Consider the following 144,179-nt stretch of genomic DNA (forward strand, 5'->3'; position numbering starts at 1 on the left):
TACTGGAGTGGGTAGCCATTTCCTCCTCCAGAGTATCTTCCTGACCCAGGGACTGAACCCACGTCTCCTGGCTTTCCTGCATTGGCAGGTGGATTCTTTACCACTGAACCACCTGGGATATTGATCAAATCATGGGACAACTTGATATAAATAACTATGCTTTGCAATAAAGAGTAAAAGCAGACATAGGCTCTTTACCCCAAAGCTGGATTGTACTTCAAATAATCTTCATGTAATGTGATAAGAGTTTTTCAGACAAATATACCTCCAACAGCTTCAAAGTTGCATATATGTACACTTATTTTCTAGATTACATTTTTTAAAAATCAATATTCAGATTTAAGACATAGTACCTTTCATTACAGGAGAGGGTGATATTATTTTATTGAATATAAATAAGGTCATAATACCCCAACTAGCCAAGCAAATAAGTGTACATACCACAGAACAAGAGGATAGTGACATAATATTTATCTATCTGTAAAGATGCAAACATTTATGTAAGTGTATATGATGATACATTTCCATCTTCTATTTTAGAAGTTAAAAATAACAAAGTAATCTTTAGTCAGTTTGGAGGTCAAGAGAACAAAGCACATTCTTGTCAAACCCTGTGTTGAATGAGGTGTATTTCTAACCCTCTAGCCTTTGTAGTTTTAGCTCTAGCTAAAAGCATCTTCAAAGAATTACTAGATTACTTTTCAGCATGGCTCTGTCAAAACAATGATGAAATTCAATAATTTAGCTTTGCAAAATCTAGAAATGTAAATAAATGAGATGATTTAGGCAGTCTTGGGCATTGTGTTTTCATTACACTTTCAGTGTTTCCCTTAACTTGTGAAATATTTTGTCAGTTTGGAGGGAGGAAAAGAAAATCTAAAAATTTCATCATCTCTAAAGAACACAAATCCAACTCTAACCCCAAATATGTCATTTCATCTCTTCATGGGTTCTTATAGCAATATAAAACCAAATATATTAACCCATTAGTTTATTTTCTGCTAATCTATAGAATTGTGTTTTATATATCATGTAACAATCACAATGATGTGATTAGCCAGTGTCCTAACTTCACATCAGAATATCTGTATTTATGTGATAAAGCACTAGAGAAGAATCTAATTTAATTTTTGTATCTTGAGGGTAGAAGGAGAGAAGCTGAGTGACTTTCCTTTGGCTTTATTAATATAGAAGGCCATAACCTTAACTAACCTTTCAAATAAACCTCATGTTTCTTTGACACACCATGGACCTATGCCTTTTATGTAACTTTAAAATTCAGTTTTATACCTATTCTTTCCATATCAAGATGTATTATCTTTCCTAAATTTCTTCTCCACTATTAGCCAAGCAAACATTTTCCAAAACAAAATTGAAAAGCCTAAAAATCTCTGGGCTATTTGTCATAGAGGGACAGATAACTGGGGGGTCTGGAAGGAAAATACAGAACAGATTAATCATCCTCTATGCACAAGAGTAACAAATTTAATTTTACATTTTCTATAAAGCGTTATGCCAAGCAAGGGATCATGCAAAAATAATCAGATGGTGGCTTGATGTTCATTCAACTAGAGCTCCTAGCTGGGCCCTGGCCTTTTGGTACCAGTTAACTAACTGGATATTGGTAGAAATAAACCATAGCTAATCATGAAATCCTTGTGCCTTTACACAACCAATGGCTGTGAAATATGCACTAAATTAGGACAAAAGGATCAATATTAACTGAGAGGAGTCTGCGGTAATCTACTGAAAACATAGTACTAAGGAGGTAAGCAGGAGGCAAACTTAACAATGGAAGTAAAGAACTCTGACAAAGTTTAGAGCCAAAATTCATATTTGGAGCCCATTAAAAAATTCATGAATGCTTAGGTTCAATTTCAAAGTCCTCAAACAGCATAAAACAAAATAAATATGGCAGGAAAGCAACATGACTATAGCCTGTGTCTCATCCTCTCAGAGCCTACATCTTAAAACCCACTCAATTGAAAGGCAGCAATCTGAAGTGTCATACTCATCCTAAAGCATCAAAACTGTAGTATCACACCAACATCTGGCTAGATATAAAAATGTCAAAATTTAGTAGCTTTGCCAAAAATCATACTCAAAGGACAAAATAAACTGTAACATGTCAACAAAGAAAAACAAAAATAAAAACAGGACTAAGAGAATGCTGAAGAAGCTGAAGTTGAATGGTTCTATGAAAACCTACAAGACCTTCTAGAACTAACACCAAAAACAGATGTCCTTTTCATTATAGGGGACTGGAATGCAAAAGTAGGAAGTCAAGACATACCTGGAGTAATGGGCAAATTTGCCTAACTGGCAGGAAAAGCCTAACAGAGTTTGCCAAGAGTAAGCACTGGTCATAGCAAATACCCTCTTCCAGCAACACAAGAGAAGACTCTACACATGGACATCACCAGATGGTCACTACTGAAAACAGATTGGTTATATTCTTTGCAGCCAAAGATGGAGAAGCTCTATACAGTCAGCAAAAACAAGACTGGGAATTACATGAAATCCTCATTGCCAAATTCAGACTTAAATTGAAAAAAGCAGGTAAAATCACTAGACATTCAGGTATGATCTAAATCAAGTCCCTTACTACTATACAGTGGAAGTGCCAAACATATTCATGGGATTAGATCTGAAAGACAGAGTGCCTGAAAAACTATGGACCGAGGTTTGTGACACTGTACAGGAGGCAGGGATCAAGACCATCTCCAAGAAAAAGAAATGAAAAAAGGTAAAATGGTTTGTCTGAGGAGGCCTTACAAATAGCTGAGAAAGAGGAGAAGTAAAAGGCAAAGAAAAAATGGAAAGATATACCTATTTGAATGCAGAGTTCCAAAGAATAGCAAGGAGAGATAAGAAAGCCTTCCTCAGTGATCAATGCAAAGAAATAGAGGAAAACAATAGAATGGGAAAGTCTAGAGATCTCTACTAGAAAGTTAGAGACACCAAGGGAACATTTTATGCAAAGATGGGCACAATAAAGGACAGAAATCATATGCACATAACAGAGGCAGAAGATATTAAGAAGAGGTGGAAAGAATACACAGAAGAACTATACAAAAAAGATCTATACAAAAACTATACAAAAAAGAACTATACAAAAAAGATCTTCATGACCCAGATTACCACAATGGTGTGATCACTCACCTAGAGACAGACATCCTGGAATGTAAACCCAAGTGGGCCTTAGGAACAGTCACTAAGAACAAAGCTAGGGGAGGTGATGGAATTCCAGTTGAGCTATTTCAAATCCTAAAAGATGATGCTGTGAAAGGGCTGCACTCAATATGCTAGCAAATTTGGAAAACTCAGCAGTGGCCACAGGACTGGAAAAGGTCAGTTTTCATTCCATCACAAAGAAAGGCAATGCCAAAGAATGCTCAAACTATCGCACAATGGCACTCATCTCACACGCTAGCAAAGTAATGCTCAAAATCCTCCAAGCCAGGCTTCAACAGAATGTGAACTGTGAACTTCCAGATGTTCAAGCTGGATTTAGGAAAGGCAGAGGAACCAGAGATCAAATTGCCAATATCCGTTGGATCATTGAAAAAGAAAGAGTGTCCCAGAAAAGCATCTACTTCTGCTTTATTTGGCTAATGAGCCAAAACCTTTGACTGTGTGGTTCACAACAAACTGTGGAAAATTCTTCAAGAGATGGGATTACCATACCACCTGACCTGCTTCTTGAGAAATCAGTATGCAGGTCAAGAAGCAACAGTTAATACTGGACATGGAACAACAGACAGGTTCCAAATCAGGAAAGGAGTACATCAAGGCTGTATATTGTCACTCTGCTTATTTAACTTATATGCACAGTACACCATGAGAAATGCTGGACTGGATGAAGCACAAGCTGGAATCAAGATTGCTGGGAGAAATATCAATAACCTCAGATATGCAGATGACACCACCCTTATGGCAAAAAGCAGAGAAGAACTGAAGAGCCTCTTGATGAAAGTGAAAGTGGAGAGTGAAAAAGTTGGCTTAAAGCTCAACATTCAGAAAACAAAGATCACGGCATCTGGTCCCATCACTTCATGGCAAATAGATGGGGAAACAGTAACAGATTTTATTTTGGGGGACTCCAAAATCACTGCAGATGGTGACTGCAACTATGAAATTAAAAGATGCTTGCTCCTTGGAAGAAAAGTTATGACCAACTTAGACAGCATATTAAAAAGCAGAGACATTACTTTGCCAACAAAGGTTCATCTATTCAAAGATATGGTTTTCCAGTAGTCATGTATGGATGAGAGAGTTGGACTATAAAGAAAGCTGTGCACCAAAGAATTGACACTTTTGAACTGTGGTGTTGGAGAAGACTCTTGAGAGTTCCTTGGACAGCAAGGAGATCCAACCAGTCCATCCTAAAGGAAATCAGTCCTGAATATTCATTGGAAGGACTGATATTAAAGCTGAAACTCCAATATTTGGCCACCTGATGCAAAGAGCTGACTCATTTGAAATGACTGTGATGCTGGGAAAGATTGAAGGTGGGAGGAGAAGGGGACGACAGAGGATGAGATGGTTGGATGGTATACCGACTCAATGGACATGAGTTTGAGTAAACTCCGGGAGTTGGTGATGGACATGGAGGCCTGGCGTGCTGCAGTCCATGGAGTCTCAAAGAGTCCAACACAACTGAGTGACTGAACTGAACTGAACTGAAGAGAGTGTTAATATTTTTCACAATAAGCTACTTTTGAAAAGAAGAAATAATACGTTATGCACTGACCAGTTACTTCCACTTTGTAAAAACAAAAGGTCAAATTGTGTCTGCTCAAATATAGAAGAAGTGGAAAAATATTGGGATCTGGTATGTGGTTGAGGAGATCAAGAATTAAAAACAGCAATTTATATGAACATTCAAGATAAATAAGTACATAACTCTAAACTGCAAACACACTTTGCCTCTTTACCCTTGAAATGCACATTAAATAGCAAAGAAAATGTGTTTCTCCCTCATTCTGGCTGCTTTGTAAACATTAATTAATTAATCTCAATAATACCCTTGTGAGTGTGAATAGGTATTTTCTCTCTGGGTTGCACATATGACAAAACTATAATACTAATTGAGTACATTTATAGAACTCTTTTTCCCTTAGGGGTTCAGTGTACCTTATTATTTTGAAATGACTAAACAGTCGTTAATTATCACAATACCTTTGTAAAGTATGCAAAACTACAATTAAATGAGTATGATTGAAAGATTCAAAATATAGAAGGAATTTTATTCAGCATTTGTTTCTTATTAAAATCATCCTTATATAATAAGATGATTCAGGTTGGGTGACAATAACTATAGTAATAGTTAAATACTATTTTGGAAATATTAAAATGTTGTATATATTTTTTCTTTAACGATGCTAAAGAACTGACCTTAAATAAGTCTTAGAATTTTCCAGTCAAAAGGAAAGGAAACAGACTAGATACAATAGGAAGGCAGGAAGTTAAGGAGAATGATAAATGACAAGATACTTATTAATTAACAAATATCAACTCAGTTCTGATGATGGAGCTGCCATGATTCTAGGTCCATGGAATATAGAAATAAACCAAAGACTTTTCTCCTTGTGGAGCTTATATTCCAGAATGGGAGAATGGCATCAACAAAATGAACAAATAATTTCACTTCAAAAATAAATCTATGAAGCAAATATACCAGGGTAAAGAGATAGAGTGAGGGCTTAAGCACATGAAGAGTTGGAGAGGGATATGACAGAAATCAAGGTTAAGAAACTGAGAAATGAGAACAAAAAAGTGTTCCATAATGTGGAGACTGAATAGCATAACATACATGAGATGCTTTGCATACACTAATCATTCAGCACAGTTTTGTGGTTTTGTTTATTCATTTTGAGTTTATTTTTTCTTGAGAACTGGAACAAAAGTCTAAGCTTTGAGTTGGTGCATACTGTTTAGTTAATGGGAACTCAAGCACCCATTATTTCAGGGTGACAGATAATCCTCAAGTATCCAACCAGGGGAGCTTAAGAAACAAACATGAGAACTGTAGCACAAACTAAAGTATTACACTAAATATATGAAAACCCTGTGGAAGTGTAAAGAAAAAAAGATCTTAGGTTTAATTTGATCTAGAGATTGGCAGTCATCCAGGGCTAGAAAATGCACATTATCTGATTGTGACTAATACAAAGGACTCTATCTAATCCCACTGATGAAGTTCTACAAAGGGTCAGGATTGGCCAGGATTTAGTCATAATTCTTCACTGTGGAGTGCAATGGCCCTCAACTTTTGGACACCATCCATAGGCTGTTCATGCAAAAAATTAATCCTAATGGTCATCAGGAAAACATTCGAACCAGAAGTTCAGAGAAGCCTGAATGGGACAAATCAAGCAAGGAAACAAAGACTATAGTCATTCCATAAACTCTGTTAAGTAATTCCACCCAGTGGAGACAAATAGCTAGGAAAAGAAGAGAAGCAAAAGGCAAAGGAGAAAAGGAAAGATATACCCATTTGAATGCAGAGTTCCAAAGAATAGCAAGGAGAGCTAAGAAAGCCTTCCTCAGTTGTTAATGCAAAAAAATAGAGGAAAACAATAGAATGTGAAAGACTAGAGATCTCTTCAAGAAAATCAGAGATACCAACAGAACATTTCATGCAAAGATGAGCACAATAAAGGAGAGAAATGGTATGGACCTAACAGAGGCCGAAGATATTAAGAAGAGGTGGAAAGAATACACAGAAGAACTATACAAAAAAGATCTTCATACCCCAGATAATCACAATGGTGTGATCACTTACCTAGAGATTTACATCCTGGAATGCGAACCCAAGTGGGCCATAGGAAGCATCACTATGAAAAAAGGTGATGGAATTCCAGTTGAGCTATTTCAAATCCTAAAAGATGATGCTGTGAAAGTGCTGCACTCAATATGTCAGCAAATTTGGAAAACTCAGCCGTGGCCACAGGACTGGAAAAGGTCATTTTTCATTCCAATCCCAAAGAAAGGCAATGCCAAAAAATGCTCAAACAACTGCACAGTGGCACTCATCTCACACATTAGCAAAGTAATGCTCAAACTCCTCCAAACCAGGCTTTAACAGAATGTGAACTGTGAACTTCCAGATGTTCAAGCTGGATTTAGGAAAGGAAAAGGAACCACAGATCAAATTGCCAACATCTGCTGGATCATAGAAAAAGCAAGAGAGTTTCAGAAAAACATTTACTTTTGCTTTATTGACTACGCCAAAGTCTTTGTGTGGATCACAAAAAACTGCGGAAAATTCTTTAAGATGAGAATACCAGACACCTGACCTGCTTTCTGAGAAATCTGTATGCAGGTCAATAAGCAACAGTTAGTTCTGGACATGGAACAATAGACAGGTTCCAAATCAGGAAAGGAGTACATCAAGGCTGTATATTGTCACTCTGCTTATTTAACTTATATGCACAGTACACCATGAGAAATGCTGGACTGGATGAAGCACAAGCTGGAATCAAGATTGCCAGGTGAAATATCAATAACCTCAGATATACAGATGACACCACCCTTATGGCAGAAAGCAGAGAAGAACTAAAGAGCCTCTTGCTGAAAGTGAAAGAGGAGAATGAAAAAGTTGGCTTAAAACTCAACATCCAGAAAACTAAGATCACGGCATCGGGTCCCATCACTTCATGGCAAATAGATGGGGAAACAGTAACAGACTTTATTCTGGGGGGCTCCAGAATCACTGCAGATGGTGACTGCAGCCTTGAAATTAAAAGATGCTTACTCTTTGGAAGGAAAGTTATGACCAACTTAGACAGCATATTAAAAAGCAGAGACATTACTTTGCCAACAAAGGTCCATCTAGTCAAAGCTTTCGTTTTTCCAGTGATCATATACGGATGAGAGAGTTGGACTAGAAAGAAAGCTGTGCACCAAATAATTGATGCTTTTGAACTGTTGTGTTGGAGAAGACGCTTGAGAGTTCCTTGGATTGCAAGGAGATCCAACCAGTACATCCTAATGGAAATCGGTCCTGAATATTCATTGGAAGGACTGATGCTGAAGCTGAAACTCCAATATTTGGCTAACTGATGTGACAACAGAGGATGAGATGGTTGGATGGCATCACTGACTCAATGGACATGAGTTTGAGTAAACTCCTGGAGTTGGTGATGGACATGGAGGCCTGGCATGCTGCACTCCATGGGGTCACAAAGCTAGGACATGACTGAGAGACTGAACTGAACTGAGACTTTCAAGTGAGAAGTCATAAAAATTATATTTTCCATTCTATGCTTACACATGGCATTTTCCATAGGCATAAATGTTTAAAATAATGCAAATTATTCAAATATATGTATGGAAAACAATGTTGACTCCATTAGATGGCATTATAAAAGTTTTTAGCCAACTCTATGCTCTGGTCGTCTTTACATGAAAACACAATATGGATGCAATTAAGAAATACAGGAAAACCAGCCAAGAGATACCGAGCACCTTCATCTTAAATATTGTAAAATTCATTCATTTCATTGCCTAATTTACGTTCTTTTTTGCTCAACTGGGTGAGTAGTTCAAACAAATTACAACATATGTGTTTAACACATCTATAAATAGATGTAAACACAAAGATTTCTGTAAAATGTTTTATCTTGTGTCATTTGTGTCAGTGCAAATATTGGAATTATGTGTGCACATTAGACATGGTATAAAAGCCAATGTAATAGGAAAAGTACCACAGAAAATCAATAGAACTAATCTATTAAACCCATATACACCCCAATACATTACTACTTTTGCATTCATTCCCTATCTTCCAAGTATTTGAACTGTGTCTCATCAGAAGAAGATCCTTGACTAAAGTGTAATCTTGTTTTCAATGAGCAGTAATGTCATTCTCTGGATCATCTATTTGTTACTTAAGCTCTGTTTGTGTACTAGTACTTTAATATTATAGCTTGAATAGAGTGAAAGTTTATCTCAGTAGTGAACCCACCATAGCAGCTGAAAGTCAAAAAAAAAAAAGAATATCTATTCTCACAATTCCCTACAAGGAGAAAAGAGTCAAGTATATGTAAAGTCTTCATTTTTTTTTAATATTTTTTATTTTTTTAAATTTTTTATTTTATAAGTTAGAAAAAGGAAATACTGACCCTGACATGCTCCTGGGGCACAAAACTGTATTAAGGAACAAATGCACATGTGGGGTATTCTTTTGTCCTTCTGTCCATAAAGGAGACCAGAATCATTCCCTCTCCATCATGCAAAGATCCTGCCTATTTCTCTATTTAAGTCCCTGTTATTCCTCCACAAAAATTATGATTGTGACCAGAATATTTAGTACTATCTCTCCTAAGCACATCAGACACTTGTCTCTTCAACTCTTCACTCATTTTCTTCCCCCTTCCTATACCTTGTATTTATTTTTACACTAAGTCTTACCCACCCTTGAAGGTTTCCTTCAAATCCCCCATTTTATCATTATACAACTGTCTAATATTATTTTATATTAAATATTAGTTTTTCTCTCCTCTAAATCCTATAGAACTTATTTTTATACCTCACTTATGGTGCTTCGGAGAAGGCGATGGCACCCCACTCCAGTACTCTTGCCTGGAAAATCCCATGGACCGAGGAGCCTGGTGGGCTGCAGTCCATGGGGTCGTTAAGAGTCAGACACGACTGAGTAACTTCACTTTCACTTTTCACTTTCATGCATTGGAGAAGGAAATGGCAACTCACTCCAGTGTTCTTGCCTGGAGAATCCCAGGGACGGGGGAGCCTGGTGGGCTGCCGTCTATGGGGTCGCGCAGAGTCAGACATGACTGAAGCGACTTAGCAGTATGGTGCTTACATACACTGTTTTTCTTACTAGTACCTATATACTATGCAGTCACTGAAACTCAACTCTGAGAGAGACTACAGGAGACATCTGGTCCAATTGGCTAAGCAATACAGGAATATATTCTCCACACCACCAGCAAATGCATACATCGGTTTTCTCAACTCATCATCCTCCTTGTGCTGTCAAAAATGGGAAGGTTACATTTTCTTTATTAAATGCACACACACACACACACACACACACAGAACAGGACTTGAGATGGTCTCAGTCGTTCAGTCATGTCTGATTCTTTGCAACCATAGGACCAGAGGCCAACAGGCTCCTCTGTCCATGCAATTTCCCAGGCAGGAACAGCAGAGTGGGTTGCCATTTCCTACTCTAGGGGATCTTCCTGACCCAGGGATCAGGGATGCCTTCTGCATCTCCTGCATCTCCTGCACTGGCAGGCAAATTTTTTCCACTGAGCCACCTGGGAAGTCCAATATATACTATATATATATACACATTTTCTTTATTAAATATATATACACACACACAACAGGATGTAATGCACAGTAGCCATAGTAAGTTCATGTTGAATAAATAAAAATAGTTTATATTAAAGTTGACACACTATAACTTTGAATTAGTTCTTCCTCATGCTTAGCTCAAATGTGGCTCTTTGTTATTGTAACTCACAATACCTTCTCCATGGTTCTGTCTGATTCTATACAATAGAAGACATGCCTCAAGATAGATTATATGCAGAGGAGTTTTATCTTGACCACACTGAATATCCCCTTCAATCATTTATGATAATTTCTAGACCCTTTCTTAGGAAATGTAACACTTAGACTATGGCATTGAGAACAGGGTTCAAGATTCCTTTGAACAGAATGAGTACAGAATGTCTCTATATTTGGGAATCAGTATTAATGCCCAACACAGTACCAATAGGCAGATAGTAAATATTCACTCAACATAGGCTGAAATTTTGTGCAATTGACATAACCCTTGAATGCCAGTGATGGTGGTTTATTCACTAAGTTGTGTCCAACTCTTGAGATCCCATGGACCGTAGCCTGCCATGCTCCCTGGTCAACAGGATTTTCCAGGCAAGAATACTGGAGTGGGTTGCCACTTCCTTCTCCATGGAACGCTAGTACCATACCATTTCTAGAAGATACATATATTCATTCCTAATATTACTGTAGTTTATGTGCATTTCTTTGAGATCATTTTCTGGCTTTCAAAAGACAACTCTGATTTTCCTTGAAGTCCATCTGCCAGCTTTTCACAAGAGAGCTGAATACGAAAGCTGCTGAAGCATGTAGGGAAGACAGAATAGTATGCACATCCAGGCCCATGTGCAAGCGAGGTGGTCAAACTGCAGAAACAGTAAATGGACCAAGCTCCACATTCAATAGAACAGGTTGAGAGCAGAGACAGCCTTTGCTATATTTTTCATTCCTTTAACTTTCAGTCCTTCAGGAAATCAAACTTTTCATCAACACAGAAAGAATACCGCGCTGTAGCGGCTATGTGATTTCTTCCTGACAGCAGACACAGTGTTCTCAGGCTTACACTGGATAGTATTAAGTGCATTTGACTCTCATTATCTTCAGAAAACGTACTGTTTGTTTTCTGGGTCTAATAGTTAACAATCTTTTAAGTGTAAATATATTTTTTCAATATTTTCAACCTGTTTATTCAGTTGAGCAGCTGGAGTTTCAGTTTTATTTATTAATTTCCACCATGTCCTTTTGTTAGAACAAAAAAAAAGTACATTTTGGCAAAGGATAGTATCATAACTTTTTATATGTTACTAAAATAAACTATGAGGGACTTCCCTAGTAGTCCAGTGGCTAAAACTTCACGCTCCCAATGCAGGAGTCCTGGGTTTGATCCCTGGCCAAGGAACTAGATTCCACATGCTACAAGGAAGAGTTTATATGCTACAACTCATGATCTCACATGCTACAACAATGATCAAAGATTCCGTGAGTTGCACCTAAGACCCAGTGCAGCCAAATAAACAGATAATTTTTTAAAACTATGAAATACTCATATGTTTTAGTCAAAATATTCTGCTAATTTAATCTATATCTCATAGGGAGATAATCTTTACAAGGAGGTAGGACAGTAGTATCTAGACTGGTGTAGAAGTAATCAAGGAGAAGATTGCAGTATTCTGTCCCTTGGAAAAATTATAGTTGACAAATTTACAAAGTCACTTTACTTATTATTATTGTGATTGAAATTAAAGTGTATGAAGCAATAAACTTCAGTTAATTCCTGATGACATATGGCTCCCCACTATTTTCCAAAGTTCTTTCTATTGTTTTTGCCCCAAAGGAATTTAAGTGAAAAATTTTAAAAAGCTTTTCTCTATGATCACATAGTGTGCTGTGTACTCTGAAATGAATTATGTTCTTAAATATGTATAGTATGTGCAAATGATGCAGGTTTATCATCCATGGTAAGCAATGAAGTCCTTCACAACTGAATCAATGAAATGTCTTAATTTTATCATGCTGCCACCATGATTCATAAGAAGTATATAAAGATCCATCATTGAAATGAGAGAAATCTCTTCCATCTTCAATAAGTAAAACCAAAAGCAATATGTGCCTAGAGATTAGATCATCTGTCAGTTACAATGCATCATTGCAGATTCTCAAATTATGAATATGTAGCTTTTGGAGTGGCAAATTTCATGGCTGAGGGAGTACAGATTAGTTTGCCTGTTCACAACGAGGTATGTGGAATTGAGGAACATTTCTGGTGCCTGGGGACTGGATGGAGCATATGGTTCAATGTCATTCATAAGATTTCAATAAGTAGTTCTGGAACTATGGAGCTGCAGTGGTAATGAAGGTGTGAGTTTTTTAAAGCTTGTTACCTAACCATGGCATTCACTGCCGATGAGATCTGTCAGTGTGCTGGGAGCAGTAAACGTGGTATAGAATCATGGTTTCTATTTCTGGTATCATTAATCTAGTTGCACACCTTTTAGGAAGCCACTCAAGAGCCTCAGGCCAATTTTCACATGTACTTTGTAAACCTGTAGAATGCCTTGGTGCTGAGCTATGAGTATTATGGGGCTCTTTTATTCTGTGCCAAAAAGAAGATCTTAAGTCCAAGTAAGAAATATTTGTTTTGCTAGTCTAGTTCTGTCAATCAACAGCATTTATTGAGCTCCCATGGTGTGTAAAGATTCTTACTTGAAGAAAATTGACTCAAAAAGGAATAGGATGATGGAAGGGAAGGAGGAATAAATTAGGAGCTTGGAATTAACATATATTCACTACTATGTATAAAACAGGTAAACAACAAGGATCTAATTGTAGCACAGGAAACTATACTCAGTATCTTGTAATAACCTACAATGGGAAAGAATCTGAAAAAGAATATATATATATATATAATACACACACACACACACACACACACACACACACACACATACACACATTGAGTCAATTTACATTGACAATTTACTCAGTCAAGTACACTTGAAACTAACACAACACTGTAAATTATTCTTCAATTTTTTTTTTTTTACTTTACAATATTGTATTGGTTTTGCCATACATCAATATGAATCTGCCATGGTCATTTGATAAAAAAATGTAAGGTAATAGCCTCTGCTTTCTAACTGCTGAGGTAGAAAAGACAACACATGAATATGTAGGGGAGGCTTATTTTTCATCCAGCATTCTCAGAGAGCACTTTCAAATTACTGAGGCTCTTTTTTTAAATGGATGCATATTTTAGCCATGTTAGTTAGAAAGTTGTGATACCAGATTGCTCTTTAATAAAGGACTTGCTACCAATGGGCAAGGAGTGTGGTTGTCTCAGCTTCCAGTTTATTCTCAGGACAGCCCCTGGCCAATCACCAAGCAAAGCAGTGGTACCAGAGCCTAGCATTTCCTCCCAGTGAAAGACTCCATTGGGTGATATTTGCCCTGGGAGACCCTTGTGGGAGAAGCACAGTGTGGTCGGAAGGCTTCCCTATACAATCCTGCTTCTGCTCTTTTCCTTTCACAGATGTTACTCACCAATAAATCTTTTGCATGCCTAATTCCACCTCTAAACTTCTTTATGGGAAATCCAACTTGCAACAGAGTCTTTACAATGTATTTATAATTTTTTTCAGTAATAAAAAATGAATGAGTTATTGCTATGAGTTACAAGCTACAACATGCATGAACCTTGAAAATAATATGCTAAGTGAAACAAGCCCATCACAAAAGACTCTACATTGGATGATTCTATTTTTATGAAATGTCCAGAACAGGCAAATCTACAAAGGGAGAAAATAGATTAGTGGTTACCAGAGCCTGGGAAGATGAGGAAATAGAAAGTGATTGCTAGTGGGCATGGAATTATTTTGGAGAAAGGTGAGAAAAGTATTCTAAAATTGATTGTGGTAAAGGTCACACACTCTGAATATAATAAAAGCTGCTGAACTATACACTGTAAATCAGTAAATTGAAATACATGAATTATCTTAATAAAACCACTAAAAATTATCTTATAGACTTTCCTATTTTCTGAAACACACTATACTCATAACAGTGACACTAGGGGACTGTAGGAAAACATGTGCCAGTTCCTTCTGACAGCTGCCATTTCTCAATGTATGAGCATACAGCAGTCTAGCTCTTCCATTTAGGAAATCTGAAATGAAAAACAAAACAACCAAATTTTTAAAAATAATTAAACTAAATTTGTATATAATTCTAAGGTTTTAACCTTCCACTTCAGGCAAAATGAAAGCCATGGCTCTCTGAGAAAGTGATGTTTTAGTATTTAGAATCTTACTTTTCTATTACTTCTCTGATTGGGATAATTAAAGGTGTCCAGAGTTCATTTTGTGTGTAGGTATGTATATAAGGATATACCTGCAACAAGATGTTATGTGAGACTTTTCCTTCTGATGCAGAATTATCAAAGGTGATATGTATTTCACGTTTAAAACAGAATGATCTGTGAGCCACCTACAGCAGGGATGAGATGTGAGTTTACTAAAAGGAGGCAACCACTAGCCATCACTTCCTCTCCTCTGTAGAATCTGTAAAGGGAAAGGGTTGTTATTAAATACTCTCCCTTGTGAGGAATCAATGTTCATAATGGGAGGCTGTTATCTCTCCTTAAAGCCAAGAGCAGGATGTGAATACATCACTGAGAAATTATATAATGTGCCTTTAAGAATGGGATTCAAGCATTTCATTTCCTGGCTAGATGTCTGTTTTGGCAGCAGATCTGTCTCAGAGCCTAAGCAGCAGCAAAAGAGAATTGGAAACAGATAGTACAGTTAAGACAGGACATACCAGTGGGTCGGGCTATATTTCCACCATTTGGTATGGGCAAGAAGGTATGAGTTTCTGGTGGACCACATGGATGCCACAGAAGGTAGCTACAGCTCAGTTCAGTTCAGTTCAGTCGCTCAGTCGTGTCTGACTCTTTGCGACCCCATGCACGCCAGACCTCCCTATCCATCACCAACTCCTGGAGTCGACCCAAACCCATGTCCATTGAGTCAGTAATGCCATCCAACCATCTCATCCTCTGTCATCCCCTTCTCCTCCTGCCCTCAATCTTTCCCAGCAACAGGGTCTTTTCAAATGAGTCAGCTCTTCACATCAGGTGGCCAAAGTATTGGAGTTTCAGCTTCAACATCAGTCCTTCCAATGAACACCCAGGACCAATCTCCTTTAGGATGGACTGGTTGGATCTCCTTGCAGTCTAAGGGACTCTCAAGAGTCTTCTCCAACACCACAGGTCAAAAGCATCAATTCTTCGGTGCTCAGCTTTCTTTATAGTCCAACTCTCACACCATACATGACCACCAGAAAAACCATAGCCTTGACTAGATGGACCTTTGTTGATAAAGTGATGTCTCTGCCTTCTAATATGCTCTCTAGGTTGGTCATAACTTTCCTTCCAAGGAGTAAGTGCTTTTTAATTTCATGGCTGCAATCACCATCTGCAGTGATTTTGGAGCCCCCAAAAATAAAGTCAGCCACTGTTTCCACTGTTTTCCCATCTATTTGCCACGAAGTGATGGGACTGGATGCCATGATCTTAGTCTACAGTTGTACCTGTTTGTGGCATCCTATATACGAGAGCTGCTACTTGCAAGGCAGAGGGATTGTAATGGTAAGAAACTGTGGGTTAGATGAATTGTATTGAGAGCAGGGGAGGTAGGGTGATGAAAATGGAGGAGCAAAATTCGGGTCACATCATTTAATGAGTTATTCTTTATAAAAGTACACCCAGATTTAGGTCAGAGCTTTCATGTATTAAGTATTGTAATTATTACCACCATTTAATTCTGGTTTCCCAGAATGAAACCTGCAGTTAAACAATCAAAACTGCTTATTTTACTCAATCAATAGTTTATACTACTTGGATCAGTACAATTTAACAACACTACACTTTTCAAATCACATTTCCTTAAATTCATTCTTTAAGGAAAACACCAATTAGTTTCCTATTATAGACAATTAAAAAAATCTGCATGCTAATTAACATCCTCTCTACTCAATTCCAATCTACAAATATTCAAAAGCAACTGCAATAAAAATCTGGGGGGTAATACAATTCTATTTCTCTCTAATGCAATAATAATTTATTCTTGAAAAGTCCTGCACAGGTATTTTCATAGTCCAAGTCATTTAGGAAGAAAAATAGAGTAGTATACCAGCCCAGTAACATCAAAATATTGAAGATTAAAGATCTCAAGAGAGCAATCATATTTGACCAACTGATTAATTTCTACATTTTAGCAGAGTTTAGTCTTAGGTTATCTATCAATAACATTCATTAATTAACATTATGATCATCAGAACTAAAATCTCACTGGGAGAAACACCAGGTGATGAGCTTTACAAGGGCAAAAAAATGTGTCATCTGTCTCAGTGTCCCTTCACCTAAACTAACGTCTATCTATGTGGGTTTAATAAGAGTATAGATAAGTTATGTGCGTGCATGGGCTAAAACATCTTTTCCTATTTCTCCACCACTTTCTAAACCTAGTCAGTCATGTAGTGTTGTCAGTTTTTCTCTAGAAATGTCTCTGGAATTTTCTACTTCTCTTAAAACTTGCTCCAAAATTCTACTAGAGCTTTGACAACCTCTCCAGCAGTGCCTTCTCTTGTAACATCATCGCAGGTACCTTTCTAAATGTGTGGGTCAGAGATATTGCTCTCTTATTGGAAAATTTCTACTGGTTCTGGTTTGTGAGTAGGATACAATTTAACCATCTTAGGGGAAAAAATACAAAACTCTAATAATCAGGCTTCAAGATACTTTATGTTCATTACTGGCCATTCCCTCAACAGATCTCATGCACCTATGTATTAGCAACACCCAGTGGCTTGCTGCATCCTCAGCAAGCCATGTTCTCATAGGCTTTTGTATGTCAGCATATTACCCTCCCCATTCTTCCCTCATTTAGTAACTAACAACCATGTTCCTAGTACTACACTGGGTGCTGGATAGAACTTAACATTACACTCAATAAAATTTTTTATTTGATAATAGTACACATTGCCTCTGTCTTAAAGCCTTATCCAGTTTCCTCAGACAGATGTAGAGGTATTCTAATTATGATTTGGTTTTACTCTAATATTTGTGTCTTTCAATATTTTTATATGTTTATTTCTTTCCACCAGACATCAGGGACTCCGCCTCTCACTGACATCCCTGACACACAACAAAGTGCTGGGTTTCCAAAATAACTTTAATTTTAAAAGCATAATGAATGAATGAATGATCAAAGTGATAGAAATAGATACTCAAATATTTGAACAACAAAAGAAATTCAATAATTTAGACTAAGTTCTGAACTAATGATGGTTCAGAAAAGGCCCAGACAGAAATTTATGAAGCTTATCATCTTTTAATGAAAGAATTTGATTATAAAATGTACCCTAGGAAAAGGTGGAAAAAAAGAATATCAAAAGTACTTCAGTTAACAATTTTTAAGTATGTAAAAAAATTAAAATAAAAATATTTATTTTATTTATTTCCTAATATCATTTATGTGCTCCTTAATATAAATAACCTGTTAAATTATTAACTAGTATTTTGAATTGCTTTTTCACTGATACATGAGATCCACTAATCTGTAATAATTCTAATCCTACTACTTATAGATGAGAAGTAACAGAATCACCCAAGTTACCATAGAATTTGATTACAGGCCTCAGACCTCTAATGCATTGCTGTGCCACTCCTCCAATTTACCATCTTAATATTTGTTGATTCTGATCAAACAGTGATTATACATCACTCTTTCATCACATAGTAGATACTATTTAAAATTGGAAGGCACTGTGAATATTGATAAAGTCTAATATCACCTTTTATTTCCTTTGTTTGAACTCACAGTGATAGCATTCCTCAGAGGCAAACTTGTGCATTATTTGCACAGGTCACTTCATACACATACATGTATATGTATGTACGTGCTTTGAGCTTTGCTTAATGAATGTCCAGACAGATATGACAGAATAGATTATTTCCTGATCTAAATATGAGCTCATAAAAAACATTATCATTGACATACAGTTTATAAAAATGGAGATCTAATATCTTTTATTGTAACATTTATAGAAAAGTATAGATAATTTCTGTCCTATGGAAAAATGTGGAGGCCTCTCTATCTTTAATTTTGGTTACTGGAAAAGCAGATTTTTTATTTCAATAGTAAGAGACAATTGACAATAAGATTTAGATGTAGGATAAAGACTGTTAGCTGTTTTAAATAATTTTTAAAAGAGATAAATTAAAAAATATTAAAAAGCAAAGGAAATTTATACTTGTTTTCAAAAGGGTGAATAATAGTTCTCATAGCAGGAAGAAATATGTTGCTAGAGAAAACTGACAATATAGGAATGTCAAATTTCATTTTCTGTGCTTTAATTTTCATGACCTAGTATGAATCATATTGTAAAATGTAAAACAAAAGGTGTAACAACATGAAAAAACAATTTGGAATATTCTAATATGCCACCTTTGATCCCACCTTAAATATTTGGAATATGGAAGAAAATAGATTAATAGATACACCAGTAATATATCTAAGTACATAGTTTGTTAGTATGTGCATATATATATATATATACACATATAAATAAATATATATGTGATTGGACTTATGGTCTGTGATATTTAATTTTATGTGCCAACATACCTGGGATAAGGAATGCACAGATAGCTGAAAAACATTATTTCTGGGTGTGTCTATGAAACTGGTTCTAAAAGAGATTAACAATTTAATTGTAGACTGAGTAGAAGATTCTCCTCACCAAGGTGGTGAGCATCATCCAAATTGTTGAAAATCCAAATAAAACAAAAACATGGAGTAAAGATGAATTCACTTTCTGCTTAAGCTAAAACACTGAACTTCTGACCTTGCTCATCAATGTTCCTGGTTCACTGGTCCTTGGACTTGAACCAAGATTTAGACCATCGGCCCCATCATTTTAGGGCCCGCAGACTCAAACTAGGACTTACTTCGTTGGCTCTTAAGACATGAAGTTGGGACTGGAACTACATCACCCACTTCCCTGGGCCTCCAGCTCACAGATGTCAGATTGTGGGACTTTTCAGTCTTCATAATTGTGTGATCTAATTCCTCATAATAATATCTTTCTATATATCTTTCTATCAGTTCTATTTGTTCTGTTTCTCTGGAGAACCGTAATACATAACTTCATTTAAACAATGGATAGAGGAAATTCTCCCACCAATATGTTAAAACACTTCTAAGATTTAGCCTTTATCATACCAAGTATGAAAAAAATTCTGAACAATGTTATGGCTACATTTTCTGAAAGTGGTATAATTCAAGAACAATTTAACACTGCATTTAAATAACAAATATCAATGACAATAATAATAAATTCAAAAAAATTCAATAAGAAAACAGTATAAAATATTTAGAAAAAATGAATATTAAAACATTATTTTAAAATAACTTCTTTAAGGAGCCAAATAGTGGTTAGATTTTATCTTATGCATTTGGTTGCTTTTATCTAAAAATAAACATAAAAATAAACCCATTTTAATCATTTAACCCCAAATTTTTAAAAAATCCATGGGGAGAGATTAATACAATTAAAGGTACACTATATTAATTTATTGAAATATGGTAGCATTAAATTGTAAATATACAAGATTGTTGCAAAAACACATCAGCAAAATTAGAAATGAAGATGTAAAAACTAAAGAATTTTGTAAGTGTAATTATTATTTAAAAGTATAATAAGAAAGCTGAAAACTTCAATCTAATGAATGATTTTTGACATAGCCATAAATGTAATAACTGATGGAACTATTAAACAAATTTTTTCCACCAAAAAAAGAAAAAAAGACAAGACTTTACAGATCAAGAAATTTTTCAATCTTTTAACCACATTCTGTATCATGTTATAGACAAAAAAGTACTAATTTGTCTAATTGTTTCAATGAGAAAAATAGGATTTTTTATTTTGAAACCTACTAAATATATCCCCCCAAAATTAAAAAATGGTAATATCAACAATTGATTAAGTACTCCATTTTGAGTCAAGCAACAGAGAATGCACCATACATTATCTGACTTATTCTACCTAACAACATCTCTTCAGTTCAGTCACTCAGCCGTGTCTGACTCTCTGTGACCCCATGGATTGCAGCACACCAGGCCTCCCTGTCCATCACCAACTCCTGGAGTTTACCCAAACTCACAACATCTCTATGTTAGGTGAAATGATCTCTATGTTAGGTGAAATAATTATACATGAGTTAAATGTATGAGTCAAATGCTCAGAGTTAATATTACATGTCCAAGGTCATCAGCAGTAACTATCAGAGCTAAAACATAAACATAGGTCTATCTCACTCAAAAGTTTACTTTCTTAACCACTGTCATAGTATCTCCCAGCTAACATCATTAGTATATACCTATTATATTATCTAAGTATGCTTACTTACAGCGGAATTCATGATTTCCTCACTAAATGCACTGCCAGAAAAAACACTGCCTCTCCAAACCAATTTATCATCCTCTGACTCAAAGAAAGCAAAATGAAATTGCTAAAACCAAAGTAAAGAAATAGGAACTTGCCAGAAAAGTTTTCTGTGTTTTCTGGAACTTTTCTTCACTTATACCAACTTTGTTGAGGTCACTTGCTTCTCCCAAAATTGTTACATAATCTGTATTAAAATATCCTAGCCTGAAATTAAAATGATTGTTTCTAACTGCTCTCTTTACATCTCTACTCTTCTATTGGCACATACTTTATTTTCTGGCCCAGATGGCAACCACAAACTTTTCAGTTTGATCAGAGCCAAAACCTTTGCACTTCCCTGCCAGAGCATTCCTTGTTCATTCACTCAGGTCTATGTCAGGAACTTCATAGGAAAACAAAAATATAAAAGAAAATAAGGAATTATTCCAACTGAGCTTAACTATTACAAATAATCTATTTTTGGAGAATTGTGAAAATAGAAAAGGTGCAAAGAGAAAGTCAACCACTGGACAGTGATGTAACCATGTTGAAATGTCAGGAACTACACTTGGCAGGGTAATACCTGGCCAAGGCAGCCAGGCTCAGTCATTCTGGCATGTATGAGCAAGTGCATGGCCCCCACCAAGTGTTATAACAGCAGTGGAGAGTAACTGAGCAGGAGCCCACCATAAAACTTTGGGGCAAGGTAGTGTGATGGTGTTTGATGGGCAATGAGAAAGCCTACTCCAAATTTGAGTGTTAGATCTTGGTGAGGTGGCCTGCAATGGGCAGTATGTGTACTTTAAGGTAATTATGCTGAAATTTCAAGAGATATGTTTGGTGGACAAAGGAGATGATGATGGTAACTAAAAAGATCTTACACTAGACAGAAAAATTAGCCTGACAACAACTTGACCATGTATCTCACCAGGGAGAAAATCTGACATCATCTGATATCATTTGTTATTAAATCACTTCTTTCTGTTGAATTGCAGTGAATTCTAACTTCTGTAAGTTGTAACCACTGAGATGTTCATTGGTGTTTTTCACCAAGCTGCAAAACCCACCAAGCAGGAATTTTTTTTAAATTTTTAATATTTAAAAACTAATGGAAATTTAAAAATAAGAAACAAATTCATAGCTTTGCTTCTTGACATATAATGTGCACACCAGACATAGTCACACACCCTTCACCATTATTTCATTTCTAACTCTCATCTCAGAAGAGCCTAAGAGATAAACTGAAGAAAGCAATGGACCTTCAAGAATCTCAGTGAGAGATTATGTGAAAATCAACAATACCAGGGACTCTGAGTACACATTAAAATGATGGCTTCAAAATGGCCACCTCCAAATTCCCAGCCTCATTGGCCAAAATCCATACCTAAGGAATAACTAGAGACCAATTTCTGGAAAGCAAAATTGACCCAAGAAGGTAATATGACATCAAAAGTGAACATAAACTTTGCAATAACGACAGCCAACCAAGACAAGAAGGAAGGGGTGTAGAAAGAGGCATTCCCAAGGCAAAGCAGATGTCTCCTGCCTTTCAAGTTGCCTCTGAAATAACACTGATAGTATAATAATTTGTAGACAAAATGCCCAAACATTTAAACTGTGGAGGGGTATTTATCTCAAATGATACTGCAACAGACCCAAAGGGGAAGTGAGATTGCTTTCTCCAAGGGTCTCAGGTATGAGTATCATTCAAACTGGCAACTATAATTGACTCATGGAATTTGGTGCACAGTAGCACAGGGGGCTCTCTTTCTCCTCTGATTACTTCTTTCACTGACACGCTGCTAGGTGAGGTTATCATATTCATTTTGGCAGGCAGGTATAGTATGGTGTGAAAACACAAGTGATAGAAAATAACATGAGCAATTTCTCATGCTATCATTTGGTCCAACAAATGGCATTTTACTGAATTATACTAAAATCTATGTCATCTGCAAAGCTGCCCTAAATCCTGCATTCAGAAATAAATAAGAATTCACGCTTAAAAATCTTAACATCTTGTCAATTAAACCTAAAAAGGCACAAATATTCCTGGCATTCACTTCTATCTCCAACCCTCTCATCTCCTACAGTAAAAATGACAATTTTCTGAAAACTTCAAAGGTGCAGGCTGCCCATATTTTAATTTAAGGCCAAGTGCAGGGAAGTGAGAGCAGCTGGGGAGGAAGAGTGTAATAGGAAGAAAAATTCCCTGCCTTCCTCCCTCTCTCTCTTTCTCTTTATTTCCTCAAAAGATAAACCTCAACATTTTCTCTTCATGCTGGTAATGAAACTTGTTCTTTAGATGACAAGATAAATTCAAACATTTCACAGAAATTCCAACACTAATTTGTCCATAGCGAAGCTGTGAATGTGTGTCTTAGTGTGTGTGTGTGTGTGTGTGTGTGTGTGTATGTATTATTCAGTTCAAATTCAGTCACTTAGTTGGCTTTAATTTTTCCGGGCACTTAATGCATCTTTGTATTATTTTCATGCTGTCACAGAAACAGAAAAGAAATAAAGACAAGTAGGAAGCAATCTGTACATATATAATTTTCAAGTCTTCCATAACAAATTTTGGCCCTATTTGCTTCAGATCATCTTTCAAAGTCCAAATAAGACTCACACCACAAGAAGACTACCACTTCTACTTCTATCTGTTTAATCATTCGTCTTATTGCTCCCCTCCTCTCCACTCCCACTCCCACTCTTGCCAGGGTACATATCCTTATTCTCATCTAATCCCAAGTTACTGGTGACTATTTTTATTAATGATAAAAATTTCTACAAATTAATTCTTAAAGAACTGTCAACCTTGACATTCTAACAGCAGTGAGATATGTGTTTTGTTTGTTGTCAATTTCTAAGTCTCAGGAAAGGAAGTTGCATATATGGTACACAAAATTTGCCTAGATTAAAACTGGATTGAAACAAAAATCATGAACTATGGCATATATGACCACAAAAATCACCATTTGCAATTCTACTTAGGGTTCAGAAGGTGAGTGAATAATGATGTGTAACCTTAATTTAATGAAAACAGTAGATAGTGGAAAGAAGGTGGCCAGTGGACAGAACAGGTTCTGGTAGTAATTAAATCTTGGCACCCGGAAAATTTTTTAGCCTCTTTGAATCACAAAAAGCAGGTTGGATTAGATACTTCCATGGTCTCTTCTAACACTCTATTATTCTACTTTCTCTTTCTATGCTTCAGTTTCCTAACTTAAATCAGAGGGGGAAGTTGATCAGTTAATTTTATTTCCAACCTTCTCTAAAATGTTATGGATTTAAAATGGCTTTGGGTTTTAATTTTTGAGTTTCCAACCAGCAGGGGAAAAAAAACACAACAGATATACAGACCTTAAAAAATCCAATTTCAAATTATTTTCACCTTATAATTTTCAACAACTTGACCATTTTCATAGATATTCTTTATTTTCTACCCCATTAACAATAGATATATTGCAAACTCACTGAACTTTCTCTGCTACAGTCAAAGAATGAGTTTGTGATGAATGCTACTTCAATATCTTTCTCTTTTAATGATCTGCTTCAGTGCATAAAAACTAAGATTTATTTATATTAATTATTATATTCATATATCCCTCTGAATAGAATTATAAATTTAAATTCATAGAATGTTTTCAAGATACAGTCAAATCAATGTAGAATATAAAATATTTACATATATATTTATATATTATATTAATATATAATATAATAAAATGAGGTCATCCCAATGTTTTAATCCTTATGCACTGTTGACAGGAATGTAAATTGGTATAGTCATTATGGAAAACAGTATGGAAGTTCTTCAAAACATTAAAAATAGAACTAATGTTTGATCCAATAAAACCATTTCTGGGTATATATATGATGGAAATGAAAACAGGACATTGAAGAGTTATCTGCACTTCTATATTTATTGAAGCATTATTTACAATAGCCAAGATATGGACACAACCTGAGTGTCCTTGTATAAGTGAATGGATAAAGAATATGTGGTATATACACAATGGAATACTACTCTGCCACTGAAAAAAAAAAAAAAAAGAATCCTGCCATTTGTGACAACATGGATGGACTTTGAGGCTATTATGCTAAGTGAAAAACAGACAGAGAAAGATAAACACTTCATGGTATCACTTATCTGTGGAATCTAAAACAAAACAAAATAGTCATAGAAACGGAGTATAAAAATGGTTTCCACGAGCTGGGGAGTAGGAAAAACAGGGTGAGGTTGGTACCAAGGCACAAACTTTCACCTATAATGTAAAAAAGTTCTGAAAATCTAATGTAAAACATGGTGACTATAATTAATAACTCTGTATAACTGAAATTTGGTCACAGGGTAGAACTTAATTGTTGTCATACATACACACAAAGAATTTATCTAATGATAGATGTATTCATTAACTAAAGAAAGGGAGGGAGAATCCTTTCATGATATACATCAAATCATCTTAAAGTACAATTTAAATATATAACAGTTTTATAGGTAATTATACCTCAAGATACCTGAAAGAATAAACAAACATAAACAAAATAAAATGGGAAAAAATGAGTCAGCATAAAAATGACCCACATTTCCCCAAAGCATTAATAATTCCTTCTAAGATCTGAACTAGGAATGCCACCTGTGTGAAACCAGAAAAAGTTATCATATTTTAATATAGTACTCAAACACATTTGCCTGAGAACAAGGATTCTTTATCCTAAGTGAAACTAACCATTAAGCTAGATTTTAGGCTTTCCTCTGTTTGAACTGACAGATATTTTCTTTACCCCTAATTAGCTGTACATCCAGCTAATTGCATCAATAAGTGACTAATTGGTAGGTAGCTCTGTAAGTAATTACCTGATTTGCACATGAAAGTCATGTTTATTTCAAATGTACTTTTACTGCTAAGCTTTAGAAATTTGGCTCAAAAGTTCAGGATGATCTTCCCTGGTGGCTCAGTGGTAAAGAATCTGGCTACCAATGCAGGAGACACTGGTTTGATCCCTGATCCAGGAAGATTCCACATGCTGGGGAGCAACTAAGCTCCTGAGCCACAACTACTGAGCCCACACACAGTAGAGCCCATGCTCTGTTGCAAGATAAGCAACTGCAATGAGAAACCCATTTCCACAACTACAGAGTAGCCTCTACTCATCACAACTAGAAAAAAGTCAGTGAAGCAGTGTGGACCCAGCACAGTCAAAATAAATAAATAAATACAATTATTTTTTTTTTAAGTTCAGGAAGACAAACTGAATCAAAGCCATATCATGCCTTATAACCACAAATAATGGAGCATAAATAAATTATTGACTGTGATATGCTATCTGAAGTAATATAAAGATTTCAAAATATCTTCAGATTGTGCTTTCCAGGTATTTATAAAACACAGGAACAAGAGTCAAATATCTTATTTTTCTAAATACCAAAAGCTCAAGATGTACTTTGTCAGATCAGTGGCAATCATCTCTCCATGTAATTATAGAAACTTGAATAATCATTTCAAGATTTGAATGAAAGAAAAATAACCCTCTATCCTGGCAATATTACTACAATGACAAAACAGTCATCTCCCTCAGCATTTAAATACTGGGAAAATAATAAAAAATAAAAAGGGGGAAAATTGATTTAACTCCTAATCTTTTTTTAACAGGGCATTAAATTTCAAATGACTGCAATGGTGAATTTCAGAACTGTTTCAACTATGTAACACGTATCCTCTCTCTTCCTAATATACCAAAGTTTCTTACATTTATTATTTCTGACAAAATAAAAAAAAAGCATAAGGATGTGTTTTCAAATATATTGAATTAAAAACTATTTTCTTCCAAAAATATATCTCAGTAGTTTCTCTTTCTCAGTACCATTACCAAAGATTTATTTCCAAATTACTCCATGTTAAATGTCAGATTTTTTAATGAAAAATGCTTTTCATGTAATAAGTGACTTTGAAGTCATTTAAAAATTTTCAAAATTATATATAGGAGGAAATCTCAAATAAATTAGAAGATATGTATTTAAAAAGAGTATTTCCTATAGATGCATCATTTTCTTTCATGAAAAAGTTGGAAACATTCAATAGGGCTTAAAAATATATAATATTAATGATTACAGATTTGAAAGGGTTAGCATTGAACATACAGCCATAGAAATGTGAAAGTTTTAAAAATATGAAACATAATAGTTACCTGCAAAGAGAATCCAAATATAACAGCATCCTTTATATTCTGTTAGATAAATGATAACACATATGAGCATTTACACATAATCTGCTTGGCAATTCAGGAGATGCAAGAGACATGCTTTCAATTCCTGGGTTGAAAAGAACCCCTGGAATAGGAAATGGCAACCCATTCCAGTATTCTTGCCTGGAAAATTCCATGGCAGCAGAGCCTGGTGGGCTACAGCCCATGGGATCACAGAGTCAGACTCGACTGAGCAACTAAGCACAGCAGCAGCACACATGATTCAAAGCATTTGCTTATAAAATTTGCTTCTAAAATATTGTCAAAAATGCATTTTACATGTCATATAGTGAGTTTTGTAATTTTTCTACTATGAGATATTAAAAATATCTTTTATTCCATGTTTAGCGCTTTCTTAAAATAGGAACTTGGCAGCTTCTAGTTACTCTTACAATTTGCAGGCATCATAGTTTTTTCAACTCTTATCAATGTAAAAAATATCAATAGCTTTAATAAAATAATTAATAACAGGGGATCCATGAAAATTTTCAAATCAGAAAAATCAAATTCAATTATCATTATAAGGTAGATCCTGCTAACCACTTGTAAATGGATTCTGGTACAGCAGAATTCACTTGGAATAATTATTTTCTTTAGAAGCAGAAGAGATTTAAGACAACATGAAATATGAGACTAGGTGACAGCCTGCAGTGTGTACTGCTGTTGGAGGCTTTAGGATCAGAGATTAGAAAGGGAAAGTTATATTCAAAGGGCCAATGAAGAACACGTCGGTACTATATCAGCTCTATGGGGATCATTAGGAATTAAGAGATCACACACTGGTTTTGTCCAAAAAAGAAAGTATTCCTTTCTTTGTCCCTGTTTACTAGATTTGGACAATCACACAATGAGCAAAAATTGGAAATAAATTTAAAAAGAAAAACTAAGACAACAGAACCATAATTCAAAATGAGTATATATATATTTAGCTAGCAATGATAAGGAGAAATTTCTTCTCCAAGAGGGATGAATGCCTATGTTCATAATATTGTCAGCTCTAACTAAAAATCCATGACAAATGGCTGCATTTTAAACCTACACACCTAGAAAGCAGCAACAAGGATGGCAAGATCCTGACAGAGGCTGTCCAGTACATGTCCACATGCAGCTGCCTACCTGACAAAGCTCTGTGGCCTGCTCTTGGTGACATTATAAATAAATGAGTAATTAAATTCTCTCCCACATGGCATCTAGTCCCATCACTTCATGGCAAATACATGGGGAAAAATAATGGAAACAGTGACAGACTTTATTTTCTTGGGCTCCAAAATCACAGGAGATGGTAACTGCAGCCATGAAATTAAAAGACACTACCTGCTTGGAAGAAAAGCTATGACCAACCCAGACAACATATTAAAAAGAAGAGACATTACTTTGCCAACAAAGATCCATCTAATCAAAACTATGGTTTTTCCAGTAGTCATGTATGGATGTGAGAGTTGGACTATTTAAGAAAGCTGAGCGCTGAAGAATTGATGCTTTTGAATAGTGGTGTTGGAGAAGACTCCTGAGAGTCCCTTGGACTGCAAGGAGATCCAACCACTCCATACTAAAGGAAATCAGTCCTGAATATTCATTGGAAGGACTGATGCTGAAGCTGAAACTCCAACACTTTGGCCACCTGATGTGAAGAACTGACTCATTTGAAAAGACCCTGATGCTGGGAAAGATTGAAGGCGGGAGGAGAAGGGGATGACAGAGGATGAGATGGTTGGATGGCATCACCAACTTGATGGACATGAGTCTGAGTAAGCTTCGGGAGTTGGTGATGGACAGGGAAGCCTGACATGCTGCAGTCCATGGGGTTGCAAAGAGTCAGACATGACTGAGTGACTGAACTGAACTGAAAATGTGAAAATTTTGCCTGCCCTATCTACAGGGAATGGGAAGTTTAAATAAGATGCACTTGAAATGTTTTGAAAACCCAAAAGATTAGTGAAATAAAAGTTATGAAAGATGGTAACAATAACCCTGTGTACGAGACAGCAAAAGAGACACTGATATATAGAACAGTCTTATGGACTCTGTGGGAGAGGGAGAGGGTGGGAAGATTTGGGAGAATGGCATTGAAACATGTATGATATCATGTATGAAACGAGTTGCCAGTCCAGGTTCGATGCACGATACTGGATGCTTGGAGCTAGTGCACTGGGACGACCCAGAGGGATGGTATGGGGAGGGAGGAGGGAGGAGGGTTCAGGATGGGCAACACATGTATACCTGTGGCAGATTCATTTTGATATTTGGCAAAAATAATATAATTATGTAAAGTTTAAAAATAAAATAAAATTTAAAAAAAAGTTATGATCACTGTATTTCACAGCACAGGAGATCAGTACTAGATTTAGTCTGGCCCTAATTCTAAAATTCTACCAACAGATATACTTAGAGATAATTAGTTTTGAGCCATGAAAATGTGAAACACACACAATTCCTGCTCCTAACTTTTGTATATTCCTCTTTTTCAAGACCTAACAACAAAGTTTGAGAATACATGAGCATCTTTGTAACTGTATATTTACCAATTAATAAGGCAACACACCATGTTCATATCAACCTGGGTGGAAAATGAGAATTTCTTCTCTTAAAAGTTATGATAAACATTTGAATAGGCAAATAAATTTGCATCTGGATCTTTCATGTAAATTGTAAAATGGATACATGATCTATTTTTCCTCTCTAAAAACAAGTACATTTAAAACATCTGAATCATTTCAGATAAACTGACTGAATGCAAATTGACAACACAGCATTGAGTGTAGGCATTACAAAGCAATGCAAATAGTAGACTAATCTCAGTTGCCAAATACACAAATAATTTCAGTAGCAAAAATGCAAAACAGATTTTCTAGTTAATTCTAAATTTCTTGAGAAACAAATCTTATGTTTTCTACCACCAGAAGAAAAAAATATATGGATGAAAGTACTTCCATTATAACTAGATAGAATGTTTGCTGGCACCCTTATTTGCATACACATATTTTTCTAAAATCTGTTCTAAATTATAGACATAGGCATTTTTATAGATAAAGAACACTGTCTGGATAATGCCCAGTAGGGAATAGCAATTAATCTCATTGTAAAATGTTATTTGAGTTCCATTCTTAGTAAACTAATTGATGCAGCAGTATGAAAAAGTATGCCTTTTCATGATGCAAATGAAAATAAGTTGTTAAACCCATCCTAGACAAACCAAATATTCATTACAATACAAGACCATTAAGCCATCCAACAATAAGAAAGGGTCTCTGTCTTAGTCCAATCAGGCTGCTGTAACAAAATACTGCAGATGGGGGTGCTGATAAACTACAGGAATTTTTCACAGTTCTGGAGCTTAGGAATTCCAAGATCAAGGCATTAGCAGATTCAGTGCTTGGTAAGGAGCCAGCTTTCTGGTTCATATACTGCACTTTCTCTTTGTATCTTTACATGGTGGAAGGGATGAGCTAGGTCTCTGGCATCTCTTTTATAAGAGCATGAATCCCAATAATCAGGGCTCTACCTTCATGACCTAGTCATGAGGGTCCCACAAAGTTCCCACCTCCTAACACCATTAACTTGGGGGTTAGGATTTCAACATATAAATTTTAAAGGACACATATTCAGTCTATAGTAATCTCCATAGGTTAAGCAGCGACTGGATGAGCATGAAGCTGGTATTCCTGGACAGTTTCCCTTCGCTGCTAAGCAGCTGATGACAACATGGCAAAAGGCCACCCCAAAGGCAAGCATAAGGCAACACTGGGCAAGGGGCAATGTCTGTCTTCTGAGCCTGAGCCCCACCCACCTTCTTCAGTACTTGTTCTGTGTCCAGGATGCTCCCCTTAAGTGCTCCTGTGAATGTACTTTACCCACTCTCTCAACCTTGACCTTTGACGTATCTGATGACTTCTTATGCCAATGGCACAGCCAACAGATAAGGGAGGAAAGAGAAAGATCATTGAGCCTCTACTACACCCCTAGCTCTTTACTAGTTTTATATGTTATTATTCCATCAATGGCACCCCACTCCAGTACTCTTACCTGGAAAATCCCATAGACGGAGGAGCCTGGTAGGCTGCAGTCCATGGGGTCGCGAAGAGTCAGACGCGACTGAGCAATTTCACTTTCACTTTTCACTTTCATGCATTGGAGAAGGAAATGGTAACCCACTCCAGTGTTCTTGCCTGGAGAATCCCGGGGATGGTGGAGGCTGGTGGCCTGCCGTCTATGGGGTCTCACAGAGTCGGACACGACTGAAGCGACTTAGCAGCAGCAGCAGCATTCCATTAATAATTAATGAAGGTGAGAAGGTATTGGTACAAGGAACTAAACATATTTCCTCTGTTGTCTTTCGCTAAATCATGCTGCCTCCTTAAAAAACATAAACTATATTGTACCCTGGGGAGATATGCATTTCATCAAGAGGATGAGAAAAGATTCTAAAATGTCAAACTGGGTCACTGTGATTGTCTCCTTTTTGAGGACTGAAAGGAAACAGGACAAGGACCCTTGTTGGTCCCTACTGTGAGCTTCTGATGGTCCAGAGGCACGTGAGGGTGCCAACTTGTAGACCCAGCTTCCTATAGCTTCAAGGAACAATGGTAGTAACTTTTCAGGCTAGTATGTACTTTTTCCCTCCCTTGCTAATTTTAAAGAAATTATAATTTCTGAAAACAAAGGTAACATCAATTACTCTACTGGCTCCTCCTGCATTTTGCTAAGAATTCATCATCCATTCCTTTATTCATCTATTCCTTGAATATCAGCATGTCCCAGGTATTTCTGCCAATTCTGAGGTTTTCACTGTGAACTAGAGGTCTGGCTATCCCCAGACATGTAATCTCTGCTTACCCCCCAGGCCAACCTTGAAGAAAAATATAGCACCTCTTTTTGTTTCCAAAAAATATGAGGTAGCAGCAATAATCAATGGTAAACTATTTTGTAGAAAAGTCAGAGGAAAAGATAAGCATTTCACATGCCATAGGATCCCACTTCCAGCATGCTCTGAAGTTATGTCTAAATTCTCTCTGGCTAAGCATCTTAATCAGACTACTCTGCAATATTACCAGTCCTCATTGATGCCCCAGCCTTGCTAACTGGCTGCCTCAGCCATGAAATCCCTGTATTTGATCTCTGTGTTATCACCCACCCAAAATATTTAGCTATTCTTATGCAGAACAAAGGTGTTTCGCTTAACTTCTCTGGTTTTGAGTATTTCTATCCAAACACTTTTCAAGCAAAGTCATCTCCAAGTATTAGAACTTCCCCCACTTAACAAAGGCAGCTGATCAGAGAAGACAATAACACAGTTCTATTCTCTTAAAGAAGTTCTGAAGCGATGAAGGAAGACAGATATGTATACAGATAATTATTTTGTGAAAAATGCAAAAGCAGAAATAGATTGGAGATACTATGGGCACACAAAGAAGTGAGGTCTTTTTTTTTTTCTGCCAAAGGGTATTAGGAAATAGAAAAGAACTGTCAGGAATCTTGAAAAATGGGAGATAGGAGTTTTCCAAGTAAGCAAAGTTGAGAAAAGGGCTCTAAGAAGAAAGAACAACATGGACAAAGACAAGGAGAAACAAGAGGTCAGGGAATATCTGAGAACAAATAGCTCACTGAGGTTGTGAGATCAGGAATCTGAACAAATCCAACCCTGCAGGACCAACCGTATTTCAAAATTCACCTATTTTTCTGCTCTCATGCTTAAGTTTCTCCCTTGGTGCAAAGCGGTGCTCTACCTTTCTAAGACTAAAGAAAAAACTGCTTCATATATTTGAGCACAAAAGAATAGGATTAATTTAGTAGTTTCATCTTAATTCTGCTCTGAGTTTTTTCAATTTAACAATAATTTTAATGCTCTTTGGCACCAGATTTTTGACAAAGTTTCTTAAAAAGCCATTATAAAAATAGTGATTTTGCTAAAGAATGTATGTAGTAAAAACCATTATTCAGTAGATGGAGCAGAGGTGACATCAGAATAGCTGAACATTGCCTGGTGCAGAATTCATAGCAGAAGTCCAGACACTCCGCAGAGCCATGCAGTGGAAAAAGCACATTTGAGAGCAAAGACTGAATGTTACTGAATACTGCTTGGCTAATCATCTAATTTGGACTTAGAAAATCTCACATCCTATTCAAACTGAAGGGGAAAACAACCTTAGGCAAACACCAAAATGATTCTTTAAAGAAATATTTATATTTTAGAGCAAGAAAGCTGTAATTTTGATTTGTTTAAAAGTCTCTCTGTGGTGCTTCACAATGATTCTACATAACACAAACCAGGCTAAAATTCTTAGTATAGCCTCTGAACGCATGGCTACTTCAATCTCCTGATGATGGTAATGTGTGTGCTTCTTCCCTCCAAGTTTGTGAATCGTGTGATTGCCTGTATGGAATTATTAAGAAATAGGTCAATAAACACAGCAGGCTACAGCTTTAAAACCTCAGCCTACACAATGGACCTATGAACAAATTTACTGCTTAGAAAGTGCAACAGCAGAGTAGTGCATATGTAGAGTCATACTGGGGACCATATTAGCAAGGGAATTACAGACATTATAAGATAACTATGGAGAAGCAGATATTCTGATTAGAAATTCTAGCTATTAGGTATCAGGCAAATATCTTAATCTGATGAGGATTATTAAACCCAAGAGTGAACTATTCACTTTGCAGTTTTATAAAATAAGTATTATAAGAAAATAATTTCTAATAGTCATTAGAAATAGGAAATATATCTTACTTCTCTCAAGACCTACCAGATGCTTTGCTCTCTCTGTTAAATTATCTTCAAGTATGCAGAACTGGATTATTCAAAGGCAGACTGTTATGTGGTTAGGGCAAAAGCCAAAAAGAGGCAGCTCAAACATTTTTAGAGAACATATCTGGCCTTTCACACTAATGTAACAAAAATGTGTACCAAACTAAGAAAAGCAAAAGTTTGTTGAATCTTAATCTGATCAAATTTCTGAGAAAATGGAGAAGCTCATTACCACATACTCAAAAAGTCTCGATTCAATGGTTAAAGGTAATAATTAATTCAAGTGTTAGCTCTGCCATAGTGTAGTTACATAAATTTGGAAGAGGTACTTACCTTTTCTTAGTGTCAGTTTCCTTGTTGCAAAATATAAAGACAATAAAACCTCTCACAAAGAATGGTAGTGAGGGCTAAGTGATGTAAGTCATGAAAAACTGACAGAATTAAAAAATGCTATCATCTTCACATGTATATTCATAAAGATGCATATAGAATTGATCATAGTAATAACTGCTTTAGCCTGAGAGGACACTGGAAAGACTGGGGACCAGGTAGCAGGGAGACAAACTTTTCTCTGTACATCTTTTAATATTTATACTTTTTGGAGTTATAGGAAGGTATTCCATATTTATAAAATGAAATGAAAAATTAATTTAAAATATGTCTTAGGACTTAGTGAATTACTGAAAGGGGATTAAGCAATGTAATGTGATGATTACTATGCTCTGGGTTTGATCAATTTAGTGGAATACACCAAGAAAGAAAATATACCATAATCCTATCTATGGGAAAGTGAAAGTATCCAACTCTTTGTGACCCCATGGACTGTATAGTCCATGGAATTCTCCAGGCCAGAATATGGGAGTGGGTAGCCTTTCCCTTCTCCAGGGTATCTTCCCAACCCAGGGATTGAAGCCAGGTTTCCTGCATTGCAGGCAGATTCTTTGCCAGCTGAGCCACAAAGGAAGCCCAAGAATCCTGGAGTGGTAGCCAATCCTTCTACAGTGGATCTTCCAAACCCAGGAATTGAACTGGGATGTCCTGCATTGCAGGCGGATTCTTTACCAACTGAACTATGGCAAAGAAGGCTAATTTTCAGACATGTTGAATACTAATTATATCTAAAGCTATTCACTGGTCTTAGAGTGACCAATGATTCAGGTTTGTCTGACTTCATTTCTATGTTAATCACTTTGTTGTGTCAAACTCTTTGTAACCCCATGAACTATAGCCCACCGGGCTCTCTGTCTATGGAATTCTCCAGGCAAGAATACTGGAGTGGATTGCCATTCCCTTCTCCAGAGGATCTTCCTGATTAATAAAGCAGAAGCAGATGTTTTTCTGGAACTCTTGCTTTTTCAATGATCCAGCGGAGGTTGGCAATTTGATCTCTGATTCCTCTGTCTTTTCTAAATCCAGCTTGAACATCTGAAAGTTCACAGTTCACATACTGTTGAAGCCTGGCTTGAAGAATTCTGAACATTACTTTGCTAGCGTGTGAGATGAATGCAATTGTGTGGTAGTTTGAGCATTCTTTGGCATTGCCTTTCTTTGGGATTGGAATGAAAACTGACCTTTTCCAGTCATAATCCATATGGCACCCCTCAAAAATTGAGCCTTAAAGTAATCTCTTTTTAGCTTCAAATGGATATGGTATAGATGATTCACTTTCAGGAGTTACTGTCACTATTTTTCTTCCAACTACTGACGTTGCCAACTCTGATTTTAGTTCATAATAATGAAGTATCCATCGCTGTGAGGCTCTGGGTGATGTTACTTATGTTTGAAACCTAAGTGTATTGTAATTGTGAGCATTAACAGTTATCTTTCACTTTTGCCTGTGGATTGACTATGTACTTTGTTTGAAGGTAAGGGTAATTTAATTTTAGCATTGTGAATATTGTGTCCACAAAACTCTTGTGGCCAAAAGTTCAGATAATGAAATGTGTGGATTATAATAATGCCAATGTTGGGATAATCCAGACAACTGTATTATTTTAATAATAGCTAGAAAGACACACACAATTTGATTAGAAAGTAAAGTAACCAAGACAGAGCACTCTAGACCAAAGGCAGAAAGGATTTGGCATTGGACATGGTGGAAAAGGGGATATGAAAGCACATAGAGCCTAAATTTTGCAAATCCTAGGTTAAGCAAGCAAGTACTTCTAAAGCAATTTTTTTTAAATCTCCACCCAAAACCACCAGTGCTCAGTCAAAAATAGACACTGTAGTCTGTAAGCACACCACAAGAGTAAACACACCCACTGCCATCCAGCTGATTATTCTATCAAGATAAATAAAGATACATTTCCTGAATCACAAGTTGCAACCATGTAGGCAAACAGAAGGAGAAAATTTTGACAATAGATGTGCTGGCCTAGTGCAGCACAGACCTGATTGTCAGACCTCATTAACAACAATCATGCTTTTTACAGTATATCAAGTGATGAACTGAATCATATCAACAATGAAAAAAAAATTTCCTCTTGTTCTTAGATGCTTTGATTTGGAAAATGGAATTTAAAATCACCTTCTTGATTTTTATAAGGATACTGTAAAACCACAGAGAAGATAAAGAATGTTGTTATCTTGTCCAGATAAGACCTAGACTTTGCCCATTGTATTTTAGTTTTCTATTGCTGCCGTAACAAATTATCACAAACTTACTGACATAACACAAATTTATTTTCTTACCATTCTGGAGATCAGGATTCTGAAATGACCCTCACTGGATTAAAATAAAGGCATCAGGGCTAAAAATCAGGCTATTACTGTGGTTTACTTTACCTTTCTAAATGCTGTAGAGAAGAATCTGTTTTCTCCATTTTCAGGTTTCCAGAGGCCACCTTCATTTTTTTTCTTGGAGTCCCTCATATCTTCAAAGCAACCAAGGTCTGGTTTAATCTATATATCACATCACTCTGACACTAACTCTTCTACCTCCCTCTTTCACATTTAAAGGTCCTTTGATTATTACATTGGGTCCACTTGACCATTTAAGGATATTCTTCCTATCTTAAAGAGGGGTTAATTAACAACCTTAATTCTATCTTCTACTTTAATCTCATTTTGTCTTCTAACAAAATATTTACAAATTCCAGGCATTAGGAGGTGACCATCTTAGGAGGCTATTATTCTATTAAAAGCAAAGTATTCTTTGCTTTTAAAGGAAAGATAAAGAGTAAAAATCTCTTACTGTATCATGAGACAGAAAGAAACATGCCATTGTTATTTTGTGTTAAATGAGGTAATATGCGCTTACTTAATAGCTTTGCTTTTAAATTCTTCATTTATAAACTCAAATTTATTTATCTTAAAGATTAACAATAATAAAGCTTATAAAATTTAAAACAGTAAAAGTTCAAAAAAAAAACTGCTCTATCAGAGGTAAGAATGAAACATAAAAATATTGTTTTTATTATTATATTTTTATTAGTCCAGTTAATTACTGCTAATTGTCATTTTTTACTATTCTACTGAAATTTTGTTTACTAACAATTATGTAACAGAAAGGTAAATAATAAGTAATGCTATATAATTTCATAAATGCCTATTTTTCATATGCTAATGTTAAAGTACTAATAGACATGGATATAATTATGTTACAGTATATTATGGTATTTTATGTTGGGTTTTTTGGACTGGAATGGTATGACAAGATGGCTCTCTAAACAGTTAATCATTTTAATATTTGGATCTAAGCCAAAGAGATTGATCTGAGCTGGAAGTATTTGGGAGTTAAAAAATATCAATCCCACCTTTGTGTTGCTTTCTACATGCTCACACTACAATATCACATTACCTTGTAATTATTTGCACACCCATTAACAGTGAACATCGTGAGGGGAAGTAGGACAGCTTAATTAACTTTGTTCTTCTTGTACCCAATATAGTGTCTGGCATATAACAGATTCACATAAATACTTCTATGAAATTGTCTCTTTGAAAAGTTTTAAAGAGTATTTTTAAAAATACTAACATGTTATCTGTGGTGGAATATTTTATATAAGAAAGAGTAAAAGAAATAAGAGAATGAGTTTTGCAGCAGTATTAACTTTTTATTTAAAAGATGAACATTCAGCTTGAAAAAAAATCAATTTTAGAAACAGTTCTCTTGGAAACACAAATATAAAAAGATGTTTCAAGGACAAGAAAGGACTTCATACAAAGTATGAAATCCATACCATGTAAGTTAATAAGAGACCATATGTCAAATTTGCAAGGAAATGTTACAGATGCATTTCAGTTATATAACGAAATGAAGCCACTGCGTGTTAAGATAATTTTCAGTATCAAGTTTAAAGTTTCAGTATAAAGTTCAGTATCAAGTACTAAATGAATTGCTGCCAAACTGATTAATATGGTTTGGTTAAAAGTTGATATCTTTGAAATTTATATGAAAAAGTTTTTGTAAAAAAGCTTTACAAAAAACTTATGAAATCAGGCACAAGATAAATAAAAATTGATTTATCTGTATAAAGCTGAAGTTAATGAGTTAGGGAATCTTCCCCTTTAAAATATTACTTAGCTCTTAATGACTGACCTTTGATTCCCAATATGATTACTCTTCTTCTGTTTCATTAGAATAGAAAAGACATTATTTCAAAATTGTCTTCTGAGATAAACACAACACTCTTAAAGAAAATATTTTAAAAGTTAATGTAATTTTGATCTTCAAGGACAGTTCTAATAATATAAAAGTTACCATTTCTACCATAAATGGTACAATGAAATTTAAATATTTATTACAGTTAGATTATTTTGTGCATTTTACATATTTCAAAAGCATGGTATAGCTCAAAACAAAAGACTATTTCAATGATAGTATTAAAATGTAATTTAAAAGAAATAGACTATAAGTCTTCTCCTAACAAAGCTAATCTCATTCTGAGTAGATTAATTTAAAGAATCGAGATGAAATTACATTGCAGGTATGGGAGTACTTATCCACAGGCTATAAAAAGTTCCTCAAGACTTTTGCCATTACTGCTCTTCCCTATCTATCCCTTGCAATGGAACCTAGAATATCAGCAAGAGTCTATTTCAATCCATTGAGTTAGAAATTCACAGCCTCTGAGTGTTAGAAGATTATTTGTGATGCTATGTTTTATTTTTCCATTGAAATGCTACTGTTAGATCATTCAACTGCCCTATTTTACTTTATTTTTTATTAGTCTATACCCTAAGGAAAGGCTGCCTCTTAAGGAAAATAAAATAGAGAATCAATTCTGCAGCAAATCACATTCATTAACAGGTTAGTGAGAACCTCAAGAAAAATAAAAATTGTGATAATTGCGTCTGCTTCAGTTTAAAGAGACTCAGGAAGGGGTGGTAAACGTCAGGCAGCATAAAACGCCTTTAACAGACTCCAGAATCCAGCAAGTCACTAATACGTGATTTCTAATTACTTTGTAGTTTGTCACTGTTCAACCCAATCAAATCTAATTGACCAGAAAATTTTGGTTAAATTGTACTCAACTATGGTTAAATTTTTATTGTTATTATTCTGGTTTCCTTGTGAACATCTCAACTTTATTGCATCATTAAACCTTAAATTAGATTTTGATAAGAATATTTCATAAAATTTTTCAAACAACCACAATATTCACACAGCATTACAGTATTCTTAAATCCACTGTCATGTTTTTTAAAAAAACATTTAAATTGTACCCATTCTTTCTGGGTTATTAAAAACAATGGCACTTTGATCTTAATTAAACACTTCATTTGAAAGCCATGACTAACAAATGTCAAATGCTAAAGGTGAACCCATGTTAAATGCATGTCAGAGCATTTTTCATATCATGTAGGGAATTCAAGTCTGAAGGGTCTTAGTTTCAGAATCACTGATGAGGGATATATATATACAAGAAAGGTGGCAATTAACTACTTCAATTTAGAGGCTTGCATTACTTTATTTTCATGTTGGGAATCATAATCTAAGCAATAGTTTAGACATATCTGTTGTCAATTCTCTAAAATCTAGAAAAATAATATAGAAATGATTGTTTGTTGTCTAAATGTCTACTTTGTCCTTATACTCTGTGTGTTCAGTTCAGTTCAGTCGCTCAGTTGTGTCCGACTCTTTGAGACCCCATGAACCACAGCATGCCAGGCCTCCCTGTCCATCACCAACTCCCAGAGTTCACCCAAACCCATGTCCATCGAGTCAGTGATGCCATCCGACCATCTCATCCTCTGTCGTCCCCTTCTCCTCCTGCCCTCAATCTTTCCCAGCATCAGGGTCTTTTCAAATGAGTCAGCTCTTCGCATCAGTTGGCCAAAGTATTGGAGTTTCAGCTTCAACGTCAGTCCTTCCAATGAACACCCAGGACTGATCTCCTTTAGGATGGACTGGTTGGATCTCCTTGCAGTCCAAGGGACTCGCAAGAGTCTTCTGCAACACCACAGTTCAAAAGCATCAATTCTTCGGCACTCAGCTTTCTTTATAGTCCAACTCTCACATCCATACATGACCACTGGAAAAACCATAGCCTTGACTAGATGGACCTTTGTTGGCAAAATAATGTCTCTGCTTTTTAATATGCTGTCTAGGTTGGTCATAACTCTGTGTTACTAAAGCACTGAAAATAAACACACATGAATTTATTCCTGAAAGAATATGAAAAAAAAATGCTTGTTCACACTGGTAATTTTTTTTCTTTTTTTACAAAATGCCTCTATAAGACAAGACAATAAAATAACATTATTAGAAACCTCCATGTAGGTTGTTTTATATTTTATCTGCTGACATTTTCACTTGTTTATTTTATTTTCCATAATATGTGCAACCTTCAGAGGACATCAAGTATGTTTGAAAAAAAGAGCTAATGCTTTTTATTAATGTCAGATGTAATGGGCCAGTCAAGGAACAGATCTAACCAGTTCTGATCAGTCTGGGCACTAATATGCAAGTCTTTCAGTTATCAAAGAAATGGACAGAAAATACATTACATGACAAGATGGCTGGACTACAGCAACTAATATGAAAGTGGAACTGAGTAGGACTCTATGAGTTCTTCTAGCGATAGATCCCTCCCTGTGTTTCTGCTACAGTCTGTCTGAAGTACCCAGATAACAGCATCTTATACATATTTCCTAAATTTTTTCAGATAGCTAATGCCAAATGAAAGAAATTAACTACTTGATGTTCAAGAGTATGTAGAAAACGAGGTGCCAGTCCAGGTTCGATGCACGATACTGGATGCTTGGGGCTGGTGCACTGGGACGACCCAGAGGGATGGAATGGGGACGGAGGAGGGAGGAGGGTTCAGGATGGGGAACACATGTATACCTGTGGCGGATTCATTTTGATATTTGACAAAACTAATACAGTTATGTAAAGTTTAAAAATAAAATAAAATTAAAAAAAAAAAAAAAAAAGAGTATGTAGCCCACAGACATTTTGGCATCTAAGGACTGATCACCATCAACCAATTAGAGAACTGTGCAAGAACTGATTACATACTCTGTAACACGCTCCCCCTACCCTCCGCCATCCCGACTGGACTTTTAAAAATGTTTTGCTGAAACCCTTCTGGGAGTTCGGAGTTCTTTGAGCACAAGCCACCAGAGGTTTATTGTATGGCCCTGCAATAAACCTCTCTCTGCTCCAAACTCTGACGTTTCAACTTGTTTGGACTCACTGTGCATCAGGTACACAAACTAGTCAACCCTAAAGGAAATCAACCCTGCATATTCATCAGAAGGATTGATGCTAAAGCTGAAGCTCCAATGCTTTGGCCACCTGATGCAAAGAGCCAACTTATTAGAAAAGACCCTGATGCTGGGAAAGATTGAAGGCAGGAGGAGAAGGGGACACCAGAGGATGAAATGGTTGGATGGCATCACTGACTCAATGGACATGAGTTTGAGTACATTCCGGGAGATGGCGAAGGACACGAAAGCCTAGCACCCTGAAGTTCATGGGGTCACAGAGTCAGACACGACTTAACTGAAGAATAACAACAATCAAAGGGCATCAAAAGCCTTTTAAAATATTATTTCAAAATTACGTATCTTAACATAGGAACAATTTCTACTAACAAGTGAAAAAATTATCTCAAAGATCTCATGTCTCATGCAATATAGCCATTCTCAAAATGATCATACCTGAAGTAACTTGCATACTTCTACAAATGCACATGATTATTAAATTAAAAACTATGAAAATAACTAAGAAAGAAGAAGCTGTTGAGAGGGTCCAACTAAATGCATTAAAACCCCAGTTCTTTCTAATTTTCCCTTTGACACTGGGATAACACACACAGCTCCCAACAGTCATGAGTTCAGTTTTCTTGTAGACATATATTCTGATTTGAATTGTGCCACAGAGATTAGATAAGACTCCCAGAATATATTGACTTGGCCCACTTCCCTTCTTCCACTAGGCTTGTAGTGTAATTACCATTAGCATCTGATAAAATATACTTAACTCAACTGAAATATGGGTTTAAATGGGATCAGAGAAATATATAACATGGTTGTAAAAATGAAAAAAATGCAAAGCAAAACTGATGAAACAAGAATTTTACATTAGAAAATATACTTATTTAAACTACAATGATTATTTTTCCATATAAAATATGTTTTAAAATATTAGTTAAAACATCAATCAAAAGACACTAGGACTTTAAAATACTTCTTAAAAAATCATCCAGCTAGTCCCAAACAGGTGGTATTTCTCTCCTTTAGTTGTTCACATGATTTTTTCAGTGAAAATACTCATAAAGAGAGAAGCTACTAAACTGGTAATTTACAAAATATGTTTTATGCTTGTATTATAGTACTGGATTCAAAGTTCTCATTCCAGGACAATAAAGAAGAAGAAAAAAACCCTCACAATAAAATATTCAACTGATGAATTATTATGGTCAAAAATCACCTTTCCCACCAATACTAATGTATAATTCAAAGGGAAATTCAAACCGAAACTATTCGATCTTATTTCACTTATTTATTTTTAATTACTTAAAAAGGAATAGATACAGAGCTCAATAAAGGCTAGGCAATATTGTGTTTTGCATAGAAACAAAATTTTACAAACATAGATTGAGTTGGAAATGACCTTAGAATTTATTCAATCTAGTAGTCAAGTTCAATCCACTTTCTGCTTCACCTTCCTCAGCCCACATGATTTACTTGTTTGTCCAGCTTTAAAATACTTGAACCTCAACAGCTTTAGAAGAGACACAGCCTCTCTCTCCCTATAGACTCGTCCTTCCCTATTGTCTCACACCCAGCCACTCCATACAATTCATATTAATATATTACATGTCTCATCTTCAAGGCTCAAGAATTTGCCACCTTTCCTTGTTTAATCTCCTTCATTTCAGAACCTAGAGAACAGTCAGAAGGTTGAAATGGTTCATGCCAATTCCTTACCTATCTTGAAGGTCATGCTGGATCACCTCAGATTTCCTAGCTGTTGGTTCCGTGCTGTTTTTTGAACCTTTGCAACATCCATGTCATTTAAAGTTTTCTACATAGTAAGCCTGAACCAGCAGTGGAACATTGATTGCAGCTATTGTTTTACAGAAAAAAAGTATTTCAATCATACACTAGCATCATCTGCTCAAAATAGGAGTTCTCCAGGAAGAACTATAAACATTCTTTAAAATGTGTCTTTATACTCTAATGCCTAAATGGAAGTCCACAGTCTACATGTGGCCATATATAAACCGATGTCCCACAAATTCATCAGACCTGTACAAACTTGGAATAAACAAAAAAAGCAAAAAAACATGCCATATCATGACACAAACTGCACGGTTGTCATGATTTAAAAAAAAACAATGAATCAACTTAAGTTAAAAAAGAGAATAATTTGATTACTTACAATAAACTTACAATTGAATAAAAATCAATTGATACCTCAAAGGCAAGGAAATTGAACCAATTTTGATTGCCACACAGAAATTAAAGTATTTAGATAGTGCTTCCCCCAAAATGGGCTCAATTCCATGAAATAAAAGATGAATAGAAATTGGAATACATAAGATTTTGTCACAGAATGATGCCCACATTCTTCTCTTTTTTTCAAAATTAGCAGCTATTGGCACATTATAGACATATGCCAAGTCATCTTATTAAAAGTTGATTCAAGAGTAAAAGTCATATTCTAATTAAAACAATTAGATCTTACTTCAATCGAATGATCCTAGTGCAACCAGAGGGTCTTTGTAGGTCACAGGACTCTGACAAGCTGAACAGAGGACTCTTCATCCAGGTGCTTAACAGTCAAAACTCATTTCCTGTTCATAAATTAGAAAAACAAAGATGATCAATTTAAATTGGGAGTTGTATTAGATAATCTATCAGTTGGCTTTTGAATGTTATTCTTTAGTTAATGCTTTTCAGAACTATATTATCAGTTCTTTTTAGTAGCCTGAAATTCTTCTTACTTTTTAGACGTCAATAATGCACAAATAGACATTAATTTTAAATCATAGTATTTTATTTCAAGAACAAATATATACACAAACATACAAATATTTTCCTATCTTTCTCCCATTTTCAAGTGTTTATATATATACCTCAATTTAGCCAGCCTAAGTGGGACACTTACCTTGCACCATGCACTACCAAACACAATAAAAGATAAAGCAGAAGACACATAACTGGACATGGTGACTCATGTCTATTGAAAGAAGGGATTAATCAAAGGAAGAAATACAGAGTAGAAAGAACACATCTAGGACTGAAAACCTGCTTCTTCTGTTGAACACCTCTGTGACATGGTAATTGATGTTATTGTTTAAATATTAATTTAAATTTGGGATAAAAACAGTTGAAGAATGATTGTGAGAATTGGAGACATTGTATATAATAACACGCTGAGCACATTTCCTCACATGTACTAGGTGCTCAATAATTAATTGATATTTTGTAGTATTTTAGGATACTGGCACTCTGTCCCTATTATTTTGTATCTTCAAATGCTATTCTGTATTTTATATTTATAGACTTTGATATTAAGTAATAATTCCATAATTATAGAACCACTTTTTTTTTTACTTTCCCTCTTTAATTTTATATTTTCATCTTAGCTTTGAGATATCTGAAAGCTTCCCTATGTTTTCATCACCCTTTTAAAATTATTCCCCCAAAATAAGCTATCATTTTCTTCAGCCAAGATCAACTTGCAGCATTGCATAAACTTCTGACTAGGGAAAAAAGATCTTGCCCTATCATTGGGTTAGTTCATTTTCTTTTTGCTCTCCTAATTATTTCTCCCTCATTTGAAAATTTCACATCTGCCTTAAGCTTTTTGTAATACGAAATAATGGGTCATAAAGTACCTAACTCCCAAAATACAGAATAAAATAATATTTCTGCATTTTTATCTTAAATTTCTTCTGCTTTCAGTGAAAAATTACTTAAGGTAGATCCCATAGATTCATCCAATTTGGAAGCCTCTTCCAACTTTCTTTTCTCATAAATTTCAAAGCTTCTTGATAAGAAAAACAAAACTTTTTTTTAATACAAAAATGATTTGGGAGAATGGCATTGAAACATGTAAAATATCATGTATGAAATGAAAAAAAAATGCTATGAGAAAAAAAATCAAAATTCTGAAAAAAAAAAATGATAAGATTTCTAAACTCACCTATTATCAAATAAAGTTCTTGGCTCAATTTTAGTGACATACATCATCTATATAGACATATATACACACTCATGCATATAGGTCAGGACATTTTAGAATATCTCATTTGTGGTGAATGAAAGGGTTGTCCAATGGGGAGGACTGAAGGCCACTGCTGAATTCTCAACTTTTATTTAAAAGGACCTCAAGATTCCATTTATGGGCATGGTTGTGCAAGAAATAATCATTGTCTTAGTACCAACACAAGCTTCTACTATCCCTCAAACATTGAAAATGAAGGAGTCATAATAAAAATGGTATAGGCATGCTTACAAAAAGACTTAAGTCAAGCTACAAATCACAGGAATTCCAAGTCACACAGGACTTTTCCTTCTAACCCTCTCAGCATCTAACTAGATAAGATGGCAAACTACCATCTGCATCCCCACATTTGATTAAAAATTAAACTGTATAGGATGGGCTAGATAGTTGAAAAGTCATGTCATTTTGTCTAAAATAATGCCTTCAATCAATCCCCCTTGCTTTTCCTAACCCCAAATTCAATATTATGTTTACTAAATGAAATGAACTCTCATTTCATCTATTGTAATGCATTATTCAAGATGTGATTTTCTCACATTTTTAAAGAAACTTGCCTGAATTAGTCCCTTGTGGACATTTCAAATAGTACCGTAAGTCAGAATACTGGAACAAGAAGGAAGCCTGGAGATTCTCTCAAATACTCACACAAACACTGACCATTGGCTCCCACCAGACAGTTTATTTGATAATAGACTCCATCCAGACCCTATGTCCAATATTTTGGGAATAAAATCTCAGAAATAAAAATCCCCACTTATTAATGGAGAATTTTTTCCTCTCTACAGAGTCTTTCAGATGATAAACATTGTATCAGAAAGACAAAATGGTACAACTCTTTGGAAATTGTCTTTAGTTTTTATGGCTTGATGAAAACATATTAATACTCTCATTTTGGGTTTTCTTAATCTCAGTATATAAAAACAAACAAAAGAGCAACATAATACATACTCTTTAACAATTTAGAAAACTTTCTCTGGTATTAATATATCATTAACAACCATCCTTTTTCAGGTTGTCATTTTACTAGGAGATTATGAAGGATGACTTTTCATAAAATAGTTTTCTTCTTGATTCTACTGATCAAGAACTAACAAAAATCCTTTGTTGTCAATCACCTAAATTTTATTTTCAGTTTAACATCAATTTAAAATTCACCATGAAACAAGCATATAATCTTCAAGTATTATACATGAATTTTGGATTTTTTTAATGTCTTGATCCACATCTGAGATTCTTGACATCAAGGACTATGCCTTAGTTAGCTGTGCCCCCAGGACCTATCACTGTGGCAATATATAGAGTATGTACAAGGGTTAATTAAATGGCATCTGTGACTCAGCATTTCTAATACTTTCCACATCACAGATCTCACAGCCTGCTGGAAGAACACACTGAGTATTCCCTCCATGTCTTTTCTTGTGCTGACCTTCCTTTCTAAGACATTTACTTTGCTCTCTTTTGCTTAGTTTCTATTTGTTCTCTAAGATTTACATATATCACGAAATCTATTCTAGCCTAGGCATTTAATTTCTAATTTTTTTTAAGGATGGATGCAACACTGAACTCTAATCTTTTGAAGGAGAGTAGGAAAAACAGATTTATACTTCTTAGATATCCCCCCACAGCTCCTGGCTCAAAATTGGGCACATAGTTGCTGACTAATACAGAGGATACAGATGATTCATGAGCTGGGAAATGTACAAGTCCCTTGTGGATGAAACAGATCATGGATCAGCAAACTATAAGCCAGGAGCTAAATTCAGCCTGCTATCTGTTTTCATAAATAAAATTTCACTGGAACACGGCCACATCCATTCATCTATGTATTGTTTATAGCTGCTTTCCTGCTATAATAGCAGCACTGAGTAGTTGCGACAGGGACTGTCTGGCCCTCAAGCCTAAAATATTTATTATCTGGTCCATTATAAGTATGCCAATCAGTGTATTAGCTCAGTGGTTTTTTAGCATGGGCCCAAGATGATATCTGAGCCATTCACAGCCTTAACCATTGTGGTAAGACAACTGTCTATAATCCAGTTCTTAAATATTGGTCCCTGAACCGACTGCACTGACCATTATCCGGAAACTTATTAGAAATGCAGAGTCTCACACCTCATCCCAGACAACAGGTCAGAAATTCTGAGACGGGGGCCAGCAATCTGTGATTTTGCCAACTCCTCAAGCAATTCAAATATACACTAAAATTTGAGAACTACTAAGCTAGATAAGCGGAGAAGGCAATGGCAACCCTGGACAGAGGAGCCTGGTAGGCTGCAGTCCATGGGGTCGCTAGGAGTCGGACACTACTGAGTGGCTTCACGTTCACTTTTCACTTTCATGCACTGGAGAAGGAAATGGCAACCCACTCCAGTATTCTTGCCTGGAGAATCCAAGGGACAGGGGAGCCTGGTGGGCTGCCATCTATGGGGTCGCACAGAGTCAGACACGACTGAAGCAACATAGCAGCAGCAGCAGCAAACTAGATAAGGCTTCCCTGGTGGCTCACCTGGTAAAGAATCTTCCTGACATGCAGGAGACCCAGAGTCAATCCCTGGGTCAGGAAGATCTCCTGGAGAAGGGAATGGCAACCCACTCCAGAATCCTAGGACAGAGGAGCCTGGTGGGCTACAGTCCATGGGTAAAGGAGAATTTATTAACACCTCAGCATAATGATGTGGCCTGGCTATGGCAGATCCAATTTCTTCAACTGCTACCCCTAAATACAGAGATTTTAAGTGGTGAAAAGATATCAGTTATGTTTCATCTGCCCTAAAATGTAACACTTTGGTTTTACTCTAAAAGAACACTAAGGAACAGGATTATTTTGATGTGGGAATTGCTACAGCATTTTCAGTAAATGCTAATACAGCTACCTGCTGTATATCCAAAGGAAAGACAATATACCAAGTGCCAAAGTGTAAAATCTATTCAAAAATAGATAGAAATATCAAAGCAATATAGCAGATAAGCTCCAGTTTTTATAGGACTGCCTGTCAAGACAAACCTCTGCTCAATGATTCTCAGCAGGGATACAGAAGTGGAATACAGCTCAGTTGGAAACTCTGTTAATCAACGATTTGTTCCAACATGCATATCCCCAGTGCTAAGTCTCAAATGTGACCAGAGAGAATTTTCTATGATAGTGTGTGGGTAGCAATAAGGAATAATCACTATCAAGCCTTGTAGAAGATGGTAACTAGCTAGCATTTGCTCTGGTAAAAGATATATTAATTGCATTATATAATATATACAATTTTCATGAACTAATATTTGTTTATCTTTACAGTAAAACCCCCTTCTTCATTATTTCTCTCCAAAATACAGATTAGCACTAGCAGCTATGGCTATGATATGACAGGGTTACAATCTATAAAAATAATGGCAACATATTGATAAGAGATAAGTGTAATAAAGTTTTTTTTTTCTGCAAAGACCCTTGTCACAATATTTTATATTTAATGCTAAAAGCTCAGCAGCTATTTCAAGAAACAATAGTAAAATTATTTAATCTATTGAAGAGTCTCTATACAAAGGTTAAAAGAAACATGTCAATCAATAAAAATAAACTATTGACTGATAGCCTCTAGAAAGTTCAAATTTCCTAGTCATAAAAAATCATTATGCTTCCACATAACAGTATAACCATGATTTCTTTTTTGATAAATGGCACCCAGATTGTATATGCCTAAAATCTATGTAAGCATTTTATTCAATGTCCATTAAAGCATGCTTCTATGTTGACATCTATCTATGGAAAATAGGAAAAGCATTCCTATCCTCTGTGTAATACAAAATTGGGAAATATGGGCCTGGATTTCATACCTATGAATTCAGTAAATGATTGATGATGGTTCAGATGATCTGTTAGAATTCTGATTTAAGACTTAAAGTTCACACATTTAAATCAAGGATTGATTTGGGACCCTTATATATGAGTGCATGCTCAGTGACTTCGTCCTGTCCGACTTTTGCAACCCTATGGACCATAGCCCACCAGGCTCCTCTGTCCATGGGATTCTCTAGGCAAGAATACTGGAGCTGAATGCTATACGCTCCTCCAGGGGATCTTCCCAACCCAGGGACCAAATATGGGTCTCCTGCAAACCCGTCATTGCACGTGATTCTTTACCACTGAGCCACTAGGGAAGGCCACTCTCACGTATAACACAGTTCAATTCAAAGAGGAAGAATATATAGTTATCTCTATATAGGAACTATCAGCTTGTGTAAAGATTAAAACTAGGCTTCATTCAGAAATAATGCACAGTGGGGAGACCTAATACCTACCTAAAAGGACAGCAAGTCATAACCAGCATTAAACAGGAAGCAACAGAGGGGGAGTGGGTGACAGAAAGCAATTAGGAATAGTGCTCTAAAATTTTAAGGAGTGGAAAATTAGGCTAAATATTAGAAACCTTTCACAGCAAGTCCATTAGCCTCTAGAATCAACCTTCAGTTGAAATTTCTTCAATTGAGTTATTTAAAATTAGATAAGGGCCCATTTTGCCAAAATACTATAGGGAATGATTATTCATAGGGAATGATTGTAAGGTGTACTAAATGAACTATTTGCTTTTTCTTTTACTCTTAAGTTAGATCTTTTGCATGTCTGTCATGATTTCACACACATTAAAAAACTGTGAGGCTATGAAAATGCTCTGAAGATTATTCTTACTATTATACCATATTAATTTGTACAGTTTTTATTTTTTCAAAATAAGAGGAAGATGAGATAAAATAAATAAGAAATAAAAATTACTGTTGAATAATTCACTAAAAATACTAAATTCAAGGAAAAGTTCTATTAAAAGATAGTATATTCATTTATAAAATTAGTATAGTTAAAACCATATTTAATCACTAGCAATGCCCCAGTACAATACATAACACCAAAGTTGGTAATCAATAAATACTAAATGAATAAGTGAACACCTCCCCTCTGGAGTTTGTTTCTTCTAGGGTTTATGTCCTAGAGATGAAGGCTTATTAAAAATCAGACAGTTCCTTCATAAGACTGATGAAGGAAGTAAGTGGTTATTTTCCCCCAAGGAAAAAGAACCCTGACTCTTCCTTCCAGGTCACTTGTCAGTAATTGGATGGTTACTTAGCCTTAGGCTTCTAGGCTTTGTGCTGTATTTCAAGTTCTTGATCCAAGTCAGGTAGCCCATAGAGTTATCAGTAAAACACTAAGCTACTTTGTCTTTCTGGATTTCATACTTATAATGCCACCATTCCTAACAGCTGTTTATCATATAAATTCAAATTTGTGGCTTCAGAGATATTGCTGCCTGCTCAATTAACTCAAAAGGATTACAGACGCAAGTTATAAGTCAGTTCAGTTCAGTCGCTCAGTCATGTCCATCTCTTTGCAACCCCATGGACTGAAGCATGCCAGGATTCCCTGTCCATCACCAATTCCCAGAGCTTGCTCAAACTCATGTCCATCGAGTCAGTGATGCCATCGAACCATAAGTCAATCTCTCTGGATTTCATTTCCAGCTAAACCAAGAGCAATAACTTGGGCAAGTTATTTAACTCTTAGGTTTATTTCTTCATTTGTAAAATGAGAAAATTATATAGTTATATCATTTCACAACATTATATCAAGGATTAAAAATCTGGTAATTTATAAAAAATGCTGTCATGTGCCCATGAAAGAGACTATTTGGGTTCAAATTCTAGTCCTGATATTTATTAGCTGTGTGTACTGGTGCACCTTATTTAGCCTCACTGTGTCTAATAAATGCATACCAAAAAAAATAGGTCCTGTTATTTAAGAAGATTTACTGAGATATAATTTATATAATACATCTAGTGTAGATAACTCAGTGATTTTTAGTAAATTTACACAAGAATGTAATCATCATCATAGCCCAGTTTTAGAACACTTCTGTTTATCTTGGAAATTTTCCCTGTGCTCATTTGTAGTCAATCCCCACTCCCAATCCCAGGCAACCATTGATTGTCTTTTGTCTCTATGTATTGTGACACTTTAATCATACAACATGTGACCTTTGCTTTCTGATGTCTTTTACTTAACATAATAGTTTTAAGGTTCATCATAGCATATATCAGTACTCTATTCCTTTTTATTGCCAAATAATATTCCACAGCATAGGTGCTATAATAGCCTGCTATTATAGCTAGACAGATAGAGATAGAAACAGATATTAATAGATATAGACATCTCATCATCATCCTATAATAATGAAAAATCTAAAGAGCATTTCCTCTTTCCTGGCAAAGCTGGTCTCTGTGATACATTTAATTTTAGGACAATCTTACAGTGTTAAATAGGAGTTTTTGGGATTTCATCTGTTTCCCTGTCAGTTAAGACTATGACTAGACTAGCAAAAATAAACTAAATACATTTCTAGACAGCCAATATGTTTCTAAGATATATATTCTTTTTCATCCTTTCCTTCCATCTATCACTGCCATTTCAAATTTGTGACTCACCATTCCCTTTAAACGCCTGTGACAAGTCATTATTCTTATTCTTTGTTGTTTCCCATGGCTCCTTGAGACCAATAAAAACATAAATAATAATGGAAGCAAGTAGTCTGGGAAGAAGGAGATAGCAGGGATTCAAGGACCTGAAAAACAAAGTATGGATGATCACCTGCTCTTGAGTATATATAGAGAAAAGTGCCAAAGAGAGAAGAGCCAACTTTTAAAAAGTTATAAAAGGGAGATCCATGAGGGAGGCAGGTAAAAAAAAAAAAAAAAATATATATATATATATATAGTGTAAATAACATCAGAAGAAAATAGGGTCCCAAGGGGAAAGGAATGAAAAGTTTCAACAATATGCAAAGGTTTAGGCAACATAGAGATCAAGTAACTTGGAGCATCCCCAACCATCTCCAAGGGAGGGGGATGTTTAAGACCATTTGAGCCAGGTAACGTAAATTAATGAAGTATCTGGACATAAAACAAATAGTTACAAGGACTGTTGCCATGTCAGATGATAAGTCTAGGAATATCAGGTCTTTCAAATATGACCAAAATAAATGTGGGGAATGTCTCAATTTTTAAATGTTTTTTACAAACATATTTTTAAAAATGCATTGTATAGTAAATAATCATACAACATGATCAAGTAGAATTTATTTCAGATACACAAGGCTGGTTCAACATTTAAAAACCAGTTATGCACTCCATCACATCAACAGTCTAGGAAGTAAAATTACATGATCACATCAAAAGATGAGAAAAATTATTGGACAAAATTCAAAATTCATTCATGATAAACCTCTCAACAAATTAAAAGTACCTGAAAGTGAAAGTGAAATTCACTCAGTTGAGTCCAACTCTTTGTGAAGCCATGGACTATACAGTCCATAGAATTCTCCAGGCCAGAATACTGGAATGGGTAGCCTTTCCCTTCTCCAGGGGATCTTCCCAACCCAGGGATTGAACCCAGGTCTCCTGCATTGCAGGTGGATTCTTGAGAACCTATTCAATTTGACAAAGAATATCTAAAAAATCCTACAACTAACATCATATTTAATGATGAGAAACTAGATGCTGCCCAGCTATGATCAAGAACAAAACAAGGATGTCCCCTCTCATTACCCTTTTCAACATCATATTGGAGGTACTACATAATGCAATGAGAAAGGGAAGGAAAATAACGGGTAAAACAAGTATGCAGAGTGGGAAGAAATAAGTAAAACTGTTCACAGATTATATGACTGGCTATGGATAAAATCCGAAAAAAGTCAACCAAAACTCCTGGAACTAATAAAAACTTCATGTACAAGGTAAATATAGAAAAGTCAATTGCTTTCCTAAATATATGAATACCAGTGATAAACATGAGAAATTTGGAATTAACACAATACTATTTATATTATATACCCCAAATTAAAGACATGGATATGTACAAGATCTATACTATGACAACTATAATACCCTGATGAACAAAATAAAAAATTAAATAGAGAGATAGTCCATGTTTATCAGTAGAAGATTTAATATTATCAAAATATCAGTTCTTCTCAACTTGATCTATAGATTTTGTGTAATCCTAATCAAAATTCCAGCAAATTTTTGTATGGATATTGACAAACTGATTCTAAAGTTCATATTGAAAGATAATAGAGAAAAGTCAACATAATATTAAGGAAGAACAAAGTCTGAGGACAGGTGCTATCTGAATTCAAGACTTATAATAAAACTATAGTAAATTCAGTTCAGTTCAGTTCAGTCGCTCAGTTGTGTCCAAACTTTGCGACCCCATGAACCTCAGCACACCAGGCCTCCCTGTCCATCATCAACTCCCAGAGTCCACCCAAACCCGTGTCCATTTGGACGGTGATGCCATCCAACCATCTCATCTTCTGTCGTCCCCTTCTCCTCCTGCCCTGAATCTTTCCCAGCATCAGGGTCTTTTCAAATGAGTCAGCTCTTCACATCAGGTTGCCAAAGTATTGGAGTTTCAGCTTCAACATCAGTCCTTCCAATGAACACCCAGGACTGATCTCCTTTAGGATGGACTGGTTGGATTTCCTTGCAGTCCAAGGGACTCTCAAGAATCTTCTCCAACACCCCAATTCAAAAGCATCAATTCTAGACTGTGTTTGGTGAAAGAATAGACGAATAGATCAATGGAACAAAATAAAGAGCCCAGAAATAGATTCACACAAATATAGTCAACTGATCTCTGATGAAGGAGCGGAGGCAATCAATTAAGAAATTATAGCCTTTTTGCAAATGGTATTGGGACAATTAGATGCCCAAAAATGGAGATACAGAAATTAGAATCTTCAAAAAACTCATCATAGACCTGAATGTAAAATGCAAAACTATGAAACTCCTAGAACATAGAAGAAAATCTAGATAACCTAGGTTTGGCAGTGACTTTTTAGATACAACACTAACAGCATGACCCATTAGAAAAGATACAATAAGTTGGACTTCATTAAATTAAAAATCTTCCACCCTGTGAATGTCACTGTCAAGAGGATGAAAAGACAGCCACAAAAGATCTTTTAATCAAAATGTACAAAAAAATCCTTAAAATTCAATAATAAGAAAATGAATGGCCCAGTGAAACAATGGGCAAAAGATCTGAGCTGACAGTTTCCATAGAAGATATACATACAGGTGAAAATGAGCATAGGAGAAGACGTATAATATCATGCATCATTAGGGAATTGCAAATTAAAACATGAGATACCACCATGTATCTATTAGAATCGCTAAATCCAAATACCAGCAATATTAATGAAGATATGGAGCAATGGGACCTTTCATTAATTTCTAGGTGGAATGCAAAATGGTACAGCCACTTTGGAAGAATTTTGGCAGTTTCTTACAAAACTAAACACACTCTTACCATATGACCCAACAATTGTGCTCTTTGGTATTTACTCAAATGAGTCAAAAACATGTCCACACAAAGACATGCACACAGATATTCATAGAAGTTTCACTTATAACTGTCAAAACTTGGAAGCAATTAAGATGTCCTTTATTTGATAAATAGATGAATAAATAATGGTATATTCAGCCAATGGAATTTCATTCAGCCCTGAAAAGAAATGAAGTATAAAGCCACAACAATATATAATAAACTAGGCATATCACCAAGTCAAAGAACATAATCTGAAAGGTACATACTGTATGATTTCAAGTATAAGACATTCTGCAAAATGCAAAACCATCAGATCAGATCAGATCAGTCACTCAGTCGTGTCCGACTCTTTGCGACCCCATGAATCGCAGCACGCCAGGCCTCCCTGTCCATCACCAAGTCCCGGAGTTCACTCAGACTCACATCCATTGGGTCAGTGATGCCATCCAGCCATCTCATCCTCTGTCGTCCCCTTCTCCTCTTGCCCCCAATCCCTCCCAGCATCAGAGTCTTTTCCAATGAGTCAACTCTTCGCATGAGGTGGCCAAAGTACTGGAGTTTCAGCTTTAGCATCATTCCTTCCAAAGAAATCCCAGGGCTGACCTCCTTCAGAATGGACTGGTTGGATCTCCTTGCAGTCCAAGGGACTCTCAAGAGTCTTCTCCAACACCACAGTTCAAAAGCATCAATTCTTCGGCGCTCAGCCTTCTTCACAGTCCAACTCTCACATCCATACATGACCACAGGAAAAACCATAGCCTTGACTAGATGGACCTTTATTGGCAAAGTAATGTCTCTGCTTTTCAATATGCTATCTAGGTTGGTCATAACTTTCCTTCCAAGGAGTAAGCGTCTTTTAATTTCATGGCTGCAGTCACCATCTGTAGTGATTTTGGAGCCCAAAACAATAAAGTCTGACACTGTTTCCACTGTTTCCCCATCTATTTCCTATGAAGTGGTGGGACCAGACGCCATGATCTTCATTTTCTGAATGTTGAGCTTTAAGCCAACTTTTTCCCTCTCCACTTTCACCTTTATCAAGAGGCTTTTTAGTTCCTCTTCACTTCTGCTATAAGGGTGGTGTCATCTGCATATCTGAGGTTATTGATATTTCTCCTGGCAATCTTGATTCCAGCTTGTGTTTCTTCCAGCCCAGCATTTCTCATGATGTACTCTGCATATAAGTTAAAAAAACAGGGTGACAATATACAGCCTTGACAAACTCCTTTTCCTATTTGGAACTGCCTGTTGTTCCATGTCCAGTTCGAACTGTTGCTTCCTGACCTGCATACAAATTTCTCCAGAGGCAAATCAGGTGGTCTGGTATTCCCATCTCTTGAAGAATTTTCCACAGTTTATTGTGATCCACACAGTCAAAGGCTTTGGCATAGTCAATAAAGCAGAAATAGATGCTTTTCTGGAACTCTCTTGCTTTTTGCATGATCCAGCAGATGTTGGCAATTTGATCTCTGGTTCCTCTGCCTTTTCTGAAACCAGCTTGAACATCAGGAAGTTCACGGTTCACATATTGCTGAAGCCCGGCTTGGAGAATTTTGAGCATTACTTTCCTAGCGTGTGAGATGAGTGCAATTGTGCGGTAGTTTGAGCATTCTTTGGCATTGCCTTTCTTTGGGATTGGAATGAAAACTGACCTTTTCCAGTCCTGTGGCCACTGCTGAGGTTTCCAAATTTGCTGGCATATTGAGTGCAACACTTTCACAGCATCATCTTTCAGGATTTGGAATAGCTCAACTGGAATTCCATCACCTCCACTAGCTTTGTTCATAGTGATGCTTTCTAAGGCCCACTTGACTTCACATTCCAGGATGTCTGGCTCTAGGTCAGTGATCACACCATTGTGATTATCTGGGTCGTGAAGATCTTTTTTGTACAGTTCTTCTGTGTATTCTTGCCATCTCTTCTTGATATCTTCTGCTTCTGTTAGGTCCATACCATTTCTGTCCTTTATCAAGCCCATCTTTGCATGAAATGTTCCCTTGGTATCTCTCATTTTCTTGAAGCGATCCCTAGTCTTTCCCATTCTGTTGTTTTCCTCTATTTCTTTGCATTGATCGCTGAAGAAGGCTTTCTTATCTCTTCTTGCTATTCTTTGGAACTCTGCATTCAGATGTTTATATCTTTCCTTTTCTCCTTTGCTGTTCACTTCTCTTCTTTTCACAGCTATTTGTAAGGCCTCCCCAGACAGCCATTTTGCTTTTTTGCATTTCTTTTCCATGGGGATGGTCTTGATCCCTGTCTCCTGCACAGTGTCACGAACCTCATTCCATAGCTCATCAGGCACTCTATCTATCAGATCTAGGCCCTTAAATCTATTTCTCACTTCCACTGTATAATCATAAGGGATTTAGGTCATACCTGAATGGTCTAATGGTTTTCCCTACTTTCTTCAATTTAAGTCTGAATTTGGCAATACGGAGTTCATGGTCTGAGCCACAGTCAGCATCTGGTCTTGTTTTTGCTGATAGAAACAGTATAAAGATCAGTGATCCTCAAGGGTTTTCTGCTAAGTCACTTCAGTCGTGTCCGACTCTGTTTGACCCCAGAGATGGCAGCCCACCAGGCTCCCCCGGGAAGTAAAGATGAACAGGTGGAGCTCAGAGGATTTTTGAGCAGGGAAACTAACACACTAACTTTGTTAAATCAGTAGAACAACATAAACGTGTTAACCCTAATGCAAACTGTTGATAATGATGTGTCAATGTTGGTTTACCAACTGTAACACACTGGGGTGGAATGCTGATGTTCAGAAAGGCTGCACATTGTCCCTGTGGTGAAAGGAGACATGGGAACTCTCTGCTTTCTGTTCACTTTTGCTGTGAGCCTAAAACTGCTGTGAAAATAAAGTGTATTCATTTTTTAAAAATTGAATAAAATGAAAACAAGTCTATTTATTTAAAAACAACTGAATAAAATTAAAGAAAGCCACATATAGTGTGAGGCAAACAAAACAGGTCACCAGACTCAATTACAATTGTTTAAAGACTATGGCAGCACATACGCTCCAAGACTTAGAATATAATTAACAATATGTATAAAACACAGAAATAATGAGTAAAGGAAAATGGTAATTATTATATCATCCTTTATTTCTGTGACTGAAAGGAAATCCTAAGTCAGTGGGTAATGATTTCCACATTCTAAATAAAAATGTATTTCTTTTAGAAAGCAGAATCCAGGATTCTAGCAATTCATATATAACTGAAAAATAACAATAGTCAAATATTGTATAATCAAAATATGAGAAAAGGAGAAAATAAACCTTTCCACCCAAATCCACTCTACAAGCATACATGTAGGCTAAAATTGAATACAACATTTAGAAAAGACCACAACAATATTCAAACAAAATTAAGACATAATTTTCAGGACAATATGGACTTTTTTTTTCATTTACTGATTTATCCCTAGAATCTAAAACAATTTCTAAAATACAGAAATAAAAAACTAAATAGTCTGTTAATAAATACATGAATTATATATTCACTTTAGAAAAAAAATTAATCTACCTATATTGTGGACCAGAAAGGGGCAAGTGTGGAGATTAGAGGAACTTAATTAGCAGCCTATTGTAACTGTTTAGCCATAAAAAAATGTGTGTGGGAAAAAGCAATGGCAGAAACGAGTGAGTGTAGCCAGAAAGAACATAAACAAGGGCACAGTTAGAACAATGAGAATCTGCCACTGAAAGCACCAAAAACTGAAGGCCTAGAAGAAGAGAGCCCGAAAAAGATACTGAGAACTAACATTTGATGATGAAGGAAAGGACTCACAAGACAACAATGTCACAGAAACTCAGAGAGGACAGATTTAAGAGAGAATAATACTATCTGGTTCACAAAGAGGCCCGTAATACCATGGGCAGGGCTGGGACAAGACAAGGTGAGGGAAGCACTCACCATGGGCAGAAGAAGTTAAGGGAGATCAAAACTTCTGTAATGAAGTTAAATAATGTTTAAATAAATCACTTTAAAAGTAAAATCGAATGCAAAATAATCCATGGTGAACAAAATATCACAACTTTTTCTCAACATATCACAACTTTGAGTAAAGACGGGTGGTTGTTGGAGCTATTATCCTGTGTTACTGTACATGCCCACAGTCTGCAGTTCCTAGACCTCGGAAGACTTTGCTTCCCACCCCCAACCTGGCCCCCAGTAGGTATATGGGGCTGACAATGGTCTGCCAATAGATGGGGCAGGATGGAGCTTATATATAGGCTTTTTTTTTTTTTTCTATAGAGCTATTAGTAACTTTTTCCACTTATTTGAGAACATGGGGGAATAGTCTAATAAGGAGATCTAGGGCCACACCTTTTTCCTTTACCACAGTTTTCCTATATGACTTGGTACAGCACTCACTGAGACTTGGAAATCTTCCTTTGGGTTTAGCAATTAAAAGTCACTGGTGATTCAGTGGGAGTAGTTTCAATGTGGTAGTGAAAGGAGAGGTCAGATTGCGGTTTAGAGAAAATAGGCTGAAGACAAAGGGCAAGAGAAGGAGATATTTAAGGATAAAGGGTAAATAATCCATGAGGCAATACAACTTCAACACTGTTCTTTTATTCAAACAGATCCAACCACACCTGTTTCAGGGAAGCAAAAATACAATTAAAAAAAAAAAAAAAGGAAAACACAAGTCATTCCTGGTATGCTTCTTCAGAAACCAGCATCTTCATGGAGGCATTACACTGAATACTTATGCCTGAGGCTCTGTGCTAATCAACCAATATCACCACGGTTTCAATCAGAACATTTCTGAAAGGTTCCCAGCAATATGCATGTTGACATATCTTCTACTCATCATACCACATCCCAAGAATCACCTCTACAAAGAATCATTCTCTTGAAAAGTGGTTGACTGCTACTAAACAATAACCAAAACCCACAAATTTATACTTCCATTTACATTCATTTTGAAACCGTAAATCTCCACTTGTTAACCTCTTAGATTCACAGGTATCTCATAGGAGAAATTCAAAATTGGTTTATAAGTGTACTCTTGGCTACAGAACAATCCTTGAAACTTAATTATATCTTTACTCTTAGAATTTTCCAATATGAGTATGCAAATGCAGGCATATTCATTGTCTCAATGTCAATGTCTCAATGTCAATGGAGGTGAAGGGGTACAAAGTAAATAAAAGGGGAAGGTTTCTAATTAAAACTGAGTTAAACACTTAAAGCAGAAAACCATGTTTTTAATTGTTTTGTGGGACTAATCTTAAAAGGCTAAAGTCTGATGAATTAGGTTATAGTTTTGTCAGGCCCAAAACTTCCTCCTAAGACATACATACAAACTGGTGGTTAAATGAGAAAAAGTAGAAAAGATATCTCCTACTTAGAGTGTGAAACTGGAAGAGTACTTAGAGAGGACATGAGTAAACAGGCAAAACTGACACAATGTGCTCCTTAGAAAAAAAAATTACATATTTTAAGCTAGTAAATGATTTTCTTTTCAAATATTGGACAGCAGTGCTTCTCAATCTATGCTAAAACTACCTCCACGAGTCAACTCTGGACTTTGTGAAAAGTCAGATTCTGTACGCTTTCAGGATGAGAATCTGAATGGGTGGGCCCAAGAATCTGCATTTTAAACAAACTTTCAAAATCCCCATTTTTAGCAAACTTCCCCAAGTGATTCTTAAGGGGACAAATTTTAAGAAGCACTGAAGATGATATAATATGTATGCTAACATTTATAGAATATGCTTTACCATGAATTTCATAGTGGAAATTTACTGCAAAATAGGTCTACCATTCCATCAAAAACATCACAAATGTTGTGGAAACTACTTACAATGAAGTTAGCACCTTAGATCCATGAAGATAACAAATGAAATATCATCACAAGCATTTGTGGAATGTTTACAATATATGTACTAAATAAATCCAATTTGTTAAAAAATACTCCTTATCCTTAGAAAGCTCACATTATGTGCATTAAATATGAGTTTTTCCTCTATTCTAATAGTTCAGAACGCAAACATTTTCATCTTTTATTTGCATATTCCCAAAATAGCAACAGTCTTCTAAAAAACAAATACATTTAAATATGAACATGAAATTGCCATATGAATATTTCAATATTTGTTTACTGACATATTCAAAAGGGCTTAAAACAGACTGTAGGAATTATGTCAGAATTATGTAATTGCTTATCATAAGATCTATTGGCTTCCCTGGTGGCTCAGATGGTAAAGCATCTGCCTGCAATGCGGAACACCCAGGTTCAATTCCTGGGTCAGGAAGATCCCCTGGAGAAGAAAATGGCAATCCACTCCTGCCCTCTTGCCTGGAAAATCCCATAGATGGAGGAGCCTGATAGGCTACAGTCCATGGGGTCACAAAGTGTCAGACATGACTGAGTGACTTCACGTTCACGTTCGTTCAAGATCTATTTCAAAATATAAAAGAGGAACTCAAAAGCCTCTTGATGAAAGTGAAAGTGGAGAGTGAAAAAGTTGGCTTAAAGCTCAACATTCAGAAAACAAAGATCATGGCATCCGGTCCCACCACTTCATGGGAAATACATGGGGAAACAGTGGAAACAGTGTCAGACTTTATTTTTTGGGGCTCCAAAATCACTACAGATGGTGACTGCAGCCATGATTAAAAGACGCTTACTCCTTGGAAGGAAAGTTATGACCAACCTAGATAGCATATTGAAAAGCAGAGACATTACTTTGCCAACAAAGGTTCGTCTAGTCAAGGCTATGGTTTTTCCTGTGGTCATGTATGGATGTAAGAGTTGGACTGTGAAGAAGGCTGAGCGCCGAAGAATTGATGCTTTTGAACTGTGGTGTTGGAGAAGACTCTTGAGAGTCCCTTGGACTGCAAGGAGATCCAACCAGTCCATTCTGAAGGAGATCAGCCCTGGGATTTCTTTGGAAGGAATGATGCTGAAGCTGAAACTCCAGTACTTTGGCCACCTCATGCAAAGAGTTGACTCATTGGAAAAGACTCTGATGCTGGGAGGGATTGGGGGCAGGAGGAAAAGGGGACGACAGAGGATGAGATGGCTGGGTGGCATCACTGACTTGATGGACATGAGTCTGGGTGAATTCTGGGAGTTGGTGATGGACAGGGAGGCCTGGAGTGCTGCGATTCATGGGGTCGCAAAGAGTCGGACATGACTGAGGGACTGAACTGATCTGATCTGAAGCTATAGGTAGAATATAGCATATCTTTAGAAATACACTCCTCTATGAACACACTGTGAAATACAACCTAGCCCAGCAGCTAGAAGTGAATTTCCAAAAGGTTAATTCTTAATTAATAGCTTTTAATTGGACTTCCCCCGTGGTGCAGTAGATAAGAATCTGCCTGCCAATGCAGGAGACACAGATTCCATCCCTTGTCTGGGACGATTCCACAAATCTCGGATTGACTAAGCCCGTGCACCACAATTCTGAGCCTGTGCTCTAGAGCCCAAGAGCCACAACTACCGAGCCTGTGTGACACAACTAGAGCACACTGAAGCCCCTGTGCCTTAGGGCCCTTGAGCTGCAACTTCCTAGAGCCCGTGCTCAACAACAACAGAAGCCACCGCAGTGACAAACCTATCCACCACATCGAAGAGCAGCCCCCAGCTGCCGCAACTAGAGAAAGCCCGTGTGCAGCAGCAAAGACCCAGTGCAACCGAAAAAATAAAAGAATTTTTTAAAGCCTTTAAAAATAGCTTCTAATTAAAACTTTGCATCTTATTTCTTTTATTTGAGCAAGACTTTCATATTTTAGTTTAATATGTAATATGTCATACTACTTCAGCATCAGCCCTAGCATCACAAGGCACAGAGCCAGTTTCAGAGAAGCAAAAGGGCCTGAGGAAAGAAATCATCATGGGGAAATCATCATCTTCAAATGGTGTTTTCATTATTTTAAGGGAATTTCTTCTAAAACTCAAAAAACTTAGAAACATGTATCATTTTCTTAAAACCTCATCAAAGGATTGCACCTTTAAGCAATGGGTGTGCACAGCAATTGCTGCCAACTCTTTAATGTATGTTAGGCCGACTTGGATAAAAACAAGTACTTTTTCAACTGTTCATTTACCATCAATCCTTAAAAATCTCCAGTGTAGTATAAGTTATGTATCATTCTCAGAAGAGAATGTTTCTCTTCTCTTTAATATTTTCTGATTTATTGGGCCACAGAAACTTCTATTGTGTTCAGGGCCTTATTTTCAAAGAATAATACAGTTGCATCAACAATAACAGTGACCATTTATTAACTACCAAGTAGGCGTAAGGTGTTAGGAACTTGACACAAACCACAACTAATCCTCAAATATTCTTTATGCCAATCCATAATAGTATTTATTATCATCCCAGGTTTATACATTAGGAAGGTATCTCACAAATGTAAATTCCTTTAACCAAAGTCACCCAATTATTAGGAAACAAAACATCAAATACACTGATTCTACTTCCCTCAGTCTACAAGAAAAAATTAGAAGACAGTGAGTAAGTCAGTCTCTCCTTCTTCCTCTTTCTCGTCTCCTTTCTCCAGCTGACTGTTTCTCTGGCCATAATATGGAATTGATTTTCCATCTTCTTTCCCATGAAAAAAGTATTAAATGTGTATATATGTTAATTAAAGAAAAAAAGTCCTTATTTAGGAAGAATTTTCAACAAGGCATGACTTTTTCACAGAAGACACATATATAAATTAATGAGGGTAAAAGAAGCTATCTATTAGCCAGCTAAACCAGTCAACTTTGTACAATGTCACTAGTGTCCCCAGGCCAAGGACCCTTCCACTTGATTTACTGAATTAGTATTACTGCTCTTCAACTTTTTAAAAGCAAGTTAATTACATGCTTTTTAAAAAATTAAAGCCCAAAGTAACCATTTTAAGTAAGTTTAGTTGCATTATATTTACATATGCCAACTGATTCTGTTAATAACATTTGTTAGAATGTAGATAAACTGTTAGAAAAGACCTTTGTCGATAAATAGAAATTTGTATTTCCACTTTATCTTGTTAATCACACTTTAAGCAAAAACTAGGAGGGTTTAAATCTAAAAAAATGTTTGAAAATTGAGAATTACTTGCAAAGAAGAGGAATGAAATGATGTAATGGGTATTAGTAATATACTGGACTCAACAGGAAATGATAAGGATTCTTCAAACCAAGGCATATCAGCATGACCCCAAACAGAGAGCACAAATGTGAGTTAGGGACCATAGCTTTCCTGGGACAATACTGTGTTTAGATTTTTTGCCTTTCTGGATGATGTGAAGAGAATGAGGTTGGGAAAAGATTTATTATAGGTGGAAAATTGGGGGGAGCCCTGGATAACAAAAGAAAGAAGGTTGTGCACCAAATAATTGATGCTTTTGAACTGTTGTGTTGGAGAAGACACTTAAGAGTCCCCTGGACTGAAAGGAGATCAAACTAGTAAATCCTAAAGGTAAACAACCCTGAGTATTCATTGGAAGGACTGATGCTGACGCTGAAGCTCCAATATGTTGGCTAGCTGATGTAAAGAGCCAACTCATTGGAAAAAACCCTGATGTGGGGAAAGAATGAAGGCAGGAGGAGAAGGGAACCACAGAGGATGAGATGATTGGATGGCATCAACAACTCAATGGATATGAATTTGAGCAAGCTCCAGGAGATGGTGAAGGACAGGGAAGCCTGGCAAGCTGCAGTCCATGGGGTCACAAAGAGTCAGACATGACTAAGCGACTGAACAACAACAGGATAATGAAAGAGAAAAGAATAGGGAAACTGTCACCATAGGCCTCCTGTGTGCTTATTGTCTTGCTGAGCCCATGACCTTGGCTACTCTTTTACTCAGGCCACCTTTCAGGACTGGTTATGAAACAGGAATTCTGAGAAATGAGGTCAGATCACAGGAAGCATGAGGTAGTTCTGCGATGCATCTGGTTTCTCTGTGGTCAGTTTTGCTTACCGATTGCTATAAAAGCAATGGGTCTCCCAAGCTCATGTTTCTTCCTTGGCTTTGCCCTCACTGCTCAGGTTGGCTTCAGCTGGCATTCTACATGATCTTGTGATATTCTGAGAACCAGCACAACAAATATTTTGACCCCTGCTTCTCCTTTGAGTATCTGTAGGAATCGTGTGTACTCTGTCAGCATACATGGAACTATGTGCCTGTAATCTGCTCAATTTTGTTCAGTCATGTCTGATTCTTTGCAACCCCATGGACCATAGCCCACCAGGCTCCTCTGTTCACAGAACTTTCCAGGCCAGAATACTGGAGTGAGTTGCCATTTCCTATTCTGGGGATATTCCCGACCCAGGGATCGAACTTGCATCTCCTGCGTTGGCAGGTTGATTCTTTGCCACTGCACCACCAAGGAAGTCCCAAGGAACTACAGTAGGCTCTGTAGTTGTTTCAGTGGAAATTCTATGGCTTTTACCTTCACATCATCAACCTTATTTTATACAGACACAAAGATTATTTTATTAAGGAGAAAGAAATGCTAACAAGGATTCCTATCTTCCTTTTAGGCCAGTTTCCATGCAATTATAGTATTTGGGGTCTTTGCCCTGCTCCAACACTGCACCTTGCTCTTGTATCACTGCCTCACATTTTTTGCTTCACTGGCATTAAAAATTGAACTTTCAGAAGGAGGCTCATTCATTAATAGAAAAATTAAGTATTTTTCTCATTCTATTTATTTAATGAAGGAAAATATTTAGTAGAATAATATCATATTCCAAAAGCTTTAGCTTAAAAAAAAAAATCTGTATCTTTATCACCTCTTAAAAACACTTTGACAGAATATTTCACAGAGTTCTTATTAACTATGCTTTACCACAATTTGGATCTGAAATTACAGACTGTTTCACATAAATAGTATTGGATTCATAAATATTAGCATAGTGTGTTAATTTAGGGCACATTTCTTATTTTATTATCAGAAAAACTATCAAGAAATTAAAAGAAAATTTGATTCCCCCCCTCACATCTCCCTCCATCCACCCCACCCTCTCCCTCCCTCCTTCTTCCCTTCCTTCCTCTCTCTCTCTCTCTCTCTCCATCTCCCCTTTGCTCTTGCTCTTTTTCATTCTGGTTAAATATTTAATAATCATTTAAATTCAACAACAGTCTGCTTCAGTTGAAAATATTGAAATTAGTCATGTAAAAAATCATTTTAAAGTCAAGCACCGGAAACACACATTTTGTGCACTTCATTTCATTTTATAGTCTCTACGAACTATTACAATTTTTAATAAACTTGTATCTGGGATTTGAAGCCAAATGCTTACACTCAAAAGGCAAGAATTTATTAACCAAAAGACACCCAAAGTGGTACTAAAATGTATTCCCCAGTGATAAGCTTTAAATGGGTTGTAAAAACTGAATTTTATTAATCTAGTCACAATTAAAGAACAACAGCTGTCCTGTCTATATTCCCAATGCCCACTTTTGTAATGATGATGATTTGTTTCATTTATGACATTGCTGATAAGCAAACATCTCATGGTTGAGTTCCAAAATCTTAGTTCTATCACTCTAATTGCAAAATGTTTTATTTCATCTTAAGCTTTAAAATATATGGAGCTACATAAGTTTAAATTAATAATACTCTACATTAAAACAAAAATCCTTTCTAATCTGTCTATACTTTTATCCTTATTTATGTCCATATCTGTATATCTAATGTGTATATGTACACATATCTACTTTTATCTATATATGTAGCTATATCATATATAATGTATTTGATTCATTTATATTGGATTACTTCTCATTATGCAAAACAAATTAGTTCTAACTTTTGCTATGAAGAAATGCTTTTTTAACTGCCATGTCAGTGTCTTCCTTTAAAATTCATAGATGTATTAAAATCTGCTTTCCAAAAAAGATAATAGAGAATTTAATTTCTTTAAAAAACACAAAATTACATTTTGAAAGTTACTTTAATAAAATTTTACATCAAAATAGATCCTCTGGAATGTTTTATTTAAACTAAAATGAAAAGTGCTTTGTCTTTCATAAAGCAAATTATTTCTGGATATTTTTAATAAGATTACTGTCAAATTCAGGCAGCTTTTCTGACAAAGTGTATTAGCACGCCACTTCATTGACTAAATGTAGTATTGCTTCAAACATCACAAAATCAGGAGGATATTGTTGTTCCCCTCTCATTTTATCTCTCAACTATATTTAGGGTTAAAGTTAAAAGTGAAAAATAGTCAAAAGCTTTAAGGAAGAGTCAGGATATTCAATGATAACAGCTTTGAGCTAATTAGGAGGGAGACTACATCTTGTGGAAAAGGTTTTGGTTTATCTCTTTACCCCCTGGGTTGCTAAGTCTATCATATATAAAATATAGGAAACATAAGGGCTCATGAATATGGAGCAACAGGCATTGAAGTTAAATACATTTTATGAAATCAAGAAAATCAACAACTTTTAAAATCATAATGTTAATAAATTAATATCTTAAAGAAAAACAAAAACTACACAGGACCATTTGGAAACAGAATATAAGCATTTTGATCTTTATATTTCCAATATTAAAAAGTATAAAGTGACAGGATATTTCAAGAGAAAACAGATGCATACCATGAAAGTCGCTCATTGCATTCAACTCTTTGCAACCCCATGGACTATACAGTCCATGAAAATCTCCATGCCAGAATACTGGAGTGGGTAGCCTTTCCCTTCTCCAGAGAGTTGTCCCAACCCAGGGATCAAACCCAGGTCTCCTGCATTGCAGGCAGTTTCTTTACCAGCTGAGCCACAAGGGAAGCCTTGATACCCTGGATAGCCTTGATACCCTAATAGGCATAGCATAACCTATTAATATTATTTAGTGTCACTGATACGTGAAATAGCAGAGTGTTCATTTCTAAACTAATGTGTTTTTAAATATATGTTTTAACACTTTTATAGAGCTGTTTTTAAATGAATTTCATTCTGTTACATTAAATAGAGTATGCTGAAAACAAACTACCTTTCTTTACGAATCAAGTCATCATCTTGTGAGTCACTCTGAACAGTTATAACATCAGAGACCACTTAGGTTTACATGTTTATTTTTTTATACTTATAATGGCTTCAAAAACAGCTAGAAGGGATTTTTTAAAAAATGAAAGGAAGAAAAAGAAAGGAAAGACGAGGGAGGGAGGGAAGGAGGAAGGAAGGAATAAAATGTTTAATTGTTTTCATTCCTATAATTTCTTCCTGCTTTGCTCTTACTGGACCTTACTACTATAATGTGCTGACTTATTTAAATATTACAGCCTAAATGAACATCACTTAGTTTCTTCTGTTTTATTTGGGCTTCAAAGTCATGTGACTGAAAGATAACTGCTTTTCCATGGGCTTTAGAAGGAGACATCCTGGGTTTAGAAAGGGGATATGATCTGAGTTCTGAAATTCACCATCTTGGGAACCTAAGTTAGGTTGCTTAACCTCCCGGATTTGTTTCTTTTTCTTGTTAAGTAGGGAATATAGTTTCAGTCTTCAGGGCAAAAACTGAACATTCAATAAAGTCAAGTCCTTTACCTCTGTTTTTCAGAAAATGATTTCTTATCCTAGTTCTGCTTTTAAGTACTATATTAGCATCATTTCACCTCTCTGATTTTCAGGTATTATGTCAATAAACTTGGGAATACCAAACCACCTAATCTGCCTCCTGAAAAATCTGTATGCAGGTCAGGAAGCAACAGTTAGGACTGGACATGAAACAACAGACTGGTTGCAAATTGGGAAAGGAGTACATCAAGGCTATATATTGTCACACTGCTTACTTAGCTTATATGCAGAGTACATCATGAGAAACGCTGGGCTGGATGAAGCACAAGCTGGAATCAAGATTGCCGGGAGAAATATCAATACCCTCAGATATGCAGATGACACCACCCTTATGGCAGAAAGTGAAGATGAACTAAAGAGCCTCTTGATGAAAGTGAAAGAGGAGAGTGAAAAAGTTGGCTTAAAGCTCAACACTCAGAAAACTAAGCTCATGGCATCTGGTCCCATTACTTCATGGAAAATAGATGGTAAAATGGTGGAAACAATGTCAGACTTTATTTTTTGGGGCTCCAAAATCACTGCAGATGGTGACTGCAGCCATGAAATTAAAAGACGCTTACTTCTTGGAAGGAAAGTTATGACCAACTTAGTATATTGAAAAGCAGAGACATTACTTTGCCAACAAAGGTCTGTCTAGTCAAGGCTATGGTTTTTCCAGTGGTCATGTATGGATGTGAGAGTTGGACTATAAAGAAAGCTGAGCGCCAAAGAATTGATGCTTTTAAACTGTGGTGTTGGAGAAGACTCTTGTGAGTCCCTTGGACTGCAAGGAGATCCAACCAGTCCATCCTAAAGGAGCTCAGTCCTGAGTGTTCATTGTAAGGACTGATGTTGAAGCTGCAACTCTAATACTTTGTCCGCCTGATGTAAAAAGCTGACTCATTTGAAAAGAGCTTGATGCTGGGAAAGATTGAGGGCAGGAGGAGAAGGGGACAACAGAGAATGAGATGGTTGGATGGTATCACTGACTCAATGGACATGAGTTTGGACAAACTCCAGGAGTTAGTGATGGACAGGGAGGCCCAGCATGCTGTGGTCCATGGGGTCGCAAAGAGTCAGACATGACTGAGTGACTGAACTGAACTGATGTCAATAAAATAATGAGTGTATGGATTCTTTGGATCTAATTTTCTGTGATTTTATTTTTAATTGAAAAAATAGGGCCTTAACATCTTATTTCAGTTAGGAAATAACCTCTAAGAAACTAATGGCAGGATGATCTTGAATCAATGTTTATAATATAAATTACTAACATTAAAAAATGATAAACATTTATATAGTAGGTGATCTTAAATCAAGAGAGGTGATGGGACTGATAACCCTTCACAAGAGAATGATTCTTTGAACATTTTTCAATGACATAGTTAAAAAGGAAATTTCTCATAAAGGAGTATTTTTTAAATTTAATTGTATGCATGTTAATGAATGCTGGAGGAAAAAAATACTCTTAAATATCTAAATAAATGCTTTAAAGCATAATTTCTTATTACACATTTATTATTCCATAAGGAAGTCATGAGTATTTGGAACCAGTTGGCGGGAACAGTTACTAATTACATAAAATATAGATCCTGAAAATGTAATTACTATATTGAGAATATATTTCAAAATTATAGAAAAAATAATACTCAATCACCTTTTATCATGAATCTCTGAAAAGGACTCATTTGTCCTACTAAACAGAAAGATTAAATGGTTGATCATTTTCCAGCCTTCTAATAAAGATAGGTTTTCTTACAAATGAACAGCATTTTAAAAATGTATATATTGTTAGATATGTACAAAAACACTGGCATGTCATTTCTCCCTGCTTCTAGCTTGCAGTCCACAGCATTATTTTCACACTGCAGCAGATGAAACAAAAGTCTCTGGTGCATCAAAACCAATATCAACTTTCTTGAATTAATTACTTCCTTCAATCTTAGCTTTATAATGAGTCTCTCTGGGAATTGGCACAATTAAAAAAAAATTGAGTCACCAGCAAGATGGGGGAAGATGCTGCTCTAAGGCCTGTTCTCTTTCCTCTCTCTTCTACCATTAAACTCTTCAGATTAGTATTCAGGAAGTAAAATCTCACTTCTAAGGATGATCTCTATTTAAACAGTCAAGGTTTTCAGATCACTGAGAAAAAGTCATTTTCAACTCCCATATTACAAAACCAAATGTACCATGGACTTCTCTGTTTTTACACGAAATAAAGTCTTCGAAAAAAACATTTCTAAAATCTGACACTCATTGTCTTTATTTGTGTTTTAGGGAATATTAATATGTCACAAATATATACAAAGCTAATAGCATTTCTTCAACAATTTAGAGATGGAGATGTCCTCTGGGGCTAGGCTTTCAATAAAATTTTAATTCTGTTCTTCAATAATACATTATTACCAGAATGATTCTTAAATCTAGATGAACATTAGAATAATTCCTGGAGATGTGGATTTCATAACATTTAATGGAAAAACCGGAATGCACTTTTAGGTCAACTAAGCTCAACAAAGGTCCGTCTAGTCAAGGCTATGGTTTTTCCTGTGGTCATGTATGGATGTGAGAGTTGGACTGTGAAGAAGGATGAGCACCGAAGAATTGATGCTTTTGAACTGTGGTGTTGGAGAAGACTCTTGAGAGTCCCTTGGACTGCAAGGAGATCCAACCAGTGCATTCTGAAGGAGATCAGCCCTGGGATTTCTTTGGAAGGAATGATGCTAAAGCTGAAACTCCAGTACTTTGGCCACCTCATGCGAAGAGTTGACTCATTGGAAAAGACTCTGATGCTGGGAGGGATTGGGAGCAGGAGGGGAAGGGGACGACAGGATGAGATGGCTGGATGGCATCACTGACTCAATGGACATGAGTCTGGGTGAACTCCGGGAGTTGGTGATGGACAGGGAGGCCTGGCGTGCTGCGATTCATGGGGTTGCAAAGAGTTGGACATGACTGACTGACTGAACTGAACTGAACTGAAGCTCAACATTCAGAAAACTAAGATCATGTCATCTGGTCCCATTACTTCATGGGAAAGAGATGGGGAAACAGTGTCAGACTTTATTTTTGGGGGCTTAAATCACTGCAGATGGTGATTACAGCCATGAAATTAAAAGAAACTATAAGCAAGGTGAAAAGACAGCTTTCAGAATGGGAGAAAATAATACCAAATGAAGTAACTGACAAACAACTAATCTCAAAAATATACAAGCAACACCTGCAGCTCAATTCCAGAAAAATAAACAACCCAATCAAAAAAGGGGCCAAAGAACTAAATAGACATTTCTCCAAAGAAGACATACAGATGGCTAACAAACACATGAAAAGATGCTCAGGATCACTCATTATCAGTTCAGTTCAGTTCAGTCACTCAGTCATGTCCGACTCTTTGCGACCCCATGAATCGCAGCACGCCAGGCCTCTCTGTCCATCACCAACTCCCGGAGTTCACTCAGACTCACGTCCATTGAGTCAGTGATGCCATCCAGCCATCTCATCCCCAGTCGTCTCCTTCTCCTCCTGCCCCCAATCCCTCCCAGCATCAGAGTCTTTTCCAATGAGTCAACTCTTTGCATGAGGTGGCCAAAGTACTGGAGTTTCAGCTTTAGCATCATTCCTTCCAAAGTAATCCCAGGGCTGATCTCCTTGAGAATGCACTGGTTGGATCTCCTTGCACTCCAAGGGACTCACAAGAGTCTTCTCCAACACCACAGTTCAAAAGCATCAATTCTTTGGCGCTCAGGCTTCTTCACAGTCCAACACTCACATCCATACATGACCACAGGAAAAACCATAGACTTGACTAGACGGACCTTTGTTGGCAAAGTAATGTCTCTGCTTTTCAATATGCTATCTAGGTTGGTCATAACTTTCCTTCCAAGGAGTAAGCATCTTTTAATTTCATGGCTGCAGTCACCATCTGCAGTGATTTTGGAACCCAAAAAAATAAAGTCTGACGCTGTTTCCACTGTTTCCCCATCTATTTCCCATGAAGTGATGGGACCAGATGCCATGATCTTCGTTTTCTGAATGTTGAGCTTTAAGCCAACTTTTTCACTCTCCACTTTCACTTTCATCAAGAGGCTTTTTAGTCCTCTTCACTTTCTGCCATAAGGGTGGTGTCATCTGCATATCTGAGGCTATTGATATTTCTCCCGGCAATCTTGATTCCAGCTTGTGTTTCTTCCAATCCAGCGTTATCAGAGAAATGCAAATCAAAACCACAATGAGGTACCATTTCACGCCAGTCAGAATGGCTGCGATCCAAAACTCTACAAACAATAAATGCAGGAGAGGCTGTGGAGAAAAGGGAACCCTCTTACACTGTTGGTGGAAATGCAAACTAGTACAGCCACTATAGAGAACAGTGTGGAGATTCCTGAAAAAACTGGAAATAGAACTGCCCTAGGACCCAGCAATCCCACTGCTGGGCATACACATTGAGGAAATCAGAATTGAAAGAGACACGTGTACCCCAGTGTTCATCGCAGCACTGTTTATAACAGCCAGGACATGGAAGCAACCTAGATGTCTATCAGCAGATGAATGGATAAGAAATCTGTGGTACCTATACACAATGGAGTATTACTCAGACATTTAAAAGAATACATCTGAATTAGTTCTAATGAGGTGGATGAAACTGGAGCCTATTATACAGAGTGAAGTAAGCCAGAAAGAAAAACACCAATACAGTATACTAACGCATATATATGGAATTTAGAAAGATGGTAACAATAACCCTGTATATGAGACAACAAAGGAGACACAGATGTATAGAACAGTCTTTTGGACTCTGTGGGAGCGGGGCGGGGGGATGATTTGGGAGAATGGCATTGAAACATGTATAATATCATATAAGAAATGAATCACCAGTCTAGGTTCGATGCAGGATACCGGAAGCTTGGGGCTGGTGTACTGGGATGACCCAGAGGGATGGTATGGGGAGGGAGGTGGTAGGGGGGTTCAGGATTGGGAACATGTGTACACCCATGGTGGATTCATTTTGATGTATGGCAAAACCAATACAATATTATAAAGTAATTTGCCTCTATTAAAATAAATAAATTTAAATTAAAAAAAAAAAAGATGCTTACTCCTTGGAAGAAAAGCTATGACCAACCTAGATAGCATATTCAAAAGCAGAGACATTACTTTGCCAACAAAGGTCTGTCTAGTCAAGGCTATGGTTTTTCCAGTGGTCATGTATGGATGTGAGAGTTGGACTGTGAAAAAGGCTGAGCGCTGAAGAATTGATGCTTTTGAACTGTGGTGTTGGAGAAGACTCCTGAGAGTCCCTTGGACTGCAAGGAGATCCAACCAGTCCATTCTAAAGGAGATCAGCCCTGGGTGTTCTTTGGAAGGAATGATGTGAAAGCTGAAACTCCAGTACTTTGGCCGCCTCATGAGAAGAGTTGTCTCATTGGAAAAGATTCTGATGCTGGTAGGGATTGGGGGCAGGAGGAGAAGGGGACGACAGAGGATGAGATGGCTGGATGGCATCACCAACTTGATGGATGTGAGTTTGAGTGAACTCTGGGAGTTGGTGATGGACAGGGAGGCCTGGAATGCTGTGATTCATGGGGTCACAAAGAGTCAGACACGACTGAGCGACTGAACTGACTGACTGATATATATATACAGATGCACAAAATAAAATAAATTATATATAAAATAAACAACATAAGATATATGTCTGTCTCAAGGCCACATTCTTAAAGATTTTGATTATGTGGGCCAGGGAAAGGAGTTTATTTTTCTTATTAGATGAGCATTGGCCTAGTATCTTTTTTCTTAATCAGGGTGAAGAATACTATATTAACATAGTACACATTATTAAGATGAAATGAAAAATATTTGCACCTCTATTATGGTTTAATTTCTATATGTTAATATACTATTTTCTCAAAATATAACACAGATATGAATCTCTTTTACTGATACAGTCTGTATTAACATAGCAACATCAGTCTTGCTATGTCATTGTATTTGGAACTCTGTTTAAAATATTCTTTACTTTAAGTATGTGAGACTCCCCCGCTTTGGGGGAAAAATGTAATCAAATCAAAAAATTCAATGAACAATAGCTGTGATGGTAATCTGCCTTAGATATATGCTCATTCACCAGTAGGTTTGATCTGGCTAACTATGATAAATAGGCATTCCTATCTAGCTCACCTGTCTATAGGTCACCTTCCTAGAGCAGCGCTTACAATCAGAGAGGCTGACTTTTTAAAATAGAAAAAGACTATTATTCATTAAGGATATTCTATATAATGGTCAGATAGAAGAATAAAGAAATAAAGAATAAAGAAAATGAGGTCAAAAGAAGAATAAAGATAGAAAAGGTCAAATGCTGGAATTAAGACTGGTAAGCAAAATATTGGGAGTAAGATACATGTCAGTGAGAGGAAAACAAAAATTGGACTTAGTATTTTAGAAATCAAAGGAAAAATGAAACATAATAAATTATGCTATTCATATTCTTGGAAAACAATAAATAAATAAAACAAACCAATTACTTAGGAAAATCTTAGGTATTCCTGGAACTGAAACAGAGGAAAAATACCTTCAGTGGATACTGGTATGGGGTAAGACTTATCTATAACATTCTACTCTCTCTCCTCAACCCCAAACCCTAAGTAAAGACAGTAACAAGTTTCATTAGTCTCTTTCTTATAATACCTATTAACACAGTCTTTAGAAAAGAAATGAGGAGGAGCTAAAACAATACAATGTAAGAATTTTTTCTGCAACCATATAGCTTAACCTGAATTATACACAGCTTCTTGGAATTATTCTTTTCCTGATTATTGGGTGTAAATGATAGATTTAATATGTTCCACTGACAGCCAGACTAGGATTAGAAATCCATTTACCAAAGAAATTTGAGACTCTTACCCATACTTAAGGCTTTCCTGCTGGCTCAGTGGTAAGGAATCCACCTGCCAATGCTGGAGATGTTGGTTCAATCCCTGGCTTGGAAAGATCTCCTGGAAAAGGAAATGGCAACCCACTCCAGTATTCTTGCCAGAGAAATCCCATGGACAGAAGAACCTGGCATGCTACAGTCCATGGAGTCACAAAAAGAGTTGGATGTGTTTTAGCATCTAAACAACAACAACCCATACTTAAATATCAAGCTTCTCAAATTCAGCACAAGGCTAAGTTATGAAAACATGGGAGAACATCACTAACATGTTCTTAAAGAAAGAATCCTGGGTTTGTTCCATAAATGGAGAAGGAGTACTAATAATTTTAATCTGCCTGGAAAACATTTGAAGCATATATAATTAGTAACTATATAAAATAATGTCAATATTGCACTCATAATTTTGAGCAACATAACTTCTCAGAAATCTTTTAAACTGGTTGCAAAATGCACATGCTTCAGTATTTAGAAGAATTGACTTAAACACATACTTCATCGTTTTATTTCAGTGAAACACTGAATAAAAATTTCCAAAACTGATTTGGTTTACCTTAAATCATTCTTCCTGGACAGTAATCAGATAGCAGACTCAATTGACTAATAAGAGTAATTTTCTGCTTTTGACCTTAAAAGTCGTCAACACTGTAAAGGCAAATGCTTGTGTTTCTCTTTTATATAGAACGTTGCTGGGTTGAATGAAATTATTAATAGGGATCATATGAGTGGAACTCATTTGAAAGTATCATTATATCATTATAAAATATTAAGAAGACAGACAAGATATACCCTTCTTTATCCTATTAGAAATTATTAAATGATTTGGCAGGAGACCATTCTGACCAATTCATATTCTCAAAGTAGTTTTAAGGTTATATTGGGAATCAATACCTCATACAAGCTAGGTAATAATGAATTGATATCTGGGGACAAGGGTAAGAAAAAGTCAATCAGATAGATACAAAATTTTCATGTTTTGTCCTAAAACTTTCTACATACTGTGAAAGAAGAGGGTGCTATAGCAACTTCATGCAGAATATTGGACTGAGGAGCCAAGCCTTCTGATTTACCAATGAAGAAACAAATATATAGTCTGCAGAGAAAATCTAATAAGCTAAATATTTTCTAATCTGGGGGAAATAAAGGTTTGTCATTGAAAAGGGAATTGATTACAGTCTAAACTTAGAAATAACTATACTTTGGAAGTTTATACTTTGTGGGTAAAATAAACAGGAAAGGCCAGAGCCAAGTATTAGAAATAAACATGTAGTTTCTTGGAAGTAGAAAAATGATGTACTTCACAATTAGCTACAATATATGAGAAAGTATAACTGGAAAGCACAATTCTACTGTTATGGAGTTAGTGAAAAAATCCACGCTATATATATATATATATATACATACATACTTGTATGGATGAGGTAGAAAAATGAGAAATTGTGTATGTAATTTGATATAAACTCACTCAAGTGGCCATTTTGAAATTTGACTTCCAATTTGCCCTCACCAATCCAGTGTCAGGTTTCCCATTGACTGGACCAACCTGAATTATCAAGGTGGTTTGGGGAATACTCTATGCTAAAGTATTTCAAGTGGAGAAGGAAATGGCAACCTACTTCAGTATTCTTGCCTGGAGAATCCCAGGGACAGAGGAGCCTGGTGGGCTGCCGTCTATGGGGTCGCACAGAGATGGACACGACTGAAGCGACTTAGCAGCAGCAGCAAAGTATTTCATGAGATTATGTCTTTGCTTCTGGAAGGTACAGTATATAAATATGAAATTGGAGCTGTTTATGGATATGAAATTGGAGCTGTTGCAGTCAGTTTTCCTCTAGGTGGAAAATATGAAAAGTGAGACTGAGAACTTCATAAGAATGGAGCCAGAGCTCTTATAGATCACAAATAGAAGCTTAAGACAACACCCAGATATTGAACTCGAGTTGGAAGAGGCGAGTCCGGTCTCAAAATGGAGGTAAAACCGCCGCCCGGTCGCCCCCAGCCCGACTCCGGCCGTCGCCGCCGCCGCCGCCGGGGGGGGGAGGAGGGTCATGATCCCAAGGAACCAGAGCAGTTGAGAAAGCTGTTCATTGGTGGTCTGAGCTTTGAAACTACAGATGACAGCTTAAGAGAACACTTTGAGAAATGGGGCACACTTACAGATTGTGTGGTGATGAGAGACCCCCAAACAAAACGTTCCAGGGGCTTTGGTTTTGTGACTTACTCTTGTGTTGAAGAAGTGGATGCAGCGATGTGTGCTCCACCGCACAAGGTTGATGGGCGTGTAGTGAAACCAAAGAGAGCTGTTTCTAGAGAGGATTCTGTAAAGCCTGGTGCCCATCTAACAGTGAAGAAAATTTTTGTTGGTGGTATTAAAGAAGATACAGAAGAATATAATTTGAGAGACTACTTTGAAAAGTATGGCAAGATTGAAACCATAGAAGTTATGGAAGACAGGCAGAGTGGGAAAAAGAGAGGATTTGCTTTTGTAACTTTTGATGATCATGATACAGTTGATAAAATTGTTGTTCAGAAATACCACACTATTAATGGGCATAATTGTGAAGTGAAAAAGGCCCTTTCTAAACAAGAGATGCAATCTGCTGGATCACAAAGAGGTCGTGGAGGTGCATCTGGCAACTTTATGGGTCGTGGAGGAAACTTTGGAGGTGATGGAGGTAACTTTGGCCGTGGTGGAAACTTTGGTGAAAGAGGAGGCTATGGTGGTGGAGGTGGTGGCAGCAGAGGGAGCTATGGAGGAGGCGATGGTGGATATAATGGATTTGGAGGGGATGCTGGCAACTATGGCGGTGGTCTTGGTTATAGTAGTAGAGGAGGTTATGGTGGTGGTGGACCAGGAGGATATGGAAACCAAGGTGGTGGATATGGTGGCGGTGGTGGAGGATATGATGGTTACAATGAAGGAGGAAATTTTGGAGGTAACTATGGTGGTGGTGGAAACTATAATGATTTTGGAAATTATAGTGGACAACAGCAGTCAAATTATGGACCCATGAAAGGGGGTAGTTTTGGTGGAAGAAGCTCGGGCAGTCCCTATGGTGGTGGTTATGGATCTGGTGGTGGAAGTGGTGGATATGGTAGCAGAAGGTTCTAAAAACTCAGAAGAAAAGGGCTAGAGTTCTTAGCAGGAGAGAGAGCGAGGAGTTGTCAGGAAAGCTGCAGGTCACTTTGAGACAGTCGTCCCAAATGCGTTAGAGGAACTGTAAAAATCTGCCACAGAAGGAACGATGATCCATAGTCAGAAAAGTTACTGCAGCTTAAACAGGAAACCCTTCTTGTTCAGGACTGTCATAGCCACAGTTTGCAAAAAGTGCAGCTATTGATTAATGCAATGTAGTGTCAATTAGATGTACATTCCTGAGGTCTTTTATCTGTTGTAGCTTTGTCTTTTTCTTTTTCTTTTCATTACATCAGGTATATTGCCCTGTAAATTGTGGTAGTGGTACCAGGAATAAAAAATTAAGGAATTTTTAACTTTTCAAAAAAAAAAAAAGACAACACCCATTTGTTAGCTCACAGTTCTGTATTTCAGAAGTTTAGCATGGACATAACGTTCTGGATATAGTAAGGCTGAAATCAATATTCTGGCCAGACTGAATCATTCCTTAAAAATTCTATGAAAAAATCATCTCATTAACAACAGCTCCGTTCTTGTTGCTGGTAGGACTCACATTCCTGTAGTTGTAGGATTAAGGTCTCTAGTTTCCTTGCTGACTGTCAACCATGAAGTTTTCTCAGGTCTTAAGAGGCTGCCACAAGACCCCTCTTTTTCCAAGCAGGCAATGATGCTTCAAGTCTGTCCTGTGTCTTCGATCTTATTTCCTCAACCAGCCAGAAATAATTTCTACTTTTCAAGGTCTTATATGACTAGTTGATAATCTCCCTATCATAAGATCAACTGATTTGATACCTTAGTTAATTCATAAAGTCTTTTCACAGTGGTATCTAAATTCATGTTTGACTGAATAACTGGGTGAGAGTATCTACTAGGGACTGGAAATCTTAGGATATCTTCATAGAATTCCACAAACCACAAAAGCCAATATATTCACTTTGATATTTATACCAGGTTGAATCACAATTTCTGTGTTTATAAACAAAAAAACACTGTAACTGATATACTCCTTGAAAAAAATGACATGCATAGTGACATTCAGTTCAGTTCAGTCGCTCAGTTGTGTCTGAGTCTTTGTGACCCCATGGACCACAGCACTCCAGGAGCTGTTCATCACCAACTCCTGGAGCTTGGTCAAACGAATGTCCATCAAGTCAGTGATGCCATCCAACCATCTCATCCTCTGTTGTCCCCTTATTATCCTACCTTCAATCTTTCCCAGCATCAGGGTCTTTTTCAATAAATCAGTTCTTCACATCAGTTGGCCAAATAATTGGAGCTTCAGCTTCAGCATCAGTCCTTTCTTTAAGATTGACTGATTGGATCTCCTTGCAGTCCAAGGGACTCTCAAGAGTCTTCTCCAACACCACAGTTCAATAGCATTAATTCTTCAGCACTTAGCTTTCTTTATAGTCCAACTCTCACATCCATACATGACCACTGGAAAAAACATAGCTTTGACTAGATGTACCTTTGTTGGCAAAGTAATGTCTCTGTTTTTTTAATATGCTGTCTAGGTTGGTCATCAGAGAAGGCAATGGCACCCCACTCCAGTACTCTTGCCTGGAAAATCCCATGGACAGAGGAGCCTGGTAGGCTGCAGTCCATGGGGTTGCTAAAAGTCAGACACGACTGAGCAACTTCACTTTCACTTTTCACTTCCATGCATTGGAGAAGGAAATGGCAACCCACTCCAGTGTTCTTGCCTGGAGAATCCCAGGGATGGGGAGCCTGGTGGGCTGCTGTCTATGGGGTCACACAGAGTCGGACACGACTGAAGCGACTTAGCAGCAGCAGCAGCAGGTTGATCATAGCTTTTCTTCCAAGGAGCAATGGTCTTTTAATTTCATGGCTGCAGTCATCATCTGCAGTGATTCTGAAGCCCAAGAAAATAAAATCTGTAACTCTTTCCATTGTTTCCCTGTCTATTTGCCATGAAGTGATGGGACTGGATGCCATGATCTTAGTTTTTTGAATGTTGAGTTACAAGCCAGTTTTTTCACTCTCCTCTTTCGTTCTCAGGCACTGTATCAAATCTAATCCCTTGAATCTATTTCTCACTCCCACTGTATAATCATAAGGGATTTGATTTAGGTCATACCTGAATGGTCTAGTGGTTTTCCCTACTTTTTTAAACAAAACCTGTGCACACCAGGAGCCAGGAGAAAGGAACAATGCCCCAGAAGAGACTGAGCCAGACTTGCTTGTGATTGTCTACGAGTCTCCAGCAGAGGTGTGGGTCCACAGTGGCCTGCAGCAGGGTAGGGACACTGAATACAAAATGCACAAGTCCTTTTGAAGGAGGTTGCCATTATCTTCATTACCCCTACCTTAGTTTGGCCTCATGTCAAACAACAGGGAGGGAACACGGCCCTGCCCATCAACAGAAAATTGGATTTAAGATTTACTTTACTCTTGCCTGGAAAATGCCATGGAAGGAGGAGTGTGGTAGGCTACAGTCCATGAGGTCGCAAAAGGTCTGACAGGACTGAGCAACTGAACTGAAATGAAGCATGACCCCACCCATCAGAACAAGACCCAGTTTCTCCCACAGTCAATCTTCCCCATCAGGAAGCTTCCATAAGCCTCTTATCCTTACCATCAGAGGGAAGACAGAATGAAAACCACAATCACAGATAACTAACCAAACTGATCACATGAACCACAGCCTTATCTAACTCAATGAAACTATGAGCCATGCCATGTAGGGCCACCCAAGTTGGATGGGTCATGGTGGAGGGTTCTGAAAAAATGTGGTCCACTGGAGAAGGGCATGGCAAACCACTTCAGTGTTCTTGTCTTGAGAACCCCATGAACAGTATGAAAAGGCAAACAGATATGACACTGAAAGGTGAATTCCTCAGGTTGGTAGGTGCCCAATTCGCTACTGGAGAAGAATGGAGAAATAATTCCAGAAAGAATGAAGAGATGGAAACAAAGTGAAAACAACAGCTAGTTGTGGATATGACTGATGATGGAAGTAAAGTCTAATGTGTAAAGAACAATATTGCATAGGATTCTGGACTGTTAGGTCAATGAATCAAGGTAAATTGGAAGTGGTTAAACAGGACATAGCAAGAGTGAATGTCAAATTTTAGGAATCAGTGAACTAAACTGGACTGGAATGGGTGAATTTAATTCAAATGACCATTATATCTACTACTGTGGGCAAGAATACCTTAGAAGAAATGGAGTAGCCCTCATAGCCAACAAAAGAGTCCAAAATGCAGTGTTGGGTGCAGTCTCAAAATTGACAGAATGTTCTCTCTTTGCTTCCAAGGCAAACCGTTCAATATCACAGTAATCCAAGTCTATGCCACAACCACTAATGCTGAAGTTGATGAAGTTGAATGGTTCTATGAAGACCTACAAGACCTTCTAGAACTAACACCCAAAAAGATGTCCTTTTCATCATAGGGGACTGGAATGCAAAAGTAGGAAGTCAGGAAATACATGGAGTAACAGGCAAGTTTGGCCTTGGAGAACAAAATGAAAAAAGGCAAAAACTAACAGAGTTTTGTCAAGAGAATGCACGGGTCATAGCAAACACCCTCTTCCAACAACACAAGAGATGATTCTACACATGGACATCAGTAGATGGTGAATACTGAAATCAAATTGATTATATTCTTTGCACCCAAAAATGGAGCAGCTCTTTATGGTCAGGAAAAACAAGGCCACGACCTGACTGTGGATCAGATCATGAACTCCTTATTGCAAAATTCAGAATTAAATTTAAGAAAGTAAGGAAAATTACTAGATCATTCAAGTATGACCTAAATAAAATCCCTTATGATTATCACCTTTTCACATATACATATATATATATATATTTGTTTTATGTATGCTGCTGCTGCTAAGTCGCTTCAGTCGTGTCCGACTCTGTGCGACCCCATGGACTGCAGCCTACTAGGCTCCTCCGTCCCTGGGATTCTCCAGGCAAGAACACTGGAGTGAGTTGCCATTTCCTTCTCCAATGCATGAAAGTGAAAAGTGAAAGTGAAGTTACTCAGTCGTGTCTGACTCTTAGCGACCCCATGGACCGCAGCCTACCAGGCTCCTCCGCCCTTGGGATTTTCCAGGCAAGAGTACTGGAGTGGGATGCCATTGCCTTCTCCGTGTTTTATATATAGATATAATAAATTATAAATTTAATATTAACATTTTCTTATATATGATTTGCTATTCCCTTATCAGATATATGGGTTTCCCATGTGGCGCTAGTGGTAAAGAACCTGCCTGCTAATACAGGAGACACAAGAGACATGGTGTTAGGGAAATTAAAAAAAAAAAAAAAAATAGTCTTGCTTAGGCTTCAGAGACAAAGCAGAGCAGTCTTCCGACCTTACTTCTAACCTGCATGGACAGTGTCCTGACTGGGAGTGACTGCCTGCTATGAGTGCAAGACTTGCAGCACCATAGATAAGATAGGGGAGAAATCTTACAATTGTTGAGCCCCTGGAGGGGGCCTGGCCAGCCAGGCCCCAGGCTTAGCAACATTCCAAGTATTACAGGACAAAACAAATAGCATTAACAGGAAAACAAGCTGACAATTTGCTCACAGATTGATGATATTATTTTGTGTCTGTCTTTGGATTATAAGTGGAACCCCGAACTGCAATCTTTGAAGTCTCACCCACAGAGTGGACATGCTGCCTGGGACCCTCTCCCAATTGGGACCCCAGATGTGCTGTGACACGGGACTTCCCAGTGCTGTTTAAGTCTGGATGTTGGTCAAAACCCAATTTGGTGATGTATTCTCTGTCCTTCCTATTTCTCTTTTCTTTTAATGTTAATATGTTGAAAGTAAGCTAGATAAATATATGTATCTCTAATAAATATCTGTATTATTTATTTGTATATAACAAGTGGCTTATTTTGTTACCAAATCCTTTGAATTTGAGACGAAAGTGAAAACCTTCAGCAAAACACATGGATTCGATCCCTGGGTTGGGAAGATACCCTGGAGAAGGAAATGGCAAACCACTCCAGTATTCTTGCCTGGAGAATTGCATGGACAGAAGAGTCTGTCAGGCTATAGTCCATGGGACCACAAAGAGTCAGACATGACTGCTTTCATATATATGTATATATTTGGCCATGCTGCATGGTTTGTGGGATCTTAGTTCCCTGACCAGTGATTGAACCCACGGCCCCTGTAGTGGAAGTGTGGCATCCTAACCACTGGATTGCCTACCAGGGAATTCCCTAGAACTAGAATATTAAGGGGCAGCCTGGTGGGCTGCCATCTATGGGGTCGCACAGAGTCGGACACGACTGAAGCGACTTAGCAGCAGCAGCAGAATATTAAAAGAAATTCTTTCATGGAAAATTTCTTCTGAAATATACTGGAATTCCATGACAATCAGTATCCTAGTGCATTCCTGTTGTGATAACCAAATACCATAAGAACATGGTGGCTTATAAATAACAGAATTTTATTTCTCACAGTATTGGAGGCTGAAAAATCCAAGTTCAAAGTGCCAACAGATTAAGTGCCTGATAAGGGCCTGCTTCCTGATTCATAGACAGCCATCTTTTTGCCATGCCCTCACAGAACAGAAGTGAATGAGTGAGTTCTCTGGGGCCTCTTTTATGAGGGCCCTAATCTCATTAAAGAGGGCTCTGCCTACAAGACCCAATCACCTCCCAAAGACTCCAACTCCAAATGCCATCACATTAGGGATTGCTGCTGCTAAGTCGCTTCAGTCGTGTCCGACTCTGTGCGACCCCATAGATGGCAGCCCACCAGGCTCCCTCGTCCCTGGGATTCTCCAAGCAAGAACAGTGGAGTGGGTTGCCATTTCCTTCTCCAATGCATGAAAGTGAAAAGTGAAAGTGAAGTCACTCAGTCGTGTCTGACTCTTAGTGACCCCATGGACTGCAGCCCACCAGGCTCCTCGGTCCATGGGATTTTCCAGGCAAGAGTATACTGGAGTGGGGTGCCATTGCCTTCTCCGCATTAGGGATTATGTTACACCATTTGAATATGGGGGAATACAACATCCAATCTATAGCATATATATCGTCTCATGTCACAGAACAAATTATGTTCTTCAGGAGACAACTACTAATACTATGAAATGAATGAGTATGATATTATCCAATTAATGCATAGGGAAGGAATTGATGATTTTTCACTTATATTCAGAAGTTTTGATCTGCTTTTAATCATAATGTGTCTGTGTATTTGTTTTTGTATGTGTGTGTGTCTCTAACTTTGTCTCATTTACCTTCTTGCATGGCTGTTTTTGGCATTATGAACAAATCTACTTGTATGAATTTATAGTTAATAAATCAAAATACATCAATGAATAAAAACATCAAAAGTGTATCATTTATTATAAATATTCTTCTTTCAAGTGGATATTCTTTATTCAATTATAATAGAACACCCTTGTTATATTATTATACTATGGAATACTCTAATTATAATCATTTTTTTTGTATTTCTCTATTATGATTTATTTATTTATATATATATTTTTTTAATTTTATTTAAGGCTATATTTGAAATTGCAGAAAATAGGAATCCATAAAAGGAAATTATTTATTTTCATAGTTTGTTCTTCTAATGTTTCACTTTTGTAGTAAGTATACAGCAGTAGAACACTTTATTATATCAAAAACACACATTAAAAAAAAGTAAAAAAAAAAACAAAAATCTATGTATTAGTGAGTGAGTGACCTTCAGCCTGAAGCTTCCATATGTCCCAGTTCATTCCATTAGAATAAGTATTACCAGTATCACATAGAACATGTCCTCTTTATGAACTGATAGATAAATAAAGAAGACGTTCCTCATCCAGAGAGTTTCTAATTTAAAGCCCTTAGTGTTCAATCCAGCATAGAGCATGCACAGACTTGAAAAAATTCTCCTACATTAGGAGGCCAGAGATCACACTTCCCCAAGATTTCAGAATGGTGCTTTAGCTGTACCAGAATGAAGCAAATGGAAAAGTAAAACTCCCAGGGCAGAGTGGAATACGTCTATAAAGTTAAAAATGCCTTTAACTTTAAGGTTAAAAGTAATAAAAAGTTAAATTGGGATATTCAGTCCTCTCTTTACTTTCCATGCTAAGCCCTATACCTTAAACTGATGTTGTAAAATCTACAAGATAATCTTGCATAACTAAAAATCCTATTAAACTACCAAAAAATTTCCTGGCCTTGCATTTATAGGTGATGATGATTTCCAAGAAGATTAAATCCTCTAATTATAAACTTCATTAGTAAGTCCTTCATAGGCACTCATGATCTAAAATGAAAAAATCCTCACATATTACCAAATGACTGTGGGCAGGATAACTGTGAATCCTGAACTCTCATGACTTCTGGGAAACTAGTCAGGCCAATTTGCCCAGCATATTCTTTTCTTCTTTAAAAACTTAATATTGCTGCTTATTTTCTCACTAGTCTCATCTCTTCATATTATTCACTTTTTGATATTTTCTTGTCAATTACTAAAAGGTAAACATCCAACTTCCTCTAGGAAATCCTCTCTGAATATTTACAAGGACTACTTTTTGAGTACTTTTTATTTGAAATTTAGTTGCTGCTACCATATTTTCAGCTCTCCACCTGCTTTCCCAAGGGGCATGCAAACTCTCTGAAAACTGAAGCAGAACCTGATGTATCTTAATACCATAGTTATCTCTTAACCTTATGAAAATCATCCACATAAGTGATCATAAACTGCACAGTAATAAGCAAGAATGCATTATCATTACACTGAATCTTAGTTGACAACTTTTGAATATGCTGCTTCAGCAGATACAGAATCTCATGCTTCATTATACACCCAGAGCTTGAATAACCCTCAGTTCAAATCAGTCGCTCAGTCGTGTCCGACTCTTTGCGATCCCACGAATCGCAGCACGCCAGGCCTCCCTGTCATTCACCAACTCCTGGAGTTAAATCAGACTCACGTCCATCGAGTCAGTGATGCCATCCAGCCACCTCATCCTCTGTCATCCCCTTCTCCTCCTGCCCCCAATCCCACCCACCATCAGAGGCTTTTCCAATGAGTCAACTCTTCGCATGAGGTGGCCAAAGTACTGGAGTTTCAGCTTTCACATCATTCCTTCCAAAGAACACCCAGGGCTGATATCATTTAGAATGGACTGGTTGGATCTCCTTGCAGTCCAGGGGACTCTCAAGAGTCTTCTCCAACACCACAGTTCAAAAGCATCAGTTCTTTGGTGCTCAGCTTTCTTCACAGTCCAACTCTCACATCCATACATGACCACTGGAAAAACCATAGCCTTGACTAGACGGACCTTTGTTGGCAAAGTAATGTCTCTGCTTTTCAATATGCTATGTAGGTTGGTCATAACTTTCTTTCCAAGGAGTAAGCATCTTTTAATTTCATGGCTGCAGTCACCATCTGCAGTGATTTTCGAGCCCCAAAAAATAAAGTCTGTCACTGTTTCCACTGTTTCCCCATCTATTTCCCATGAAGTGATGGGCCCAATGCCATGATCTTCATTTTCTGAATGTCGAGCTTCAAGCCAACTTTTTCACTCTCTTCTTTCACTTTCATCAAGAGGCTTTTTAGTTCCTCTTCACTTTCTGCCATAAGGGTGGTGTCATCTGCATATCTGAGGTTATTGAGATTTCTTCCTGCAATCTTGATTTCAGCTTGTGCTTCTTCCAGTCCAGTGTTTCTCATGATGTACTCTGCATAGAAGTTAAATAAGCAGGGTGACGATATATAGCCTTGACGTACACCTTTTCCTATTTGGAACCAGTCTGTTGTTCCATGTCCAGTTCTAACTGTTGCTTCCTGACCTGCATACAAATTTCTCAAGAGGCAGATCAGGTGGTCTGGTATTCCCATCTCCTGAAGAATTTTCCACAGTTTATTGTGATCCACACAGTCAAAGGCTTTGGCATAGTCAGTAAGGCAGAAATAGATGTTTTTCTGGAACTCTCTTGCTTTTTGCATGATCCAGCAGATGTTGGCAATTTGATCTCTGGTTCCTCTGCCTTTTCTAAAACCAGCTTGAACATCTGGAAGTTCACGGTTCACATACTGCTGAAGACTGGCTTGGAGAATTTTGAGAATTACTTTACTAGTGTGTGAGATGAGTGCATTTGTGCAGTACTTCGAGCATTCTTTGGCATTGCCTTTCTTTGGGATTGGAATGAAAACTGACCTTTTCCAGTCCTAACGCTGAAGAAGCTGAACTTGAAAGGTTCTATGAAGACCTATTTGAAAGAGATGGGAATACCAGACCACCTGATCTACCTCTTGAGAAATTTGTATGCAGGTCAGGAAGCAACAGTTAGAACTGGATATGGAACAACAGACTGGTTCCAAATAGGAAAAGGAGTATGTCAAGGCTGTATATTGTCACCCTGCTTATTTAACCTCTATGCAGAGTACATCATGAGAAACGCTGGACTGGAAGAAACACAAGCTGGAATCAAGATTGCCAGGAGAAATATCAATAACCTCAGATATGCAGATGACACCACCCTTATGGCAGAAAGTGAAGAGGAACAAAAAAGCCTCTTGATGAAAGTAAAAGTGGAGAGTGAAAAGTTGGCTTAAAGCTCAACATTCAGAAAACGAAGATCATGGCATCTGGTCCCATCACTTCATGGGAAATAGATGGGGAAACAGTGTCAGACTTTATTTTTCTGGGCTCGAAAAACATTGCAGATGGTGACTACAGCCATGAAATGAAAAGACGCTTACTCCTTGGAAGGAAAGTTATGACCAACCTACATAGCATATTGAAAAGCAGAGACATTACTTTGCCAACAAAGGTTCATCTAGTCAAGGCTATGGTTTTTCCAGTGGTCATGTATGGATGTGAGAGTTGGGCTGTGAAGAAGGCTGAGCACCAAAGAACTGATGCTTTTGAACTGTGGTGTTGGAGAAGACTCTTGAGAGTCCCCTGGACTGCAAGGAGATCCAACCAGTCCATCCAAAAGGAGACCAGTCCTGGGTGTTCATTGGAAGGACTGATGCTGAAGCTGAGACTCCAATACTTTGGCTACCTTATGAGAAGAGTTGACTCTTTGGAAAAGATTCTGATGCTGGGAGGGATTGGGGGCAGGAGGAGAAGGGGACAACAGAGGATGAGATGGCTAGATGGCATCACTGACTCGATGGACGTGAGTCTCAGTGAACTCCAGGAGTTGGTGATGGACAGGGAGGCCTGGCGTGCTGTGATTCATGGGGTCGCAAAGAGTCATACACGACTGAGTGACTGATCTGATCTGATGAAGACCTATAAGACCTTGTAGAACTAACACCCAAAAAAGATGTCTTTTTCATTATAGGGAACTGGAAATCAAAAGTAGGAAGTCAAGAATCACCTGGAGTAACAGGCAAATTTGGCCTTGGAATACAGAGTGAAGCTGGGCAAAGACTAATAGAGTTTTGCCAATAGAACGCACTGGTCATAGCTAACACCCTCTTCCAACAACACGAGAAGACTCTACACATGGACATCACCAGATGGTCAATACCAAAATCAGATTGATTATATTCTTCGCACCCAAAGATGGAGAAGCTCTATACAGTCAGCAAAAACAAGACTGGGAGCTGACTGTGGCTCAGATCATGAACTCTTTATTGCCAAATTAAGACTTAAATTGAAGAAAGTAGGGAAAACCACTGGACCATTCAGGTATGACCTAAATCAAATTCCTTATAATTATACAGTGGAAGTGAGAAATAGATTTAAGGGACTAGATCTGATAGACAGAGTGCCTGATGAACTATGGACAGAGGTTTGTGACATTGTACAGGAGTCAGGGATCAAGACCATCCCCATGGAAAAGAAATGCAAAAAAGCAAAATGGCTGTCTGGGGAGGCCTTACAAATAGCTGTGAAAAGAAGAGAAGTGAAAAGGAAAGATATAAGCATCTGAATGCAGAGTTCCAAAGAATAGCAAGAAGAGATAAGAAAGCCTTCCTCAGCGATCAGTGCAAAGAAATAGGAAAACAACAGAATGGGAAAGACTAGAGATCTCTTGAAGAAAATTAGAGATACCAAGGGAACATTTCATGCAAAGATGGGCTTGATAAAGGACAGAAATGGTATGGACCTAACAGAAGCAGAAGATATTAAGAAGAGGTGACAAGAATACACAGAAGAACTGTACAAAAAAGATCTTCATGACCCAGATAATCACGATGGTGTGATCACTGACCTAGAGCCAGACATCCTGGAATGTGAAGTCAAGTGGGCCTTAGAAAGCATGAATACCTCTATATATTCATTTAACTCAAGTTGACTGAATGGTTGAATTAATAAATAAATGTTTAAAACAGAAGAGAAAAAATTAAGAATGAAGTATTCTCATCATGTAACATCTACTACCAGGACAACATTGCATACTGACTAAAGCAATAATAAAAATTATCTGAACATATATTTAACCTCATAAGGTATATGAACAGATAAGCATGTGAAAAGATGATCAGCATAATTAGACAGTAGAGAAATAAAAATTAAAATGACATAGCTGCCAGATTGACCAGAATTAAAATGACTGATCATAGACTTCTCTGGTGTCTAGTGGTTAAGAATCTGCCTGCCAATATAGGGAATATGAGGTTCAGTCCCTGGTCCAGGAAGATCCCACATGCCATGGAGTAACTAAGCCCTCATGCCACAACAACTGAGCCCACGCTCTAGGGCCCAGTGCTCTGCAACTACGGAGCACGTATCCTGCAACTCCTGAAGCCTGCATGCCTAGAGCACATATCTGCAATGAGACAAGCCACCACAATGAGAAGACTCTGCACCTCAAGGAAGAGTAACCCCTGCTCACTCTAACTAGAAAAAAATCCACGCACAGCAACGAAGACCCAGGGCAGCCAAAAATAAATTCTAAAATACATTAACAAAACAGACTGACTATACTAAATGTTGGCAATGTGGATAAGTTTTGGAATTCTCATTTACCATTGGTGGGAATGGAAAAATGATATGACTACTTTGGAAAACAGATTGGTAGTTTTTTTACAAATCTATGGTCCAACAATTTCACATCTAAATGTTTGCTTAAGAGAAACGAACACACATGTTCACATAGACCTGTATACAAATATTAAAATCACTTTTATTTGTAATAGCCAAAATATTAAAACAATCCAAACGTCTATCAACAGGTGAATAAATAAATTGTGATATATCCAACCAATGAAACTTTCCTGATCAATGAAAAGAAACAATCCATTGGTAATTGCTCCAACATGGATATTTCTAAAATAATTATTCTGAGTAACAGGAATCAGAGTAAAGAGTACATACTCAGTGATTTAGTTTATACAAAGTTCTAATACATACTGATGCAATTAATTAATAGTGAAATTAAACATATTAGTAGTTGCCTGGGATTGGGGAGGGGATTGGGAATGTGGAATTAACAAGGGTCATAAGGAAACTTCTATGGAAAATGGATACCTTATTATCTTGTCTGTGATGATGGATTCATAGATGTAAAGGTTTGTCAAAAGTTCTCAAATTGTATACTTTAAATATGTATAGTTTGTTGTATGTCAATTTTACAACCATAAAGTTCTTCAGAAAGAAAGACTAAAAAATTATTAGAATAAAATATCCAATATGTAATCTGAAGATGATCAATGAAGAGATATTATTTCAGTGTCTGACTATCTTAAAACCTACTTTACCTTCTCTGGCATCTGTCCAATAATTTTTAGTGGTGGTTTTTAAGTCCATGTAAGATGTAATTTAACATACCATTTATTATAATATTCATGAAAATATTATAATTATATATTTTAAAATAATGATTATAATTATAGATTTATTTGGATTTTAATATGCATTTATAAATATGAATTATTTTATAAACATAATTATATAATCATTAAACTAGTTGAAACTAAAGTCTTCTTAATGCACTTAAAATATCCGAACATTTTTCCATGGTTTAAAATCTCCCTTCTCATTTATCTTTTTAATATCATAATACTCTTAAAAATAGATCATTATGCTATAATCTTACTGACATTCTTTTTGTTCCTCTCCATTAGGAACATGTCAACTTCCATTTCCCTTAGGATATTGCACTTGCTGAAGCATTTTTTAAACACTTTCTACAGGTCATCATCTCAACTCCTACATCCTTAGGGAAATCATCATCATAATACAATCCAATAGTCTACTACACCCTTCTCAATCACTTTTTTTTAAATCACACTACCCTGCTTAATTTTCCTTATTGTATTTTCTGATTTGTCCCACTTATTTATTTATTTACTGGCTATTGTCTGTTTTTCATCACTAAAATGCAAGTACAATAGCTATGCACTTTGTTTTGTTCATCTCTATAACTCCAGAGTGTAAAACACACCTGAAACAGGTAGGTAGTTGACACATTATTTTAATGGATAAAATGTTATATATATATAGCATGATTTTAGTGTGAGAAGCAAGTCTGTTGCCAGTAGGCACTTGCTTCATCATGGCTGTCTCATGAAGACCAATAAACTGATTTTAAGTGATCAACTTTGGATGCAAATTTTGATGACAGATTTGGCCATTGAAATAGATTGAATCTAGAATTACAGTCACTAGATGTCAAGTTCCAAGTAGAATATAAAGTTGAATAAATTGAATTTAGTTCAAGTTATATTTAGTGATGTTATTTTTAAAAAACTAAGACTTTACTAACTTACTTCTGGGCTCCCCTGATAGCTCAGCTAGTAAAGAATCCAGCTACAATGCAGGAGACCCTGGTTCAATTCCTGGGTTGGAAATTTCCCCTGGAGAAGGGATAGGCTACCCACTCCAGTATTCTTAGACTTCCCTGGTGGTTCAAATGGTAAAGAATCCACCTGCAGTGCAGGAGACCTGGGTTCAATCCCTTGGTTGAGAAGATCCCCTCAAGGAGGGTACTGGCAACCCACTTCAGTATCTTACCTGGAGAATCCCCATGGACAGAGGAGCCTAGTGGGTACGGTCTATGGGTCTCAAAGAGTTGGATAGGACTGAGTGACTAAGCGTAGCACAACTTACTTCTACAATTTTACAGCTGTTTGCTAAAATAGAAATTTTGTGTCAAAATGCTGTAACCTAAAAACTTCCACCTTTAGTTACTTAGTAAACTAGGTAATCTTGTGTCATTTCCACTGAAGAGCAACTAGATCCAGCACCAAATGTAAGTTTTGTCACATTGATGCTTTCAGAAGAAATAAGAGAAACCTTCAAATTGTCAAATAAGTAAACAGATAAGTAAACAACTAATAAAACAAATACAGTAAGCAGTTTGGATGATGAGAGGGAGAACTGAAATAGACATTCCCAGCAATGTATATGGAAGGGAAATAATTAAACTTGGTACTCTCCAATTCTATGGTACCCTAAAGAGGGACTAAATTTTTCAAAGTCAATAATTCTCCAAATTCTCAGAAAAAGCAAATACAATATTTTCCAAAGGAAGACATCTTCAGTAGGGCCTGATATTTTCCATACATCAAAATCAGTCACATATAAGTTCATAAATAAAGCTATACACTCACTGAAACAAGCCCTCATTAGTGTTATTTGGCAGAAAGAACAAAAAAGATATATGCCCAAAAGGAAATTATAAATTAGAATTTATAACTAGACACAATAGAATAACATGTGATATTTTGATAGAAATATTTTATGATATCATAAAAAATAAACAGCAACATTTTATTTTCAAAAAGTTCCAGGAAGTGTTGAAACAAATTACATTGTACCTTAGAAATAAAATATAAATGTTTTAATTAGAAATGCATGGCTAAATGCTTGCTTACCCTCAACTGAGTATAAGAAGTAGATAATTAAGCTAAAGAAACTACTCAATAATGCATCAAAGAGAGCAAAGATGACAAAGAATTTAAGGAGTTTAAAGTATCTTCAGCATCAAATGTAAAAGCTAATATTCTAAATGAGGTCAAGGGGAAAGAGAAAGAAGGAAAGGCAATATTTAAAGACCTATTCAACTTAGAATTTTCTGAAACTGATACAAAAGAATTTATATAAGCAGGAAGCATAATGAATTCTAAACAGGATGAAAAATACATAAAAGTTGATAGACACAATAAGGAAACTAAAGAATCTCAAAAACGAAGAATATTTTCAAACCATCAAAGACAAAAGACAGATCTATGGTAGTCTTATAATTAGACAGCAGATTTATCAATGGCAACTATGAAAGCCAGAAGATTGTAGAATGATACCTTCAAAATCTTAGGAGGAAATAACTTTCCATCTATATTAATAAAACCATTGACATTATATTTCAAGAATAAAGTTAAAACAGTATCATATAAAATTTATGAGAACTTACTACCAATGTATAATTACAATCATAGCTGTTTGAGATAAAGAATGTAGAAATGAATTTAATAAAGAATCTTAACTGAGACTGTTTTTCTAGTATTAAATGCAGTACTAATGATTTGTTTTCAGGAAAATAACATTACACATTACTTTGAATAATTTAGTTTTAATGTTTTGGTTTTATATTTATTGGTATTTCTGATTGTATTATGATTATATAAAAGCTATAAGTTTAAGAAGGGTTTTCCAGGTGGCACTAGTGGAAAAGAATCCACCTGACAATGCATGAGACGCAGGAGACTTGGGTTCGATCCGTGGGTTGGAATGATCCCCTGGAGGAGGACACGGCAATCCACTCCAGTATTCTTTCCTGGAGAATCCCATGGACAAAGGAGCCTGGAAGGCTACAGTCCATCGATTTACAAAGAGTCAGACATGACTAACGTGACTTAGCACATACACACATAAGCTTAGGATATGTACAGGTGGTTTCAAATTTATACACACTTATATTATGTTTAATGAGAGTAAAAATACAAGTCCCTGATACATAGTTTCTGTTTAAAAGAGTTCTTAAAGTCCTTTAAACATGATAAGCACTGAACTAGATAACCCTTACTATCTCCTGCAGCTCTAAAATTGTTTACTTTCCTTTCTGCATCAATCATATGTCATTAATCAGTTTCAACTTATTAATAAGTCTATTTACTGCACATGAATAAAGAAGCAGACTTCAACCTTTCAAGAATTTGAAGATTCCCCAGTGGCACAGTGGATAGGAATCTGCCTGCCAATGCAGGAGACATGGATTCAGTTCTTGGTCCAGGAAGATTCCACATGCCATCAAGCAATTGAGACCAAGCTCAAGAGCCTGTGAGCCACAACTACTGAGCCTACATACGAAAACTACTGTATCCCGCACACTCTATGACCTGCAAGTCACAACTTGCCCACGTGCTGCAACTACTGAGGCCCCACACCTAGAGTCTGTGCTCTGCAACAAGAGGGGCCAGTACAATGAGAAGCCCACACAGGGCAACTTAAGGTAGCCTCCATTCACCACAATTAGAGAAAGCTGATGCACAACAAAAAAAAGACCTAGTGTAACCAAAAATTAATTAATTAATTGAAAAAAAGATTTTGAGCTAATGAAACTTATTAGAAGCTTACAAATTCATGTCTCCATTAAGTCTTCTAATGAATATTACACTTATGCAAACATGATGTTTTACTTGTTTACATAATTCCACGCACAGGTAAATGTAAGTGACTGAACTTATACACAAGGTTGAAATCTCTGTACCAAAATACAAAATGTCTACATGTGCTGTGCTTAGTCGCTCAGTCATGTCTGACTCTTTGCGACCCCATGGACTGTAGCCTGCCAGGCTCCTCCTGCCATGGGGATTCTCTATGCAAGAATACCTAAAAAGTTAAAGAAAAAACTTGTTTAAGCCTTTATAGTTAAAGTTTTGATACCATAGTGGGTTGCTATGCCGTCCTCCAGGGAATCTTCCCACCACAGGGATCGAACCCAGGTCTCCCACGTTGCAGGTGGATTTTTACCATCTGAGCCACCAGACAAAAGTGCTTGCTAACTTTGTAAGAAAATACCACATTCTGACTTTTCTCTGTCCTATTAGCTTCCCACAAGATAAAATGACTGCTCTGTAAGGATGAACTTTTAAGTATATGAAAATAGTGGCTTTGCCATCATTTAGGAGCTTTATGTTTCTATGTTTATTTTTTACTGCAAAGTCAAAATCATGCAAAATGTTTAAATTTTTTTTTTAGTTATGCATTTGGTATATGACTGACAAATGATCAAACATTTACATTTTAAAATATTTTATAATTTTGCATTTATAAGTCTGCTTGATTAAAGACGTTGCCTTGTCCTTTTCCTTCTGCTGCTTAAAACCAGCTGTTTTAAATTCTATTGCACCTGCTGCAGAAGAACTTAGTAAGACTTGCTAAGAAAGGATATTTTTATTGCCTCCATAAATCAGGTGATAAACCATGTTCTATGGTCAAATTTTAAAAACATTCAGAATATTGTTTTTATTTTCCTACTATGTTTGTTATTTTTCATCAGGTATGTCTAGATTTGAAGTGTAATCAATTATTAAATACACAATTCTTTTTCAAGAAAAAAGGAGGGAAAAAATTCCACACATCATAGTTTGGTAAGCCTAGATTAGGAATGGAGAAAAAGGTATTTGCATTTCAACCCTGCCAATAGAGAACTAGGTAATTATTATTATTATTTTTTTTTTTTTAGGTAATTCTACCTGTCTTACCCCTAGTTTTTTTTTTTTTTTCAAAAATAAAAATAAAGACAGAAAAAACTAATGTGTTTACTAACTGATACTTGTATTAATCAAGAATATTTGCAACTTTAGGTATCAAAACTTCAACTATAAAGGCTTAAACAAGTTTTTTCTTTAACTTTTTAAGGATTCAGCACTCTCATCAAGGGAGTTGCTTTTCTCCCACATAAAAAGAGGTTGAGCCCTTAAACTACAAGAAATATTAGTTACGCTAATCAAAAGACACCCAGGTGCTACCATATGTCTCCTCTCCCGAATCTGGCCACTGACTTTTAATCTTCCTTGTTACATGCCATAGTTCCATGAACTACATTTGCTTCAGTAAATAAGTCATATCTGTCTACTTTACACCAAAAAGCAGTGCTATATTTTTGCTGAATACGCCTCCCATCACACCCTAGGGTAGTCCCTCTTCTATCTCACTTTGCAGAACTGGGACATACATTCATATAAATTAAAAAAGCACACTGAACAGAGAGGGCAACATGATTAGCAGAATTGGTTTAAACCAGTATTTCTTAATGGGAAAACCAGGAATATTTTAATTGGAAAATTCTTTGTTATGCAGGACAGTTCTGCATACACCAGGACACTTAGTATCTACAACCCAAGGGCATTTAATGTCAGTATCACCTCTTAGTTCTTTTGACACTCTAAAATATCCTCTGTTCAGTTCAGTTCAGTTACTCAGTTGTGTACGACTCTTTGCAACCCCATGGACTGCAGCATGCAAGGCTTCCCTGTCCATCACCAACTCCCGGAGCCTACTCAAACTCATGTCCATTGTGTTGGTAATACCATCCAACCATCTCATCCTCTGTCATCCCCTTCTCCTCCCACATTCAATCTTCCCAGCATCAGGGTCTTTTTCAATGAGTCAGTTCTTTGCATCAGGTGGCCAAAGTATTTTAGCTTCAGCTCCAGCATCAGTCCTTCCAATGAATATTCAAGACTGACTTCTTTTAGGATTGACTGGTTGGATATCCTTGCAGTCCAGATCAGATCAGATCAGATCAGTCACTCAGTTGTGTCCAACTCTTTGTGACCCCATGAATCTCAGCACGCCAGGCCTCCCTGTCCATCACAAACTCCCAGAGTTCACTCAGACTCACGTCCATCGAGTCAGTGATGCCATCCAGCCATCTCATCCTCTGTCGTCCCCTTCTCCTCCTGCGCCCAGTCCCTCCCAGCATCAGAGTCTTTTCCAATGAGTCAACTCTTCGCATGAGGTGGCCAAAGTACTGGAGTTTCAGCTTTAGCATCAGTCCTTCCAAAGAAATCCCAGGGCTGACCTCCTTCAGAATGGACTGGTTGGATCTCCTTGCAGTCCAAGGGACTCTCAAGAGTCTTCTCCAACATCACAGTTCAAAAGCATCAATTCTTCGGCGCTCAGCCTTCTTCACAGTCCAACTCTCACATCCATACATGACCACAGGAAAAACCATAGCCTTGATGAGACGAACCTTTGTTAGCAAAGTAATGTCTCTGCTTTTGAATATGCTATCTAGGTTGGTCATAACTTTCAAGGAGTAAGCGTCTTTTAATTTCATGGCTGCAGTCACCATCTGTAGTGATTTTGGAGCCCAGAAAAATAAAGTCTGACACTGTTTCCCCATCTATTTTCCATGAAGTGATGAGACCAGATGCCATGATCTTCGTTTTCTGAATGTTGAGCTTTAAGCCAACTTTTTCACTCTCCACTTTCACTCTCAAAATTTCTAAATGTTCCTTAGAGGTACAGCACTTCCATTAGTTGAAGTTGGGCACATTTCCACCCTGAACAAGGCTGAAATTCTGTTGCAAATTCAGAAAAATGATGAATGGGTACCTGGCAGGCAATCATAATGCCAACAATGAATTCTAAGTTCCCTTTTAGTTCTAACGTCTACAGTTCTGTGAAGATACATTAGCTTAGACAAACACATTTGATTCTTTAAAAAAAAAAATTGCATTCCAACATTGCATTCTCACAGGCAAAAAACTTTATAACATTTTCCAGTGTATACAGAATTATTTATTTCTTCTTTCTTCAGCACAATATTGTTACACTAACCTAGTAATGCAATCTGTAAATTTTTTCAGATAGTTTGTTATTTTTTTTGTTGGAAAATCAATGTTTTAATTCATATTGGAAAGTAGAAGAGAAATCAAAAACACCAAACAGAAACAAAAAGAGCCAATGGTTATACCAACGGTGGTCTTAAGTCCATGGTTCAGAAGAAAAGTGAGAGTGGAAGAACATGAACTCCTGAACTCATTCTGAGTACTGAAATATTTGCCAGTTCTTTTCCACTGACAGTTCTAAGTAAGGTGTCTACATCGCACTAAGTGCAATGAAATTGAAATGCTCTCATTTCACATAGTTCTAGTGTAGGCTCTGTACATATGATAACAGAGGTCTTGTCTTGTTCATCTTGTGCTGTGTGTGCTCAGTCACTTCAGTCATGTCCAACTCTTTGCGACCTATGGACTGTAGCCCACCAGGCTCCTCTGTCCATGGGATTCTCCAGGCAAGAATACTGAAATGGGTCACTGTTCCCTACTCCAGGGGAATCTTCCCAACCCAGGAATCGAACCCATATCTCCGGTGTCTCCTGCATTGCAGGCAGGTTCTTTACCCACTGAGCCACCTGGGAAGCCTATTAGCACACTAAGACCCCCTAAACCTTGTTCCCATTAGCTCATGGTATCAGAATGTGGAGAAGCAAATCTACAGATCTGTCTCCTGACTACCTTCATAAGGCACGAAACTGGTCTGTTATCAACTGCACACAGGCCTCCTGAATGCATGGTTTCTCCAGCCGTGCAGAGCCCCTTAAACTGCTGCTGTACGCGACATATACAGTAAACAAGGGCACCAGTATAAAGACAAATGTTAATTTAATACTGTCAGAGCAGCATTCCGCATACTCTCATGGAGCACAGGATACAGGATATGTTCCTATTGTGCCATCAAGGATACAAGTTTAGTGAATAAATGAGTTTCTAGGGAAAAATTATACAATAAAATTCTTTTCTGTCTTCACAAAAATTTTCATATCCTATTTTTGTGTGCTTAAATTATAATGGAGAAGGCAATGCCATCCCACTCCAGTACTCTTGCCTGGAAAATCCCATGGATGGAGGAGCCTGGTAGAATGCAGTCCATGGCATCACTAAGAGTCAGACACAACTGAGCGACTTCACTTTCACTTTTCACTTTCATGCATTGGAGAAGGAAATGGCAACCCACTCCAGTGTTCTTGCCTGGAGAATCCCAGGGACGGGGGAACCTGGTGGGCTGCCATCTATTGGGTCACACAGAGTTGGACACAACTGAAGCAACTTAGCAGCAGCAGCAGCATTTTATAAATGTTCTCAAACACAGAAAATTAGAATAAAATTTCTTTGCTTCTCACCTAAAAGCAATGATTTCTGGAGCCCTTGGATTCTGTAGAAGTTCCTCTAGGTTTAGCAGTGGGCATGTTGGAGGAAGAACAGAGCAAAGAAGGTCAATAGTTTAAGCTTGACATTTTACACCTGCTTTAACTATGCATTCTCTTATATATATATACATATATATATATATTATATATTACAGCAAATATACAGCAAAATATATATATATATATATAATTTATATGTATTCTGTGTAAAATTTTGGCATAAATGCAACTATTATAAATAGTTTGGGAATCACTGGTCTACAATATTGGATAGGTGCTACTCTTGGTTGCTTCATTCCCAGGAATGGAAAATGTCTTCAAAGCTCAACGAAGTCCACTTTCCAGAAATAGTTAACCATTGTTCCAAGGCAAGTTACCTTGATGATATCCATTAAAAAAGTAGGGACTGGAATTTTTTCTTCATTTATGTCAACAGCACTGCTCCCTGGGGACAGAAATGCAAACTGCCCTTGAAGAGAAGAAGGTGCTGTGCAAGGTGCTAGGGAAATAAATTAATAAGACTATCTTCCAACAAGGAGTTCACTATACAGCACATAGCAGAGATGTAAATACATCTCATTGTCTTAAAGAACCAGTTCAACCTACAGCCTTCTAAAGAACAGAAACATATCATAGACATCATCCTTTCAACCACAGTAATTTAACTAAAAGCAGACAACTTATACACGTTCAGCAAATTATATTCTCTCTACCTGAAATTTGAAATTAGGTCAGTGATTCTGAGTCAGTGATTAAGAAGAAGAGATGTGGAACTGTACAGCAAAAGAGGATCCACGCTGGCACTTAGGTAGGATCAAGTCACATATGGACTGAAATTATGAAGAAGCAGGGACTGAGGCCCTTGCAAAGATACTCAGTTTGCAGAAGTAAATAAAATAAATATGCAAAGAAAGAAATAAAGAGAAAGAATAAATGTCCTAAAGATAGAAGAAACTACATTTTTCCAGTTTGCATGAAGCCCAGTGAAACCGCTGACAAATGAATTCCCTGTTATTTCTCAAGATCTTTGTAATGAGCCCCTTTAGGAAGCAGCTAGAGTGGGTGTGGCTTCCTCTTTCTTCAGTCAAATGATTGGTAACTAGAAGCAGGATATTGGAAGGCAACTGTATACAAAACTCTCTGGAAGCCACACAGATGTTATCATTATCCACGGTATACCGACGTATTGACTTTTGAATTTCCTCTTTATCTTTCATTCTTTATATTCTTTGTATTCCTTGCTGCCTATACCTCTCTCCCTCATTTTACTAATTTTCATCTTAGTTTTTTATTTTGAAAAAGTGCTTGAAAATTTACTGTACAGTTTAAGAATTTATTTATATATTGGCTTCTAATATACTCTTACATTTGTATAAAATAATTATACATATTCTCTACAATTGTACATATATTAAATGACAGTATCATAAACACTGTTCAATGAGATTTTATGAAAGAAGTATTTATTTCCATTCTTAGTTTTTCAATTTCACCCCCTAACTCTGAATAGTACACAAGTATTATTACCGGTTTACAGGCAATTCAAAGATACCATGTCACATCAACCTTTCCAACATAATCCTTGTTGTATTGTTTATCTATACTTTTTCAACTAAGAAACAAAATAAAAGTTGTATTATCTTTTTGGTCATAGATTCTGAATACTAGACTTAGAAATTTTCTTGTTAGTGGAATAAGAACTAAAACATGAACAATTCATATTCTAAATAATATTTTAGAAAATATTTTTGGAGCTTATAGACAAAATGTGTTTTAAGACTCAGGGCCCTGTAGACTACTACTTCTAAGTAAAACCATTTGAAAGTTTGACATGAATTAAGGAAATGAAATGCAGTAAGCTCTCCATGTCATAAAACAGCAGGCTTTCGTACATTCAAGCTGCATGGGCTTTGGCATTCAGTTCTAAATGGACTCAAATTAGGCAGTAATGATCAAGGCCAAGAAAATCCTGGTGAGTAATGACCAGATGTGAAGAACTAATGGTCAAGGGCATGTTGGACAATTATCGTCTACTGGGTTTTAATCCCCAAGAAATATTATTTACTGAGGCTTCTACTTTGATCACAGCCTTAAATGGATGCTGAGCATTGATTTTCATTTATTTTTTTTACTAGCTTCTATTTACATCTACATGCTGAATTTCACAAAAAGCATGAATTCACCTATGCCTTTACAAAGAGGACACTCAATATCAGTTACTGTATCATCGGGTTTAACTAACAAACAAAATGTAGCAAAGTAGGAAAATATTTAAAAAGCTATATTAAGAAGTACATAATTTTGTATAACACTTTACATATAGTATATACATTATCCTCATAAAAACATATGAGATAAAATAGTCAAATTTAGTATTGGCTTCTTATAGGTAAGGAATACTTATATAGCTGTATTTCATTTAATACTAAAACCATATAATTTTCCCTATTTTAATTATGAAAAATTAGAGATGGGGATAGGTTTAGTAACTTGTCTTTAAAGATGCCCAACTATCTCTGTTCATGGTAAGCTTAGCATGTCAGTAATTTTTTCCATGATGCCCAAGGCTAAAAGAGAAAGGTAATGCACATCTAGTTTGGCAACTTTAGGAGCTCCCAGACTCCTTTCTCCAGTGAGACAGCCATAACAAGTAAAAATCTCATAAAAACTGACCATTTAAAGTTCATGAAAATTGTCCTAAAGGTGTACAGTATAAAAGGAAACATTTGTTCAAGAAAATCTACTCAATCTCAGTACAAATAGTAAGAATCTGTTGCTTGAGCCACAGCCTGCTTCCTCCCTTCCCTCCCACCAGCTCTGTGTGATTCAAACTACAGGCCAAATGAAAGAAAGTGAAAGTCGCTCAGTCCTGTCTGACTTTTTGTGACCCCATGGACTATACAGCCCATGGAATTCTCCAGGCCAGAATACTGGAGTGGGTAGCCTTTCCCTTCTCCGGGGGATCTTCTCAACCCAGGTATCGAACCCAGGTCTTCCATATTGCAGCCAGATTTTTTACCAGCTGAGTCACATAGATGGGGTCAAAAATTCAATGCTCCCTGTCCCTCCAACACTCAGACACGGGCTATGATATCTCCACAGAGGGCCAGGCCACCAGCATACCTCATCCTCCTCCTTCTCTGTGTTGCACAAATTCCAGGCAAGTGTGACCAAGAAGGCAGGGATTCACTTTTTCCAAACAGTCCAACTCACAACACAGAGCTTTTAGGACAAGCCTGACAGATGAAGAATACTGGAACTCAGTAGCACTTGATCCAGCTTACTTATAGAGTGAAGTTCCATACTAACAAAGACAAGGCAATAAGATCAAAGGCTACTATTCCACACAGCATTCTGCTTTTACATCTGAGATGGTAAAAAGCTCTACCCAGTCAGCAAAAACAAAACCGGGAGCTGACTGTGGCTCAGACATTGAACACCTTATTGCCAAATTCAGACTTAAACTGAAGAAAGTAGGGAAAACCACTAGACCATTCAGGTATGACCTAAATCAAAACCCTTATGATTATACAGTTGAAGTGAGAAATAATTTAAGGGACTAGATCTGATAGAAAGAGTGCCTAATGAACTATGGATGGAGGTTCGTGACACTGTACAGGAGACAGGGATGAAGACAATCCCCAGGAAAAAGAAATGCAAAAAAGCAAAATGGCTGTCTGGGGAGGCCTTACAAATAGCTGTGAGAAGAAGAAAAGTGAAAAGAAAAGGGGAAAAGGAAAGATAAAAGCATCTGAATACAGAGTTCCAAAGAATAGCAAGATGAGATAAGAAAGCCTTCCTCAGCGATTAGTGCAAAGAAATAGAGGAAAACAACAGAATGGGAAAGACTAGAGATCTCTTCAAGAAAATTAGAGATACCAAGGGAACATTTCATGCAAAGATGGGCTCGATAAAGGACAGAAATGGTATGGACCTAACAGAAGCAGAAGATATTAAGAAGAGGTGGCAAGAATACACAGAAGAACTGTACAAAAAAGATCTTCATGACTCAGATAATCATGATGGTGTGGTCACTCACCTAGAGCCAGATATCCTGGAATGTGAAGTCAAGTGGGCCTTAGAAAGCGTCACTAAGGCATCACGAACAAAGTTAGTGGAGGTGATAGAATTCCAGTTGAGCTATTTCAAATCCTAAAAGACGATGCTGTGAAAAGTGCTGCACTCAATATGTCAGCAAATTTGGAAACCTCAGCAGTGGCCACAGGACTGGAAAAGGTCAGTTTTCATTCCAATCCCAAAGAAAGGCAATGCCAAAGAATGCTCAAACTACCGCACAATTGCACTCATCTCACACGATAGTAAAGTAATGCTCAAAATTCTCCAAGCCAGGCTTCAGCAATGCGTGAACCACGAACTTCCAGATGTTCAAACCGGTTTTAGAAAAGGCAAAGGAACCAGAGATCAAATTGCCAACATCCGCTGGATCATCAAAAAAGCAAGAGAGTTCCAGAAAAGCATCTATTTCTGCTTTATTGACTATGCCAAAGCCTTTGACTGTGTTGATCACAATAAACTGTGGAAAATTCTGAAAAATATGGGAATACCAGACCACCTGACCTGCCTCTTGAGAAACCTATATGCAGGTCAGGAAGCAACAGTTAGAACTGGACATGGAACAACAGACTGGTTCCAAATAGGAAAAGGAGTATGTCAAGGCTGCATATTGTCACCCTGCTTATTTAACTTATATGCAGAGTATATCATGAGAAACACTGGGCTGGAAGAAGCACAAGCTGGAATCAAGATTGCTGGGAGATATATCAATAACCTCAGATATGCAGATAACACCACCCTTATGGCATAAAGTGAAGACGAACTAAAAAGCCTCTTGATGAAAGTGAAAGAGGAGAGTGAAAAAGTTGGCTTGAAGCTCAACATTCAGAAAATGAAGATCATGGCATCTGGTCCCATCACTTCATGGGAAATAGATGGGGAAACAGTGGAAACAGTGTCAGACTTTATTTTGGCGGGCTCCAAAATCACTGCAGATGGTGATTGCAGCCATGAAATTAAAAGACACTTACTCCTTGGAAGGAAAGTTATGATGAACCTAGATAGCATATTGAAAAGCAGAGACATTACTTTACCAACAAAGGTCCGTCTAGTCAAGGCTATGGTTTTTCCTGTGGTCATGTATGGATGTGAGAGTTGGACTGTGAAGAAAGCTGAGCACTGAAGAATTGATGCTTTTGAACTGTGGTGTTGGAGAAGACTCTTGAGAGTCCCTTGGACTGCAAGAAGATCCAACCAGTCCATTCTGAAGGAGATCAGCCCTGGGATTTCTTTGAAAGGAATGCTGCTAAAGCTGAAACTCCAGTACTTTGGCCACCTCATGCGAAGAGTTGACTCATTGGAAAAGACTCTGATGCTGGGAGGGATTGGGGGCAGGAGGAGAAGGGGACAACAGAGGATGAGATGGCTGGATGGCCTCACTGACTCAATGGACGTGAGTTGAGTGAACTCCGGGAGTTGGTGCTGGACAGGGAGGCCTGGCGTGCTGTGATTTTTGGGGTCGCAAAGAGTCGGATGCTACTGAGCAGCTGAACTGAACTGAACAGCTATGTGTGATATGGACAGAGGCAGATAGATTAACAGAGAAATTGGTGAAAAAGAAAGTCAAAGATATCCCTGCTAAATCCATGACCATCCAAGATGCTAACTCGAATTCACAGGAATAGATAAGAATAAGGTATGTTGAAGAAGGTTAATATAACAAACATCATAAATAAATACTTGCTCTTTATTCTTTCTGCTTCTATAAAAATTACCAAATTATATAAAGTAATAATTATGACAACATATTGTTGGGTTAGTAAAATACAGAAATGTAATATCTATATAAAATAATAGCATAAAATGAAGAAAGGAAATACACCTATAAAGAAATTAAGAGTTATAAATCTCAGAATTAAGTACAAATCTGAAGCAGATTATAATAAATTGAGATAAATATGGTTAAATACTAGAGAAACTACTATGAAAATATCTCAAAATCTATAATAAAAACTCATTCAAGGAATTAAAATGTTATTTCAGAAAACACTTACTTTATGCAAAAATATGAAGTAAGGAAAGAACAGAGAAACCAAAAACCCATGAGAGTTACATAGAATCAAAAGTAAAGGGTAGATGTAGATCCAGTTATGTCAAAAACTATATAATAAACATTAAATGTGAAACTCCAATGAAAAGGCAGAGATTCTCAGATTACATAAAACAACATCCAGCTATGTGCTGTCTACAAAAGTATGTGTAGTATACAACCAGCAACCATAAGAAAGTGGAATGGCTATAATACTATTAGAAAGCATAGTTTTAGGACAAAAAAAAGTTACTGAGACAAATGACATTTTATTTTAATAAAAGAATCAAACTATCAAGAAGATAGGAAAATATAAAAAGTATGTATGTGCCTTAAAGCAAAGGGTCCAAAAATACAAAGTAATATCTGACAGGATAAAGGAAGAAACAGACAATAGTACTTGGAGACTTTACATTCTGTAATGCACAGAACACCTACAGAGCTTCAATAAGGAAATCGAAGGCTGAATGACAAACTAAACCTAATAGGATAATACACCAAACAACAGCAGAACAGACATTCTCCTTAAGAATATTTTCTAGAATTGATCATATATTAGAGCATTAAACAAGTCTCAATCAATTTAAATGATTAACACAATACAGAGTATGTTCTCCAATGTCAAGGAACTAAAATCAGAAATCAGTAACAAAAAAAGATTGGAAAATGCACAGGTTTTTGAAAATTAAACAATATCCTCATAAATAAACAATGGTTTAAGGATGAAATCAAAAGAAAAATGGAAAATAGCTTGAGATAAATGAAAATTAAAATGAAGATATAATCTACCAAAACTAATGGGATGTAGCTAATACTTGGACTTCCCAGGTGGTGCTAATGGTAAAGAATCTGCCTGCCAATGCAGGAGACTTAAGAGACGTAGGTTCAGTCCCTGGGGTTGGGAAGATCCCCTGGAGAAGGGCATGGCAACCTACTCCAGTATTCTTGCTTGGAGAATCCCATGGACAGAGGAGACTGGCAGGCTACAGTCCATAGCGTTGTAAAGAGTCAGACACGACTGAAGCGACTTAGCATGCATGCAGCTAATACATAGCTTAAGTAGAAATTTATAACCTGAAACACCTATATTAACAAAGAAGAAAGATTACAAATCAATAACCTAAATTTCCACTTTCAGAACTTAGAAAAAGAAGTACAAATCAAATATACCCAATTGCTACTTCTGTGGCTTCTTTGGAGAAACGTCTTTTCAAATTTTTTTGCTCACTTTTACTTAGGTTTTAGTTAAAGGGCTTCCTTATATATTTTGGATATTAATCCCTTAATTAGATATATAGTCTAAAAAATTTTTCCCATTCTAGAAGTTGTTTTTCCACTCTGTTATTTGTATTCTTTGCTATGTAGATTTTTGTTTGACATAGTCCCACTTTTCAGTTTCTCCTTCTTTGTGCTTTTGAGCTCATATCTAAGAAGTCACTGCCAAGACCATTACCATGAAGCTTTTCCCCTACATTTTCCCCAAAGAGTTTTATATTTCCATGTCTTATATCTAAATATTTAATCCATTTGGGGTTGATGTTTGTATATAGTGTAAAGTAAGGATCCAAATTCATTCTTTCATATGCGAATATTCAGTTGTTCCAACAGCATATTTTGAAGAGACTTGTATAGCTATGACTGATTCATTTTGCTGTATGGCAGAAACTGACACAATATTGTAGAGAAAAGTATCCTCCAATTAAAAATAAATTTCAAAAAATGAAAAAAATTGCTCTGACATTTTGCATTTCCTGAAGAATTGCTTTTCTCTTCTTTGTTGATTCTTGTCTTTCCTTTTCTTGGAATTGTTTCTAACTTGATGAATTACAAGCTTAATATAGAAATAAAGAAAGATTCTGTTAGTCGTTCCATTGTGTCTGACTCTTTTCGACCCCATGGGCTGTAGCCTGCCATGCTTCATAAAAGCACATTTAAAATAAATTCTTTTTTGTTACTAAATTAAATTGGAAACAATAAAAAAAGGAAATACTGGACACCACCATATTCATTTCCTTTCTACATTGCTTTTCATATGGTAGCTGCTTTTAGCAATCAAACTTAAAATCCAGTTTTGTAAATATATGATGGCATTCTCAGGTGGCTCAATGGTAAAGAATCTACCTGCAATGCAGGAGACATGGGTTCAACCCCTGAGTCAGGAAGATCCCCTGGAGAAGGAAATTGCAACTCATTCCAAGATTCTTGCCTGGGAAATTCCATGGACACAGGAGCCTGGCAGGCTACAGTCCATGGGGTCATAAAAAGAGTTGCACATGACTTAGTGACTGCTGCTGCTGCTAAGTCGCTTCAGTCCTGTCCGACTCTGTGCGACCCCATAGATGGCAGCCCACCAGGCTCCACCGTCCCGGGGATTCTCCAGGCAAGAACACTGGAGTGGGTTGCCATTTCCTTCTCCAATGCATGAAAGTGAAGAGTGAGAGTGAAGTCGCTCAGTTCTGTCTGACTCTTCGCGACCGATGGACTGCAGCCTACCAGGCGTCTCTGTCCATGGAATTTTCCAGGCAAGAGTACTGGAGTGGGGTGCCATTGCCTTTTCCAGACTTAGTTACTAAATAACAACAAAAATACATGATAGCATCAAAAGAGATACAGTACAATCTAATGTTGAAACAATGAACTTCAAGCTAGCAATTTGCATAGTATTCAATAGATGTTTGACAGATGTCAATATCTTTGTGTTTTCCTTTAAAAATTAAAATATCCTGTGATGCTATTCTGTGACCCTTCTATGAGTTTTACTTTAGTGCCCTACTGCTTTGGAAACACTCTCCCTAGTAGATACCCTTGGTAAGCGGCAGAATATGGATTCACATGTCTAATTTTATAATTACTAACTCTCCACTTATTTCATGAAGCCAAAGTGCTGAGTGCCTTAATCAAAATGATTTAATCTCTGAAATAGGGTGCAATATCATCAAAATTCAGAATATTATAACTTTTATCAGATTCAAATTAAAGTCAAATGGTGAAATCAGCCTGGGTTAGCAAAACGAAGAAACTGTTAAAATTTAGAAGGAGAATCATTTCAGAAAGAACTTGAGTTTTGACAAAGAATTGGGTCAGTTATTAGCATTGAATTCTGAGGACCATTTAGTTAGACAATCACCTAAGCACAAGTCTAATAGGTAAAAAGTAAAGTTGTGTTTCACAGAAGGTTTTGAACATTTGGGCTTCTCTGGTGGCTCAGACGGTAAAAAATTTACCTGCAATGCAGGTTGGATCCTTGGATCAATAAGATCCCCTGGAAAAGGGAGTGGCTATCCACTCCAGTATTCTTGCCTGGAAATTTTCATGGACAGAGGAACCTGGTGGGCTATATATAGTCCATGGGGTCACACAGAGTCAGACATTTCAGATTTCAAAGCAAGTCTTTCAAATTTAACCTACAATCTAGTAACGTGAAAAGTAAAGTTGCAAATTCATTTCAGACACAATTTAAGAGGAAAACAACAGTAACAAGTGTACATGTTTCTCTGTCATCGTGGTTTCTAGCACAGTATTCGGAGAAGGCAATGGCAACCCACTCCAGTACTCTTGCCAGAAAAATCCCATGGACGGAGGAGCCTGGTAGGCTGCAGTCCATGGGGTCGTGAAGAGTTGGACACGATTGAGCGACTTCACTTTCACTCTTCACTTTCATACATTGGAGAAGGAAATGGCAACCCACTCTAGTATTCTTGCCTGGAGAATCCCAGGGACAGCAGAGCCTGGTGGGCTGCCATCTATGGGGTCGCACAGAGTCGGACACGACTGAAGCGACTTAGCAGCAGCAGCAGCACAGTATTAACAAACAAATATTTTTATTGAGAATCTAGAGCCTATTTTAAGAATATTAAATTGGCTTTAGGCCAAAAGGGAATAAAATCCTAGCTGGTCCATTCATTTACTAGGTGTCTCAATGTCCCTGAGCTTGAGTCTTCATAATCTATGCAATGAGAGTATTCTCACAAAATTGTTACAGCATCAAGTGAGAAAAGCCTGAAATACTTAGCATACTTTCCAGCATAAAATAAGAACTCATAGCTTGTGGTATCAATATTATTTATTATTTCTAAGAGAATTATTAATCTCTTTAATTGCCCTTAATATCCAAATAGTAAATTCAGAGTATCTATTCTTAAAAAGAAAATGAAAGGAAAGTCACATATGCAAAGTCAATTTCAATCATCCACAGTAATGAGAAAACATAAATCCCAAAGCCCTTCTACTAATGGTTGTCATGTTACACACACACACACATACACATTGCCCTTTTAAAGAATCAATTAGGACCTAGGTTTGGTATTTTAAAAAATTATTTTAAGTAAAAGTGAGTGCTTACAGTAAGAATTCTACCTTAAAAATCTATTTCATATCCAAAATGGTAGGAGTGGAGTGTTTCTATTCACCCTTTTCTAATAAATTAGGAAACACACAAAATTAAAGGCTCACAGGCATCATTCATGTCTTTGTCACTTGCATTTCATAAAAATGCCATTTCCATTAAAATGGCATTACATAAAAAAGAGATTTTATCTGGGGTTACTTTTCAGCAGATTAGCCGTCCTAATTACATTTTGCTTGGGCTAATGTTAAAATTAGTTTCTATTCCCAAAGCACATATCAGCTGATAGTAAGAGAAGCACATTGCAACTTTCTAGGCAATGGAAAGAAACCACCTACAATTAAAGATGTGCCTAATTTAATCCACAGCAATCAGTGAGTACAGGCAGGCAAAAATGACTTAATGCTACTCATAACACTTAAATTTTTGATGAAATTCTACACAGAAAAGTACAGTAAATTAAACATATAAAAGAAAAATATCACAATTGATTTAAATCATACACTGGAAAAGAAAATCTCTTACTGTATAAAATCATCTTCAACTATAAATCAGAAAAGGATGCTTATGAAATTATTTACTATTTTATAGACAATTAAGACAAGTGATGGATTGATCTGTTTAAATAATTTAATGAAATCACATCTTGATATTTACCAGTCATTTTGAATGTACAATGCCTTAAAGTTCTGTCATGACTTCCAATAGCATATATTAAATATTTACAAGGATGACAAAGCAGCCATATTATGATTCAGTTATCTAAATGAATTTTTTGAAGGTGAAGGTTAGACTGAAGATCTTTTTTTTTACAAGATCAAGGATCCATACTAATATTTTATGCATGAAAAAGTAAAGTAGTAGTTGATGACCAAGAAATATTGATTAGTTGATGTGAGTAGCATCAATAAAGAATAGCTTTCTTCTTGCTCTCACTTTAGAACAGCCTGTCCTAACATTTGAACTTTCCTAAATAGGATTTTTCTGACCTCAAATAATAAAAATAAAATTCAACTCAACACCCATTTACTGCACACCTATTATATGTAAAGCATTGTACAACGTATAGTCTTGTGAAGGGCACTACAGCAAGACAGGAAGCTGTCCCTTTACCATGCCTCTGCCTCAAGGAGTTTGTAATGAATTAGGGCAGTTCTTCTCAAACAGTGATATGCCTGGGTATCACCCAGTGATCTTGGTCTGGGGTGTAGCCTAGAATTCTGCACTTCTAACAAGCTCCCTGGTGATGTCCATACTGCTGATTAACAGACTACACTGGAGAAGCAAGGGATTTAGAGGCAAACAAAAATAGTAATTAATAAAAAGAGTACTACAAGCTCCATAATGGGCAGAAGAGGAAGAGATTGCTCCAACTAGAAAAGAAAGCAGGAGTGGGGAATTTAAAGAGTAATACACAGGCAATGGCACCCCACTCCAGTACTCTTGCCTGGAAAATCCCATGGACGGAGGAGCCCGGTAGGCTGCAGTCCATGGGGTCGCTCAGAGTCGGACAGGACTGAGTGACTTCACTTTCACTTTTCACCTTCATGCATTGGAGAAGGAAATGGCAACCCACTCCAGTATTCTTGCCTAGAGAATCCCAGGGACGGGGGAGCCTGGTGGGCTGCTGTCTATGGGGTCGCACAGAGTCGGACACGACTGAAGCGACTTAGCAGCAGCAGCACACAGGATAATTGGTATTCTTATGGATCTTGAGGGCTGAGGACTATTTTAATGAACAGAGAAAACAGAAAAAGGCAATAGGGGAAAAACTAACAAATGTCAAGGCAGAGTGGAAAAAAATGTGACATATTTAGAGAGAATACTAAATAATATGGACAAGCCGAATGAGGGGAAATAAAATGAGTTTTCATAATTAGCAAAAAATAAATACTATGCTTAGTGTTTTCATTACTTCTGTTAGTAATCATTGCCCTGCTACTTATAAAGTGCTTTCATGTTATCTTCAGGGTGTTCTTTTCACAACTGTGACAGAGATTTCTGTTGTTGTTGTTATTGTAACTCATTTACAGATAACGATTCTGAAGAAAATATGTTAACTGTCTTCAAACAAGTTTAAATAGTTAATGCTGGATTCAAACTCCAAAATTAAATTTTGCCCTTACAAAGCACTGTCTCCAGGAACTATTTCTAGAGTAAGAAGAAAACAACATATTTTAATTACGAATAACAATCCACAACTAAATTACTCTTTATCACAGTGGCCGGGTAACAAGAAAACCCTTGTCTTTCTTTCTGACTTAATAGGAATTTACCTAATGTTTCACTGTTAAACATGATATACCTTGTTAGTTTCAGTCAAGTTCCTTACAAGGATAAGAAAACAAAATTCCATTCATGGTTTTCAAAGAATTTTGATCAGGAGTATGTATTGAATTATAAAAGAACCACTCCGTTCATCAACATTATGACTTCCCAGATACTATCTATAAATGTAAATTATAGAACACAACTGTGAAAGATAGTCTCTCTTCAATGAGCTGCCATATTAGTCATGGTTGTCATTGTTTACTCCCTAAGTCAGGTCTGACTCTTTGTGACACCATGGACTGTAGCCTGCCAGACTCCTCTGTCCATAGGGTTTCCCAAGTAAGAATACTGGAGTGGGTTGTCATTTCCTTCTCTAGGGAATATTCCCTAAATTTAATGTATTGAAATCTAATAAAAATTAAATTAAAATGAATATAAATGTTTATTTAAAAACTCTCCCTATATAATCTTAAAAATCAAAGCTACTGTATACAACCCAAGCATTGAATACTCTATTGCTCTGAAAAAACAGATTCTCATTTTCAGTTTAATTTGCATGCACAATATGATGAATATTAGTCTCTAGTGCTAAAGCAAAAAGTTCAGGAAATAATAAAAGGCTTAAAATGTTAAAAATAAATGTATTTAATTACATACAAACATATACAATCTATATCTATCTATGCCAGTATCTCTATCTATTTATAAATATTTATAAATTATAATTGCATTGGGGTACTAAAGTTTGTATAATATTTGAAATTTTTTATATTATTTATTCTTTTTTCTTCTTAACTTATTCTGACACTCTTACTATATGCAATTTTGAAATAAAGTACACTAAAACTAGAAAAAATAATGTGGTAACAATAGGTTTAACTTTTATATTAAAATTAAATATATTCAATATTTGACTCTGGTTAAATTTCTCTTTATCTTGAATTTCTTATTGAAGTGGACATTTTAGGCTTCTTTTTGAGTCTAACACCAAGCAGGTATGTCAGAATAAGTATAAAATATAAAATAATTTAAATTAATATATTTTTAAATATTTGTTTTCACAAGGATAAAATATAGAATGTAAAATAGAAAAAGCAGCAGTTATCCCTTTCCAGTCTGGCTTGTGAGACTCTATAGGGAGTCAATCTGCAATAGTTAAGTGGTTAGTTCTTCTGCCTAGCATCAGTGTTTTCATGGTGACTTTGGAGTTGCCATATATTACTTGCCAGAGAGAGGTCATGGCCAAAGCAGTAAAAGCCCCCTAGACAGTTGCTAATGCATAAAAACTCCAAATCAGGAAACAAGAGAGTGAGAGTGACAAAACCTCTCCAGTAGCTCCACGGTTGGTCAAGAAAGAAGAGAAAAAGAAGGGCAAGAAAGCCAAAGCTCCTCTAGAGAGTGCAGGTGAGCCTGGAGATGGGGATAGTGACACCACCAAAAAAAGAAGAACATAAAAGTGGAAATGGTTCTAAGTAGTGGAGACCACTTTAAGCACTCTGTCAGCTGGAATAAAAAATTAAAACCTTACTGAGAAAAAAATAGAAAATGATTTCTCATGTCAGCACATTATACAAGAAAAAATAATATAATTAAGACATATAAATATCATGAGTCTATTTGCTATATCTGCACCCATATCACTAAAAGTACTTATCCTATTAACTATGCTTTCCCCTTGACATTATAAGGTTCAACTCAGCCAATAAATACTTTGCACCATGCACAGCATTATATTGTACTGAGATTATTGATGGTGCTTCTAATGTTGACCCTGAAAACAATCAATAAGCTGATGCTGACAGATTTAAATGCTAATACCCCCACAGAGGAGTATACCCAATTACCAAGATAATAATTGTCTTCAATTTTAGAAAAGAAACACCCTACATATAGGCTACATATAATAATAAAGAGAACAACATCAATGAGGAGCTATTTTTAGAAGGAGCTGAAGAACTATTCCATGATAGATGGAAGCATTCTGAAGACCTAATGCCCGATATACATCCTGCTGCTAATATCATGGAGTTCTTGTGTTCAGTAAGAGGACAGCTTATTCACCTGCAACTTAGTAAGATGTTCAGTATTTTTTCTATGAGCTATGAAAATTAATTACAGACTATTTAAAATTTAAATTAGTCACTAGTTTAAAATGATGGGAATTAATTTAATATTCTACTATGATATACAAAGTATAATCATATAGTTTAAACCATGGAGAGATAGTTGAATTTTAAAATAAAAAGTAATGTTTGGGTTCATCTTGAACTGGCTAGCTACGATTGTCATTAAGTTTCTAAGGGAGAGAGAGGAATGCTTTAGATGACATCTAAATTTATACCATATAAAATAATTGTGCTCTTCTTAATCACCAATATAATTGTAAAAGTTTCTCTTAAATTTGTATATGTAGCAAGGTGTGTGTGTATGTTAAACATGGAAACCCCAGGTAATGTTAAAAACTGACATGGGTATGTACTGACGTTAAAAATAAATCTAACAGTTACTGAATTCTAAGTACCAGGTATTCGTTCTCCTCTAGTCACAGTTGTAATTTTCTGCAGGATTGCCTAGCCCCTGCTTACTTCCCTCATCTCTTCTTGCTTCTCCCCATGTCTCTCAGAGCCCATTTATTGGGCATTACCTCAATCCCTCAGTGCCTCCTACTTACTCTGCACCATTTACCTGAAATACAATTTACTCTTCTCCATACTTACCTAAATCCAATCCATCCAATGGATTATAAGGAAATTGCTTTTCCCCTCTATTTGTTGGTGTGATCTTATCTGATTAATATTAGTATCCCCACTAGAACATAAAATATACAAGACTACTCCTGTATATGTGAGTTCTATGTCTGTTTTTCCTCACTAGTACACACAGCATCTAGTTTGGGCACTTTAAAGCATTACTTCAATGAATAATCTATTTACATAGTTTATCACATCCTTTTTTTTTTTTTTTTTAAATCTCATGACCAAGTAATATATTATTTTCCAGGTAGCATGTTATTTTGAACATGGCAAAAATAGCCAAAAGCAGACATTACTAGTTGAGTTTAGACTTTCAAATTTAAAGTAAAATAAGGAAAATAAACTATAATAATGATACATTTCTTCACAGAATTATGGTCAAATAAATTGTAAAACTGTAATATTTGGGTGAAATCAGGAGTCCTTTCTTGAATATCTGTTTTCAGACAACTGTCAAAACACATAAAGAAACAGAACAATAAAATCAAAATCAAATACACTTAAATAGTGCGCTTCTGAATGGGAGTGAGTGTCATTTTGAAAAGAGACACTGGAACACACTTGGAGAAAGAAACAAAGGAAGACACAGGGCAAACGATCCTCAAATGATACCTACCACAGAGCATTCCATATCCATACGTTTACCTAACATCTGGCAGCTTGAATTAATAAAAAGAAACATACTTCCTTTCAAATGTTGAGGTGCTTTCAAATGGAAAATTAACTTTAAGGCTAAATATATATCGCAAATGATGCAATCAAAGTGCATTTAAATCTATTGAAAGGGAACAAAAACAAGTTTCAATAACACTTTAAAATACTGTAAAAGGAATCGCTATGAAGTAATTTTTAATTACGAACTGAAATTGTGACATTATCCCTCAGTAGGAAATATGTGGTTACCTTCTTTAGTGTGCTTCAAGAATGAGATACGTTGAAAAAGAACAAAAACACACTAACTAATATATGAAGTTAAATGATATGCCAGTGGTCAAGCTCTAAAGACTGAGTGCTCTCAAACTCCAAGCATTTCAAAGATGAGAATCTCTATCTCAAGTGCATATTTCATCAAGCCATTATGGACAAGCAGGAAGCACTAAGAGATTGCATCTTTTCCCAAAATAAATTTCTAGTCATATGCCAGAAGTATAATGCATTTTAGATAAATTAACAAAATACAGGTACCCATGTAACTCAAGATATAGCAACATTTCAACTCTGACAGCTTGACTGGCTTAACAATCATTTTATAATTGGTCACAGTGTAAATTTGTCAGGCTGCCTATGAAAAAAATTTATGAAGATGAACTAAATAACAGCTTGACTATCAATTATTTTTTAAGACATTACTACTTACACAATGCTGTGTCAATCCTACATCCAATCTTACTAAAATCAGTTCTCCATCCCTTTAAGATCGTAAACAGTCCTTTCCCCTACACCATAACTTCCTGGAAAGTGAAAGTGAAGTCGATCAGTCGTGTCCGACTCTTTGCGACCCCGTGGACTGTAGCCCACCAGGATCCTCCGTCCATGGGATTCTTCAAGCAATACTGGAGTGGGTTGCCATTTCCTTCTCCAGGGGATGTTCCCGACCCAGGGACTGAACCCAGCTCTCCCGCATTGCAGGCAGACGCTTTAACCTCTGAGCCACCAGGGAAGCCCTAACTTCCTGGGGAAACTGTTAAATAGACATAAGCAGATTGGGCAAAGAGCACTATTAGATTAATGCCCCTTTTATACAAGACAGAATGATTTCCACGGACTAAGGGTGTACACTCTGTCAAATTATTTATGCTCTTGAATTTTCATACAGCTCATTTAATCCTCACATCAACCACATGAAGGGAATAATCATTATCATCCACACTTTAAGTACATAGAAATTGAGGATAAGGGAGGTCAAGTGAATTTCTCAATCTAACTAGTAAATAAAGAATAAGTACAATGAATACAGAGTCTATTTGCTTCCAAAGTTCATATATACTTACAAAAAATTTCTACTACATTTTGACTAAAGTAAAAAGCTTATTGAAACAAACCAATAAAGATGTATAAAGCATAGCAATTCCATAGCATTCCATACCAATTCCTGTCCCACCACCTTTAAGTAACAAATGCAAACAGTGCACAGTATCCCCCCATGCCTTTTTTATTAAGATAATTTTATTAAACTACAGCTGACTCATTGGAAAAGACCTTGATGCTAGGAAAGATTGAAGGCAAAAGGAGAAGAAGGCGGCAGAGGATGAGATAGAGAGCCTCACAGACTCAACGGACATGAACTTGGGCAAACTCCAGGGGATAGAGAGGAACAAGGAGGGTGGGCATGCTGAAGTCCATGGGGTTGCAAAGAGTTGGATACGACTTAGCAAATGAACAAAAAATAGGCAAGTAGTTGATTTACAATGTAATATTAGATTCAGATATACAACATATTGGGCTTCCCTGGTGGCTCAGCTGGTAAAGAATTCACCTGAAATGTGAGAGACCTAGGTTGATCCCCTGGGTTGGGAAGATCCCCTGGAGAAGGGAAAGGCTACCCACTCCAGTATTCTGGCCTGGAGAATTCCATGGACTATATAGTCCATGGGGTCGCAAAGAGTCAGACAAGACAGTGACTTTCACTTTCATACAACATAATATTTGATATTTTTCTAAATATTTAATTTAAAGTTATTATAAAATATTTGTTAAGTTTGCTGTGCTATATATTATATCCTTGTATCTTACTTATTTTATACCTGCTGCTACAGCTACTGATAAGTCGCTTCAGTCGTGTCCGACTCTGTGCGACCCCACAGACGGCAGCCTACCAGGCTCCCCGTCCCTGGGATTCTCCAGGCAAGAACACTGGAGTGGGTTGCCATTTCCTTCTCCAATGCATGAAAGTGAAAAGTGAAAGTGAAGTCGCTCAGTCGTGTCCGACTCTTCGAGACCTCGTGGACTGCAGCCTACCAGGCTCCTCCGTCTATGGGGTTTTCCAGGCAAGAGTACTGGAGTGGGGTGCCATCACCTTCTCCGTATTTTATACCTAGTAGTTTGTAACTTAATTCAGTTCAGTTCAGTTCATTTCAGTCGCTCAGTCGTGTCCGACTCTTTGCGACCCCATGAATCACAGCAAGTCAGGCCTCCCTGTCCATCACCAACTCCCGGAGTTCACCCAGACTCACATCCATCAAGTCAGTGATGCCATACAGCCATCTCATCCTCTGTCATCCCCTTCTCCTCCTGCCCCCAGTCCCTCCCAGAATCAGAGTCTTTTCCAATGAGTCAACTCTTCACATGAAGTGGCCAAAGTACTGGAGTTTCAGCTTTAGCATCATTCCTTCCAAAGAAATCCCAGGCTGATCTCCTTCAGAATGGACTGGTTGGATCTCCTTGCATACCATCCCCTATCTTTTCACTTCCTCCACCTCTCTCTGAACTGGTAACCAAGAGTTTGTTCTTTGTATCTATGAATCTGTTTTTGATACGTTACTCATTTATTTTTTAGATTTCACATATAAGTGAATATATACTTCACTTATATTTTTATTTCTTTGTTTGACTTACCTCACTAAGCATAAATCTCCCCAGATACACCCATGTTGTTCCAAATGGCAAAATTTCATTCCTTTTTATGGCTGAGTAATATTCCATTATATATATATATATATATATATATATATATATATATAATCCCACCACTTATTTATCCATTCATATGTTTATGAACATTTTGGTTGTATCTATGTCTTGGCATATTGCAACAAACTGTGGAAAATTCTTCAAAAGATGGGAATACCAGAACACCTTATCTGCCTCCTGAGAAATGTGTATGTAGGTCAAGAAACAACAGTTAGAACTGGACATGGAAAAACAGACTGGTTCCAATTTGGGAAAGGAGTACATCAAGGCTGTATATTGTCAACCTGCTTATTTAATTTATATGTAGAGTACATCATGAAAAATGCCAGGCTGGATGAAGCACAAGCTCAAAAAAAGATTGCCGGGAGAAATATCAATAACCTCAGATATGCAGATGACAGCACCCTTATGGCAGAAAGTGAAAAAGAACTAAAGAGCCTCTTGATGAAAGTGAAAGAGGAGAGTGAAAAAGTTGGCTTAAAACTGAACATTCAGAAAACTAAGATCATGGCATCTGGTCCATCACTTCATGGCATATAGATAGGGAAACAATGGAAACAGTGAGAGATTTTATTTTTGGAGACTCCAAAATCACTGCAGATGGTGACTGCAGCCATGAAATTAAAAGACACTTGTCCCTTGGAAGACAAGTTATGACCAACCTAGACAGCATATTCAAAAGCAGAGACATTACTTTGTCAACAAAGGTCCATCTAGTCAAAGCTATGGTTTTCCAGTAGTCATGTATGGATGTGAGAGTTGGACTATAAAGAAAGCTGAACACTGAGGAATTGATGCTTTTGAACTGTGATGTTGGAAAAGACTCTTGAGAGTCCCTTGGACTGCAGGGAGATCCAACCAGTCCATCCTAATGGAAATCAGTCCTGAATATTCGTGGAAGGACTGATGCTGAAGCTGAAACTCCAATACTTTGGCCACCTGATGCAAAGAACTGACTCATTGGAAAAGACCCTGATGCTGGGAAAGATTGAAGGCAGGAGAATAAGGGGTAAACAAAGGATGAGATGGTTGGATAGCATCACTGACTTGATGGACAAGCTTTGAGAGTTGGAGATGGACAGGAAGCCTGGCATGCTGCAGTCCATAGGGTCGCAAAGAGCCGGACATGACTGAATGACTGAACTGAACTGAATTGAACCTCTTGAGTAGTGTAAATAGTGTTGTTGTGAATGTTGGGGTGCATGTATCTTTTCTAATTAGTGTTTTCATTTTCTTCAAATATATATGCAGGAGTGGATTTGCTGGATCATATAGTAGTTCTACTTTTAAATTTTGAGGGAACTCCATAGTGTTCTCTATAGTCACTCTACTGATTTGCTTTCCCACTAACAGTGCATGAGGGTCTCTTCTCCTCATCATATCAACATTTATTATTTGTTGTCTTTTTAACAAGAGCCATTCTGAGAGATGTAAGGTGATATCTCACTGTGATTTCAATTTGCATTTCACTGATGTATAGTTATGACAATTTTGTTGTTTAGTCACTCGATTGTGTCTGACTCTTTGCGATCCTATGGACTGCAGCTCCCCAGGCAGCATCTTTTAATGCTGTCTTCTTTGAAAAGATGTCTATTGAGGTTTTCTGCCAATTTTTTAATCAAGTTACTTGTCTTATATTGAATTGCATGATCTCTTTATATCTTTTAGATAGTAACCCTTTATCAGATATATCATATGCAAATATATTCTCTCACTCAGTAGTTCATCTTTTCATAGTGTTGGTTTCTTTTGCTATGAAAAAGCTTTTGCTGATTTTTGCTTTTATTTTGGCCTTTGTTTCCCTTGTCAGAGGTGAGAGACTCAAAAGGGTAGTTGCTCAGACTTATATAAAAGAGTATATTGCTTACATTTTCTTCAAGACATTTTATGGTTTCCAGTTTTACATTTGACCTTTAATCTATTTTGAGTTTACTTTTGTATATGATGTGAGAAAATGTTCTAATTTTTTTCTTTATATGTTACTTCCAGTTTCCCCAGCACTACTTAATGAAGAGACTGTCTTTTCTTCATTTTTATTTTTGCCTACTTTGTCATAGATTAATTTACTATATTTGCATAGATTTATTTCCAGGCTGTCTGTACTGTTCCTTGATTTAGGTGTCTGCTTTTGTTCCACAATCCTTATGTTTTGATTATTATAGCTTTGTATTATAGCCTAAAGTTAAGGAGCATAATACCTCTAGCTTTATTCTTTTTTCTCCCGACTCCTTTGCCTACTCAGGATCTTCTGTGGTTTGACGCAGATTTTAGGATTACTTGATCTAGTTCTGAGAAACTCATGGTGTTTTAATAGGGATTACATTAAAACTGTAAAGGTTGAACAAAGAGTCCCTCTGCATCTTGTAAATAACAAAGTAAGTAGGCAAACAATAAGGACCTGTTTTATAGCACAGGGAACTACATTTAATAGCTTGTAATAACCAATAATGGAAAAGAATGAAAAAGAATATATATATATGTATGTATATATATACACATATATATATATACATATACATATATATATATGCATACAAAATGAAGCAGGGCAAAAGCTAACAGAGTTTTTCTAAGAGAATGCACTGGTCAGAGCAAACACCCTCTTCCAACAACACAAGAGATGACTCTACACATGGACATCACCAGATGGTCTATACCAAAATCAGACTGATTATATTCTTTGCAGCAAGAGATGGAGAAGTTCTATACAGTCAGCAAAAACAAGACCGGGAGCTGACTGTGGCTCAGATCATGAACTCATTATTGCCAAATTCAGACTTAAATTCAAGAAAGTAGGGAAAACCACTAGGCCATTCAGGTATGACCTAAATCAAATCCCTTTTGATTATACAGTGGAAGTGAAAAATGGATTGAAGGGATTAGATCTGATAGAGTACCTGATGAACTATGATCAGAGGTTCATGACATTGTATAGGAGTCAGGGATCAAGACCATCCCCAAGAAAAAGAAATGCAAAAGGGAAAAATGGTTGCCTGAGGAGGCCTTACAAATAACTTAGAAAAGAAGAGAAGCTAAAGACAGGGAGAAAGGAAAGATATACCCATCTGAATGCAGACTTCCAAAGAATAGCAAGAAGAGATAAGAAAGCCTTCCTCAATGATCCAAAGTGATCAATCCAAAGAAATAGAGGAAAACAGTAGAATGGGAAAAATCTCTTCAAGAAAATTAGAGATACCAAGGGAATATTTCATGCAAATATGGGCAAAATAAAAGACAGAAAGGGTATGGATCTAAGAGAAGCAGAAGATATTAAGAAGAGCTGGCAAGAATACACAGAAGAACTATACAAAAAAAGATCTTCATGATGCAGATAACCACGATGGTGTGATCACTTACCTAGAGCCAGACATCCTGGAATGTGAAGTCAAGTGGGCCTTAGGAGCATGACTATGAACAAAGCTAGTGGAGGTGATGGAATTCCAGTTGAGCTATTTCAAATCCTAAAAGATGATGCTGTGAAAGTGCTGCACTCAATATGCCAGCAGTTTGGAAAACTCATCAGTCACCACAGGACTGGAAAAGGTCAGTTTTCATTCCAATCCCAAAGAAAGGCACTGCCAAAGAATGTTAAAACTACTGAACAATTGCACTCATCTCACACGCTAGCAAAGTAATGCTCAAAATTCTCCAAGCCAGGCTTCAACTATATATGAACCATGAGCTTCCAGATATTCAAGTTGGATTTAGAAAAGGCAGAGAAACCAGAGATCAAATTGCAAACATCTGTTGGATCATCAAAAAAGCAAGAAAGTTCCAGAAAAACATCGACTTCTGCTTTTTTTTTTTTTTAAATCTCTTCTCCTTCTGGTACCCTGTAAATGCAAATGTTAGTATGCTTGATGTTGTACTGAAGTTCCTTAATCTTTTTTTAATTTTTTACTATTTGTTTTTCTTTTTGCTGTTCCAATTGGGTGATTTCTAGTATTCTATCTTCCAGATTGTTTATGTCTTTTTCTGTATCTCTTAAACTACTCCTAATTTTGTCTAGTGTACTTTTTCATTTCAGTTTTTGTATACATCAGCTCTGACTGGTTTGTTTGTTAAAATTCTCACTGAATTCATCTATTCTTTTCCACAGTTCAGTTAGCATTGTTATTACTATTACTTTCAACTCTTTTTCAGGTAAATTATTTATCTATTTCATTGGGGTTTTTCTTGGGTTCTTTTGTGTCAAACTTATTTCTCTGTCTTCTCATTTTGACTTTTGTTATCTGTAGGACATTAGGAGAAATAATAACCTAATTTCCCAGCATTGAAAGTAAGTTCTTGTATGAGAGCTTTTCTATGCAATCTGTGCATGTTGGTGGTTTCGGTGGGAGAACTAGATCTTAAGGAACACGGTCTGCGTCTTCCTTAGGCGGCTGCTGTGTCTACCTTGGTGGGAGGTATGGATGGAGTTCGAGGGACTAGAGCCAGAACCAGGTAGAAAAAAGAAAAGCCTGGTTTTCTTACAGCCCGATGGTAATTCCTATTGGTTTTTAAACCAGCTAAGAGGGTCATCTCCCCATGTCCATGTGGGACCCCAGAATTGTGATGTCTAATATCTAGCTCAAACCCATCACTGTTTAGGAAGGATCCCCAAGCCTGCGATATCTCTCTCCTCTCTCTGTCCTCTACTAGGGATGTGGGTCCCAACCAGACTGCTTCTCTTCCCTTCCTACAAGAGTCCATGTAGGTCTTTCTTCATAGACTTGTTTTTGAAGAGCTCTGCTGGTCACCAGGTTGATTTCGGCAAGAGTCACTTTATACATAGTTATAGTTTTGATGTTTTTCAGGAGAGGAGGTGAGTCCCCAGTGTCCTCCTACTCTGCCATCTTGATCTCTCCACCTCCCAAGATTTTCTTAAACCTCAGAAATAGGATGATATGTCACCTTAAGAAGTTGGGACTGGTTCTACAGTGTGTTAAATCACTCCATTTAGAAATATAGAATGTTTTCACAGCAATTAAGTGTCTATAATTATTCAAAAATTTTATATTCTTTAATAATATTATAAAGTCAACTTTGTGATTCTGGACCATTTGTGTAAAACAGTAAAATGTTTTTAACTGTTTTAAAACTTGTTTCATTACTATGAACAAGATTTTTTATTTCAATTTTTTAATATTTCATGAGGGTAAAAAAAATAGGTTTAATATATAAATATTTTCCCTTGAATCTATTTACTTTACTCATTTATATGTTTTAACCAATTATTAATTTTCCAAATCTCTGATTGGATCATCTGCAAATAATAACCCTTTCTCTTATTTTCAACTGTTATAATATATTTTGTGTGTTTGTGTGGTGATTATATTAACAACAACCTAAAAAACAAACATTCATAAAAATTTTGATAGCTTAACTTCATATCTTGGACCTCCCCATTTTGAAAGGCAACTTCAGGAAGGCATATTCCTTAGAGAGTTGTTACACCTGATCACTAAGAAAGAGCAATGAAATGTGTGTTCCAAGAACTGGCATCATTAGCATCACCCGAAAACTAGTTAGCAATCCAAAATCTCAGATCCCATCCCAGATTACTAAATCAGAATCTCGGGGTCTGGGCTCGGCAATCTGACTTTTACCAAGCTAGTATTTGAGAGGAGCACTTCAGTAAAACATATACGATCTATCCTCTTTATTCATGAATTTTGTGTTTATGAATTCAGTTACTCTTTAAAATTTATTTGTATCCTGCTGTGTCTTTGTTGTCATTCAAAGATACGTGCGTGCACAGACTGGCAAAAGTTTATACCATCCTACATGCACCTCCATTCCTACTCCCAGCTAAGACTGAACAACTCCCATACTCTAAACATGTGTCCTTTCTGCGGTCGATTTAGTGCTACACACTTTGCATTTCTGTGCTTCTTGTTTTGTTTTGCCTTCTATAATGGCCCCCAAGTGTAGTACTAAAGTGCTGTCTGGTATTCCTAAGTACAAGAAGCTGTGATATGGCTTATGGAGAAAATACATCTGTTAGAAATAAGTCATGAGTTACAGTACTGTTGGCCATGAGTTCAATGTTAATGAATCAACAATATGTATCACATAAGGTATGTTTAAGCAGAAACACACATAAGGTTATAAACTGATCAATTAAGGAAAATGTGACCAGAGATTCCTAGGCACTTAACCTTGTATTTTTCCAGGCAATGATTTAGTATTGGCTAATTCAGTGTTCTAGTCAACTTTATAAAACATAGCAGCCATAAATAATGAGAATTGACTGTATATAAGCATAAAACGTTGGCACAGTAGTAAAGAATCTGCCTGCCAATGCAAGAAATGCAAGAGACCTGAGTTCAATCCCTGGGACAGAAAGATGCCCTGGAGGAGGAAATGGCAACCCACTCCAGTATTTTTGACTGGAACATCCTGTAGACAGAGGAGCCTGGTAGGCTACAGTCCATGGGGTGGCAAAGAGTTGGACATGACTGAGCAACTGAGCACACAGAACACACAGACTGTACATAAGCACTATCTATATTAGAAATAAAAAAGAAAAGAAATATATATATACACATATAAAATAAGAAAACAAATGTTAACAGGAGAAAAACTAAATCAGTAAAGATATATTAATGATATATATATATTCATTTTGAATATATTGACATATATTCAAAAGTAATGCAGCTGTGAAAATTAATAACATGAATTAGTATATATAACATGATGCATTAATATATTAATTACATTAATTAAGACTATGATATGAATGACAAAGTAATACAAGGTTGAATTTTAAAAGTTTCAAGAGTAAATTCAACATTGGATCACAAAATTCAAAAGCATGCAAAACTAAATAATATATCGTTTAAGGACACAAACACAAATGTCAAATTATGAAGGTTAAAAGCAAAGAAATCACAAATGCTATTGCAAGATAGAGTCTCTGCAGAGCTAGGGGAAGACAGAAAGATATGATAGAAGAGAAACATTTACATAGATAAAAGTTCAATAGTGAGTACAAAGGTATTATAAAAACATAGGGAAGGAATAAAGAATGGACGGATAGTATGCTAGAAAACGCATACATAACAAATGTATCAAGAATCAAGAATTTTGGTGAATCTAGTTATATATAAGAGTCTTTAAAAGCAATGGCAGTGTTATACTTATTAAATATGATTATTAGCTTTTACAAATATTTTTCTATAATGACTTATTACTTGATACACTTAAAACTGCGATATAAACATTTTTAATATTTTGTTTGGAATACAAATATAAGAATTAGTAACTTGAGGTGAAATGCTGACTTATGAGTAATTTACTGAAAGATAAAAACAAATATAGATTAACATCATTAAAGAATAATAAAATATCTATCCTGAAAGTTAAAGTTTACAAGGCTCTTCTACATATAGTCTCATTTAACATACTCTCTGGCATTGTTATTTATATACAAAGGAGAAATCTGTAATAGGTTAAAATTTTAAAAAGTACAAAAAGGTAGGACTTCAGAACTGAAATGTACTAGTCTTTAAATTGTATAGCTGCAATTATAATCTTATCTGCATATATGTCTATAATGGTTTACAAAACACTTCAAGGTATACTTTTTAAAAACTGATTTTATATGACCTAATAATATAAAGTTCACATAGTGTGAATATTGGCTATGACAAAACCAAAAATTTTATATGCAAATTGATCATATGAAATGTTAAAACAATTCCCAAGTTCATCCATTCCCCATCAAATGACTAGAGCCTTATCACAATGAAGCCACCACTGTTCCCACTCTAACACTTTCTCTTTTTAAAATATTTTTAAATCATCAAAGATTTCATTAACCATGGAACTTCAATCCAGTGAAGAGCACTTTGAGTGATCTTTACAACTGGTCAATTACTCAGAGTGAACTTTCAACTCTTAAGTGTCTTATATGTGGCATAAATCCAAGATCAGCTTTAAAAATCAAAGTGGCTATCAACTTGATCAAATAATTAGGACACAATTCTCTAGCCCATCATTAATCAGAATGCAAGTATTCAATACAATGCTTTGAAGACATTCAGCATGACCAGACCACTGCACTTGAATAATATTAAGGCAAATTTTAATTTTTGTATGAATTAAAATCAGCAAAATACAAAGTAAAGAGTCATACAATATTTTTCATTCCTTCTTTTTCTAGGAGGTTGTCTATGGATACTTGAATTTACTGTGCTAAATAATATTGTTCTAAGTAAAAGCCTCAGTAAATTGCTGAAAACATTGGAACATAAAATGAAACTCAGTCGATTTACTGAAAATATTTTTTTTTCCTTCACTTAACATGGTTATACAATGTGTCAATTATCTAGTCATTTAGAATTTTCAGGAAGAAAGAAACCACTTTCTCTACAGAGAATCAGTTGGCTTTCATAATACTCAGAGAATATTTGCATAATAACACCGCTACAGCTGCAAGGTTAAATCCATTAATTTATTGGGAACAGAACAGGCTGTTCTGGTTGGCTGTTGCAAAAATTGCTTTTTGCACTTGTCTTTTCCACCATCAAGTATTTGCTGGGAGCACACAATTACTGCAGCAAAGCCTATGTTGCCAAGTGAGGAACCTTATTTAACATGGAAAGTGGCGAACACTTCACTTTCTGAAAATGAAAAAAATTAATCTTGAAAAGCTTCCTAATTAACATTTTCTCCTTCACCAGTTGTTTCATAGGATAAAGTAGAGGACTGCAATTCAGATGAAGGTTAACTAGATGAACCCATTTCTGCAGCAGCTCTCAAGTGCAAATGTCATCCCTAAACAATCTCTCTTCATAACTAGAAATAATCTCAAATCTTCCTTGGGTATTTTTCTCCTAAACGGTAAATTTAAAAATAGAACACTTATTTCCAAAAGTCACTAAATGAACAAACCATCTCTTGAAAGTCACATTATATACTCAAGAGCTGCTGTGTAATAAATGTAAAGGAAATTCACAGTGTTTTTATGAATTCCTAGCAAAAATCATTAAAACAAGAAAGCAGCATACTATAACTTAAATCATATCTTAAAAATGAACTACATTCAGCTAAGTATCATATACCCTGTAATATATTAATAACTAAGTTGGGAAAAGTTTTCCTGCCCAGGACTACTAAATCACAGGAAACAAAATTAATGGGAAGACTAACAATGTTTTCTTTAATTTGATAATTTATAAAATGTTACTATGTTAAAATAGAATGAAGTCATTTATAAACATAAATAATAACATACATTTATGTATTATATTTGGGTCATGCAATAAATTCTGGGGTGAGCAAAGACACTCAGACAAAATAGTATAGACAAAGAAAGTAAGTGAAAGGATAGAGGAAGTAAAAAGGAAGAGGAAAGTGAAATGTGAAAAAAGGAAGAGGAAAGTGAAATGTGAAAAATAAATCCTTGTTCTTCATCAGCCTAAACACTTTCCTCTTCCTATATCTCCTATGTCTCAGTTCAGTTCAGTTCAGTCACTCAGTCGTGTTGAACTCTTTGCAACCCCATGAATTGCAGCATGTCAGGCTTCCCTGTCCATTATGAACTCCCAGAGTCCACCCAAACCCATGTCCATTGAATCGGTGATGCCATCCAACCATCTCATCCTCTATCGTCCACTTCTCCTCCTGCCCTCAGTCTTTCCCAGCATCAGGGTCTTTTCCAATGAGTCAGCTCTTTGCATCAGGTGGCCAAAATATTGAAGTTTCAGCTTCAACATATCAGTCCTTTCAATGAAAACCCAGGACTGATCTCCTTTAGGATGGACTGGTCAGAGCTTGCAGTCCAAGGGACTCTCAAGAGTCTTCTCCAACACCACAGTGCCAAAGCATCAATTCTTCGGCGCTCAGCTTTCTTCACAGTCCAACTCTCACATCCACACATGACTACTGGAAAAACCATAGCCTTGACTAGACGGACTTTTGTATTTTATTTTATTTTTAATTTTATTTTATTTTTAAACTTTACATAATTGTATTAGTTTTGCCAAATATCAAAATGAATCCGCCACAGGTATACATGTGTTGACAAAGTAATGTCTCTGCTATTTAATACGCTATCTAGGTTGGTCGTAACTTTCCTTCCAAGGACCAAGCGTCTTTTAATTTCATGGCTGCAAACACCATCTGCAGTGATTTTGGAGCCCAGAAAAATAAAGTCAGCCACTATTTCTACTGTTTCCCCATCTATTTCCCATGAAGTGATGGGAACGGATGCCATGATCTTAGTTTTCTCAATGTTGAGCCTTAAGCCAACTTTTTCACTCTCCTCTTTCACTTCTGGCAAGAGGCTCTTTAGTTCTTCTTCACTTTCTGCCATAAGGGTGGTGTCATCTGCATATATGAGGTTATTGATATTTCTCCCGGCAATCTTGATTCCAGCTTGTGCTTCCTCCAGCCCAGCATTTCTCATGATGTACTCTGCATATAAATTAAATAAGCACGGTGACATTATACAGCCTTGATGTACTCCTTTTCCTATTTGGAACCAGTCTGTTCTTCCATGTCCAGTTCTAACTGTTGCTTCCAGACTTGCATACAGGTTTCTCAAGAGGCAGGTCAGTATGTCTCAGTAGAAAGGCAAATATGTTGCTTACAGGGAAGTCTGAGTTTTTCCACAAAAAGCAAATAACACAGTTCAGTTCAGTTCTGTCACTCAATTGTGTCTGACTCTTTGCAACCCCGTGAATCACAGTATACCAGGCCTCCCATCCATCACTAACTCCTGGAGTTCACCCAAACTCATGTGCATCAAGTTGGTGCTCCCATCCAGCCATCTCATCCTCTGTGGTTCCCTTCTCCTCCTGCCCCCAATCCCTCCCAACATCAGGGTCTTTCCCAATGAGTCAGCTCTTCAAATGAGGTGGCCAAAGTAATGGAGTTTCAGCCTCAGCTTCAGTCCTTCCAATGAACATAGTAGCATGTTGGAAATCGTTTAAAAGTAGAAAGACCATAAAATATATTGGGGAGGGTGGAAGGGTGATTGGATAAAACTGAGATATTTTCCCTTGAAACAAAGACACTCATGATTACATTATTTGTACATTTTTAGTACCTACAGTGTAGGTACTAAAAAATTTGTGCCTTGTTTTGGAATACCATCTCTGTGCCTTTTTAACTTGCCAATTTTCTATTATTCCTTCAAGACCCAAGTCAAATGTATTCCCATCTATGAAGATAACCCAGACTGCCACAATCTAAATTAAATGTTTCTTCTTCCAAATTCCTATAATACTTATTTTTACTTTCATTATCAAACTGATTTTCTATTACAGTTAAATTATGAGTTTCTTAAAGGAAGATGATGGCATTTACCTAGAAGCCCAAAAGTTTGATCAATTCCTTACATAAAGGGCATGTAAAACATATTTGGTGATCTATGTTGAAATTCCTCCAGCAGAAAGTATTTTATTGGACTAATTTTCATATATCAAAATGTTTCTTTTTTGTCATTAAAAAAATAAAAATCCACATATCCTTAGTTTAGACTGATGATCCTTTAAGGTGGCTCCAGAGGCTCAGTGGTAAATAAAGCACCTGCAAGGCAGGAGACACAGAGATGTGGGTTCAATCCCTGGGTCAAGAGGGTCCCCTGGAGAAGGAAATGGCAACCCACTCCAGTATTCTTGCCTCGGAAATCCCATGGACAGAGAGCCTGTCCATGGGGTTGCAAAAGAGTTGGGCATAAGTGAGTTACTAAACAATACAGTAACCAGAGGGATTTTGTGAAAGCACATGGCAGAGAGTGTCACTACTCTGCGAACAAGCCCACAATGCTTCCCCATTTCTCTCAAGGTAAAACTCCAGGTCTTTACAATGAAATACAAGTCCCATGACCTCCCTGACTTGATTTGTGTCCCACTCTCATCCTTCTTCACTCTCTTCCCACCCCATCTTTTGAATCACAGTATCCTCCTCACCGGTTGATAGCAGTGAGGATGGATGGCATCACCGACTCAATGGACATGAGTTTGAGTAAACTCCAGGAGCTGGTCAACACAGGGAGGCCTGGTATGCTGCAGTCCATGGGGTCACAGGGTCAGACACGACTGAGCAACTGAACTGTCCTCCTCACTAGACTTTTCCTACTAGAGGACGCTTGCACTTGCTGCTTTCACACCTGGAACGCTCTTCTCTTAGATCACCACAAGGTTTACTCCTTGGCCTCCTTAGGTCTTTACTCAATAGTCACCTCAGTTAAACACTTCCAACCTATCTTACATAAAATTATGCTTACTACTTTATTTTTCTCATTAGCAAGTTTTTCTCACTGTCCTATACAAATAAACATACCATCATCATCACCATGATTTATACTCACTTTTTTTTCTGATTTATTCATTGTTTTATTTCTAAAGAATAGATAGAATCTAATACATAGTAGGCCTTCGATAAACATACAATGAATTCTGATTGGATCAGTAAAGGTTTCTACACATTTTTGACAAGGTAAGTGCCTGGTTGATAAATAGATTTTTGTTTTTGCATATGCAGTCCTATTACACTTTTAAACTTTTATGGAAATGTCTATATCCCAAACTTTTAAGTTACAGAAGCAAAGTTTAGCTCTTCTTCAATGTGGGAAAGAGGAAAACTAAATATCAAAATGTACTGTGTTGAGGAAGCAGATTCCCAAAAGGACAGAGAATAACAGTGGTCTGTTGGATTATTTTAATCAATAGGAAGGTTTAGAATATCCTTAGATTAAAATTTAGGTAATGTATATGCACATATCAGATACGGAAACACTATTCACAATAGTCAAGAGGTAGAAGCAATCTAAATGCCCACTGAGAGATGAACGGATAAAGAAAATATAATATATACACACTCTGAAATATTATTAAGGCTTAAAAGAAGAAAGAAATCCTATCACATGCTGCAGCATGAATGTACCTTGAAGACTTCATGATAAGAGATACAGGATAGTTACAAAATGACAAATACCATATAGCACCACTTATATGGTAGTAAAACTCAGAAACATAAAGTAGAATGGTGGTTTCCAAAGACTAGGAAGAGGAAGAAATGGGGAGTTTTTCAATGGGTACAGAGCTTCAGCCTTGCAAGATGAAGAAAACTGAAAGATCTGCTGCACAACACTTGTGTACACTTTAAAATCATAAAGATGGTTGGTTCTAGATTATGTGATTTTGATCACAATTAAAACACTTTTTGAGAAAAAAATAAATAAATGAATGGCTATAGATCTGCAGTGGCAAATGGATCACATTTTTATCCACATATGCGTATTTGTGTTTTCAAAGGCTTCTTTCATGTTGATATATTTAAAGAAAGCAGATATTACACCCACATAAAATCATTTAATGACAATTGGAAGCCATGAATTTTAAACCACTCTTTAAGGGCAATTATCTATAAAGAAATGGACTTTGTTAAAAATGATAATAAATTTTATGTCAAAATTTAGTTCTGTTTAAATTAGGGAAGACATTGTAGTTGCTTCTAATATAATAATTCAATTATTGTAAGTATTTAATATTTAACTTTTGGTGCCTGCAAATAGCTGAGAAATAATTTGGGTTCATCCTCTTATCATTGGCAATTGCAGAACATTTACAAGGACTACATGCTGCTGCTGTTAAGTCACTTCAGTCGTGTCCGACTCTGTGCGACCCCATAGACGGCAGCCCACCAGGCTCCCCTGTCCCTGGGATTTTCCAGGCAAGAACACTGGAGTGGGTTGCCATTTCCTTCTCCAATGCATGAAAGTGAAAAGTGAAAGAGAAGTCGCTCAGTCGTGTCGGACTCCTAGCGACCCCATGGACTGCAACCTACCAGGCTCCTCTGTCCATGGGATTTTGACATATATTAATTAGAATGTTATTAATCAAAATCTATTTTTGACTTAATGTAAACATCTGGTACCTACAAGTTGCCCTGCTGTTCTGGGTTAACTGTGTGTGTACTAGCATGCTCAGTCATGTCCAACTCTTTGTGACCCTATGTCACAAAGGCTCCTCTCTCCATGGGATTTTCCAGGCAAGAATACTGGAGTAGGTTGCCATTTCCTCCTCTAGGGGATCTTCTTTGGGACCCCATGTCACAAAAGGCTCCTCTGTCCATGGAATTTTGCAGGCAAGAATACTGGAGTGGGTTGCTATTTCCTCCTCCAGGAGATCTTCCCAACCGAGGGATCAAACCTGAGTCTCCTATGTCACCTGCATTGCAGGCAGATTCTTTACCCACTGAGCCACCAGGGGTTAGCTGTATATAAATACAAATGAGTATATGAGCATTATAGCAATACATTTCCCTCTATCTAGACACATTGTACATTGTACTGTTTCCACACTAAAGACATGTTGAAGTTCTAATTCCCAATACCTGTGAATATGACCTCATTTGGAAACAAGGTATTTATACATGTAATAAAGAAAAATTGAAGTCATACTGGATAAGGGGGACCATAAATCCAATAACCAATGACCACAACAATCTTGCTGTGGTATTTGTTATGGCATCTCTAGGGAAACAACACAACACATGAATATGTGCATTTGCCAGGGGGCAAAATTTCCCTGACAGAGCATGGGCATTGGTGGTTCACAAATCGGGATTAAATTTTTGCTCTATGGATTACTTTCAGTGTGACTCTGAGTAAGTTACTTATCCTCTCTTCCATCAGTTTTCTCTGGTAAAATGGCAATAATTGTGTTGTGAAGATTGAATGAAATAGAATGTAATGACCAGAGCCTGTCACAGGATGAGTTCAACATATAATAAAAGTAATAACAACTGACGTAAGATCTCGGTTACACACATTACACTCACATATGCCAATAACTTTACTTGACTTTCTGTTTTTCCTTTATGTTAAATATATTAAAACCAGTTCCTAGGAAAAGAAGAATAAAATAAGGTCAGATATCTAAACCATATCCTACATATTTTAAATAATAAAAAGTATTTAATGCAAAATAAATATGGTTGCAAACACCAACACTTGTGCTTTCAATGACCAGTTTTATTCACTATACACTTAGATGTTGTATTATTTATGATAAAAATGAACTATGTCCTCAGACCTTTATTAAATAATAACTTATATGTCTATAGATTAGTTTTCCTTTGATAGCAGAGCTACTTGCCATTAATTATAGTACTTATATAACCTTGAAAATGTAATAGTTTATAGATCACAGAGGTTGCAATTCATCATTTTAGGCTGATACATGGAAAACTAAGCGTAATTTTAGACATCACAGATTTGAAAAGTCAAGGACGAATTCAGGTATGCCCATAGAAATGTATGTAGAACAGTGAATTGTCTAGCAAGTAAAAGACAAATACGAAATTGTTGTGAGATGTAGGTTTAGCTTTCAGACACAGAGCTTAAAAGGGCACAAGAGGGATGGTTCCAATCACATATGCAAAGGTTTGGCAGATGGGAAAGTGTGTCAATTTATTCTGTTTTGCTCAAAAACCAATATTGGGGTCTTCATGACGAAGGCATATGTTGAATCAATATATGACAAATAGCATTATAACAATTTGAACTATCCCCAAATAGAATGAGCTGCCTCAAAACAGTAGAGATATTTCTGTAAAGGTTGTCTCAGCATCTGCCAAGGATACTGTATTATTGAGCTAGGGAAACTTATGCGTCTCATGTATTCAAAACTTTTTAGACAGGAACTTTTACAGCTAATTTGTTACTTTATCATAATAAAGAATGAAATTTCATTATTTTAAATAGCATGGATGTTCTTTGAGGGTATTATGCTAAGTGAGATATGGCAGGCAGAGAAAAACAAATACGTTATGATATCACTTATACATGAAATATAGAAAATGAAACAAACTAATCAATATACTAAAAAGAAACAGACACATATATAGAGACCAAATTTTAAGGTTACTGTAAGGAGAGGGGAAAGAGGAAGAGTAATATAGGGGTACAGAATGAAGAGGTATAAACTATTATGCATAAGATAATCTATAATATTATACAAAAAATAATCCCATATTTTATAAGAATATAGCCAATATTTTGTAACTATAAATGGAGCATAACCTTGAAAAATTTTGAATCACCATATTGTACACCTTTAATTTATGTCATATTGTACACCAAGTATACCTCAATCAAAAAAAAACTGGCTTTCCTGATTCAAAAAGTTAAATCTCAAACGATGTCCTAAAATATAAAAAGTTGATCAGTATTGTTAGGCATTGAAAAAAAGAATGACAAGTACTCACCTAGCTTGTTAGCCATTATGTTAGCTAACAATGGCTAACATTAAAAACTCGGACAATACCAAGTGTTTATAAGAAGTGCTGTCACCAGAATCATTGTATACTGTTGCTGAGTATGTAAACTGGGACATCCATTTTGTAATGCTTGCTGGTGTCTATTAAAACTAAAATATGCATATCATATCATCTAGAAATTATATGATAGCTATATATCAGTGCTATTCATATAAATATTCACTAACCAACATGTTTACAAATATTCAGAGGAATTATATTCATAGAAACAATAAAATGTCTGTCAACAAGATAAATAAATTGATATATTCTTTTATTGGAATAATATATAGATTAAAAACAAATAGACTACTAAGCCAGCAGAAATATGGATGAATCTCAGAAACATTCTTGGGCTCCAAAATCCCTGCAGATGGTGACTACAGCCACTAAATTAAAGTACACTTGCTCCTTGGAAGAAAAGCTATGACAAACCTAGACAGCATATTAAAAAGCAGAAACGTCACTTTTCAGACAAAGGTCCGTATAGTCAAAGCTATGGTTTTTCCAGTATGCATGTATGGATGTGAGAGTTGGACCATAAAGAAGGCTTGCTGAAGAATTGATGCTTTTGAACTGTGGTGTTGGAGAAGACTCTTGAGAGTTCTTTGGACTGCAAGGAGGTCCAACCAGTCCATCCTAAAGGAAATCGGTCATGAATATTCACTGGAAGGACTGATGCTGAAGCTGAAGCTCCAATCCTTTGGCCACCTGATGCAAACAACCGACTCACTGAAAAGACCCCGATGCTGGGAAAGATTGAAAGCGGGAGGAGAAGGGGATGACAGAGGATGAGATGGTTGGATAGCATCACTGACTCAATGGACATGATTTTGAGCAAGCTCTAGATGGTGAAGGAAAAGGAAGCCTGGCAAGCTGTAATTCATGGGGTCGCAAAGAGTCAGACATGACTGAGCAACTGAACAACACAGAAACATAATTTTGAATGAAAAAAGTCAGACACAAATAATACATTTAATTCAATTTTTATAATGTTCAACACATTATAGGAATCTAATCTATGGTGTTAGAAATCAGGATTTCTAAGAAGGATTTCTGGAGTAATGATATACTCTATTTTCTGATGGGTGGAGAATTCATGGTGCAATTTTTACTCTGATAAGAAATCACTGAATTTAACACTTTCAATTGGCATAATTTTTATATATAGGTCAAAATTCAATAAAATGATTAATTTTTTTAAAGAAAAGTTAATTTGCTCTCTGTAAAATCAGAAGAATGTGTGTGGACATCCAGATAATCATATTTATACTTTCTCATCAAATCCCAAGAGAATTTAGCAAAGACATTTAAATTCCTTACACAGTGGTGCTTATAGAAATACAGAATATTAGAACCTTACGTAGTCATAGAAATTATCTGCCTCAAATCCGGGTGTGAGAGCTAAGAGAAAAGGTACAGGAAAGAAATTGAGGCCTGAAGGGATGTTTTTCCTAAAATCAATCAATAGCTAGATACAAAACCAGGCGCAGAATGTAGACACCTGACTCCAGGTTTAATGAGTTCCTTCTACCTTGGAAATTCAGGATTGTCTTTTTATAATCACAGGGCTTTTGTTCCTTTTTTTCTTACCTTTGCCAGCAAATCTATACTTAACTCTCACAATAATTCCAAAGAAAATCTTTTTCCTTTAATTTTTGGATCAACCAGTTTTAATTTCCTCTTTTTTCCCAAGTCTGCTGAGAAGTACTGCATAAATGTTTAAAGGATGGAAACAATTTCCACAAGACTGAGCTAAGAGTCTACCTTGAAATGAAAAATGGTGCTGATATTTAGAAAATGAAAAATAGCAAGTTAGCCTTGTGGCTCAGCAACCGAATGTTCCACTATGGCACAAGTTGCTCGCTAGGCTATAAATTTTTCCATCTTAAGCTCTAAAAGACAGAATGAAGACCTGGGGGACTTTGCTGGTTCCAGTGATCTATCAAGTAACTTCAGTAGCTGAAAAATTTGCATCATTTGGCATCTATAATGCCAGATACATTCAACTCAGTGAGATAGTAAATCAATATCCCCTTAAATTATGAGACAAAGCATCAAGACCAGGAGCAAAGCACCTGCCAGAGATAAGAGCACCAAACAGAATTATCATCCTACCCAGATATCAGAAACTGAGCATTTAGACATTTAAACTGTCCACTGTAACACACTGAGTGGAAAACATGCAAAGCATAGGTAGGTATACACATTTGAAAACACACAGTATTTAACTGATGACACCCAACAAAGGCACTCTACTTTAACACAATGTCTACTTAAAATATTTATGATCACAGAAATTAAAAGTACTCACTTAAAAATCATCCATTGTTTATTGGTATGAGACTGTGCATCTAAACACTTCACAAAAAATTCTTAAAGTCCACGATTTATATATTGATAAAGTATTAGAGTCAATGGGTGACTATTTGCTTAACCACAGTCTGCCTATATTATGTACAAAATGTCAAGTGGCTATAGGAATAAGTAATAAAAGACTATGAATTTTTTGATAATGAAATATTTTATAAATATGAACAAGAAGTGCCATTATATTAATCACTTAAACTTATATCTTATACATACTTTAAAATTTATGTTGCTATTTTTGATGGTATTATATATATAAATACCATCAAAAATAGCAACACAAATACATTTTGAGCAGCTGGGTCAGCCCGGCGGCGGCGGCCGTGTGAAGACTCCTGACTGAGGCGTAGGGTCCCCTGTCTCACGTCCGTGGGCCTCAGGCCTTAAGCAGACGCCGTAGGAGGCCCCGGCCGGCCTAGAAGCTGCGACGGACCTCGCAGAAGCCTGGCCAAGAGGAGCTACCCCACGTCAGAGGTCAGGGGCGGCTCTTTGCGACCCCATGAATCGCAGCACGCCAGGCCTCCCTGTCCATCACCAACTCCCGGAGTTCACCCAGACTCACATCCATCGAGTCAGTGATGCCATCCAGCCATCTCATCCTCTGTCATCCCCTTCTCCTCCTGCCCCCAATCCCTCCCAGCATTAGAGTCTTTTCCAATGAGTCAACTCTTCACATGAGGTGGCCAAAGTACTGGAGTTTCAGCTTTAGCATCATTCCTTAAAAGAACACCAGGACTGATCTCCTTTAGAATGGACTGGTTGGATCTCCTTGCAGTCCAAGGGACTCTCAAGAGTCTTCTCCAACACCACAGTTCAAAAGCATCAATCCTTTGGTGCTCAGCTTTCTTCACAGTCCAACTCTCACATCCACACATGACTACTGGAAAAACCATAGCCCTGACTAGACAGACCTTTGTTGGCAAAGTAATGTCTCTGCTTTTGAATATGCTATCTACGTTGCTCATAACTTTCTTTTTGAATATGTTATCTACGTTGCTCATAACTTTCCTTCCAAGGAATAAGTGTCGTTTAATTTCATGGCTGCAATCACCATCTGCAGTGATTTTGGAGCCCCCAAATATAAAGTCTGACACTGTTTCCCCATCTATTTCCCATGAAGTGATGGGACCAGATGCCATGATCTTCGTTTTCTGAATGTTGAGCTTTAAGCCAACTTTTTCACTCTCCACTTTCATCAAGAGGCTTTTTAGTTCGTCTTCACTTTCTGCCCTAAGGGTGGTGTCATCTGCATATCTGAGGTTATTGATATTTCTCCCAGCAATCTTGATTCCAGCTTGTGCTTCTTCCAGTCCAGTGTTTCTCATGATGTACTCTGCATATAAGTTAAATAAGCAGGGTGACAATATACAGCCTTGACGTACTCCTTTTCCTATTTGGAACCAGTCTGTTGTTCCATGTCCAGTTCTAACTGTTGCTTCCTGACCTGCATACAGATTTCTTAAGAGGCAGGTCAGGTGGTCTGGTATTCCCATCTGTTGAAGAATTTTCCACTGTTTATTGTGATCCACACAGTCAAAGGCTTTGGCATAGTCAATAAAGCAGAAATAGATGTTTTTCTAGAACTCTGTTGCTTTTTTGATGATCCAGTGGATGTTGGCAATTTGATCTCTGGTTCCTCTGCCTTTTCTAAAACCAGCTTGAACATCTGGAAGTTCACGGTTCACGTACTGCTGAAGCCTGGCTTGGAGAATTTTGAGCATTACTTTACTAGCGTGTGAGATGAGTACAATTGTGAGGTAGTTTGAACATTCTTTGGCATTGCCTTTCTTTGGGATTGGAATGAAAACTGACCTTTTCCAGTCCTGTGGCCACTGCTGAGTTTTCCAAATTTGCTGGCATATTGAGTGCGGCACTTTCACAGCATCATCTTTCAGGATTTGAAAGAGCTCAATTGTAATTCCATCACCTCCACTAGCTTTGTTCATAGTAATGCTTTCTAAGGCCCACTTGACTTCACATTCCAGGATGTCTGGCTCTAGGTGAGTGATCACACCATCGTGATTATCTGGGTCATGAAGATCTTTTTTTGTACAGTTCTTCTGTGTATTCTTGCCATCTCTTCTTAATATGTTCTGCTTCTGTTAGGTTCATATCATTTCTGTCCTTTATCAAGCCTCTCTTTGCATAAAATGAAACCGTCTATTTAGTGGCCATAAATAAACACCACAGCACATATTTCAAATGTAATAATAATGATGTACTCAAGTTAAATTTTCCAGGAAGGGAATTTCTACACATTCATCATAAAATTAGGATTTTTCTGATTTTTTTTTTTTCCTGCAGACCAGCTCATCATATTAAAAATTTTCATTTATCTATTCCCATCTTTTTTCTCAACAAGATTGCTTTTATTAACTCCAGTCAAGTTATCTTATCACTCTTTTGGGGCAAATATTCCTTTGCTACTCCATAGGCCTTAGGACACAATCACACTTCTACAAAATAATTGCTATTGTTAATAACCATGAGTCAGCTAGAAAAGGTTGAAATTGTTTTAAGCTTTCTGACTAATAAGGGAAGTAAATTGTTATAAAGTTATTCAGAGTTTTTCCTATGAGGGCTCATAAAGGAAAAGCTATAATTTTGATGATATCCTTTTAACTTTTTTTATAAAATAAATAGAAGCAAATTTCATACTCCTTATGCTTTTCATTTTCAGATGAAATAATAAGACCAAGGACTTCAATACAAGTATTTCTAAAAGAATATAGACTTATCTGAGATAAAGCTTAAAATAGTATCAACCATTCAATAATAATCACAACTGATAGCACATTTGTTGTTGTTGTTGTTGAGTCATTAAGTTGTATCCGACTCTTTGTAACCCCATGGACTGTAGCCCGCCAGTTTCCTCTGTCCATGGAATTCCCCGGGCAAGAATACTGGAGTGGGTTGCCATTTCCTTCTCCAGGGGGATCTTTCCAACCCAGGGATCTAACCTATGTCTCCTGCTTGGCAGGTGGATTCTTAAAACACTGAGCCACCTGGGAAGCTCCATAGCACATCAGATCAGATTTATAATATATAATGTACTAATGCTAGAAACTTTAGATAAATTAACTTCTTTAATCTTCAAAATAACTCTGAATTTTTAACTTAATTTTAGCACCATAGTGGAGAAGAGAATACAGAGGTTTCCTCAGAGATTGAGAATAGTCTACATCATCCTAATCACTGTCTTCATAACTTGTCAACTTGGCAGAGAAGAAATACAAAAACCACCAAGAAGCATCAGGGCTACTTGAAAGAAATTCAGATGTCCCAACACAGATATATATATAGATATAGATATATACATAAAACAATATATGTCTATATTGGGTTGGCCAAAAGATGGTTCTGTTTGTTTATTTATTTTTGTAACATCTTATAATTTATCCAGTCTAGCTGGGATTCTTCCTGGTTCTATGTCACTACAGTAAAGAGCTACTAACTGGAAAACGTTCTGCCACTCAAGTGTGTCAATTAAGAAAAAAAGTTTAAATATTTCTCCGCAGAAGACATACATACCGTTGGCCAAATAGGCACTTGCAAAGGTACAAAACATCACTAACAGGGAAATGCAAATCAAAACCAACAATGAGATATTACCTCACACCAGAATGGCATTGTCAAAAAAAAAACAAAAAAAAAAAACAAGAAATAACAAGTTGGCAAGGATGTATAGAAAAGGAAAACCCCAAGCACTGCTGGTGGGAAAGTAAACTGGAGCAACCACTATGGAAACAGTAGGGCAATTCCTCTAAAAACTAAAAATAGAACTAATATATGATCTAGCAATTCTACTCCTGAGTATTTATCCAAAGAAAACAAAAATACTAATTCAAAAAGACATTCACACACCTATGTTTATTGCAGCATTATTTCCAATGGCCAAGATATGGAAGCAGCCCAAGTATGCATCAATAACAGTAGTACAGTTAGTCACTCAGTCATGTCTGACTCTGTGGCTCCACAGACTGTAGTCCACCAGGCTCCTCTGTCCATTGAATTCTCCAGGTATGAATACTGGAGTATTCTCCATTCTCCCAGAATACTGCCATTCCCTTCTCCAGAGGATCTTCCCGACCAGGGATCAAACCCAGGTGTCCTGCTTTGCAGGCAGATTCTTTACCATCTGAGCTACAGGGAAATCAACAGATACATGGATAAATAGATACATAGATAAAGAAGATGTGGTATATCCCTGGGTTGGAAAGACAACCTAGAGGGATATATACATACAAATGAATATGACTCAGCCGTAAAAATAATGAAATCTTGCCATTTATGACAACACAGATTAACCTAGAGGTATTAGGCTAGGAGAAAGACAAATACTCTATGATTGCACTTATATGTGAAATCTTAGAAGCAAAACAAATGAAGAGATAACCAAACAGGAACAGAGTCATATATACAAAAAATAAACAGGTAGTTGCCAGAGGGAAGGGAGATAGGGGGAGTAGAGAAATAGGTGAGGGAGGGTGAACAAGGCCCTGTGTCCTTGTATTCTGAAGTAAAATTCTGACTCAAGAGTTAAAGATTGGGAAATATGAAGATATAGAAAGAACAGCTGTTAGACTAGGGAACTGGTAAAAAATTTAGACTATAATTCTCCCACATAGCAGAATCACCAAACTTCCAGTTCCCTGAAAGATATAGATAAAGGGCAAACACACATTCCTAAGTTGTTTCTACAGGAAGCAGACCGTCTCCAGATGAGAACTGCTGACCACAAGAATGCAGACCTAGACTGGCTGAAACTAGAAAACTGGTGATGCTTGAAACTTCACCTTTATCCCAACCAGTACAAGAATCGTCCATGAGCTGATCACACCCTGCTCCTTGAACACTATAAAACTCCTCACTATCCCCTCCAAGGTGGGTCACATGGTCTGGAGGACATTAGACCACCTTGGCCCCCTTTGCCTGGCTAAGCAATAAAAGCCACTCTTTTCTACTTCACCAAAAACTCTCTCCATGTTTCTATTTGGCACCAGTGAACAGAGGCTGAGTTTTGGCAACAAGAGGTATAATACAGGCTTGCAGTTGCAAAATAAATGAGTCACTGGTATGAGATGCAGGGCATGGAGAATAGAGTCAATAATTATATATTTTGGTGTGGTGACAGATGGTAACTAGAATTCTTATGGTGGTCATTTTGAAGTGTATAGAAATATTGAATCAATATGTTGTACACTAGGAACAAACAAACAAACTCATATGACATCACATTTGTTGTTACCAGAGGAAGTCGGGGGAGGAGAAATTGGATGAAGGAGTCAAAAGGTACAAAATGCCAGTTATAATGAAAATTAGTAATAGGGATGTAGTGTACAACATGATAAATCAATTGACATTGCTGAATGTTACATATAAAAATTGTTAAGAGTAAATACCAAGAGTTCTCACAAGGAAAAACATTTTTTTGCTATTTCTTTAAATCTGTATCTATAAGAAATGATGAATTTTCACTAAACTTACTATGGTAATCATTTCATAATGTACATAAGTCAAATTATTATGTTATTTGCCTTAAACTTATATAGTGATGTATATCAATTACATCTCAATAAAGCTAGACAAAATAATTGAAACTACTTTGTGATTTTAGATGACACCACCCTTATGGCAGAAAGTGAAGAAGAACTAAAAAGCCTCTTGATGAAAGTGAAAGTGGAGAGTGAAAAAGTTGGCTTAAAGCTCAACATTCAGAAAACGAAGATTACGGCATCCGGTCCCATCATTTCATGGCAAATAGATGGGGAAACAGTGGAAACAGTGGCTGACTTTATTTTGGGGGCTCCAGAATCACTGCAGATGGTGATTGCAGCCATGAAATTAAAAGACGCTTACTTCTTGGAAGGAAAGTTATAAGCAACCTAGACAGCATATTAAAAAGCAGAGACATAGCTTTGCCAACAAAGGTCCGTCTAGTCAAGGCTATGGTTTTTCCAGTAGTCATGTACGGATGTGTGAGTTGGACTATAAAGAAAGCTGAGCACCGAAGAATTGACGCTTTTGAACTGTGGTGAAGAAGACTCTTGAGGGTCCCTTGGACTGCAAGGAGATCCAACCAGTCCATCCTAAAGGAAATCAGTCCTGAATATTCGTAGAAGGACTGATGCTGAAGTTGAAACTCCAATACTCGGGCTACCTGATGCGAAGAGCTGACTTATTGGAAAAGACCGTGATGCTGGGAAAGATTGAGGGCAGGAGGAGAAGGGGATGACAGAGGATGAGATGGCTGGATGACATCACCGACTCGATGGACATGGGTTTGGGTGAACTCCAGGAGTTGGTGACAGACAGGGAGGCCTGGCATGCTGCAGTTCATGGAGTTGCAAAAAGTCGGACACGACTGAATGACTGAACTAACTAGAACTTAAAGCAAATAGTAATTACTAAAAACAGAAAAAAATTAAATCAGCACCAATAATCCAGAAGAATCAATAAACCATGTATCTTTTAAATATTTCTCCTTTAATATTAATTATAAAAATACTCTATTCACAAAAGCTAGACAATTATGAGTTCAGTTATAAAATTTTCCAATAATGGAATATAATAATCTATGTTATTGAGAAAAAATCAAGCAAATAGACTCTGGGTTTGACATTAAAGATTTTGAATATATACCCATCCTGAACAGATGCCATCTGAGGAAATAACTGTGGACCAGGATAAGACTTTCCCCAAAAAATAGTTATAGGTAAGTTTCAACTACAAAAAAGTGAGCTATTTGGGCACAAAATTACTTAATAAAGTTGAAGTTTCTCATTTAAGTGTGCTTAATTGAGACTGAGACTCCTATATATGTAAAAGCTACACTTTTCCCTATCAAATAACCATTAATAACGATACATAAATTTTACCTAGTATGTATTTCAATATTGATTTTCCTGACAATTCTAAATAATGCTCTCATATTAATAACTCAAAAGAAATTGCAGGTTCTAATATA

The 144,179-nt window shown here is 36.7% G+C and overlaps 1 protein-coding gene and 1 non-coding gene across 3 annotated transcripts; both read left to right on the forward strand.

Annotated features, from left to right (window-relative positions):
- The first annotated feature begins 77,215 nt into the window (after positions 1-77,215).
- Positions 77,216-78,782, forward strand: LOC129643867 (heterogeneous nuclear ribonucleoprotein A3-like). 2 transcript variants are annotated; one of them, XM_055569019.1, is made up of 2 exons: positions 77,216-77,262; positions 77,335-78,782. In XM_055569019.1, the coding sequence occupies exons 1-2, from the start codon at positions 77,257-77,259 to the stop codon at positions 78,400-78,402; spliced, it is 1,074 nt and encodes a 357-aa protein (XP_055424994.1). In that variant the 5' UTR covers positions 77,216-77,256; the 3' UTR covers positions 78,403-78,782. The 2 variants fall into 2 exon arrangements, with proteins under 2 accessions (XP_055424994.1, XP_055424992.1); XM_055569017.1 differs by having other exon boundaries at positions 77,257-78,782.
- Positions 78,783-113,294: 34,512 nt separating this feature from the next.
- LOC129645161 (small nucleolar RNA SNORA56) lies at positions 113,295-113,423 on the forward strand. The gene has a single exon (XR_008711249.1). It is a non-coding gene; the product is annotated as a small nucleolar RNA SNORA56 (small nucleolar RNA).
- Positions 113,424-144,179: the final 30,756 nt, after the last annotated feature.

This window comes from Bubalus kerabau, chromosome 2 (assembly GCF_029407905.1).
Source record: "Bubalus kerabau isolate K-KA32 ecotype Philippines breed swamp buffalo chromosome 2, PCC_UOA_SB_1v2, whole genome shotgun sequence".
Classification (NCBI taxonomy): Eukaryota; Metazoa; Chordata; class Mammalia; order Artiodactyla; family Bovidae; genus Bubalus; species Bubalus kerabau.

What these genes read in the sequence shown, in the direction of transcription:
- LOC129643867 (XM_055569017.1), top strand. Translation starts at nt 77,257, where the DNA reads ATGGAGGTAAAACCGCCGCCCGGTCGCCCCCAGCCCGACTCCGGCCGT.